The 144,179-nt window shown below is 35.8% G+C and overlaps 7 protein-coding genes across 8 annotated transcripts in view; 5 read left to right on the forward strand and 2 right to left on the reverse strand.

Annotated features, from left to right (window-relative positions):
* The window catches only part of LOC147076875 (uncharacterized), a 19,374-nt gene extending 19,162 nt beyond the window's left edge, over nt 1-212 (forward strand). Inside the window, exon 10 of the mRNA XM_085940550.1 lies at nt 1-212. This exon is cut by the window's left edge and continues 5,570 nt beyond it. The gene's annotated coding sequence lies outside the window, so the exon portion shown is untranslated.
* Nucleotides 213-10,798: 10,586 nt separating this feature from the next.
* Nucleotides 10,799-23,131, forward strand: LOC147076876 (mitochondrial DNA helicase-like). Of its 2 annotated transcripts, XR_015069725.1 has the most exons (11): nt 10,799-11,231; nt 14,165-14,391; nt 14,737-15,013; nt 15,142-15,304; nt 16,253-16,409; nt 17,531-17,680; nt 17,806-17,915; nt 19,392-19,470; nt 20,030-20,224; nt 20,699-22,122; nt 22,609-23,131. XR_015069725.1 is itself a non-coding variant. In XM_085941379.1 (10 exons), the coding sequence occupies exons 1-10, from the start codon at nt 10,946-10,948 to the stop codon at nt 20,984-20,986; spliced, it is 1,932 nt and encodes a 643-aa protein (XP_085797505.1). In that variant the 5' UTR covers nt 10,840-10,945; the 3' UTR covers nt 20,987-23,131. The 2 variants fall into 2 exon arrangements, 1 of the variants encoding a protein (XP_085797505.1); XM_085941379.1 differs by having other exon boundaries at nt 10,840-11,231; nt 20,699-23,131.
* Nucleotides 23,132-24,650: 1,519 nt separating this feature from the next.
* Dph2 (Diphthamide biosynthesis 2) lies at nt 24,651-33,732 on the forward strand. Its single transcript, XM_085940560.1, has 6 exons — nt 24,651-24,923; nt 27,008-27,120; nt 28,918-29,132; nt 30,074-30,286; nt 30,451-30,710; nt 32,352-33,732. Exons 1-6 carry the CDS (start codon nt 24,783-24,785, stop codon nt 32,724-32,726), a joined length of 1,317 nt encoding a protein of 438 aa, XP_085796686.1. The 5' UTR covers nt 24,651-24,782; the 3' UTR covers nt 32,727-33,732.
* A 5,651-nt stretch (nt 33,733-39,383) lies between these two features.
* On the forward strand, nt 39,384-46,205 carry LOC147076878 (uncharacterized). The gene is made up of 6 exons (XM_085940551.1): nt 39,384-39,615; nt 41,679-41,781; nt 42,141-42,253; nt 43,374-43,461; nt 43,901-44,087; nt 46,081-46,205. Exons 1-6 carry the CDS (start codon nt 39,565-39,567, stop codon nt 46,082-46,084), a joined length of 546 nt encoding a protein of 181 aa, XP_085796677.1. The 5' UTR covers nt 39,384-39,564; the 3' UTR covers nt 46,085-46,205.
* LOC147076879 (ribonuclease H2 subunit C) lies at nt 46,006-49,501 on the reverse strand. The gene is made up of 3 exons (XM_085940552.1): nt 49,274-49,501; nt 47,395-47,624; nt 46,006-47,288 (listed from the first exon to the last, which is right to left on the reverse strand). Exons 1-3 carry the CDS (start codon nt 49,428-49,430, stop codon nt 47,238-47,240), a joined length of 438 nt encoding a protein of 145 aa, XP_085796678.1. The 5' UTR covers nt 49,431-49,501; the 3' UTR covers nt 46,006-47,237.
* A 443-nt stretch (nt 49,502-49,944) lies between these two features.
* Nucleotides 49,945-55,434, forward strand: LOC147076880 (uncharacterized). Its single transcript, XM_085941380.1, has 3 exons — nt 49,945-50,264; nt 51,229-51,561; nt 51,871-55,434. Exons 1-3 carry the CDS (start codon nt 50,062-50,064, stop codon nt 52,037-52,039), a joined length of 705 nt encoding a protein of 234 aa, XP_085797506.1. The 5' UTR covers nt 49,945-50,061; the 3' UTR covers nt 52,040-55,434.
* A 984-nt stretch (nt 55,435-56,418) lies between these two features.
* LOC147076881 (cholesterol 7-desaturase nvd-like) lies at nt 56,419-100,865 on the reverse strand. The gene is made up of 9 exons (XM_085940938.1): nt 100,738-100,865; nt 68,639-68,810; nt 67,255-67,447; nt 64,868-65,056; nt 62,784-62,962; nt 60,931-61,036; nt 59,940-60,070; nt 57,421-57,591; nt 56,419-56,970 (listed from the first exon to the last, which is right to left on the reverse strand). Exons 1-9 carry the CDS (start codon nt 100,863-100,865, stop codon nt 56,791-56,793), a joined length of 1,449 nt encoding a protein of 482 aa, XP_085797064.1. The 3' UTR covers nt 56,419-56,790.
* Between the last annotated feature and the right edge of the window lie 43,314 nt (nt 100,866-144,179).

A 144,179-nucleotide genomic window follows, 5' to 3' on the forward strand; every position in this document is an offset into this window, starting at 1 on the left:
AGTCTCCCAATCCCGATTGATTAAACTGCGCTGGCATCGTCATACAAACTGTGTTTTTCTATTGGTTATAATGCATTTTTTCAGAAGTGTTTTCAAAATCATGTATCTTCAATAATATGTACTTATAAAATTACAATCTAAAATCTTGTGAATTATTCGTTGAATAAAAAAAATAGTTTATTAAACTATTAGCAAGTTCAAGTAAGTTACCACAACACAAAAATATTTTGGAGTAATCCGTGACGTCGGCTAGTAATTAAAGTAATACCCACCTATTTTGATTTAAAATACTAAAGTCGATAGCCAATCGTAGCTCAATCTCCTTCAGAGAGTATTATATGAGTCAATAGTTGAAATTTGTCATAATAATTAGTATGACAGTTTTAGCATGGTGGTCTATGCGCGGCGGGCGCGATTCCCGAGAGATGCAGGTTTCGATTCCTGCGGGGAGTCTTACTTTTTTAGAATGTTACATTCTTAAATCTTGTGAACTATTTGTTGAATAAAAAAATAGTTTATGAAACTATAAAACTTTGCATTGTATCTTTTTCACCAGTCGTCACCGTCTTTGTTTGGCCTATAGATTTTAACATCGAAAATTATAATTCGCCTAGTTCATGTCCAGGTTTTTGAGCTGTAAATGAGCAGCAGCTTTGCAAGTGTCTTCTGTGAAGCAAGCGAGACTTTGAATATTTTAATAATCTAAGAACACTTCACGTTACTTTGTCATACTGAAACGTTACGGATCTGTGATTAGTTCCTAGAGTATGGTACCCTGAAGAAAAAGCAGGTGCCTTGGACACCTAAGGCATCCATAAAACACGCCTAGCTACAGCAACAGATAAAAAGCTTTATTCTACTATCAATTACTGAATATATTACAACAATTGAAAACGTATCACGCTCACTTCTGCGAGTGCCTACCACTGCCTTTATCCTTAGAGACTATTGAGTGTCTTTCGACCGCTTCAGTTTACGTCTCCGCCTTCTCTTGGCAGTTGTGCGTCTTACAATCAATACTAATCGCAAAATGGCTTAAAATTGAATATTACAACCGCTTTCAGTGTGAGACTCAGCTCACTCATCTGCGTGAATTGTATTCTGGCTAGTTTTGGCAACACAGATCAGGATGGCTAGTCTCTATAATAGAAAATCCACCTATTATCGTGTTTTGTTTGCGTGGCTGTTCATGAGACTCTTGAAAAGATTTGTCTACACATTTCAGTAGATATGCTTTTACTCAGTTGCAATTTCGACATATACGATTTTGGTTTATAAGGTTTCATACATATTCTTCCTTCTCTTCCTTTTTTCAATGTTTTGGTATAGTTGCAGAAGTCTTCCGTTAGGTGCATGCGCAAAGTAAAGCTATCAAAATACTCTGGAACCCTGACAGTATTAATAATGACGACTAGCTACATTTAACAATTTTATAATTTCTGACTCTTTCAGCAAAATTCAATGTCTGATCTGTCATCTCAAGCATGCAATCATTTTATTATTAATATTTTGATTTTGACAGGAGTGTTCTCATTCATACACTTAATTACATGCAATGAGCTCGAAACGTCGATGATGAAAGGAGATTTACGAACACACTGACAATATATGTTTTTCTTCCTGACGCTAACAACCATGTGCCTTCTCCAACATCAGCATCCATCTTGCTTGGCTTCTCGAATATCAGTTTCTTTATGATGTGTTAAGGACTTCGGGTCGGGGGCGTAGATATATATACGTGAGAATGTCGAGGAATTCTAGGTCTGCAGATCGCCGTTGAGACTTCGGCAGCCTTGATTTAATAGTATGACGATGGGTCCGACGATACCACGCTCCGCTCAAATGAGCCTGGCACTCGTTCATGCATCTGATTTCCTAGCTATACATGACGACTGTGTTTTGTACAAGATCCATTTCAAATGTCGGTTCAATGCCATGGAACGTAGCCCATTATTAGATCAAAGCAATATGTCATATGTCTTCTTTTTCCCTTTTAGTGGTGACTCGCTCTTTTGTGGCTTTATAGCATTGAGATCAAATTCAAAATTCATGTCTAAATAAAATACATTATAAAAACCACCGGAATATAAGAGAAAGATGGAAGAAAATAGGTAGGTAATTTAATTAGAAAAACAATCAATCGACTATTGTATAATTTATGAAACACCTATAAAATCTGTTTGCGAATGGAAGAAGGCGTTAAGTCTTAAATCACTACTTTTCAGGACAGCCAAAAGGAGATAAATTTTTAGACTATTTTTTATGGAATTTCCAATGTTTCTGTATGAAATTTAATAATTCAGAGGTGTTGAATTGACTTATCCTTTTTCTCATTTATACATATTATGTGTATTATGGTTCATTTGCCATCTTTAACTCGTTTTTCTATTTTTAAGACTTATCACCCTCTTCCTTTCACCCACAGAAATATAATATTTTTTATTGAATCTAATAAAATTGTAGCATTGCTGTCTGCAATGCTCCACGGACATGTGAATTTCTGTTCTCAATACTATATGGTGTTCTGTTTCTGGTGAAATGTAACACATACAATCTGCACATAACGCCCAGATGTCCATTGAGTCAGAGACGCCGAATTGTCTCATTTCCCCCCCTTTTCTATCATTGGTGTAATATGTATTATATTTTTAAATTTGGTATAACGTTAATTACATTAATTTGATTTTGTATGGAATAGTGTACGTACAATCTATTATTGTATGTCAGTGTATAGAGATAAGAATAAAAAATGATTTTTAAATAAAGTTTATCAATTAATATACCTAGTTACGATTATAATAGTGTAAAAGATAATAAATCAATTGAGCAGCTGTTACAGGGCGGCCATCTTTGATTTTGTTTTTTTGAATATCATTCTTTTTACATGCAATAGACAAGAAAGTATAAAATTATTATACATAGACACTATAATATTATAATTATTAATAGATGTATGTAAAGGTTCCGTAAATGAATAAAAAGATTTTTAAATATATAGAAAAGATAAGTGATGTGTTGCGTTTTTATTTTATCTCTTTGTCTATACCCCAATACAGTACATTTTGACACAGCGTTTTGAATGTATGTCCTACAAAAATGACGAGGCGTGCAATAGTGTGTGTTGCAACCTTCAATACACCAATATTTAATGAGAGTCATTGCATATACCAGGAGCAGTTGTCAGTATTCGAAGCATGACGTATTCTTGAGACGTGTTCAAGTTTATCCCGTATTCTTCCACACTCGAAATTGGTTGCCTACTTCTCCGCACCCGTTAGGTATTTCAGTTCCCATTATTTCCGATTACGGTTCCGGTACATACAAAAATTCTTAATATTGATTTTATATATAAAAAAAATCTATTTTATTAGTTCTTATAATATACCTTCCTAATTCCTAATTGAAACATGTATGAAATAGAACATAAAGTGATGAAATGAATAATCTTTCACATAATAATAATTAATAGACATAAGCGGTTAAAATGGAATTAATATTAGGAACATCGTAAAAGTTTGAAGACAAAGCAATGAGGCTTTATTTAATATTGAAATATCGGACGGGCCCCATGAAGTTGAAAAGCCAGTTTAGATCAGTGGTTCTCACGTGAAATTTAACTGGCCGCACTAAATTTCACTTTTGTTGTGATTGAAAAAATGAAAGCTAAATTTTATTTACTAAAAAAATGGATCAATTTATTTATAGACGAATCCATTTAATAAAAGTTGTTTGAACATTTTAGTACATAATATCTATTTATTTAAAAATAATGCAAATAGAAATTCCTCAATATTCCTTTTTTCCAATGTGAACCGCATGGCTGCTTCTTAGTTAACATCATTCTGTTAACTGGCTTCGATATTTGTTTTTTATGAAGTGCATTACACTGAAAAATCTTTCACAGTATACAGTAGTAGGAAAAATTGACAATATTAATAAAGCAATTGTCAATTCTTTTAATTGACTTGATTCTTGGTCAACGTATAACTTTGACCAAATTTATTATTAAAATGGTTTTTAAGTACTTAGTCATGACTCATTTCTAATAACACATATTTAACGTTAGTCCAGTTAATTAAATTAAATACTGAAAACGATGTTAACCTCATTTGTAGTCCTATGAAATTTCATTCTTCATTTGAAAAGGCGAAGTTATCATTTGAGCGTGGAAAGAAATGTAAGGAAAGTCATGTCAAATTTTATAAATAAGTTTTTGAAATATTATTTTGCTGTAAAGCGTTGGTGGCCGCACATGAGAACCCTGGTCTAGATTCATTTGCCTCCACGCCATCAGCTTTTCAACCTCGAATTGCTGCCAATCTGGAAAAATGAGACAGGTAACAATAATAATTGGTAATGAGGTAGCTTGATTTGTCTTAAGCCGTGTTGACACGATCCAAGTACACTTGGACCGAGCGCGCTCGTACTGGACATCTTCATACAAATTACTCCTATCAGTCCTATCCAAGCTATTTGGACCGTGTCCTACTCATCCAAGCTAGCTTGGATAGGAATAATTAGTATGAAGATGTCTCATACGAGTGCACTTGGATGGCACTCAGTCCAAGTGTACTTGGACCGTGTCAATGCGGCTTTAGGTACACTAGGAATTAAGAAAAATCTTACAAAATTTTCTTTACTGTTACTCTTTTGCTTTTTAACACTACAACAACCCAGTAACTAGCTTTAGTGAAACTCGTACCTAGTAGAAGACGTAAAACAAGCACCCAGACGTTGAAAAAAAAAAATATATATTGTGACCTCACCGATAATCGAACCCGGAGCCCAAATAAAAAGATAACTTCTTAAAAATAATTCTCACAAAAGGATTGTTGAAAATAACGTAGCGTCCTTTGTCTTTGGTTGAGGGACTAGCGATGGAGACCGACTCGAATGAGTCGGAATTACTGTTGGACGATCCAGTAGGTGAACTGAGGGCATCAGTAATGTCACTGGATAACAAGGTATCTCAGATTTTTTCAATCTTGACCCAACAGGGTCTGCCTGCAGTGGTGCCTACTCCGCAGAGGCCGACGGTAAACATCGACTCTCCGGTAAGTTTTTTACGGCCACCCGCAAGGCCTGAAACAGCGGAAAAACCCAACAGGATTCCGTTGCCTGTATTTAGTGTCGTAGTTCAGGAGCCTGCTTTTCCGACGACAGACAAAGCTCGGGTAGCGGAACTTACCAGACTCCAACTTTTCGACACAGATAATTGGGCGGGGGTTCGCTGCGCTGAAACCCAAAAACAATATTTGGTGGCCCCGTCTTTCATTGAGTTGGGACTCAACGATTAGTTACGCCCCTACGATCGTTCATCGCAAACGATACATCTAATGGAGCGTACGATCGCCGGCCTCCAAAATGCGATGCTCGCTCAAAAGGAGTGTATTCGGGACGCGTTACAGCGAGTGGTCGACTCTGTCAGCGACCACACCATCGGTACGGCTCTTTTTGAGACGGTCGTAAGGGAGTTCGGGACCTCTTCAGCACTCAACAAAGTGTCTGAGGACGTCACCCGAATCCTTTGTGGTAAACGGGCAGAGTTGGTTTAGACGAGGCGGAATAGCCGAGGCCGTTATAAAAGACACCTTCAGGCGAGAGGCTCTTAACAAGATCCCACCTAGCGCCGAACATATTATCTTCAATAAAGATAAACTGGCGGTGTTCCTAGAAAGAGGTGGGGGTCGTGAGAAGGTCTTCGATCAGACCACCAAAGTGGTTGACCAGGGCAGGGAGAGTCAACCTAGCACTTCGTCAGGTGGACACAAGGACACCTTTCGGAGGCAGGGATAGACGAGGAGGATACCAGACCAGGTTAGGGGTGGCTTGCCGAGAGGCCCACGCCCATCCAACCGAGGTTTTCCCAGAGATAACCGAGGTGGTGCGAGGAGCAATTACCCTAGACGCAGGTGACCGGGTCCCCCTCACCACGTTCAAAGGGGGACGCCTCCAGCATCTCCAGGAAATCTGGCGGGCCAAGGGTGCACCACCACCATTATTAAAAATAATAACGGGAACCCGTATTCCGTTTATAAAGAAACCCCCTCTAATATTAATTGCCTTCCGTACAATTCCAGAAGAATTTCCAAAAGCGACAATCGCCGGAGATCACTTCACAAATCGCGGAACTGAAGAAATCGGGAGTATTGGAATCGGCAGAACCATCTCCGAGCTTCCTCTCAACCCTGTTCCTAGTAAGGAAGCAAGACGGCAGTCAACGACCCGTCTTCGACCTAAAACGCCTAAACGGTTTCCTACAACCAAGGCCGTTCAAACTGTTCCACCATTTCAAGGTCCCAGCATTCCTGCAAAGGGAAGACTGATTAGTAAAAATAGACCTAAGCCAAGCGTACCTACATGTACCTATAGCTATACAACATCGCCGATTTCTTCGGCTAGTTTACCAAGGAGAACTCCTTCAATTCACGTGCCTTCCGTTCGGACTGTCGGCAGCACCAAGACTGTTTGCCTCATTAACCAGCGCTCGAAATGGAAAAGTTTACGAACCGGAGCGCTCGACAAATATTCTGAAGATATTTACATAGTCATCAAATCGTACCTATGTGTATTTTATAAAAATGAGTGTGTCAGATTTTCTATTCTATGGCCTATCTAGCTCAGACGGTCAACATATTTTTTCCACGAGACGGAGCGATATTTTTACAAATTTCACGAGCCGGAACAGCGCTCCGGTGCGTTTCGTTCCATTTCGAGCCCTGTCATTAACAAACTGGGTGGCCGAACACCTCCGGGGAAAAGGTATGAGAATCGTCACTTACTTAGACGACTTTCTGATGGCAAATCAGTCCAGAGAGATTCTTCTGTCGCAACTGACTTATATGATAGATTTCATGCAGGCACTAGGCTGGATAATCAACAAGAAAAAATCTTGTCTGATTCCAAGCCAACAGCGGGAGTTCTTGGGTATCACGTGGGATACTCACAACAATCGGAAATATCTATCAACAGAGAAGTGCACATCACTTCGTCACCACCTGCGATTGCAGATCCAAAAAGGCAGTTGGTCGCTCAGGCAGGCCCAACGCCTCCTCGGGCGACTCAACTTTGCAACCTTCGTCACTCCACAGGGGAGGTTGCATTGCCGTCGTCTACAGCGTACGAGGGCTCAATTATCACCACAAGCTCGAGAGGACATCATGTGGTGGATTCGAGCGGTGGGCTCCTCAGGAAAGATTCACAGGGCAACCTACAATCACTTCCTCACCACAGACGCAGCCGATTCAGGCTGGGGAGCGCAGTTAGACGAATACCACCTATCAGGTACATGGACAAAACGCCACTCCAACCTAAAAGAGCTGTATGCAGTACTCTCAGCTATATAACTCCGGGAGCAAACGCTCAGGGGATCAGAATTACTCCTACAAACCGACAACAAAACAGTGGTGGCCTACATCAACAACGAAGTGGGCACAAAGTCCGCAACCCTACTAAGTCTTTGCCGACAGATCCTGGAAATCGGCAACCAGGCCAGTATATCATTGACTGCACAATACCTTCCAGGAAAATACATCTGCGTGGCAGACCATCGCTCACGCAGCAAAATTATCCCAGAATGGCACCTAGTTATGGCAGCTACAGCTCCCCTATTTCAAAGATGGGGACTCCCAGACGTAGACCTGTTCGCGTCCAACACAGCCCATGTTGTCGCAACGTATGTCTCACGAAATCCGAACGATGCCCTTGCACTGTTCCACGATGCCTTCAGTCGACAGTGGGACTTCAAACTAGCCTGGATATTCCCGCCGCCGAATCTAATTCCACAAGTATTGGCACACCTGAACATGGCAAGGGGAAAATATTTACTAGTGGCCCCATGGTGGAAGAAGTGTTTTTGGAGCGCAGACCTACAGCAGAGATCACTGGAACCCCCCTACCCGATCCCGCACTTGGAGTCATTTCTAGTGGATACGGTGACAAACCATCCACCTCCACAAGTCCGGGACCTATAACTCCAGTTATGGATAATTTTAGGTGGGCAGAGTTAGTTTCTAGCTGGTCGGTAGAGGACAGATCACTTCTCACTTCCGGCTGGCGACCATCCACTTTGAAGACTTATAGACCTGCATGGGACAAATGGAAGACATGGTGCATGGACAACACGATAAGCTATAATACCCCCGAGCCGATTGAAGTGACTAGATACCTGGGTCACTTATACAATAAGGAAGGTCTTTCATATAACACTATTCTTGTACATACGTCAGCCATAGCTACCTTTTGCAAACATATGATCAGTAAAGACATCAGCAGTAACATAGTAGTGCGTCATATGTTAAAAGCTATATCCTCCCGCAAGACTAGACCTACAAAACCAGCGATTTGGGATCCAAGAATAATCGTGGACTACCTCAAGAAAACAACACCACTAGTATACAACCTATATGAAGTTTCACGCAGAACAGCTATATTATTATTACTCGCATCGGGAAGACGGTTTCATGACCTTACCCTACTCAGTGTAGCGGATAATGGCAGTGACGTCCCTACACAAAATGCCGCCACATTTTTTTTATCATCCTTTCATGACTCCAATATCTGAGAAATGTGTTGTATAGATATTATATACATTACTAACAAAGATATAGGTATACCGCTAAATTTAATTTAAATGCAATCTCTGGTTCAATAAACAATTTTGCGAGTCCACGGTTTCAAATACATTTAAAAATACACCTGACAACTTTTCTATAATCTAAGCCTGACAACTTCCAAAACTCGCGAGTGACTGGCAAACATTTTGCACAAAATTAAGTAAGTATGTAGGTACTTACTACCTACCTATACCAAATTCAAATATAATTCGCAAATCTGCACGTGTTATTGCTGTTTACTGTGGACGTGACGTCCAAGGACAACATAAGTAAACTAGACATCGCGAACTCGACAAAAATTATACTTAGTCATATTAATACTTTTCGAGTAATTGTCCAATCAGTGAGTTGAATTTGTTAATGGAATTTTTCCGTTATTACTAAGCTTAGGTACAGTTGTTTCTATATATTCCCAATGATTCTCCTCGATTTGCCACCCTTCGTGTAACTGCCGCCCCCAAGCGACGCTCAATCTGCCTACCCCCACGAGACGTCACTGGATAATAGCCTAGTAGATAATGGCGACCTTAGACTATAGATACATCTAGACGCCACCCGTTGCATTGCTAAATGAAGCCGCGTGCCTTGCGTTTGGTTTGTGAGCGAGCGAACGCATTCGTCTACAAATGTTCGAGACCATAGACCATTTCGCTAGTGCTCGCCTAAAGTGCTCGCACTAGACGCTCAGAATTAAAATATAATTTTCTATTTTTTTACGTTATATAGTATTTTTAAGCGGTCAAAATGCAACCATTAGATAAAGATATCCATAATTTAAGTTATTTTAAAGAAACACTAGGTCACTGATATTAAAATATATAATAAAATACAAATAAATTATCACGAACATGTATCAACTTACTTATGAAACGTAATACCATCTTCTTGCTTATCAGTACGGCTACCACATTTTAGGACAACACACAGAACCATCTTTTCTACTTAATATTTACCACTGACTTTATGTTTAACACAAAAAATATCAATTTTAGCAACACGAGCTCGCAAGTTATCGACGCTATGTGAAGCGTTTCGCCCCGATTTGATGGCGATACTTTTGGAAACTGGCTTGTAGCTAGTAGACCTTTTATCTTACTCTAGCCACGTGTCGCAGAGATTGTAGGGGTGCCGAATACTTTCTCACTCGCACTCATGCATCGTTTTTGTTCAGGCCTTGATGGCGACCATATAATTCTATGGCCAGTGTTTGGTTCCAAGACAGACACATCAAGGCACTGCCAATCTGGATGGAAATTAAGCGCTTCCAGTTGCCAAAACATCGATCCAGTATTTTAGCTACGAAAACTTATCTGCATTTCCAATGAGAGAAGAGAAGAGGGTGGCAATATTCCGGCATTATTTATCTCGTCAAGAGGCCCCCCAAAACCTGCGACTCTAGCAGTCATCGGAAATTGGGTGAAGTCAGTACTCGCTGATGCAGGGGTACAGGAATCACCAGGCAGTACTCGATCAGCAGTCGCCTCTCTAAATTGGTTAGAGAACTACCCCCTAGATGACATCCTGCAGAGAGGTAATTGGCGCCAAGAAGCTACTTTTAAAACATTTTACCAGAGACCGATAGACACACAGACTTCTACAGCGGGGGAACAAAATATGTTGACCTCTCTGTTCAGCCCGGTGCACTGACCCTAAAAGCAAGGAGATGTTATAGGTACCTAATTTATTCTCATGTTAGGTTCATCCACCCTATCTTGCAGGATCTATCTTGCTTTACCAGGTGATAACAAACAGATATCTCAAGGGACTTCAGAGTCAATAGCGAATAATGAAAGGAGTTTTACCTACCATTAAAACTCTTATTATTCTTGTTGACTTTGAAGTCCAGAGAACACCTATCTGGTTTCCTTGAGACATATCAAATTAAATAACCAAAGACAAAGGACGCTACGATAGAAGCGTCGGTCCTGCCAGCCTGCTAAACAAGATAGGCAACCACAGAGATAAATAATCGAGAAGAAAAGGGGGTAAAAAGTGGGCCAGTACAGAAGAACACAAGGCAAAAAATACGATCAACATCTCAAGGGACTTCAGAGTCAACAAGAATAATAAGAGTTGTAGTGGTAGGTAAAATTCCTTTCATCCTTTTAATAGTTTTAATTAATTAAAAGATCAAGTATTTGTAACCATAGATAATATTGCCATAAACAATGTTTGTTTATTTTGACACACGCACACGTCGCTCGTTCTATTGTAAATTTATTTTACCATTCAAAAATTTACCCGCTGCAATCTTCGCAAAGATGTCTCGCTTAACCTAAAAATCGTTCAACAACTTTAAAGAAACATCTCTTTTGCACCGGTTTTTTACGATGTCATCGTCAAGGACCGCATTAACGTATTTAAAATACAGATTCCACTGTAATTTTGTGCACAAACGGCCCCAAATCAGTAATATTTACATGCAAAACGTCAGAAATGTGCACGACATAAAACAAGGAGACACGGCGATAGTGTCTGTCAGTGAAATCAAAAAACAGCTTAGACTGGTTGGTTATGTGGTGGAAGATGGATTCACATGCTTAATAACGAAATGTCCTGTCTGCAAAAGCGATAAAAAGGAAGAAATTGGGAATGCATACATCAATAAAACGACAGGTTAGCTTTCCACCATCTCTTTGTTTTGACTACTTCGATTTGATTTGAGTAAAAACATATTATAACAGTAATACAAATAGTCATACTAGTTTTACGCAGTGTAAAAAATAGTTCTATCGTTTTAGTCAAACAGACTATTTTATTGTGAGTATGTATAAACTCGCCTCACGTAAGTGGAATATATCTATATCCGAAGGAAATTAGGTAATAGTACTGCAGATGCCCGCATGAGATCCTATAATTTTCCTTTTAGAAGTCAAACCTAACCTAGGTAAATGTTCCGCAGAAGCCGTCATGAGAACTTTCTTTTTAGACCAAACCACACCTAACCTAAGTACTCCAACCTAATATAATCTTCATCATTAGCCTGAATCTATCCACTGCTGGATGAAGGCCTCTTCAAGCTGCTTCCACTTCTCTCGGTCCTGTGCGTTGCGTTGCCACGTATTTCTGCAGAACTTTATCATTTCATCGATCCAGCGGCCTCTGGGTCTACCTTGCGGACGTTTTGTACCTCTTGGATATCACTGGATGACTAAATTCGTTCAACGATTGTCTCTTCTTCTAGCAATGTGTCCAGCCCATCTCCATTTGAGGCTTTTAATGAACTCAATATAATCTTAGTTTGTGATAATGATGCATCAAAATGTATTAAGTTTCAAATTTTAAATTAACAATTATTGCATCGAAATGCATCTGCGCCGAGAGAAAAAGGCATTTAATATAATTGTCTACATGGAATGAACTGTTTTCGTAAAAAAAAATTATAAAAGCTCACGCGGGCATCTGCGGCATATTTACCTGAAATTATTTGCACGGTGAGTCTCTCTGCCATAAGAACCCATCTGTATGTTGACGGTAGAGAGTTGTAGTCCAGTGAGTTAATACGCTGGCCTTTCATTCGGGGTCCCGAGTTCGATCTTGGTGAGGTCACAATATATTTATGTAATTTTTTTAAAGCATGTATGTTTGTGAGTGTTCCACTTCTATTACTAGTTACACTATTGTTATTGGGCTACATGCCCTGTTGTAGTGCTAAAAAATGTATATGTAGGTATATACCTACATATTACCTATGTACCCTACTCCCAGTAATCGGCCACCCCAAAAACCAGACAAGTGTCCAATTAGTGAAAGCGGCGGATTATAGTGCATACATACAAAATATGGTAAAAATTAAAACAGATATTTCGTGAAAATAGTTTTTTTTGAGAAATTTGTACTAGCAAATTACGGTTTTATTTATAATCAAAAACAAGTATTTACTAAATTATACATATTTATTATTAACTAAATATTAAACAGTAAATCACTTGACACAACCAGTTGTTCAGTGAGGCAGATATTCTTGAATGGCTTAGGATTCCTGGCTTTCCCTATGACCAAAAGCTTCAGTTTGTGTGTCCCGGTTGCATTGGAGGACGGCATAATTGTGATGCAGTCCTTGGAGACTTTCGTCCCTGGTACATTACTTTCTTCGTGATGAACGTACGTTTTACGAAGGAGAAGTTTGTATACCTACTTGCTTACTTGAATTTGACAATAGAATACCGGCGAATTATAAAGCTTGATTTTGTACATTCAACTAGTAAAAATAACGGCGGATTATAGTAGTTATCGGATAATCGAGCGGCAGATTACTGAGAGTGTACTGTATATATAATCAGGGGACACAAAAATGAATGAAGTGCGTTATCTTCTGGGTGTGGCTGTAAGAGATACAATTAGCAAGTGTGGAGAAACATGGGATATTCTTAAGGCTAAGGATATACAGGCCGCAGATTTTGAACACACGTTGAATGTAGAGCAAAGCTCTTACTAAAATCGCTATAATACCGATAATTTGTGCCTTAGTATTTCATAATTATTCAAACAGATGTCACTGTGTGTTAAATTTTTTAGATTATGCAAATCAATCAACAGTGGCTAGTAATTTGGGTTTAAAGTCGGACGAGATAACTCATGAAATTTGTATGTGCGGCCTGTCGATCACGGTCTCATAGAGCGAGAAAACTCACTGAAGGCATAGAAACGGTTAATGAATATGTTATTTTCAATAATAATTATGTCTGTAACACAATATGCTTTAAAGTTTGTCACGTGAACGAAACGCACATTCAATATTGGTAATACTTGAGGACATTATCGTTAAGTCATAAACTAAAACTGACTTCAAAGTCTCGGTCTATGACTTTTGCATCTCTATCTAATGAATTTGTTCTGTTGTTAGGGACACATATATGTTTTTCCAAATGGCGAATTGATATATTCGCTTTGGCTACGAACCATTACACAAGTCAATTCTAGGCTGGAATGGTGGTTTTGCCGGTACGCTCTATAAGCTTGGTCTTGTTACCCGTTCAACATGTCCATGTGGTGGAGAAATACACAATGTGTATCACATTATCTGAGGATATCCTAAATTGTATACGAAAAGGAAAGGGCAGCTCAAGCCGGTTCAACCAGCTGTTGGGGTCATCGGACGGTCCGACCTGGTCACCACAATGGCCGATTATGTTGCATTTAAAAAAACTTGCAGCCTCATACTGCCAACACAAAGATATATCGGCAGTTTTATATTAGCTTTTGTTACTTACATATTATAATAATTTTTAATATTCCGTTTACATGCTCCTCTCTCTCATAGGCACTTTTAACATGGCGACAGTTTTGGGTAACTGCTCCTGAGACATTTCCAGTCATAAAAAATGATGTTTCTATCTTGTGACATGCCAGATTAAGCAGGACGGGTGTGGTTTGGTGGGGTCATTAAATTCAATGTTCTGTGGTCACGATTGAACATAAATAACCGATCATTGTGGTGATACTGCGCATGGAATTCGATGCATCTTCCTCTAGCACCGCATCTCAAAATTATCCAAACTTTCTGTCTGTTAAATCGAGGTTTTACTGCAATTCATTTTTATCACCAGGTTTCTTCCTGTGTCCGTCATGTAACAAATCCGGACAATGGAGCAGTCTGGAGAAGCTTCTCAAAAGAAAAAATGGCAAACACTCTCCAAGTCACGAAACTGATGATTTCACAAGGACCGATGAGGGATTCGAAGACTCACTGAATCGAATTATCAACAACAGCTCGGACGTATCCGATTTCGATGATAGCAGAATACACGAGGTCTTAGAATCTTTTGATTTGCCTGTAAGTATATATTATTTTTTCTTTTTAGCACTACAAAGGCTATGAGGTCCAATGATAGTAGTGTAGAGAGACAGTTATGTAGTAATAGAAGTGAAACAATCAAATATCCGGGCTTTGAGAAAATCACATATTATGGAAGTATATGTGATCTCACCGGGTCGAACCCAGAGCCCCCAGATAAAAGACAAACACCAGACATAACCGTATGGTGGACAAGAGTCCTATCTGGCGCTATATTTTTTTTTAAAGATTTTTTCTTAATATGAGGTGTTCCATAATTATTATGTGTGTTGATAAAGATAGGTCGCTATTATATTAGAAAAAATATTTTATTTTCGGTTCCAGACGTTCCAAGACGCTGCCAAATCATTGTCTGGTCTCCGCCTATCGACAGACGGCCATAATCTTCACTTCCCTCTCCGTAACGCGTCTGGAACGATATCTGGGTTTCGGACTCTCCACACTGGTTCAATTAATGAGGTTACGGAACCCAAGGTCGGTTGTTCAGGAGTGTTTTGGGTTCGCGGTGGACGGGGCACAGGCACGGTCGGTAAAGCGAACCCTGCCATCATTGTGGATACGGTTTCCGACGCCATGGCGATAGCTGCGCAGAAATTGCAAGGTTTGTTTACAAAAAATGCATTTGTTTCGATACTTTCAGCTCCGGTTAGGTGAAGTTTGTTAGTAGTAGAGTCACTTTTCTATCTACCCTCAATGGAAATGATGTATTTATACAGATCTTGTCAACAGGTGGAGCTATATGCCTGCCGTACGGCTTATCGTCATTGCCACAGGAGGCGTTACCTGCCCTCGAGAAGTGGCCGAAGCTAGTCCTGTGGCCGGGGACCGAGGATAGTGGCCACGCTATGGCAGTAGCGAGGAAACTCGCAGAGACCAGATGTCTACTTATCAGGTATGACAAACCCATTTGTTCTAGATCGTAATACTGTATTACAGATGTACAGTAACTCATTAGTTAGAATGAGACGATTTGGCATTGCTTACTGGACAACCGGTCAACGGACATCTTAATGCTGCTACAGATGAATGATATGCATGGAAAAATCTATATTCATTACGACTTGAATCATCAACACGAACATAGACCCTCCAAACCAACCCGCCCCCCTCCACACTCAGTCTTAATTTACATTTGGGTGTGAAGCATTAGCATGCATTAGCACCTGATAAATAAATATATAGAACAAAAAACAAAAACAATACAGACATACAAAACTATGTGAAGAGATCTTCACGTCTGCAATAAGATACCGCAATTTTTTTTAAAAGCAATAAAATGACCCTTGTACCAGTTAGTGGTGGTTAGACCATCGCTTCCCTTTACATACACAGTTTCGGACATTCATAGAGGATGTGGTTTGCTTCCTGTAGTTCTCCCGACATGCTGGTCGGGTGACAAGTCCAAGCTCAAAGAGCTTTGAAATTGACTGGTGTAGTGGTCAGGAGTCAAACCGGTTATCTCCAATCGTCGTTGAATATTTGAAAAGAGCAAATATGTATGTCTGCCCTTGGTGGAGGAATTCCACTTTCGCTACCTGGACTTCGACTCCATATCCAGCATCATTTGACATATCGTTCGCTTGAATCGTCAAATTCTTATCTCTAATATAAAGTATCGATCTGTATTAAAGTGAGTTTTATGGCTGTTTCAAAAACGCATTGGACTACGAGGGCTCGCCTGAATATGTAATGGTATTTTGCAAAAAGGTTGATACGCTCCTTCCGTATGAACAGTCGAAACTCTAATGCAGTCTAGAACATGTAATATAAATTAAATTTAATTTTAAAATACACATGCTGAGACGATTTTTAGATGGTAATGAATTTATTTGCTTTGTAGAGCGACAGAATCGAGACCTGGCCCTTCGGATTCGCTGAAAGCCGGCTTGGATCTTAAGGTCATAGCGGCTGGTGCGCGGCCTGCTCACCACAAAGCCATCACCACTTTCAGAACACTAAGAGAAGACGTCTTATCCGATCTGCATAATATCGACAAGGTAAAATTGGGTTGACTAATCAGTAATCTATTTGTTTCGTTTCGATTACCCATCTTTATTCTTCCGACAATCGCTGGACAAATTTTGTCATCCATGCATGACGTAGAAAACATGCGAACGGTAGGCTAAGGGACCACTGGATTGGCAGAAATAGGTGGCAACACAACGGAAAGGACAGATTCCGCTTAGACATGCCTTCATCCAGCCGTGGATTAATTCCAAACCGATGAAGATTTACATCATCTGCTCCAAAGATTGACGTAGTAGGTACAGTGGGAAATAAGAGGTGTACGTGATGAGTAGGAAGGAACTACTTTGAATGTCCAAAAATATGTAACAATTCAAGTAGTCAAGAACCAGTGACAGTTCAATGGTCAGAAGCACTGGTTTACAAAACAGTGTCATGTTTAAGAGGTAATAAAAGTATTTTTACACTGCCTATCTTCTCTTCAACACGTGTGGCCTTATACATAATCAAAATGAAAAGTTGACTGACCGGTAAGTCTGAAAAGTTTGCAGACCCCTGCTTATGGCTTGCTTTAGGCAGTGTTTATTTATTTTTTTAAAACTAACCAATACCGTCAGAATTCTGTATTCTTAGTTCAATGAAAAGAAATAAGTATGACTGACGAAAGTTTAGTGTGCACTGTTTATATCGGATCACCACAGCCTACCTCCACCCTTCATCACTGACTTAAATAAACATAACGGCTTCACGCAGAATTTTTTTATAAAGAATGGTTGGGTATTAGCCATTTTTTTAACGCATAGTGTCGTAAATCTGAACCACTGACTTTTGCACATTGTCTATGGTCACCTACTCCTACACTGTTCGTTTGGTACAATGTTAACTTGTATGCTTATGGCGGAAGGGTGGACAGGCATGCGGGGGGTCGAACGTAGTGATTGTAGAAGTGTGTTGCGCGTTGAACACAGGGAGAAAATTTGCTGTGACGCATAGTCGTAACAGCATACCTCCTTCACCAGTAGGTACATTTGTAATAAAACCGCTGTAAAAGAAATATTTTATTTTATGACATCGGGTGTGATGTCTTTTAACTGTGCTAGAATACCTAGTTCTGATCCTGAGTAGGTAAATAACTGCTTATTTTTACCACCAGGTGCAAGGAATCAAGTGGAAGCGGTATCCGGCCCTCAACCGACTACTGCGTGGACACCGGAGGGGGGAATTGACCGTCCTGACGGGCCCCACAGGCTGCGGGAAGACCACATTCTGCAGCGAGTACTCGTTGGACCTCGCCATGCAAGGAGTAAGCCATTTTTAACCAAGCGGTCATCTTCAGAATGTTAAATTACATTAATTTGTAATAAATAAATTGATAATTCTCTCGAAGTAAATGAAAAGATAGTTAAGTATTGTATCCATTATATTCAGGTTAACACGCTGTGGGGCAGCTTTGAAATACGAAACGCCAGACTGGCTAGGACCATGTTGCAGCAGATGTCAGGGTGCCCGCTCGAAGAAAATCTTCATAAATTCGACAAGTGAGTTAAACAACAACATGATATCAATTCTCAGGGAAGCTATTGGTAAGTTTGGTTTTCTGTGGTAAATCAGATTATATGTTTTTGGATGTTTTTAAATTTTAGTTAAATGTTTGTAAATTCTCAACAAACTAAAATTTAAAAACATTCAACATATTCATACCGTACACGGAGTTTTCAAAGTTTATAAATGCTGTTTGCAGAGAATTTATACAATACAATATACAACACAAATTTAAAATGATATATTCGCATGCTTCGTATGGCTGTTTTCGTGTAGATCGCTTTTGTACACCGCTGCAGGGTCAGTCAGGGAGAGTCAGTCACAGTAACGGAATCTTTGAGGCTGTGTCTCGCGCTCTAGCGGCATCCGAAACACATGTCCAAGCCACGTGAAAAAACTCTTCGTATCTATTTAAATCACTTAATGCTGATGTGTCCGCTGACAAACTTGTATTTGTAACACGGACTAATGCACCTGTAAGATTTGGTAAAGACATTGATTGTCAAAGCTCAAAAGTCAAGATTTTTGGACTCCACTAAGATGTCATGCCACAACCACAATGGCTGAATGGTTACGCATCAGTCTTCTAACTTCCTGGGGTCGAATCCTCAGATCTAGCAAAAATTTACATGCTGCTTTTCAATGTGCGTTTGGAATCAGAGTATGGACCTAATAGTCCAAACAAGTTGCCTAGCTCCCATTTCTCATAAAAATACAAATCTGTATTACACTCCACTCTGTGGCAGGTAATGGACCTAATAGGTTGACCAAGTGACCATCATCCATTTCTCTTAAAACAAAAATCTGTTAAGCAGCCTCTTCGTGGTGCGGCTGAGGTTCACATTGAATTGTAGAGCCAATTAAAAAATTAATTAATGAGAGAAGCGACGTTTCCCAGCCATTCAGGAGCACAGGTAGCCTGCATGCGTTTAACAAACATTTCGACTGCTCAATCTGCAAACCAGCCAGCTGCACTTTTAACCAAAAATGAGATTTTGATGGCATTTTGTTATAAAGCATGTTTTCTATGCTCACAAAATTTCAAATTCCTAAACCTATAAATTAATGCGTCATCATTCTTCACACAAAATAGCCAACTGCAAGTGCCAATTTTCCAATATCGTAAATGGAACAACTCCACCCTTTATATAAATTTTCCTTATATATAAAAGGGAAGCTAAAATAGTATATTAATTCATAGTGCTGCTTATTTGTAAAAAAAAAATTCTAAGTGTATTTTTGGAATTGCTAAATTCCACTTGATAGTTAAATTATCAAGTTTTTTCTCCTTCCTAAACAATTTGCTCAAATGGAGTTAGCCGGATTAAGCAACGACTGCGTTGACCTCCTTGTGACTCTAAATTGGCTGAATGCACACTCCACCATGCCCATGCTCCAGGATATAAGTCTCCTATATAGTCAATTTTTTTTGGCTTTTTTCGATTGCATTCTCATCAAATTTTTGTTTGCAGATTCGCAGACATCTTCGAAGAGCTGCCCATCTATTTCATGACATTCCACGGACAGCAAACGATCAAAGACGTTATGGAGGTGAGAATTAAATTACTTTTGGAATGGTTCGGTGAAACATTACGCCTGAAGGCAGGGTTTAATTGAATTTTAAAAACTAACCAGCACCGTCTGCAAAATGTATTCTTAGTTTAATGAAAACAAATAAGTATGACTGACAAAGTTTAGTGTGCAACATTTATGTCGAATCTTAACACCCGACCTCCACCCCTCGCCACTGCGTAAGACATGTGGATTGTGATTATTTGACCAAAGCAGAGCCTGTTTGATTTTTGTTTGAAATATACACATTTAATTTCGATTAAAAGCGGCCTATATAGTCGCTTTCGCATTCATATACCTGAGACGGGATCAGTAATTGTCTTTCAAATGAGGTAATGATCATCCGATTCAAAATGTAACTTGCCCAGGCTTTTTTTTTTCCAGGGCAAGTGGGTGGAGCGTGTTGTAATCTTGAGTCCCTTTTGATTAGTTAGACCTGGCAAATAATTAACATTTACATTACAATATATAGCTGTCAACATAAATAACTCTAATATCGTAGATTTAACAAAAGGCTTTGTTAATTTTTCTTGTCTAGGCAGTGGAGCATGCGGCGTACGTCCATTCGATATCTCACGTGATCATAGACAACGTGCAGTTCATGCTGGGGGTCGGCGACGATGTGTCTCGACACACCGACCGCTTCTGGAAGCAGGACGCTGTCATCGCAGCGTTCAGGGGCTTTGCCACCAAAGCCGACTGCCACGTCACCCTCGTAATGCATCCGAGAAAGGTATATTATAGGAAAGACTATATGGGGTGAACCTTGCATTTTTGAAGGACACATTCGATAATTTATTGGCTTCGTTGCCATAGACACCTGCGTTGTTTGTCGGTTAGACATTGCCAAATATGCATTGAATACTTAAATTTATATATTTGGATAATTTATAATTAAAATCGACTTCAATTGGAAATTTCATGCTTCTCACATACTTTATATCCAGTTCAAAGTATACTTCTGAACATAAAATTTAGCTATAAAAATCTGTAGAAAGATTCTTTCTTGTCAATTCTATATAGGCATCCAAAAGCAACACATTGAAAAGGCTAGAGCCCTGTCAGCCCCCCCCCCCCCACTTTTGGGGGCGATCATCAACACTATCATCATTTTTACACTTTGTGTCTTCAAAAAGACTAATCTAAAGATCTAGATAGATAAAATCTTCTTTTACTGAACTGTTATTATGACAATACTAATTTTCAGGAACGTGACGAAGAAGATCTCTCCACCAGCTCGATATTCGGCAGCGCGAAAGCGTCGCAGGAAGCTGACAACGTCCTCATCATCCAGGACAGGCGGTTGACCACGGTGAGAGGCAAGAAATACCTGCAAGTGGCCAAGAACCGGTACAGTGGTGACTTGGGCATCATCCCGATGGAATTCGACAAGGATTCGCTGAGCTACGCAGCCAAGAAGAAAGCCCCGGAGAAACAGCTCAGCGAGAGTGCCGGAAATGAGGGCAATCCCGTGAATACTTATAAATCATATTAGAAAAAAAATCAATGGTAAATAAAATTGTAATCTTTCTTACAAATGAAAACTTATAACTTAAATATATAATAAAAAATTGCGCATTAGATAAATGATCAAATAGCAGCGGCGAGTGTTGAGGTTAGGTACAATTTTAGGAACCAAGCATTGTCGAATAACTTGCAATAGTAATTCATTGAAAATCGGTAATGTGGTCTGAATAGTAGTGGTGTAGAGGTGAGGTGAGGTGCGGTAGTTAAAAAAATTCTAATTGTGTCTAGTCTATGTCTTCTTACTGTATAACTGTTTGTATTTCACGAGATGAAGTCTCGAGCTATCTCTAGTTGTAAAATGTAAAATCTGAATCATCATCATCAGCCGGAGTCGATCCACTGCTGGATGAAGGCCTCCCCTAGCTCCCTCCACTCTTCTCGGTCCCTAGTTCTTTGCTGCAATGTACATCCACTGAACATTATAAGTTCGTCTATCCGGCGGGTTTTAGGGCATTTCTGTGGGCGTTTAGTGCCCTTGGGTACCACTGTATGACACCATTTGCCGAGCGACATGCCAGCTCATTGCCATTACATCTGCTTAGCGACCTAAGCGTTATGCTCAACATGAACCTTTCCATGCCACGTTGCGTTACTACTTGTAATTTTTGGATTTCGCTTATATTAAGAGTCAATGTTTCTGAATACATACCTATTTTGTAATTTTTTACATAAGATCATGTTATTTGCAGTCACAGAAGTCAGTTTTTATTATTTAGACCAGCGTTTATTAAACTTTTGTATATAGGGGTCTCTTTTTACATTATTTTGTCAATTTAATCTTGGAGCATGTAATCTTTTTGATATTATATTTTGTGTTCTATCCAGTTAGGTCTCTGACGGACACAGACATGCTACTCTGATTGCGTGTCTGTGTTCGCCAGAGATCTATCGAGGCAGACAGCATTATAACGATGCAGTAAATGAGATAAATACCGAATTTTGGTGAATGCTTCAATTTAAATAAGAAGAAACTAATCGGGAAAAGGTTACTTTGTGAGAGTTATTAAGTATTAAACAGTATTGTGAAGATTGGAAACATAATATGTACATAATCCAGTTATGTAATTCTTTTGATGATATCTATTATTTTTTATTATAAGTGCTGTTACCATCGTAATAATACATCAGTAAGACCAGTGGCAAGTGGTGGAGGTAGGCTGTTAAGATTCGACTGCACCCTAAACTTTCTCGATCATACATTATTAATTGTTTTCATTGAACTAAGGACTACAATGTGTAGAGAGTGTTGTTTAGTTTTAAAAAAATCAAATAAACCCTGCCTAAACCATACCATAATAGTTTTGGTTGGTATGGGCGATCCGGCAAAGACAGTACACGATTTTTCAGTCATACTTTGTTTTCGTTGAATTAAACATACAAAATAATCGATAAAAAATATTTTTCTATTTACCTATATAATATCATAAAATATTATGTTTGACTATTTATTATCTACTAAGTCTTGGATTAGGCAGGGCTTAATTGAATTTTAAAAACTAACAAACACTATCAACACATTGTATTCTTAGTCCAATTAAAACAAATACAATTGACTGACAGAGTTTAGTGTGCACTATTTATGCATCACAGCCTACCTCCACCCTTCGCCACTGGGTAAGACATGTGGATTGTGATTAATTGACCAAAGCAGAGCTTGTTTGATTTTTGTTTGAAATATACACATTTAATTTCGATTAAAAACGGCCTATATAGTCGCTTTCGCATTCATATACCTGAGAACGGATCAGTAAGTGTCTTTCAAATGAGGTAATGATCATCCGATTCAAAATGTAACTTCCCCAGGCTTGTTTTTTTCTAGGGTAAGTGGGTGGAGTGTGTTGTAATCTTGTGTCCCTTTTGATTAGTTTAAAAATCAATTCCATAACCCTTATGCTATAAAACTTTTGTCGAATGTGTAAATTAGTTTGTATCGAAGTAAATGTTCGAAGTAAACCATTCCACCTTATCGAATCGAAATCATGTCAAGTTTTCTGTCCTTAACTATAAGGTACCACATAAGCCTTGGTGCGACAACCAATATAATATTATGTAGGTATATATTATTATAAGCCAAAAATCTATATTTTTGTGAATGTAAATAAAATGAATTTAGAATATCTTTTGTTTTATTATAAAAATCCTCTCTCCCAAACGGTAATTCCTTTCAATACCAAACGTAACAAAATTGTAACAATTATTATCAAAAAGATAACTATTAGATGGGGGCAGGGCCGGCCCATGATTCTTTGGCAACCCAGGAGGGGTATTTTAAATAGTTAACGTGTTCCTATTATTTTCATTGGTTCAAATTAACACGGATAACACTCAAGAGCAATTCCCTGAAAAATGCGGTTATCTATAATAATAAAATTGTTAGCACACCGTACTGTGTCTTAATCGGATACGTTTGGAATCGAGTAAGACGTGTTAACTATGTTATTCAACAACATTTGACAGCTCACAGTTAACACGGTCATAGGCGAATGTGTTAAAATAACACGCCTGACAGTTAATTACCTAAATACGACTCATGTTTATCACTTTTTTTTATTGATTTTGGAGTTAAGTGATATGTTAGAATAACACTGCTGGTAAACGATAATTTGCCCACCCATTATTCTATTACCAACCCATTGTGCAAATAATTCATTAATTCACAAAAGATGAACTAATTCCAACTATCAATCGACTCATTCTAATATATTGAAAATGTATAATTTTGAAAAACACTTTCTGAGAGAGTATATTATTATAACTAATAGAAAAAATCTTTTTTTGAAAAAAGTAAGTCCGATGGGGAATCGAACCCCGTATCTCCCGGGTTTACGCCCCATCCGTCGCATTTTACCAATATGCTACGGCGTGACATACTAATTGCGACAAATTTTAACTATTGGTCGATTTTAATACCTACTCATCAGCGCCCTGCCAAATCAAGTTACTTTGCGATAATAATCTTTTTTATTTGTGTTTACATAAAAAAGTTGTTGCCATAGATTCACCAAAAGTGTCTCAAGTATTACACTTTTACGGTACTCATGTTGTTTTTCAATTTGTATCTGTGAGGCTTGAACAAGTGGCAATTTTTCTCGTAAAAAACAAAATCTGTTAATACAAAATAATCTCTACTCTGTTGCGGCCCATATAGGTATTATGATCCTATTAGGATCGAATATGGTCGAAAGAATAGGTCTGTTACCGAAAGTTGAGGCGGCCAGAATACTCATACAGACGCATTGTTTATAAACAGGTTGTTTCAAATTTTCAAATTGACTAATCAATAAAGGAACAGCCTGTAAAAGAATTGTACTGTATTCTTCAAAAATACACACAATGTTTCGTAATGTGATCGCCTCAACTTTAGGTAACAGACCTATACCTACCTTGATAAAAAAAATAACAGCTATAATAAATTATTGTAATAAAGAAATCGACTGAACGATGAAAAGCGAAATATATTTAACAACATTCGATATTTAGTTACAGTGCAAGAATAAAAGAAACAGCGAGGAAGCTAGGTATGTTTTTCAACAATATTAAAATGCATAAACTATTCATGCTACAGACTTGTCATTATAATTTTAGTGGATAAATATTAAATACTGGTCACATTCAAACAAAACAATTTGAATTAACCTACAATTTTAATAATAAATGTCAGAGCGTTTTGTTTTGACACATCCGAGCATATGATGTTTTTATTTGGAATTTTAACGTAAAACAACTGATAAATTGCTGTGTTAACCGACAAATATATTGCAACAATGGCTTTCAATACGTCTGGAGAGGACTGCATATCCCGGCTGATAGACGCAAGCTGTGTTTCGACAGAAGTGGATCAAATCGATCGACAATACGATATCGACGAGACAGTCAAATGGTTGGCTGAAAGAAATGTGACAAAGGTGATTTAAAAGCATTATTAGATAGCTTTCTCTTAGTGAAGAGAATATATTTCATTATATACTTGGTTGCTTTCGGTGTGATGCCGATTCGAAAAGGCCACAGTGACTTTTACGTGTAGATAAAAATACCATATTATACCCACGACTTGGGAGAATGCTTAGATTTTTAGATGCTACGTCTTTTCAAGCACGTGGACACTTTCTACAGCAGTTTTAAATCTTGCCAGCCGATGTTATGACGTTTAAATATGATTTTATTGCGTTTCTATAAAATTTTGTTTTGATTTTAAGAACAGTGTTTATTTGTTTAATTACGTACCTACATACTATTAAAAACTGGGGTGCTTTTCACTGGTGCTCCGCCGTCTTTATCTGTCAGTCGCCATTTTGGAAATCAGTTATCTTTTTGTCATCGAATTATAGTACGCGGTCCAAGACATGATAGTATTTTGGCAAAAATTATAGGACGTGTTGAAAATGTAAGTTTTTTGTTTGTCACATAAACATAACGAAGAATTCGAGAAATTCCGATGCCCTGCTTTATTTAAATACCTCTTACGACTGAAAAATTCTAACGCCGGCCGCCGTCATTAACTGTCACGTTAGTTTTTTAGAGTATACAACGCAAAACTATGTCCATAGACTAATATCACATACTGAGATCTTATATTATATAGATTATACTTACTACGTCCCTCGCTGCACGTTATTATGATTTGCTGTGATTGAAGTACGAACATTTTACAGAACTTTAAACATTGGCAATATAGACAACTTTTAAAAGCAATGGGGAATATTCGCACAACCGGCGAATTCAATTAATTCCATTTTTCAAAATTGTGGTATTTTTGATGTACTATACTTTTTTAATAGTACGCGAACCAAAATTTACTATAATTATTGTTCGGTTGGCAACACTGTGCTCAGTGACAGATGACAGCGAGCGACGGTGGAGAACCAGTAAAAAGACCCAAAACTGGTAAACTAACTATTGTCGAACAAGAACTACTTGTCCGTGTGTTAAAACTGAGAACTAATACACCCCGGTAACAGTCGGTTATGGGGAAGTCAGGCGGAAACAGCCGATTTTGACAAAATTCATAAATTCAAGAATGAAAACCTAACCTAACAAATAATCCAGTATATCGGCTATTTTCAAAATGTGTTTGCCGCTGGCTTCCCCATAACTGACTTGTACCCACACCCGTCCTGTGTAGTTAATCGCACTTTCGTTTCCAAATTTATAATTACATTTCATGCTTCCGTGATGTACGAATCCATCAATTTACGTAATTTGATGCTTTTTATAAACGATCAGGAGTGACGTTAGAATTATTATTAGTAAACTTTTGCGTTATTGCGTAGAAGAAAAAGAGTCACATCTAAAAAGAGAGCCGATACATTATTTAAAGTTGCCGCCGTGACAGGTACGTCACTGAGAAGTCTTTTATATATGCGACTACAGCGACTTCCTGTTATCGACGAGATCTTGTTGACAGACAGTAAATTATGATTTTTTTACGTACACATTCAGAAAATCTACTTATGTTAATAAAACCCCTTTGTCTAAATGAAAAAGACAGTCGAACTTGGTTATTACGAGGGAGATGGGACCGACTGAATTTGCTCGTTATAAGCAGTACTCGTTATATCAAAGAATAGGTATTTTTAAATAATTGAATCATAACAAAAATAGTCGAAGAAGTTGTTAATTGTAATGAACGCTGGTAGGTACCTACGGACTTCATAAACCTTGGATTTTTCAACCATGTGCGTGGATACTTTTTCATTATTGTCAGCGAAAACAACAATTAGACACTTAACTAGTGTCATAAACGTAATCCATCCCCGGCGACATCCTGTCCGATCGGATTTTATTGCTTAAGGTCGAAATGTTTTTAAACGATCGACATATTTTAGCTCAGTATATCCGGTAAGTTGCTCGTTATAACAGTGTATATGGAGAAAATCATAAATCAATTGTCAACGAATGTTTCCTCATTACATCCGAGATCTCGCTATGTCTATGATCGTAATAACCGAGTTTGACTGTAATTAAAAACAATAAACAATTCGTTTTGCAGGTATGTCTTCAGTTCCCTGACAATCTTCTTAAAGACAGCGTCGCAGTATCCAAGAGAGTACGGAGTCTCTCCAATTGCAAGGTTTATATTGTCGCCGATTCTACATATGACAGGTGACTATTAAAATGCTAGTGCCATCCGGCAATAATTAGATCTTTGTAAAAAATGATAATGATATCTTCGGTCCCTATTAAAAAAGTCGGATCTGAAATTTTGTCATTTTCGGATTATTACGTAAAAGTTTTTTAAACACTTTAAACATTTATACCACAATCACAGTTTTTTTTGTTTGTTTGAAAAATTTAGAGATACTCAAGTTAAAAATGACAGATCTACCGAGAGTGTCTGAATAACAATGTCGGTTCTTACCAACACACATTGTTGGCTGGGCGTGGGTGAGCAAGATACGTCGGATCTGACGGTTGCTGCTATGTTCACCAGACAGACGGATGTTTTTATAAACGTTTAGAAAAGTTTCTATAACCCGTATTTTTATTCATTATGGCAAGCAATAGGTCACAAAGGATATTTGATGAAACATCTTTGATTGCTCGTACTGAAAAATAGCATTTTGCAGATCCGACTTTTTTAATAGGGACCGACGATATGATTCAATTAACTGGTGCTAAAGACCATCCAAGACTTTTCGCGGTTGGCATATACAGTTGCGTAATAAAAGAGTTCCATATTCTATGCATGGTAGAGTTCTCTTGTGAATAAGAGATCTTGGTATTACGTTTGACAGTAAAATGACATTTAGCGGCCATATATAAAACAAATGTGTCTTTTTGGATGTTACAGTATTAAAAATTCTTTATAATCCCTTAGTTTGAAGCAGGCTTGAGGGTGGGTATAGTGATTGGGCACCGCATCAGTTGAAGTACGGCTTTATGGTGGAAAGGGTTTAGAAGAAATTCTTGAGACTGGATATTATCTGTGACTTTATCTGACTAACTTTCTCTTTGATATCCTTACATACTGTAGTCTATAAATCAAAAGAGATCTGTAATTGGCTACATACTTTTTCTGACGTATACGGGAATACATGCAACTCTGTCACTCTTGGTAGTGTTGATCTGTGTGTACTTGATAACTCTTGTAGAAATCAAGAGCATTTGTTGTTTATCCTATTTTTGTTTGTTAAACATGCTCCTCTCTTCCATGGCTAGTCGGTTGGCTTTAGTTCTTGCATAAGCTGGTTGTTATACGGGTGTCGTAGGTGAGGTTTTTATGCAAAATTCGCTGGAATATAATATGCCATGTTGCTACGAACTTCATGGAATCGATATTTCTGCCTCTTCGGGCACACTTTCGCGTACAGTAGCAATATTTTCGCATGAATGGCCATCTAAAACACTATGTACCGATCTCCTTAAATTTTTTAATCAGCTTGCGAATACAGCCTCCAGTTGGGTGATGATTTCTACCGAATTCTGACATTAATTTTCACAGTACGACCGTCGAAGATTTGGCATTTTCGTAGTATGATTGTATTATTTTTATGCGCTGTGCATTGGAGAAACGATCCATTGTGTTAAATGGTATAATTTCAATAATTGACGATATGTCCAAAAAATTGCGTGAAATATTTGACAGGTAAAAAATGACAGGACTGTGAAATTCGTACCACGACCTGTATATCGTTGATCTTTCCTTACGACGCTACGATAACGAGCTGAGGATTACTATATTTCATCTTATCACAGTGAAAGCAATATTATTTTCAAATACTGTAATCTTCATCTTAACTTGTTGACTGCGGAACATTTAATTACTATTTAATTACCGCATTTAAATAATATGCTAATTATATTAAATGGTCAATTAATTAGTGTACAACAGGTGTACCGTCCACTTGGAAAGATTAATTAGGTTCTGTATGTAATGTCATGTTTTTTCTGTGTCAACAGTTGCTGTGTTGATGAAGTGTCTGCAAAACACGTGGACGCGGAGGCCATCGTCCATTATGGACATTCGTGTCTCTCAGCTTGTATCTTCCCCGTATTCTATGTCTTCCCCAAGAGACAACTAGACGTTGATAAAACGGTGCAGACTCTAAAAGAATCAATACTCGCCGGGCGGAAGACTGTTGTCATTTATGACATAGCGTACCATCATTTGGCAGGTAATATATAGTCTTCATTAATTATTTAACAATGTCAACCTCTTAGTTGGAGCATATGGACACCACACGGTGCCTACAAGAATCCCTGTCGCTCACCAGTCTTCGTCCTATATACTCCCGGTTGGCTTGAAGAACAGGCAAGCCAAGTTTAAATTCTCTGCAGGTGTCCAAAGGATCTTTCCGAGCAAGGTCCAATATCGCCTCTTCAATCTCAGTATGATGAGAGGCTGTTTAATTCGCTCTCTTATGTCCTCGCTTCTAATAAAATCATTCTACCGGAAACTCAGTACGTCGTAAACATCTGTTCTCGAAGCTCAGTATGCAGTTGCTATGAACCTTTGTGATGTGCCATGACCTGTTGGTTTATAATATTGCGGGTCCTGAGTGTATTAACAGATTTGGATGCTAGGCAACTTGCTCGGACTATTAGGTCCAAACTCTGATTCCAAACACACATTGAAAATCAACATGTAAATTTTGAACCCGTAACTCATGATATTTTAAGCCGCTATATTATATTACCGCTCAGCGTCGACTCTCTAAAATATACAAAATTCATATGTGTATTATTTGCCCTTTCGAGTAGGCGTTTACCAAATTAATGTCATATTGTAACCTCGATAATAAAAGATTATTGCGCATCTATTCTATACACAAGACTACTATCGGCAGCTATCGAGGGTAGTTTTCCATGTTTGTATTGAAGTATTATAATTATTGTTACAATAAGTAAGCTGTCTAAACAGTCAAAACTGTCTATCTCGCTAAAGAGAGGTGCTGTTAGAACATAGCACTTATTGTAACAATAAGTGCTAATTCTTCTATAGAAAAATATGAATTGGATTAGATTGATTTAGAGCATGTATTCAGTATTTATAGCTAAGGATGCTTATATGATCTGGGAATAAGAAGCCTTGTAAATAATAAATTCTCTGTTTCAGATGATCTCTGCACAAAAATATTTCAAGCATTACCTCACGTAATTGTTGGAAAAATATACACAAATAGAGAAAATGATTCAGATTCTATCTGCGGCAGATCGCTGACCAATTCTTCCAACGAAAGTGTCCCTCTCCAAGTACTGGAGGAATCTGTTATAATCTATATCGGAGATCAAGGACCTACTGTGTTTAACCTCACTGTCTCCGGAAAAGGTAAGATATCATTGTCACCTAAGTATTCAAATACCATAAAATCGGGGTTACATTGTATATTGTGCATTTGACAGCCATGTTTTGTTTACTGGTGTATTACGGATCATTTTGTGACTAGTGTATAATGTGGTTTATTTACTGATGATTATCTTCATTCTTCACAGCATTAGAAGTTTCCCTACTCGATCCAAACATCCAGACGTTGGTTCTGCAGTCGGAATCGATATGGCTGAAGAGACGGCGGTATCTGATTGAGAGAATCAAAGATGCGAATAGGATTGGAATCGTGGTGGCCACACCTAGCGGGGTGACTGCGCGGCACTCCATCCGCAGGGCCAGGGATGCGGTAAAGGCTGCCGGAAAGCGAGGATACGTCTTGTCCGTGGGCAGGCCGAACCCGGCAAAACTGGCCAACGTTCCAGAGGTGATTATGTTACTATATTAGAATAAGACGTGATGTATTTATGGCAAACTACACATTTATCGTCCGGCGGACAGTACATCTTATGATGCCTGATGCGGCGTCGAAGACCTGGCAGTGAAAGTTGGATGCTTCCACCAAGGGCAGGCACACATATTTTGTTTTTTCCAAATGTCCAATGGTAATTGGATTTCAACCAGTTTGATTCCTGACTACTACACCAGTCAATTCTTGACTGGTGTAGTGGTGGATTCGCTGCCATGCTCTTTGAGCCTGCTCACCCGATCAACATGTCCATGTGGCGGAGACCTACAAGATGCAAACCACATCCTGTGGAAATGTCCGAGAATGTTGTCCGAAAGGGAAGAGATGCTCAAGTCGGTCAAACCTGCCAGACCGTCCAACCTGGCCAATTTTGTTGCGTTTAAATAATTTGCGGCGTCTTATTGTGGACGTGAAGTTCTCACATAGTTTTGTATGCCCATGTTGCAGTGGCGAGGGGTGGAGGTAGGCTGTTAAGATCCGACGTAGATTGTGCCCACTAAACCTTGTCAGTCATACTTATGTTTTCATTGAACTAAGAATTCAATGTGCAGATGGTGCTGGTTAGTTTTAAAAATTCAATTAAACCCTAGCTCAACCAAATCATAATCGAAAAAAATATTTTTCTATCTATAATTATGTATGGTTTAATGGCATAATTTTAGATATTTTATGGATAAACGAGTATTTTTTGACTATTATCTACTATGACTCGGATTAGAGGGTTTAATTGAATTTTAAAAACTAACAAACACTATCTACGCACTGTAGTATTGGTTCAATGAAAACAAATACGTTTGACTGTCAATGTTTAATGTGGACTATTTATGTCAGATCTTAACAGCCTACCTCCACCCATCGCCACATCCATGGATTTACTGGGATCAATAGGGCATAATTTAAACTATCGCGGTAATAACTGTTTACTCACAAAAGTGCGATCTGTCTCACCAATCTCATTCTTTAAGCTTAAGTGAACACGGTTGTTGTCTATTGTGGTGCTATTTGACTGGTTGAGAAAATCGGTTAAACGTCAAAATGCTCTGCGCGGTGTGGTTCATTTTTTTTCCGGCAGTTGTTTTGATCCATGCGTGCAGTCTCGCAACTTGCATGATAATACGTGTTTACAATGTCGTGATAATACGTACTGCCACCAGTAAATTCATGCACGTGTAAACAGGCTATTAAGGAAGCATTAACTGTGAGCTTACATGACCTTGTCGTATCACTTAATTCATATTGTATGATCCATAGCCTGAGGAGTGAGAGGAAGAGAAGATGTGAATCCTCGTGCTTTAAACTGAGGCGTAGTTTCCCATTATTGTCACGCAGTAGCTTCTTTACTCAGTAGATTAGTTTCTACGATGATGAGTGGCCCAAAAAAAAACCAAAACTCATCATTGAGCATTTCTTTGTTAGTTTGCAACACTTCATCAACAGTTGATCATAGTCTATTTGAAGTTGGACATGCCTGCTATAAAGCAATCCATTCCAATATGTTCAAATAAACTCAAAATATTAGCCTTTATGTTTACAATAATTGATGGTTTTTTATATCACTACATATTGCTGATGTAATCTGTTATGTTTTTCTTTCTCCAGATTGATGTGTACGTGTTAATCGCGTGCCCTCACAGTTCCTTGTACTCAAGTCGTGACTTCATCGCGCCGATAGTCCACTTAACCGAGCTAGAATCAGCTCTGGAAATCACCGAAGGATCGCAGCTCACCGACGTAAGCCTCGTGACAGGCCTGTTGCGACAGCTGCCGGAAAAACACCAGAGTGAAGTCAGTGTCGAGTCAATTAGCAACGCTATAGCCGTGAAAGACAGGCAAGACGTTGCGGAATTGATGGAATTGGGAAAAAACAGGTCCTGGCATGGTCTGCAGATGGACGAGGGTCTTACAGACGTGAAGATGGCGGAAGAGGGCAGACGCGGTATAGCAGGGGGTTATGAATCGGAGCCAAAACATTAAAATTGACATACAATACAGCTTAGTCCAGATCTACTTACGTCTGTCCGCAAATAAATAAACGAGTGTAAAAACTGTTTATAAATAAATACTCATGTTTTTCAAGTGAAATTTTTTATCATGTGTTACAACAATTCAACGATAACTTATAACTTCATAACGATAATTTCATAACTTCCGATAGTAATATGTTCTGAACCAGATAATTGTAGCAATTTACGAGTGGCACGGGTCTTTCAGTGGCCATAGGCTTTGCTTGTCGTAGAATATGGTGTCAACCAGTTCAGTCAAGATCATGACGAAGAATAAGAAGTAATATTACCTGATTGTATTTTTCCGTTCCTGGTTCCTGGGGTGAGGTTCCGAATGTGAAAACCCCCCTTTGTATGCACGTTGCCCTGGATTTGAAGTATTTATAAGAAAAATACCTAGCACTAGATTCAAATTCAGTTTCATGCAGCAGCCTGAATATGGTGGGCCTTAAGTAAACTAAGGCCAATTATAATAGTCAGGCCGTGACATGAAACTGTAAACATCAATGGTATACTAGAACCATTATATTACATATCTTGGCTACGATTTTATAGCGCTGTATGCAATATTATAGACTATAGCGGCGGTCAGGGGTATAGATTTATACCGTTATGACGTCCGAAGTCAAGATATACTGTTTGTAGATAATGATGATTGTTTCATATTGCAATCAAACATTTTCATTTACTGCGAACTACTTCAATGCCGCGGCCTGAATATAGTCAGCCTTGAAGCAGACCCCATATTAATGATGATGAAACTTTTTCAAGACTTTTGCATAGAATTTTGACACTTGTACAGAAGAGGGTTTGCCATTCCTGATGCAGCTTCTCCTCAAGAAAGGACAAAACTTTGACAATGATAATTTCATTTTTAGAAAATTGTCCCTTGGTTTGGAATTGCATAACGAAATACAGAATTGATTAACACTGTTACATCTTAAATAGACAGATAATAAAACACATTTTGAATAATACTGTTTGTTTTATTGGTAGACTATAAATAGCAGGGGCCTATATAGGGGCATGCGTTATTTATGTTGACATTTGAAATTATTTAATAAACACCAAAAATATTAACTATGCTTGGTTGTCATTCCGATTTTCAAAGGCACGGAATATTCGTTGTGATTAATTTTACTCAACCGCTGTTATAAACTGTTTTACACAAATTTTACATGATTTTTCTTTGACTGATAATGTTTTTCTTTGCTGAGACATATGAATGGGTGTAAACGAAAACAAAACTTACACAATCGTGTAACTTGTAACAGACATGTCTATAAATAAAATGCAAACATGCGTCTGGAATTTATTTCAGTGATTGCCATCCATTGAATTGACTGTGTTCAAATAAATTGGATATCTAATTTTAATAAGATTTTTAAAATTTCAAACGTAAATTGCAGGAAATAAAAACATAAAACTGGGAATTAAACAGGACTACAGAATTTAGACGTAAACCAGGGTTTCCTGTATATTAATCAAGTTTTAGGTATCAATACTTTTCTTCTGAAATGGCGACCCTACCGATGCTTTGAGTACTGACAGGTGCTAAGAGGAAGCAAGGACTTTCTCCAGGGAGCATTCCTACTCTGATACAGAGCACATGGAGCTCCAGAGTGTGAATGTATCTAAACAAAATCCTTTCATGACAATTATTGATAGCTAGTGACTCTCCAAGGGCATTATCACAGTCCTCGTTTCATCTCCGTTTTAACATTCGTCACTTCAAATTCAATCTCTAGCACGTCAGACAGCACTTGACTACTTTCAACGGCTGGATCTCTCTCTTTTTCATCACCACTATGAATATACAACTTGTGTCGTTTCATATTGCCGTAAGTCCGGCACTTGTAATCGCATTTCTCGCATGAAAACGGCTTCAGATCACTATGAATCATACTATGACGCTTCAAGTGACTCAGTGCCTTACACGTGTACGGACATTCATCGCAATTGTACATCTTACCGACGTCGTGCGTAATTTTATGACGTTCCAACGTCGCGAGAAGTTTAAATTTCGCATTGCAGTCCGTACAATTGAACGTTTTTCCTTCAGCGTGACCTAAACGGTGTCGTTTCATAAAACCGGACGTAGCACACGTATAAAAGCATATTTCGCACGTGTATTTCTTTTTATTCGCGTGAATTTCTTTATGTTTCGCTAAACTGTCCTGTTTACGACATTTAAACTGGCAGATATCGCACGTTAGAGAAGTCTCAGCGTGCGTAATCGTGTGTATCTTTAAATAACCTGACGTTTTAAATTTAATACCGCATACGGGACAAGCGAACGGTTTTTCAGACGAATGCGCGATCTTGTGGCGTTTAAGTAACGTGACGGTAGCGCACTTGTATTCACAAACATCACAACTGAACGGTTTTTCACCAGAGTGAATCATTTGATGCGTTTTTAATGTGTTACTAGTCCCACATTTATATCCACACGTCGTACATGAATACGGTTTATCTCCGCCGTGTTTTCTTTTATGCTTATTCAAATAATCCATCGTTGTAGCTTTATAATTGCATTCTCCGCACTGAAACGGTCTATCTCCGGAATGCTTTCTGGAATGAACTTTTAAGTGCATTTCGGTTCTAAACTTATTATCGCAAACATTACAAACAAAATTTTTCTCACTCAGATGTATGAGGTTATGTCTCTTCAACCGACTAGACGAACGGCAGGTATATTTACATTCCACGCAAGAAAACGGTCTTTCATCCGTATGAATCATAATATGACATTTCAAATTCTTTGGTTTCCTACAGCGATAATCGCAAAAGCTGCAAGCGTACTTTTTAATACCGTCATGAATCAATTGATGTGATTTCAAACTGCTAACGTTCGAACATTTATAATTACAAACTTTACAAACGTGTGACAAATCCGTACTGTGTTTTCTCACGATATGTCGTCGTAAATATTCTAAAGTCGTCGATTTAAAATCACAATCGTCACAAATAAACGGCTTTTCTCCCCTATGATTCATTCTGTGAACTTCCAAATTTGTTATACTCCTCGTTTCATAATTACAATCGCCGCATTGATGCGCCGTCTCCGTATGAACCCTCGTATGCTTGTTCAACTGGCTTAAAGACCTGCAGGTATACTCGCAATCCGTACAGCGGAAAGGCTTCTGATTGCTATGAATCATATTGTGCGACTCTAAACTCTTCATTTTCCGACATCTGTACGGGCAGACTGCACAGCAAAAGGGTTTTTCACCACTATGTATCATCACATGCACTCGCATATTACTCGGTTTTTTACATGAATACTCACACGATGTACACTGTACGAATTTTACTCCGTCGATAAACTTAATCTCAAATGTTTTACTGCGAAACTTCGTCAATTTGCGTTCATGAATAGATTTATGCACTGACAACTGTTTAAAACACGAAAATATCCTATAACAACTACAAACATAATAATGTTCATTGTACAAAACAATCGGTAGTTTTATAACAGGAATTTCTCGACTAATTCTTATCTCTTCTTTTGTATTCCGTTTGTCGATGCCGATTGTAAAAAATTGTCTCTCTCGCTGTGGAAAATCGTAGAAATTATTCCCACAATTAATATTGCTGATCTTTGATGTCCGCTCTGAATTTTCATACCTGCTTCGACAACCTTGAACTGTTGAATCATTGAGAATATCTTCTTCTTTTATTGCCGGAATCTGTGAAACAAAGTATCATGTTATTAGTTATCAAATACACCCGATTCTCTTTTTACACGGGGGATACGTACCAAAGACTACCGTGCCAAACAAAACAGGTGTGACATTTTATTTGGAAAGTTAATTTATATAACGATGTGAAACAAGTGAAATAACTTAATACTGATCTATCTCTTTTGTTATGTACATAGGGTAACTGCATTAGTCCCCGGACAGCTTCAGTATACGGACAGTTTTGTATGAGAGTTTCATATGAAGGATGACTCACATATTGTGCCTGTGCAGTGCAGTGCAGTGTCCGGGCACTGAATTTATAAGAGACATTGAGTATTTGTGTGTGTACAGTATCACATCGAGGCTTGCTTGGTTTTATACAAGTTAGAAAAGGACAAACATAGAATTGTAAATATTTTTAGTTTTCGGACACGATTTTATAATTTTGATCCTGCTGTCCGGCGACTAAAATTCAATATTGAATGACCGGACAAAGCTATTTTCTAATTAATTATTATATATTTACACAATTATCTCCAATAGCTGGTACGAGTATGTCAAATGCAAGTTCCCAGTTCATCAAGTGTGAGCAATTTAACATTAAAATCTCATCTTTTTTACCCCAAACCTACTCAATTTGGAAGTAAAAATAGAATAATAAAAGACACTGTCAAAGCACCAAGCGCCATTTCTTCGGAAGCTCAGAGGAAGATCATAGAAGAAAAAGTGAAGGATAACAAAAGTACAGCGATTCATAAAAGACGAAAGGAAGGGGAAAAGAGAAGACAAATAAAAAAAGGAAAGCGAAGAAGGCGATTTGCCAAAATTGTTCTGATGAATTAGAAAGAGATGTTGAGGATGATTTATTAAAGAACATTGGCTGTGATGGATGTGTTCGTTGGTTTCACCTTAAATGCACGACAATGTCTATGTTATCTTATAGTGAAGCATCACTAAAAGATTTTGTATGTAATTTTTGTTTAAACTTAGACCTAAATTAATATGTTTATCACTCAGACACCCAACCCCGGTTCCGGGTTTGTAGGTGTTTAGACATTAAGTCGCATATCCAGGCTATTGGGTTGGGGGTATAGCACTGAAGCATTTTTTTCTCTGTAAAACTACTGAAGAGTGCTTGATTCAAGAATGGATTTTTTACGCTTAGTTCTCTTTTATATTTATGATTGAAAATAGCACTTGAAAACATTTTTTTTTCTTCAGAGAAGGGATTAGGATTAGTATTGAAATTTATTTTAGTGTGTTTGGAAATATAAATATGGTGACTGAAGTGTTGAACCTTTTTAAAATTATCAATGGCAATAATTTAGTTGCCAGCAGTTCTCTAGCATGTTTTTTTTTGTAAGCCTGCTTTGCATATATTATAGAACACAAACAAAAGTTGCACAATTTTAGATTTTTTGGATGTAATAAAAATGAATGTGAAAATTTTGTCAACTCACTTGAGATGTTTATTAGTATTACCATTTGATTTATGAAGTTCAGTTTTTTATTTCATTTTGCTTTGCCCAATTTGCACTCAAAATTACTTCGACAGAACTATATGAAAGAAACACATCGAATAAATAAAAATATATGTTTTTTTTCAAGTTAGCGGTTGCTTGAGTGCTCATTGTGAACTATTTCTGCTTTTATTGCATCACTGTATTAACTAAAGTTGTTTAAACGTGACAAAATATTTTTTTAACACCAAAACTTGTCTTATTTTCTATACGAAATAATCTGTCCGACCACTAAAAATAGTACGTCCGGAAACTAAGATTGTGTGTCCGGAGACTAAAAAAACCAACCATTTTTCTTAATTTGAGAAATATGATAGTAATTTACCTAAATATAGATTTTTAATATATTTATAAACCAAACGAATATATATGTAAACATGAATAAAGCATAACATATATTGTTTTCTTTTAAAAATGGAAAAGATAATCGAAAATAAGGTGAGAAAATAGTTAACTGTCCGAATACCAGTGCATTTACCCTACTGTTTTAATAATATTTCTAAATGTCATGTTGTGAACGTCTTAAACTTATACTTAATTTGTAATGTCCACAATATGTAAAATAAATAAATTCAAATTAAATTGAAGTGATCTTTACACCATGTTCTTCATGTTGAGCAACCTTGGTAACCAATTTTGTAGTTTTATGACCGATTTCTTTGATAATTTTATTAGACTACTACAACAGACACTAGTTTAATTGCGAGTCAATTATTCATTTATTACCATGGTAACAGCATCTTCATTTGTTTCTGCAGTCTCTCCAAATTCCGTTTTAATTTCTTGTCTTGTTTCAATGTCATTCTCTGCGATTTCTTGTTTTAAGTAAACACCGTGACTGGAATGACGAGACACCAAATCGCGATTTAGATGGTTGTCTTCTTTGTTGAATTTTTCAATTGGTACTTCGATATAGTACGGATTTTCCACAGGTTCTTGCTTGATATTCATTTTGGAATCTTTCTGTGAGAAATAACGTTTAAAATCGGGCGCCTCGCACTGTATTTTAGGTTTTATTTACCTACTATGAAACATCACTATCTTGTTTGACAATCGAAACGTCAATTTATTTTATTTTATCTATGATTTTATTCTGTATTGTCAGATTTAATAATATTATTAGTGCAAAAACATTCTACAATGCAATTCGGACAATTTCTTTGCCAGTTATTTTTTGCTTACGATCGGGTAGGTACACTGATCATAAAAATGCCCTTCTCACCTTCATCATTTTGGACTTTGCTTACAATATAGGTGCTAATATATTATGTTATATTAATTTTTGTAAAATAAAGTAAAGCTATTTTTTATAATGGCTCTACTGATTAAAATATAGGTACCTAGTAATAATTAAAAACAATATTTCATCAAAATAATTTAATAACAAAATAATTGTATATGACGATTTGTTTTTAAAGTAGCAACATTTTAAAAGCTGCCATTTGTAAACACAACACGATATGTTTTACCGTTGACAGCTGATCAATTTGTAATGAAATCTTAGTAAAATCGATATATTAGTTGTATATAATTGCAGTATTTACGAATTGAAGCATACTTGTTGTCTGCAAGTAACTAAAAAATAAGCAATTAGATCAAAACTCGTATGGGGAAGAGCAAAATGATCGCGAAGAGCTGCCCAAAATGCCATCAGCAGGTTAAGAAAATACATTTTTATTTATATTTCTAATACAGCAAGCTTTATAAATGTTTTTAATCATTACTATTATTTAGAGCTTAAAATAGAGCATTTAATTTGAGGTGTACATATTGTTTTATTGTAAAGTACGCAGTTTGACATTCTATTTGGTGACAGTTTTTGAATTTGGAATACACAATATTAAAAACAATACGTCATTACGATAATATTATAAAGCTTCTCTGTGACGGGTAGGTAACAAAGTATATCAATATATTTTACAAAAAAAAAATGTTTACTTAATGCTTTAATGATAGGTACCCAACTAAAAGAAAGGGTAAATGTGCCGCAGATGACGTCATGAGATTTTATTACTTTCTTTTTAAACCAAACCTAACCTACCCCAACCTAATATAATCTTAGTTTGTGATAATGATGCATCAAAATGTATGAAAATTTTAAATTAACAATTACTGGATCGAAAAAGCCTATGCGCCGACAGAAAAAGGTATTTATTATAATGAAATAAACTGTTATCGTAAAAAAAAATTATAAAAGCTCATGACGGCATCTGCGGCACAACTACCAAAGAATGAAATAAGGGTAATTGTGCCGCAGAGGTGGACACAAGCTTTTATATTATTTTTTTACGAAAACAGTTTGTTTATTCCATGTAGACAATTATAATAAATAGCTTTTTCTGTCAACGCATCGGCTTTTCGATCCAATAACCGTTAATTGAAAATTTGAAATTTTCATACATTTTGATACACCATTATCACAAACTAAGATTATATGAGGCAGTGGCGAAGGGTGGAGGTAGGCTGTTAAGATCCGCCATAAATAGTGCACATTAAACTTTTTCAGACATACATATTTGTTTTCATTGAAATAAGACTACAATTTACAGATAGTGTTGGTTAGTTTTCAAAATTCAATTAAACCCTGAGAAACCAAGCCATAATAGATAATAGTCAAAAAATACATGTCTACTTATAAAATATCTAAAATTATGCAATTAAATCATACATAACTTTGAATATTTTATAAATAGAATAATATTTTTTATTTATTATAGTTTGGTTTAGTCAGGGCTTAATGAATTAAAAAAAATAACCAACAATATGTGTAATATGTGTTTTAAATCCAACGAAAACAAATAACTATGAATGAAAAAGTATCCACAATTTTGTCGTATTCCCCAAATTAGACCAAAACTATTATGGTTTCGTTTAGGCATGGTTTAATCGATTTTTAAAAACTAACTAACACCATCTGTAAATTGTAGTCTTAGTTCATTAAAAAAAAATACATATGACTAAAAAAGTTTAGTGTGCACTATTTATAGCGAATCTTAACAGCCTACCTCCACCCTTCGCCACTGATATGAGGTAATATTAGGTTAGGTTTGGTTTGGTCTAAAAAGAAAGTTGTAAAATCTCATGTCCACCTCTGCGGCACATTTACCGAAATAAGGTTTAGGTACATAGTCAAAAGCCTTCCTCTATGCCAGTGATGCATAAACTTTCTGTCAATAGCGTCAGTTTATCATTTTATTATTGTTTGCCGCTCTGGTTATAAGTGTCATCGTTAATATTATATTCTTTCCATGTCAGATCCCACAAGTTATATTATACTTAGTTATAGGTATACTACAGATTTTTGACAGACATTTTATATTATTTTAAAACTCAAAACAGTAGACCTTTACAATTTGTTCTAGATATCTTTACTAGGTGGAGCATATGGATGTAACACTTATAGGTATTCAACCACATTAGTAAACAAACTTTATGTAAATTTATAACATAAGTATTTAATTACTATTTTTTGGAATAACCGGCTTGAGCATGAGCAATAAGAACAATGGAACCTTCTAGGAAGGACTAGTACAGGAACCCAGGATTCGGAATCAAGGGTTCCGCTCCCAGGTCAAAAACATGTAAGGTGTTTTAGGGTTCAAATCCATTTCCAGCTCTGCTTTAAACTTACAATTTGTCGCACATTTACCTTTACGTGCGCAGCGCACCAAGAGAGTATTATAATTCATCTCAACCCAACTATCAATATATATTATGCAGGTGGCAGTTGCGACGAAGGTGTGTAAATGCGGTCACTCATTCTTTTCGGCCCGCACCAGGGGCTCTGGGATCATCGAAAGGGGGGGCAACGGAGTCAGTAATAGTAAGTTTGTAACAATACTATATCCTGTTTTACACTTTCACGATTGTTTGTAGAATAGATTTTTAGATTGTCACCACGTCTTCTTCCTCATTCTTTCCTCGAAATAAAGCTTAATATAGTCAGGCCATGACATGAAACTATAAACTTCCATGGTAGTGCTAGTTGTTGCTTGTACTTCAACTGTAATATTATGGTAAATTGTTTGTAGGAAATTAAATAAATGGTAATTGAAATATACCACGGCTTTGACCCTGAAAGAAACACAAAGTCTGTTATTGTTATTGTTACTATCTGCTTTAAAGAAGCTTTACTTCTACCGTGCGTGTCCAGAGCGAATATTATTTTTTGTTCTGATGTAGGTAACGCCGGAGGAGGCAGTAGTGCAGGCGACGAGAGACGAAGAACCGGCAGGGTCCGGAGAGCCAGACCACACTTCTACGATAGTCAGGATTACCAGAGACAGAGAAGAAAGGTTGGTACATGGATCCCAAAAGGCTGGGCATCACTGCTTCTATTGTATTGTTGATAGATAATTAAAAAAATGCAATTTTGGAATCTCCAGACCTCAACATAGTATAGTGGAGTTTATATTAACACATTGATCGCCAACTAGTTTTACACAAAATAGTGAAAAAATGATTATTTGTTTCTAAGGTATTATTTGATAGGTTATGAAAGAATATAATGTTTTTTTTTCATTTTGATGACTTTTTTACGTAAATATTGGTTTTTATGATGCGCCGGCCATATGTGTCCGTCGCGGCGCCAACAAGTTAATTTATTCTATTGCACCGGGCCGGCCATTTCGCCAGTCACCTGTCCATATGTGTTGACGAGAGCATGGTGCCATTTCGCGGTCGAATAATAAACAGAAAAGGCACAAATACGGAATAAAAGTTTTCAAATTGGGTAGTATAATACCTGGATACACATAAACTGGAAATATACGTATACATACCTTATAATCATTTTTGTAATTCTATTTTTTTATTATTTACATATTTTTTATAACTTACATTTTTATAATCTATTTAATTTTTAATTTTATATCAATAAAAACACATTTAAAATTTAAAAGGAAAACTTTTTTTTCATTATGTACATTCTTTTTTTATTATTACACTAGTAAGCCTATATTTTGTGACTGGGAAGAATTTTTTCAGGCCAAGTGGCAGTAAATACAGAAGGGCCATGCCGGTCACCGCGTATCGAAAAATGCACTGCGCGCGTGCCCGCCGGCGCTGTAGAATGACTCTAAGGCAGGTCTTCTTTGCCGGTCACCAGTGACCCCCATGGCCCCCTTAACGTAATCCAATGCCGGTCACCGGTGACCCCCATGGCGATCAACGTGTTAACAGACTTTTTTTATGAGGAACCACTGTTAGCCGATCGTTCAACGACTCCAACCCATTGGGTCCTTGTTTCGAATCAAATACACACTTCCAAACACGGCTTTCTGCTTTAACAACTTGGCAACCGTTAGGTTAAAACATCTATTTTTTATATCTATCTTTTTTGTAAAATACATTTTCCTCAACCATTTTCTGAATTCTCTAGTGATCTACACTAAAATAATTGTGTATTGTTTTTAGCCACCAAAACGACGCTCTGTGTCGCAAGGATCCTTCGACGATGACGACGGAAGAAGAGACGGTTCGAAAGAGAGAGGGAAAGACACAGGTGAGTCAGGTTCATCATTAACAAGCATTTTTGCATTACGCCCAACACGTATGTGATTCGTTGCAATATTTCCATATATATCTCAGTTTAAATCATGGAGAATGAAATCTTCTCTTTCTCTCACATCTGCGGCAGGTCGTGAGTGATGCAATATGAATCAAGTGATCTGACGAGGTCATACGGGTTTCCTCATGAATAATTTGAAAACGACTTTCACATAAGCTGGTTAAGGAAATCAAAATAGGAATGCTTAATGCTTCCTTTTGTAAATGTCAATTAAAACATAAAATATTATTACTGACTCTATTCCTATGGGTCCATGGCACAATCGACCAAAATTCATCATGCAATCGATATGCTTGCTTTAGGTAACCTTGAAAAATAGTATTCAGCTATCATTATGGGCTCCAGCAGGTAATATACGTTTGTATTGTTGCAGCTACTGCCGCAAGGGCGGCACGGAGACGCGCGTTGAAGCTGCGTAACGCGACATTGAACGAAGCACGCACCGTCAGGACGCCACAAGAACCCCCCATGCACCCACAGACCGTGCAGAGGTGTGCCACGCTTCTCATGGAGATCAATAGAAAGATGGCCGCCGTCACGTGGACAGCGCCTGATCAGATGTAAGCATGTTAAATATACATTATAAATAATTAAGTAGCGAATCCAAAGGTAAATGTCCAAATGTGCTTGCTGTTGACGCCTTACCTGTGATTTATAACTTTCGGGTGCTAACCTTACAGCGGTGATCCTCATTCGTTCATGTACATATCTATGCCCGAACACCGCTTTCTTCCTTCCTATACAGTATTGTAAAATTGCAGCCATGATATTATTATGTTGGTTATAAAATTATGCAAGATGTTTTTATCTCAATGCAGAAGTGTAATGGTTGAAACAGACACAATGACGATCTGGCACATATATGCCAAAAAACCCGTTTATTATGTTCGCATCCTGTGTCACAGAGTTTAAATACCAGTGACGAAGGGTGGAGGTAGGTTGTTATGATCCGCCATAAACTAAACTTTGTCAGTCACACGTATTTGTTTTCATTGAACTTAGGCTACAATTGACAGACGGTGTTGGTTAGTTTTTAAAATTCAATTAAACCCTGCGAAAACCAAGCCATAATAGATAATAGTCAAAAAATACTCGTCATCTGTAAAATATTTAAAATTATGCCATTAAATCATATATTATTGTGGATATTTTATAGATAGAATAATATTTTTTATCTATTATTGTTTGGTTTAGGCTAGGGTTAGTGAATTCAAACAAATTAACCAACAACGTGTATAATATGTATTCCTAACTCAACTAAAACAAATAAGTATGAATGAAAAAGTGTGGATAATTTTGTCGGATCGCCCAAAGTATACCAAAACTATTATGATTTGGTTTAGTCAGGGTTTGCTTGATTTTTGAAAACTAACCAGCACCATCAGTAAATTGTAGTCTTAGTTCAATGAAAAAAAATACGTATGACTAACAAAGTTTAATGTGCACTATTTATGTCAGATCTTAACAGCCTACCTCCACCCTTCGCCCCTGGTAAATACGATGTCATAGCTGTCATATAATATGTCGGAATTGCATAGATATGATCATAGACACTTAAACGCTTTTAGCATATATGTGCCAGATCGTCATTGTGTCTGTTTCAACCTTAAAGGTTTCCAAAATCAAATCATCATTCCAAAATGGCTTATACTTAATTTATTGTCGCTACGTTTCTATCATGTCGTAAGGCAAAAAAATGCCATCAGTCACCACAATTTGGAACTTTTCAAGTAAAGATTTCTATATTTAAATATTGGCCTAAGTTTTTGCCAGCCGGAATTGTACTCTTTGGTATGTACAAACATCGCAAAAATTTAGGCTCAATCTTCAAACGATTATTTTATTTGAGACTTTAACGTTCGTTTGGTATCGTAATAGATTTTTGAGTTGTCTCCGCATGTTCTTCTTTCCTTTTCTCGACGCTTCAGACTCATTGCGGAGGCCATTCTCAAGAGATAATGACAAATTGACCCAAACTATGTTGGCGATATATTTTAGGCTATTAAATCTTCAACATCTTTTTCACTTAGGGGGTTGTTCATAGATGACGTTACACGATTTTTGGTTGCATTTTGATGTCACAAAATGTTTTATGCCTTGTCTAATTTGCGTCACATTTTTAACCCCCCCCCCCCACATTGGTCGATAAAGTAAATCTGTTGAAAATGAATGATTTCACAAACATTTTATTATTCCCTCGTTTTGTGATCCACACCCCACCCCGTAGCCCTTCATCAAGGCCCCTAATATTTTAATTTACATTATAAATAACTTTGTATTTTGTGGGAAATTATGAAAATGAGATTTTATTTTAGTGGTTTTCAAACCCGCCACACTATATTAGATCACCTCCCATCCTTGAGGCGTGATGTCATATATGGACGACCCCATTGCAATATTTTAATTTTCATTATAATAATTGTATTTTGTGGGAAATTATGAAAGGGTTACATTAAAAAACATAATCTTTGTTTCATAGTAATGGTAATGTTTTTATTCGTAAAATTGATTTTATTGTTATTATAACACATTGTAATTGGTTTTCTTTTACAGATGAGCGCTGCGATTTAGGACAAAGATTTATTGCGTCAAGAATTCATTTATGTTGTGAAAAATAAATGAATTATGTAAATTTATAAAGAACTTTAAAAGGAATAATACATTTGTGTATAAGAATGAATATTTTTTATTTTTAATTACCCGCTAATAAATTATTATGATAATTGATGTAGGTATGTGTTCTCTGATAAAAACAAAGATAATATTGAAGGTATTAGTTGCTAAGTCAGTTACCCCTAGTTTTTTTATTTTCTTTTACAATTGCTAAGTTGGAATATTGGTGAAATGCACGGTTCGGAACACACACGGGCTGAACTCGAATCCGAATCCATCAGATTCCAGTTAATGCGCTTTGTGTTCCGAATTAGGTATATATGTTCAATAAAGAATGCTACATTATTTAATTAGTAAAATACAAATAATTGGAGGCTTTTAATAGATAGATATATTATTAAACATATATAATTTGGAAACAACTCAGAAACATACCTATCCCAAACTTGCCGGCAGGATTCGAACCCACATTCATTAAATGTGCTTTACCAATTTAGCCATCTACACTCTACCCAATTACGATAAATTTAATCAACAGTCACAAAGTGCTTCTCAAATTACGACAATATCTGCGACTGCCTTTTTTTTTATACATATTATGAATGTTCAATAAAGAATGTTACATTCTCGTTTGATTGTGATTGTAGAATTACAAAAACATTACTTACAAACTCTACTCATGCACTCGAAAGAGAAAGCATTTCGATGAATATTTGTTTCAATGTGTTTTGGTCACAGAAGTCCAGAAGAGTCCAGAAACGGATGTTACGCACTTGCTCAACCAATTAGGTCCATACTCTCATCCAAACACACGTTGAAGAATAACATTCTTATTTTCCAGATCCGGGATTCAAACCCGGGACTGACGACATTATATTATTATATCTCAGAATGAAAGTTTAGGATGATAATTACTGACTTTGCAATTAATACCCTCATTTCACAATACACCATAAAGTTTGACAGAAAGAATATTAAATATATACACTGTAGTTGGTGGAACCGTCCATAATGAAGCGATCAGGTGAGTTTGGTGGATGGCTTTAGACTCTTCAACGCTGAGAATAAGTATTGCTGTGACGTTTCATTTATAATCGTCATTTCTCTGCTTTTTTCTCGTCTTTAATTGTGTTAACAGGTTCACACAACTATAAAAATTTAATATAATATTATAATATTGAAACATTAACGGTTCGGTAAATCGTTAAAACAAATTGAACTATGGAATCGTTAAGACAGCATTTGAACACTTACAGCGTCTGCGATATCGAAGCAATCCATCGCTGTGAGCAATTGCGGATTTCCGGTGTGGTCCCAATTCCAGCAGACGAATTCCTGATTCTTGGCGGCGACTTTGAAGAATCTATCGGATTTGGAAGACAGCGGCCGGGCCCTCGCCTCTGTCAGCATCACCAGACTGTGTTCCGCTGGCAGGGTGATGGACTTACCGCATAGTGGGTAGCCTCGAAACGACGCAGTCATCGCTGCACACATAAAAATATAATAAACTGAAAATACATAACTTTGAAAAACCATAGATAGAAATTACAAACATTGAAAAGTTTACCAAAATACATTTTATTATGCAGTAGCGAGGGGTAAGATTTGACATAAATAGTGCACACTAAACTTTGTCAGCCATACTTATTTGTTTTCATTGAACTAATAATACAATTTGCAGATGGTTCTGGTTAGTTTTTAAAATGCAATTAAATCCTGCGTAAACCATGCCACAATAGATAATAATAAAAAAATATTCATCTATCTATAAAATATCCAAAATTATGCCATTCAATCATACATAATCTTGGATATTTTATAGATAGATTATTTTTTATCTATCACAGTTTGGTTTAGGCAGGACACACAAAGAATAACCTACACCATCTGTAATATTACGTATTCCTAATTCAACGAAAACAAATAAGTATGACTGAAATAGTGTGCACTATTTTTGTCGGATCGCCCATAGCATAGGTGCCTACCTAAAGTATTATAGTGTGGTTTAGGCAGGGTTTAGTTGATTTTTAGAAACTAACCAGCACCATCTGTGGGTCTATTCTATACTTATCGAATACTAAATTGATAAATAGTATCAAACTTAGGGTAGGTTTGTATCAAAATATTAGCACTTATTGTAACAATTACACGAAGCCGGTTTTTATTGTTGCAATAAGTGCGATATTTTAACAGCAGCAAGATAGGTGCTGTTAAAATTTAGCACTTATTGCAACAATAAAAACCGGCTTCGTGTAATTGTTACAATAAGTGCTAATATTTTGATACAAACCTACCCTAAGTTTGATAATATTTTTCACTTTATCACTTTAGCGGTCGATAAGCATAGAATAGACCCACTGCAATTTGTATTCTTAGTTCACTGAAAACAAATACCTGGATATAAGTATGACTGGCAAAGTGTAGTGTCCACTATTTATGTTGGATTTTAACAGCCTACCTCCACCACTGACTAAAATAAACATAACGGCTTCGTAGTGTCCTAACTCGGAACCGTTGACTTTTGCACATTGTCTATGGTCACCTATCCTACAATGTTAACTTGTATGGTTATGGCGGAAGGGTGGATAGGCATGCGGGGGGGTCGAACGTAGCGATTGTAGGAGTTGTGGGGTGAACAGAGGGGCAAAAGTTGCTGCGACGCATGATCGTCATGGGAGGACAGCCTAAGCTCTTATCAAGACATATACTGCTTCAAATAGCATGGGAATATGTGTGTAAATCGGTCCCCTATAAAACAGCACCGTCATAATGTAATGACGGAAACTTAACCTAATACAAACACAAGATATTATTATGAAAACTGTCACATGTAAGTTACGTCACCATTTTTAATAAAAGATTCAATATTTTTCAAGAAGATTGATTGTTAGTCCTTCATTCCATGCATTAGGGTTCATAATCTGGACGTAATTGATAAAGAAAACAATATATGAGTAAGATCGTGATAATAGGATTGGAAGTTTTTTAAAAATATAATTTTGACTACACGTGATACACGAATAAACTTTGTTCTATGCCAGTAAATGACTAGCTATATTAATACTTAATTATTACACATGTTTTGTGTTAAATTTAAGTAAAAATAATCAATTTTAAGGTTAAAACTATATACCTCCCGTCTCATCTTCTTTAATATAATTCTCGAAATATTTCGATACGTTGGCATCCCCGTCGCCCTCGATTTTGCAGGGCATGTAGTGAATTCTGCTCTTGTGTGTTTTTAGGTTTGAATCGCTATTAGAAATATTGTTTTCTACGTGAATAGGCATATTTAAATTTTATTATTTAATGTTTTGTTAGGTTAAGTTAACGTCAAATGTCAAAACACTAAATTGGCGGGAAGTTTCTTGCTGTCACCTTGACAGAATATAATATTACATGGCTATTTAATAGAGGTTTTCATGGTCGGGTTCAATTAAACGTAATCAACAAAAAACAAAGGTTTTTAATAATATTTATTGATTTATCAAAGCTGCTGATACCATACGTATTATATACCTAGGATTATTGACTATATAATACTATTATGTAACTTGAACCAAAATAATCGTAGGTAGGTACCTAGGTATAAATATTATTTTCACAAAAAAACAAAATAACATTAAGTAGGTATGTAGGTACATAAAATTTCATAAAATTATAAAAACAATGTTGAAGATTTTTATTCAGCAATAATTTGATTTTTAATTTAAAATTTTCCATTAATTTGGTACTAAGTACTGTAGACTGGTTCTAATACTAAAATTTTAAAAATACCGCACGCTGGCAACTTTCCGACAAAACGTCAAGTTGACAAGTCGTACTAATTAACAATAAATCGCAGATAAACCTTGAAAAATTACTAAATTAATTTAAATAATATACCGTCATTTACCAGAATTGAAAGATAACTAATCCAGCATGGACGAGAGGGTCGTGGCGTCCAGCGAAAGACAGCAATTGGTCGGCGGGATCGGCGAGGAGGACGAACCGACCGAATTAAGATTGGGGACTCTGTCATTGTCGCCAGCTATATCGTCCAGCTGTGAGGCGAGCGTTGGATCCAAGAGCAACCACAACGCTAAGCATTTTCAGCCGATCGCGACGCATCATAACAGTACAAGGTTAATTCATTAATACATTAGTGTGTCATTGGCCAGTTCTTTTTTTGGGTCTTGTGACTAGTTATCCTCTATAAACAGTGTGAAGTTTGCTACAAATGAATCTGCATTGAAAATTGCTTTGCAGCTATCTCTATGAGCTTCATTTTAATATGTTTATAAGTAGGTAGAAGATGTTCGGTGGTTGTGACTGGCCCTCCACCGTCTTTAGCTGTCAGTCGCCATTTTGGAATTCAGCTGTCTTTTTGTCATCGAATTATAGTACGCGGTCCAAGACACTATAGTATTTCGGCAAAAATTATAGGACGTGTTGAAAATGTAAGTTTTTTGTTTGTCACATAAACATAACGGAGAATTCGAGAAATTCCGATGCCCTGCTTTATTAAAACACCTCTTACGACCGAAAAATGCTAACACCGGCCGCCGTCATTAACTGTCACGTTAGTTTTTAGAGTATACAACGTTCATAGACTAATATCGCACACTGAGATCTTATATTATTTATATTATATAGATTATACTTACTACGTCCTTCGCTTCACGTTATTACGATTTGCTGTATTTGAAGTACGAACATTTTACAGAACTTTAAACATTGACAATATAGACAACTTTTAAACGCAATGAAATAAGCAATGGGGAATATTCGCACAACCGGCGAACTCAATTAATTCCATTTTTCAAAATTGTGGTATTTTTGACGTACTATACTTTTTTTATAGTACGCAGACGAAAATATCTCTTTTTTAATAGTATGTGAACCAAAATGTACTATAATTATAGTTCGGTTGGGAACACTGCGCTCACTGACAGATGACAGCGTTTGCAAATTACTTTGCAGCTATCTCTATGAGCTTCACTTTAATATGTTATAATATATAAGTAATATATAATTATAATATATATAAGTAGGTAGAAGGTGTTCTTCTCATTGATTTTGACAATCCTGGTTCCTCTCTGTTTGCAGAGTGGCTTTCGTCAGCGAACGCCGGCCGAGGCCTTCGAGACCGCCAGCGATCACCAAAGACCAGACCATCATGTCGCCGGGCAACGCAAATAATCCCACCATAAATTCGACGACGAGCAACAACGCGGCCAACAGCCAGGGACACATCGACAGCAGCAAGTCGAATTCGTCGAGTTTCCACTACCACCAGGCGCCGAGGGACGCCAAGAAAACGCAGGCGGCACTACTGAGGCTTCTGGCCGAGTTCGGGTCAGCTCCGCCACCTCCCAAAGAGATAGAACTCCTGGCTAACATACGGCAACAGCAGGATGATTTGGCAAGATTGCATTTCAAGTGAGAACTAATGGTTTATTAATTTTTAACACCTTAAAAACATACATAATAGAACAAAATCAGTTTATTAAATAACATGTGCAAATAAATTAAGAATGTTAATTTATCAATGAATGAGTTATAAATTTAGTACAACATTGTATGCGTGTTGTCTGTGCCAAGCCCACAGTGGACTACTCAGCCGGTAGTGCCACAGTATTATTATGACATACTATACGAGTATTTATTGGTTTCCCTACCATAGTTTACCAATGAAACAAAAGTGCGAACAGACCACATTGTTTAATTCTGTCTCTTTTCCTTTTACAGACTCGGTTCAGACCCTGATGCCCCTGCAAAACCGGCCAGTGCGAGAGAGACCATGGTACGGCTGGTGAAGAGCTTGGAGCAGCTCTCAACCTCCATCGAGCAGCTGCATCTTATGACGGATTTCAGGGCCGAAACAGGAGACGATAGTGATACGGAGACATTGAAATAAACCAAGAGATGTTATTTTAATTTTATATATTTTGTGATTTGGGAATGTCGTGTTATCAACACATTATTGCGTCATTCCATTCAACATTTTGGGAATGTTTGATTGAGGTGACAAGGATTAAAGTATTACAAGTGACATAGTTATAAGTGAAATAAATGTTGTGTGTGTAGAACATGCACTATGTAAGTGAATATTACGAATTCGATGATACCATTTTTTGGTTTGTCGTATACTTGAATTAGAAATTCGTAATTAATTCAGTTCTTGATATGTTTAAAGGAGACTTAAGCGGCAATTACATTATGATCACATCACGTGCTGTCACGGTGATAAATTTACTCTATGGTTTTGTCATTCCTCAGAATATTTTGTGTGAGCACTATCTCTATAAATTCAATGATGGAGAGTGCCAACTCTAATATATTAGTATTTTAAAGTATATTCATGCTAATTTCAATTAATTTTAACAGTTTCTACGTGTGCGTACATAAAATTAAGTTGCGATATTGCATCCATAGATAATATTTTGGGCAGAACGCAACCGGCAGACCATAAATAATAGACATAATCACCACACATAGATAATAATTTGATCGAAAACCCACAGAGAAAACCACTAAAAACGAAGAACACACGATTTTGACATCAGTCGAAAATATTGTCTAGGTCTGTAGTAAATAGAAAAAAATGTTCACTGACTAGTGTGGTTCATGATGTAGATTGTAGCGCAATACACGTGAGGGACCTCATTCTTGTTCTGGTGATATCGGCAGATTTTGCCAACTGACAATGTTCGTTTAAAGGTTCAAAATGTGCTACAGAATGAAGCATCGGTCTGATAACATTTTAAATACCACTTTACACATTTTTTTCCTGTAATGACAGCTTACTAATGACCTCATGCGACAGCACGTAATGTGATGAAATGTATTTGAAGCATTATGAGCATTCCGTATTGGCAACTTTTAAGTCAGTTCGATTATTAAATTAAATGATTGCTTGCGGTTGTATTGGTAACAATTTCATTATTTCTCTTCTTCTATTCACAGCCCCAAAAACAAAATGGCGACTTATGTTATGTAAACAAAGCAACGGACTTTAAATTAAAACGCATGCAACCATTTTGTTTTCGGGGCTGCCAATAGAAGAAGAAAATATTGAACTTATTAACCGGTTCTATGCCTTTAGCGAATTATCTCGTTCTATGATCGACAGGCAAATTTCGTGAGTTACCTATCTCGTCCGACTTTAAACTCAAATTACTAGCCACTGTCGATTAATTTGCATAATCTAAAAAATTAAACACACAGTGACATCTGTTTGAATAATTATGAAATACTAAGCCACAAATTATCAGTACTTACTACAGCGATTTCAATAAGTACATTCAATGTGCGTCGTTATAAATCTGCGGCCTGTCAGATACTGCCGTAGTAATATCCTGAGGCCATAGAAAAGGTTAACAATCCATACGTATAAATAATGCGTATTACGCTCCGTATCCAGAGTCCAAATTCTATAGTTCAACCAAACTCCATTAAGTGCCCGTCGTAATACTGAAAGTTAAATAAAAACTCCAAATATTTCTTTGTGAAGGACAATTTATTAGATACCTATGTAAATATTAATTAATAGGTCAATTTATAATATTGTATGAAGCATTATTTATTATAAATAAAAATTCTATATAAAAATAAATCTTCTCTTATTATTATTCTACTTATGAGGCGTCTAATTACAAAAAGAGATAAGTCCACAATTCAATATTTTCGGGAAACAACGTTTTTATGTTTCAAGCTCCAATTATTTGTTTTAACGTGAAATTATTTTCTCCGTTGTATTCTATGTCGAAATTAGAACCAAATGGCAATTTGTTTCAGCCGATAAACTCTTAAATGTAATAAATATAGGCAAAATAAAATTGGACACAGCGCTATTTGTACTTCACTTTTTAATTTACGCCGCATAAGGCACATATTTCCGTGGCACTGTCATAAGTTTACCAAATGCTACGGCAAGGGAGACGCCCTTTTCAATATTGAACGTTCCCTTATTGGTTGAATTAAACACGCGCGAAATCAACCAACCTTTAAATAATAAGAAACACGGACTTGGCGCTTTTTGTAATAAATCGAGACTTAAAATATTTTTTTTCATAGGGTTATGTAGTGTTTTGGAATTTATAGGTCAATACTTATTGTGTAAAATTATACAAAGAATACGTGCGTATTTTTTTCTCGATTTTGACCAAATGTGGACTCTTGTCGGTGGCGAAGGGTGGAAATAGGCTGTGGAGATCCGACATAAATAGTGCACACTAAACTTTGTCAGTCATACGTATTTGTTTTCATTGAACTAGGAATACAATTTGCAGATAGTTGATGAAAAAACAAGCCTGGGGAAGTTACATTTTGAGTCGAATGCTCATTACTTCGGTTGAAAGACAATTACTGATCCCTTCCCAGGTATATGAATGCGAAAGCGACTTATTTACTGGAAATTAAAAGCACGAATTTCAAACAAAAATCAGGTCAACTAATCATAATTTACATGTCTTACCCAGTGTCGAAGGGTGGATGTAGGCTGTGATCCGACGTAAATAGTGCACATTAAACTTTGTTAGTCAAACGAATTTGTTTTCGGAATAAAAGTTGCAGATGGTATTGGTTAGTTTTAAAAATTCAATTAAGCCCTGCCTAAAGCAAACCATAATAGCTGACATTAAATAAATGTTCTTCTATCTGTAAAATATCTATAAATATGGCATTAAATCATACATATTTTATTATTATTTTATGGTTTGGTTCAGGCAGGATTTCATCAAATAATAATAAAAATCATCTGTAATTTGTATTCTTCAATGAAAATAAATAAGTATGACTGACAAAGTGTGCATTATTTTTGTCAGATCTCCACAGCCTATATCTACTATTATGGTTTGGTCTAGACAGGGTTTAATTGAATTTTAAAAACTTACCAATTCCATCTGCAATAATTTGTATTCTTATTTTAATGAAAACAAAATTATTATGACTGACAAAGTTTAATGTGTACTATTTATGTCGGATCTCCACAGCCTACCTCCACCCTTCGCCATTGACTTACAATCTATTCATATTTTTACATTTTTTTATATTAACTACACTAAAGTGCTTATATATTATTATGCAGTTGCGAAGACGAAGATAAAAAGAGCCAGATGCAGAGATGTCTCCGCTAAATTAGCTTAACTAACATGTAATTAAGTGGTGACATCGCCAAACAATGGCAGACTTGAAAAATCCACATGTTATCTGTCTTATTTATTGCAAGGACTAGTACGAATTGATTTTCTCTTACATAAGTAACTAAATTACAACATGAGAAACCAGCGACATCTTTAAATACTATGAAATTATTGCGTCTGAAATTGTAACTAGTACTTATTTGTATGAACGTAGGTTATTAGCGGCGCACTTTGGGGAAATAAGAAAGCTTTTGTTCAAAAACAATTTGAAAACATCTTAGTTTAAGGCGAAGTCTTCACTGAGCCTTTTTTAAAGAGGCACCTAGCGGAAAAATACGAAGCTTGCAATTTGAGACATTTTTTTGATAATTTACAATTTCAACTGTATTAATGAATAAATATATATTTGAAAACATTAAAAATAAAAATATTTTTTATTTTAAGTCAAAGACAAACTTACAATTGTAAAAAATGTAATAAAATGTGAATTTGTTCTATCGATCCGCACCCTATTATTACATATATTTTATGGTCATATTTATTATTAAAATTTAGTTTATTAAGTTTTCTAAGCATCACCTAAGCGATTTTTGACAAATTCATAGTTTTAATATTTTTTATATCTATTTTAAAAAACATCGATTTTTATAAAAAATATAAATGTATATAACTTGAAATCCTTTTTATTTATATTAATATAAATATTTTATTTATATTTATAAAAATAATTGATTTGATATAAATAAAAAGGATTTCAAGTTATACACATTTATATTTTTTATAAAAATCGATGATTTTTAAAATAGATATAAAAAATATTAAAACTATGAATTTGTCAAAAATCGCTTAGGTGATGCTTAGAAAACTTAATAAACTAAATTTTAATAATAAATATGACCATAAAATATATGTAATAATAAGGTGCGGACCGATAGAACAAATTCACATTTTATTACATTTTTTACAATTGTAAGTTTGTCTTTGACTTAAAATAAAAAAAAAAAATATTTTTAATGTTTTCATATACATATTTATTCATTAATATAGTTGACATTGTAAATTATCAAAAAAATGTCTCAAATTGCAAGCTTCGTATTTTTCCGATAGGTGCCTCTTTAAAAAAGGCTCAGTGAAGACTTCGCCTTAATCGCATACATATTAAAAAAAAATCTTGAAAAAAATTAGATGTCGGACAGGACTTGAACGAGTATCCATATGATCCTAGTTAATGTGCTTTACTAATTTATCTGCCCGCATCTGAGTACCTAATTATGATACTTTACAAATTTCGGTAATATTAATGATTAGGAATCTTTCTCTCTTGCTTTGCAAAAAGCTGATGATTATTGAAGAACTAGGAATGTCTTCATTCGGCAGAGAATAGACGACGGCTGACGAACATGCTAATATCTTAATTCTGTAGATCAATAAATTGCGAAGTTTTCACAGAGAAGTTTAAGCCTTCATCTAACAGTAAACTGGTCACATCTACCGAAACTACTGTCTTCTCCAAGGCTTTGTCTCTTCACCAGTCCGTTGCCCCGTTTCCGCTGACTTTTTTGATGGCTTCTTCGAATGTCTCGCTGGATTCCGAATAGAACTGCTTGTACCACGTCCTGTACGCCTTTAGGCACCTGTCAGTCTTCACTAGGATTGGGTTGCTCAGGTACTTCTTGCTGTTCCATACCATCACGTCGCGGTGAAACTGAGGAAGAAGACGATTGATTAGCTTGGTGAGACTTTGATTAGAATTTGAGTAAAAATAGGTCGGTCCTGATACAATGTCACGATGTGGTTTTATTTCATAACAAAGATGAGAAACATAGTAAAGAACTATTGATTCCACTCGTCTCCAGCACTCATTGAAGAGGGCGAAGTGACGGCACATCTTTGGCAAGGCGTACGCAATAAATATTATTAGAGATACGGGCTATTATAAAATGAAACACGGTATTTGGCAGCGCCACCTTAATTTATTCAAACACTACTACGGTACGTAGGTACTAACCTATTAAAGTTACATTACATAATCAAGCTTAACAATCTACGACAAACTAATTATTCAATTATCTTCCCCGCCCGGTACGACAGCTCACGATGAACTGTGGTTTGTGATACTGCATATGTACAAATTGCCCGACACGATATAACTCACCATAACTGTTTCACTCCACATCAGCAGATTGGCGAGTGGTTTGAAGCATCTTGGAGCGTACAGCCTGTGTATGACCCTCTGGACCAGCGGGGAGATTGGTGTCACCGTCTGCAGGATTACCATGGAGACGTTCTGATGATTTATCAGCATGTGGACATAGCTTGGGCCAATCTATAACAAACAGCAATATCATAGTATTACAAAATAAATGTTGAAGAAACACTTTCTATAGAGATGAAGTCTTTAAAAATAATATTAAACATTTATAATGATTCTTGTACACCTATTTCATGCCAGGTGAGTGGTTTACCAATTATTAAGCTCCTGACTCGAGTACCTACTGTTAATGTAGATTAGTTTCTAAATAACTACGCATGTGTGGTGTTTAAAATGTCGTCAGTTTATAGGTGTATGTATATGTAAGTATAATGGATAATAAGATGAATTTTAACGCACATATCAATGAAACTATCAATAAAGCATAAAAATTACTTGGTTTTATTCTTCGGATCTCTAAACCATTCAGATCACCTGATGTTCTGAAGGTACTTTACTTCTCATATGTTAGATCCATAGTTGAGTTTGGTTCTGTCGTGTGGAATCCACAGTATGTTACATACATAAATCCTCTCGAAGCGATACAAAAGCGATTTCGTAAGCACGTCAATTTTAAAGCTTACTGTTATGATTTATCTAATTCTATTATGACCACTGCAACTTTTATGGTACCATCCTTGGAAAGTCGACGTTCTATATCTGTGGGTCTATTCTATGCTTATCGACCGCTAAAGTGATAAAGTGATAAATATTATCAAACTTAGGGTAGGTTTGTATCAAAATATTAACACTTATTGTAACAATTACACGAAGCTGGTTTTTATTGTTGCAATAAGTGCTATATTTTAACAGCACCTATCTTGCTGCTGTTAAAATATCGCACTTATTGCAACAATAAAAACCAGCTTCGTGTAATTGTTACAATAAGTGCTAATATTTTTATACAAACCTACCCTAAGTTTGATACTATTTATCAATTTAGTGTTCGATAAGTATAGAATAGACCCACTGATCAATATTTTCTTTTTAAAATTATCAATGGTTTTTTTGACTCGCCAAACCTACTCGAAAGGGTCAGTTTCCATTGTCCATCAAGATTTACGCGAAACCAAACTTTGTACCATATCAGTCGTAGCGGTTCTAATTATGCACAAAACTCTTTTATTCGGCGCTCTTGTTTAAATTATAATATGTATTTCTCCACCGTTGATCCTTTTAATAATTCACCTGTTTTATTTAAACGCGCTATCTCCAAAATTTTGTATAAATAGATACAGGTATATACTTTTATATATATATTATATATTTATGTTACTTTATTTTGTATATAATTTAATTATTCATTATTCTTCCTCATTTTTCTCATGTAATTTTCTTATATAATTTCTTTATATTTATGTTATTCTTACTCTCTATCTTGTTAGGATTAACTATATTATAATGTATACATGGAAACTTTGCTGGTTGCAATAACTTTTCATTATTATATTTTTAATTTTTGTAATCAATATGTAACTGTTTCCTTAATAAATGAAAAAAAATAAAAAATATCTATTATAGTGAAAACTCAACTTGAAATTGCGCATATTGCGATTTATTTTACTGCACACGAAGTACATAGGGTACCTAAATTTACTTATTGTTACCGTTATTATTTCCGATACATGAAGCCTATTGCATCGTTTTCTCTCGCTCGGCGTCGCTCTAACTATGTCACATTTTCTGTTAAAACTATCGAAATTCACGCTAATGTGGTACATTAATTACAATTGCACATAACAGAATGATTAATGTAATAGCCAGTCGCCATATATCGCCGATAACGGTCAGGCCATAAAACGCAACAACTGTCCACAAATATGACCATTTTTTTAAAAATTATTATCGTGGTGCAGTGGGTAAGGCGCTGGCCTTCCACCCGAGAGTTCTGGGTTCGATTCCCGGTCATGACAAAAGCATTTATGTGTTTTTCTCAAAGCCTGGGTGTTTGTGATTGTTCAAAATTACTAACAACCACCTTGTACGAAAAAGCAAGGACATGGTTATTAATAATTCTAAAAAAAAAAAAAAACCATGTCTTTGCTTTTTCGTACAAGGTGGTTGTTGGTAGTTTTGAACAATCACAAACACCTAGGCTTTAAGAAAAACACATAAATATTGTGTCCTCACCGGGATCGAGCCCAGAACTCTCAGTGCTTTACGTACTGCACCACGAGAGCCGCCTATCTATTACCAATATTGAATTCATGTTTCGTTAACGTGATAAACTTTAATACACATTATTATGATATAGACGTAGCATTTGAAAATAACATAAGTAGGTACATCTTCAACATGTGTTTAAGTTTATTCCATACTTATTTCTTTCTCCACACTTGAGAATTAAACCTTGTTACAGTCTCACCCAGAAGGCAATCAATTGTTTTTGAGTTAATAGCATTGTATTCTGAAGAATTACTAACCTGCTTTGCAGTGACATCTATCTGTATCAGTGAAACTTTATCCAACAATTTGATTTCGTGCTTCAAGTTGACGGCAGCTTCGTGCTGGCTGGTCTCAGACACAGACCACTGTCCACTCCACACGTGTCGACCTATAAAAATAAACTAAACTGAATCCGTACCTATCTACTGGATTCACGCCAATGTGCTTTGGTTTTACTACATTGGTAAAGCAAATTGGCGCGAATCTCGCTAAATCGTGTAACTTGCATGCTAATGGAGCAGGGGCATAAGACTTAACGTATGTATGAAGCGCCGTGTCCGGAAACGTGTACGTATGCAGTTCGCCGTATCACACTTCACCGTGAAATGTTGATCGGAAATATATGGCCGTATATTAAAGATAGTCCAACCTCTATGGGTCGTATAGTACTGACATAAAATCATGTCTAAATAAAACACGGTTCTTATTGGTTTACACTTTACAGGATGCCAGCAGAAAACAAATTTTTAAAATAGCCGATATATTGGATTATTTGTTAGGTTAGTTATGGTTTTCATTCTTGAATTTCATGAATTTTGTCAAAATCAGCAATGAAAATTGAATTAATGTTCATATCGAATCTAATAAAATTGGATGGAATTACACGGTCATCTCTTTCCGATAGAAAGCTCACGGCGAACTGTGCCACAGTGAAATGTTTTACGTACAATTTAAATGTAATCATGAAACGCTGTGCCTAAATGACAATTGTCCCGTGGGCCAATAATTGTTCTGGCGTCCAGTCGGTAGTGCCAAATTGTCAATAATACTCTTTAGTGGAGCCTATTCATGTCTTCTCTCGAGATAATGACTATGTCAATTGCCGATCGGTCCAATTGAAAATTGGGGAAAGTTGAGTAGCTTTTTCCTCTCAATCTTCATAAGAGAAAAAATCTCTCAAGTGCCAGAGGATATGATTGTTAAAGTGACCAGTGGTAATATGTGGAATTTGAAAAATCTTTGTCTTACCCAGTCCATTCCAGGCGTCTGTGGTGGGAAGCATCTTTCCAGCAAGAAGATGATCACCGTGGACCGCGTTCAAGTGAGCCACGTCTGCTCCGTTCTCTGGGATATCCTGGAAAACGGTATTTTTATAATATGTTAGTTAGAGAGTTTACTTGCGATATTCTATTAGTGATTTTTAAATCTATAATAAACACATTTCTTCTTAGTCCATAAACCTTTGCCATTTGACAGAAGTTATTCAGATTGAAAATGTTGATTCTTGAAGGGTAATTTACCAACGGTATTTTCCTCACAATGTCATTCTGATGCAGATCTTCCTTAAATTCAAATACATAACATGTAAGAATCATCAGCTTGGATTGATCCACTGCTGCATAAAGTTCACTTCAACTTGATTCCATTCATCTCGGCAATGTGCGTTGTGTTATACAACGTTCTTCTGTAGAACTGAATATTTTCATGGATCCAGGTGTACATTTCGTACTTTTGGAGGACTAGACTTCTCCAGCAATTGCACCTTCTTCAATCTAGATGTGTAGCATAATATGAAGAAATACAATAGAGAATCATAACAGCAAACTGGTGCTAGTGTTATGTTTTCGGCAACGGAAATACTTACCAACGGGCCCCGATCCTTCACGTGGTCTAGTGGAAAGTGTATGTCAGCAATAAGACTCGATGAATGTTAATCTTGAGAGATGTTTATTCGTCATGTCTCAATTTACAGTTACATGGTGTAAAAATAAAAGGGAAATAACTCAGGAGAGTTCGATCCGCAGTGAAACAACTCGGTGAGCGGTTGAACAGTTGAATGGTCCGAGCTGAATGATATTAGAATCATTTTCAATGGTATAAATATGAAATTGTAAGTAAGTAATATTCTCTTCTTGGTCGTGCATTCATGACTGAGGATCGTGACCACATTTGAATTTCGCCATCCTTTGAGCGACCAAGACTTTATATCCTTCTCGATCTTCCGCTTCTCTCAGGGCAGAATGGATGGTGCCCCCAGTCAGCTCTTTCACTTAGTCGCTCCATCGCGCAGACGCTCTTCCTCTGCTTCGCCTTCCCTGGAGGCTACCCAAAACTACCAGTCTCTCCTAGTTGTCCGGTCCGCGCCTGACAATATGTCCAAAAATCTGCATAATTCTTCTGAGACATATCGTCGAGAACCGTTCCTTTATCTTCAGTCTCTGGATGATTGACTGGTTTGTCTTGTGCTCCGTCCAAGAAATACAAAGCATTCGGCGCCAACACCACATCTCAAATGCATCAATTGCCTTCCGATCACATATCATTGCAATAGTCGAAATCACACCGATCGAATATTCTTAACAATGGTACATAATTAGTAACTTAGGGTGTCGATGAATTAAACAAAAGACAATTTATTGTCATTAGGGAGATATCATAGAGAGGGAAGTTACGGATACATAACACTACTTTGGACTGATACAAGATACTAGAACGGCCAGTGCAGACACCAGCTGTAAGACACTGGCCCAAGATAAAGAAGTTAAGGAACTTCTTGGAGGAGGCTAGGACTCACCCTGGGTTGTTTAGCCACTAATCATGATGTATCTAGCTTAATACCATGGGTTACTGACAAAAATTGGTAAATCTCGAAATCATGTTATGGAGTAATTATTGCAATTTGATAGTTTGACATGCCTTCTAAAATCAGGCATAATGCTAGTTTCTTTGTGCTTTATGAACATATATATTTACCTATATAAACCTACACACATAATTTGTTGTTAACTCTTAATACCTAAATCATAGACTAAAAATATTAAACAACTCCCGGGACAAAGAAATCGGGTGGAATCCAGAGATAAGCTTTAGTAGGTGTGTACCTGTATATGGCAGGCGATCAGAAAGTCATTTCTCCCCATGTATTGCCATCGGTTGTCAACGACTTGCTCGACTCTTGGCAGAAACCATCTCGGAGGACCACCCTCGCTGTGGAACCACACGAAGACCATGCCATCGACTTCGCAGACGTGCCAGGAGCGTACGGCTGCACCCTTTGGAACTGGAAGAGTGAAGAATCAGACTATTAAACACAGGTGTTAGATTTAAGGCCATGCATTAGTTGAGGCACGGTCTAAAAAGATCGTTGCTAGGCGATGTGCGGATTGCGGGTCGCGGGTGCAAAAGACGCCTGTCAAACGAAATATTATTTCTCATATAAATCCAACATACGTCCATTTTATGTTCTGTTTATTATTCTATTAGTAACAATAATAATATATTCATTGACATGTTTTCTTTTTAAAGTAAATGGGTAACGTTTTTAGTCATCTTTACACGATTTTAGAATTAATTGACCCGTCGCCATCACGCAGCAAAGTGACGTATGTCTGACTCGACGTTCTCTCAATGAATGCGAAGCGAGTACAAAATTTCGTCGCGCGTACAGTTGAAAATTATTTGGCGTTTCACTGATGCGTCACTTTAATTTTATGAATGGATATCATTATTATGGTACCCGGTAGGATTGGATAGTGTACTTATAATTAAATTTAACATTATTTCACAGATCTCACTAAATCAGACATTTAAATATAACATATAGCTGAGGAAAGATACGTTCTCTTCAACTGTATGTAGGCAGTCAAAGACAATACATTGACCATTATTTTTAAGATTAATAATCACGTAAACTACGAGGAAATGCGTACTTAGGTTTTTTTTTTTTTTTGAATTATTAATAACCATGTCTTTGCTTTCTCGTACAAGGTGGTTTGTTAGTAATTTTGAACAATCACAAACACCCAGGCTTTGAGAAAAACACATAAATGTTTTTGTCATGACCGGGAATCGAACCCAGAACTCTCGGGTGGAAGGCCAGCGCCTTATCCACTGCACCACGAGAGTTGTAAACAAAGGAACAGATTCAAAACTAATTATGGTCAAGTTAGTGGACCGTCATTTTGTTTTCGGGACTGTCAATGGAAGAATAATGAAAATTTAACTAGAATTTAATCCATACATATGTGTACGCATTTAAACATAAACCATTATTTGGGGGGGGGGGGTCCATTTCGAAAGAATATCTATAATAATTTATTATTAATTTTAAAGCTAACACAATCTAACAGGCGCCACTGACTTCCGCATTTACCCCGCCTACTATTTCCGGTGCTTCAACCGTGGACCCTGTAGTTTTCCGGATACATTTCCAATACCGAAACATTCCTCACTTTGAGTCTAGCAATGAACACCTGGTCAGCGTTTATAACTTCGGGTGCTCACTTACCAGATATTGTGATGTGTCGCATCCACATGTGGTTATCGAATACGCGTGGCCTTATTACGGTCGTTAGTGTCCGTTTGTGTCATCCGTGCTTTTTTGTCTTTTCAGCATACCGCATAAGAATATTATTACAAATAAATATTGGATGCCCCAGATGGGTGCACTCATTATTAATGAGGCTACGATCTTCTTAATGAGGTTACGCTACGGGTCTTCGAGTGGGAACAGGCCTTGCGTATCTTATAACGGCGAGAGTATTGTAGTCAAATCATTTGGGTCACGATCCTCAGTCATGAAGTCCTGACGAAGTAGGAAAAGAAGTAATCGTCCATTCACCTAAATAGTTTATCATATTTATATATTACCTATAATATTGATACAATAAATTGGCCGTCTAAGCTATCAAAACTATCTATCTCGCTCTAAACGCTAACACAGAGAGGTGCTGTTAAAACATAGCATTTTTGACAGTTCAGACGGTTAACTTATTACATAAATATGATAGACTACCCTTGATAGCCACCGATAGCAGTCTTGTGTATAGAAAATAGACGCGCTGGGGGAAGCTCGGTCGTAATTATAAATGATCAATACCTACTTTTTTTGAAACCCATAAGATGTACTACAGATTTGTAAAGTAAAAACTGCGAAACCCTTAGTTATTATGTGGTATATTAGTACCTGTCTCAACGTCTGGTATAGAGACGCACTGTCCGGAGTCCCCACTGAAGCGCCATTTGTGGAAGGGGCATTCGAGGCAATCCCCCTTGACTGTGCCCCCGGCAGCCATGTTAGCCCCCAGATGCGGACAGTGGGCGTCCAGGGCGCGGGCCACTCCTGTCTCCGATCTGAATACAGCTATGCATTCTCCTGGAATAATTTAAATTTGTTTATTATTACATATTATCTCTAATATTAGATTGATAATAAATTAATATGCTTGCTTAGAGCCAAGCCACACGGTGCTGCATCTTAAATATATAATCTGACCCAACTGAGGTGGATCTCGATGGATTTATTAGGACTACGCGTTGACAATTGCCCCATTTTAATTATATAGACCCACGATGGCCTAGCAGCTTACGTGTCGGCTTATAATGTCTTGCAAATACACACATTATTGTTTTTCAATTACATATTTGTGTTAGGAGTCAAACAAAGTATGCACCGAATAGGTTGAGTAAGTGGCTAACATCCATTTCTCGTTGAAACAAAGACATATGTTAATACAAAACCTCCACTCTGTGGACGCCCATTTTATGATCTTATTAGGATCGGACATGGTCAAAGCTCTGCATGCACTGACACTATTACGTCACGTGCTCTTTGCGTGTTGTTTTGTCACATCAGATACTCTATCTCTAGCACTATTGAGAGGAATTAAAAGATTTATTATCCATTTCTCCTCCTCACAATACTTCGACATTCGAAATAATTCTCTTTGACTGGCTCCGCAAAGGTTTGGCCATTTTAATGTTAATAAAACTCCACGCGATATCACACACACACAACTGAATTACGGGTGTGGGAAATGTAATAGTGTGAAAGTAAATGGTTTCAGTTCCAGAAATTACCGTAGTGGCGTAGAAGACTTTATATAGAAATCACACTTTAGCAGTGGTGTGAGGTGGATGTAGGCTGTTAAGATTCAACATATTTTTTTTCGACCATGTCCGATCCTAATAGGATCATATGGGCCTCCACAGAGTAGAGGTTTGTATTAACAGATTTAGTTTTTTACGAGAAATGGATGTCAGCCACTTGCTCAACCTATTTGGTCCATACCCTGACTCACACACAAATTGAAAAACAATATGCGTACTTGCCAGACCCAGAATTCGAACCTTGGACCCACGGCGTGATAGTCCAACGCTCAAGCCGCGTGGCCACCGTGGGCGTTAGTGCACACAATAGTGTGAATAGTGTACATTAAACTATGTCATTCATAGGTAGGTACTTATTTGTTTTTATTGAATTAAGAAAACAATTGAACGTAGTTATGCAGAATGTAGCCAGTCCACAATAATGTCGAGCTGAGATAATGGCACTCTAGCAACAACATGATATTAAAAATGTATATAAAATGTAAAACTGTAAATAGTATTTTATTACAAGAATAATTTTTTTGCGGCTTGGCTATTTTCAGCAGAACGTAGAGAAAACCTTCTCGCATCTGATCTGTATCATATTTCATATTTTTATTTTTTGTGGGCTGGCTATTTTCTGCATAACTATGTCCAATTATTCTTAGGTGGTGCTGGTTAGTTTCTAAATTCAATTAAACCCTGCCTAAACCAAGCCAACATAGTTTAGGGATGCTATGGGCGATCTGTCAAAAATAGTGCACACTTTTTCATTCATACTTTTATTTGTTTTCGTTTAATAAAGAATACAAATATTATTATTACAGATGATGGTTAGTTTGTTTAAATAATGTCGCACCCTCGCAACTAATTTGCCACAATCCAAAAAACGTCAAACAGCTTTGAAGTTTTTACCTTTCGCATTTTTTTACTGTGTTTTTGAAATATGTTTAGATATTGAATGAAGTTTTGGCTTGAATTTGATGACTTAGAGATATGAAATTTTCGGTACATAGACAATGAAACGTAATAATTAACTCAAAACACGTAAATTTGGACTTGTGGCGGTTTAGTTGCGAAGGTGCGATGTATGGTTCGATGGCATAGTTTCAGATATTTTGTAGATAAACGCATCTTTTTGATTATTATCTATTATGGCTTGGATTAGGCAGGGTTTAATTGAATTTCAAAAACTAAAAACACTATTTACACACATAAAAAGAAATACGTTTGACTGACAAAGTTTAGTGTGCACGATTTATGTCGAATCAACAGCTTACCTTCACCTTTACCGACTGCTGACTGTAGTGTAGTTGGCAATTTTGAGAGAAAATATTGTATGGTAACCACATAAAAACATTTTTTGTTGTTATTGGAAGATAAATTTAATTTTGTTTTAAAAAAAATATGGGTCACCAACAGGTACTAGAAGCTGCTTTACAATGTAAAAGTGTACAGAATATTATGTAGATTTGGCCACCGTACCTAAGCAGTCCACTTTGTGTACGCGACCAGCCAGCAGTTTGCTTGACTCTATGATGCCGAACCACCCGTTAGGGTATGGGGGTGGTAACTTGGTGCCAGACTTCCTCAGGCTGGCGCTCAGGCGTGCCAGATCGCGTCTCGCACTACTCTTGAAGGTGCCGAGGATGGAGTTATTGCTATGTTCCGATATGCCCTGCAAAAAGTGAGTACTTGGTTATCTGTAAACATCGCATTGTGTAAGTTATGATTTTTAAACTAAAATAAGCACATGGTAGTTCACAGCGCAATGACAATAAATTATTAACTTAGACAATATAATATTTACTACGAAACTAAATACTGGGCACTCTAAACAGGATGTGATAAAAAATATATCTTTCTTACTAAGGTAGGCTTTAAATAATTGTCTAGTAAGGCACTGGCGAAGGGTACCTGTTGAAGTAGGTAGGGTGTGAAAGATAGCCATATTTACAGGATTTGAATTTTGTTCATCTTTAGTATTTTACTGAACAAAAAATATTACATATTTTTACCTTTTTATAATAGATATTACACAAAAAAGACAACATGCACTAAATGAGATATTAAAAAACGTAATGCCCGACCGCGATTCGAGCTCGGGCTAGAAAAATCTACTATCACGATTTGACCGCGATACTATATAGAATATTATAAGAAAGCGCGCCTAAATAAATGTATATATTTACAAAAATTACATCGCTGTAAGACACCTACTGCATCATCATGTCAAGTGTTAGTATGATACTAGTTTTGGCATACTGTGTATGTTTTTTTACAATACGTGTGTAATTGTATGTATGTGTTGTATGCGTGAAATGTTGAAAACTATTTGAAGCCTTTTAAACTACAGACAGATCGTGAGCCTAATACTACAAGGTTCTAAATGTTGATTTGGATTGAAAATGTTACGAACCGGAACTTGATAATTTTCCGTAAATATTAACATTGGTATATAATTTGATTTGTATATTATACAAATGAGTGTGTTAGATTGTTTGTTATAAAATATGACCTATCTAGCTCAGGCGGTCAAATTATTTTTTCCACGAGACGGAGCGATAATTTTGCCGATTTCACGAACCGGAACGACGCTCCGGTGAGCTCCGGTCCATTTAGAGTCCTGTTTTTTTTCTTTAGAAGGTAGACTTTAAATAAATAATATCCTACAATGGAATCATGGCTTTATTAATTCTTGACTTTGAGGAGGTTTTATTATTTAGTTGAATACAGTTAGTTCACTTTTGTTAACTTGTAAGTCTACGAGGGTTGGCGATTAAAAGATTTTGTGTAACACTCAAAAAAGTTCCCTGATCCCTGGTCTAAGCTTTATGCTTTGCTTATTAAAAATATATATTTTACTCACTTGTTCATAGTCGAAAGGAACCAAAATCTTCCGGTACATGTACAGTAGAAGTAACAGTAAAATAACAGCTAAAATTAGGAACTGGAAGTTGCAAAAGTAATTATTTTTTTCTTCTGTCGCATGTTTCTCCGCACTCGCACAACCCTGACCTATGCAGGCCATTGCATGCAATCTGAAAATAAAGAAAACATAACATGATAAATTATTACATAATATTTAATCATAATTATTTTTAAAAAAATATATAGAAAACACGTCCTTTTATGAGATTCTGAAAAAGCTAGATCCCAATATATTGCGGACCAAATTTAATCACCCAAGACCGAAGATAGCACCTTTCACCAGGCATATGACGATTCGGCGCCGTGACAACTGGGCGCCACGCAATCGAAGATAATTCGAAAATAAATAGTTGTTCGTGAATTATCATCTGTGTGGGTCTTGGCGTCGTCCAACAGCTCCCTCCACCTGTCCCTATCCAGTGTGGCCGCTTTCCAATTTGGGACCCCTAGAACATGGCAGTCATTGGCAGCTCCATCCAACCAGCGAATCTTTGGCCTGCCTCTTCTTCTACACCCGATTGGATTGCCGGAAATCACTCTCTTTTCCGGTTCATTGTCATTCATACGGTGCACATGACCTAGCCATCGCAGTCTCCCAATCTTAATTGATTGAACTGCGCTGCAATCTTCGTATAGCCCGTAGAGCTCAGAATTATATCTTCTCCTCCAATTATTGGTGTCGTCCCTAATCGGTCTATATATACGGCGGAGAATTTTTCTTTCAAAAATGTTCAGGGCTCGTTTATTTCGCAGAGTTAATGTCCAGGTTTCCAATGCGTAGGTGAGCACTGGCTTTACAATTAGTGTCTTGTAAAGAGTGCTTTTAGTTCGGCGAGATAGTATGCGGGACTTAAAATGTCTTAACAGGCCAAAGTAGCATTTATTCGCAGACATGATTCTCTTGTTGATTTCTTCTCTAATATCATCATGTCGAGTCACAAGAGAACCAAGATGAAACTGTCGACCGTATCAAACTTGTATGCACCAATATCTAGCTTTGGTGCGCCTTTTCGTGGTGTGACATAGGTTCGTGAATTATAGATACTTTTAAAAAATATATATATAATTATTATGTTATTAGTTACTGGCACTCAGCTCGAACAGGTGAAAAGTTACATCTATCTGGGACAACAAGTGTCTATAGATGGATGTATATTTGATGAAATTGTTCGCAGAGTAAAGTTAGGCTGGAGTGCTTTTGGCCTGGCCGCCTGAATAATGTTTTCAAAAGTGACCTTCAACTGTGCCTAAAGCGCAAAGTATTTAACGAGTGTGTGCTTCCCGTGATCACATATGCGTGTGAAACATGGACCCTAAGTAAAAGAGAGATCCAGAAACTTTGAGTAGCACAACGTGGTATGGAGAGGTGCATGCTGGGCATAACGCGAAAGGACAAAAAGAGGAATGATAAGGAAGTAGACAAGGGTTTGTGATGTAATAGAGTTCATTAAAAGCCTTAAATGGAGACAATCATTGGACAAATTTAGTCATCCAGTGGTATCCAAGAAGTACAAAACGTCCGCAAGGTAGACCTAGAGGCCGCTGGATCGATGAAATGATAAAGTTCTGCGAAAGTACATGGCAACGCAATGCACAGGACTGAGAGAAGTGGAAGCAGCTTGAAGAGGCCTTCATCTAGCAGTGGATAGATTCAGGCTGATGATGATGATGATGACTAGTAAAAATTTAAATTTGCAGATGTGAACAATGATTTAACTGTGCATAATATGTTTAAGTTCCAACGAGAAGAGAGTTTTTTTATTTTTATATAAAGCCTCAGGCATCATAATTCTCTATTCGCAATAAAAAATATTATTTTAAGAGCAAAATGAATTAAAACTACTAAGTAATAGATAGAAACTGATTAAAATCCCTCGTCTACTTTTTGTATATCATCGTAACGAACGTCTATTTTACGATCTACTACGATTTTGACCGAATGGAAGAACATCGAACGGTGCCATTCTTTTAGTGGCGTGAAGAAGAGCATGGCTATTTTCACATTACACGGCGACGGTTAAAAACCGAAACGGCACCGTATAGCAGCCGTCCATTCCACTGTATTCACGGCGCCCGGACGGGCTGCACGCTTTCATATTAGACGGTTTTAAATCGACAACACTCAACCACAAACTGAGCTTGTGACGGAAAAAACCGTGCATAAACCGTATAGTGTGAAAAGAGAGTGAACTCAGTGACGTTCCTAGATAAAATGCCGCCCCATTGTTTTATACAGTATTTTTTATCATCCTTGCATGACTCCAATATTTAATAAATGTGTTATATAGATATGTACATCACTAACAAAATATATACCACTGAATCTAATTTAAATGCCATCTCTACTTCAATAGACAATATTGCTTGAGTCTACGGTTACAGATACATTTAAAAAATACACCTGACAACTTTCAAAACTCGCAAGTGATTGTCAAAAATATTTGGACAAAATAATTAGGTAAGTATTCAAATATAATTCGCAAATCTGTCGTCCGAGGACAACGGAAGAAAACTTGACATCGCAACCCCAACAAAAAATAAAGTCCTGTTAAACCTTTTATGTTAATTAATACATTTTGTTTCCCACCAGTGAGCTGAATTTTTAATGGAAAAAAAGTTTAGGTACCTATTTAGTATTTATATATACTTATACCTAATGATTCTTCTCGATTTGCCGCCCCCAAGCGACGCTCAATCTGCCTAATCCCACGGGACGTCACTGAGTAAAATTCTTGCCGATTCGATTTTTTTCCGTACGGTTAAAACCGTATAGTGTGAAATAAGGGTAACTTTATAGAGAATTCTACGTATCTTTAACTAGGCGTAATGTCTTTATATAAATGATACCGTTCGGACAAAAGCACTGTGTTTTTATAGAGACTGTGGTTGCAATTTATTAGCTTGTTGACGTATATACCAAAGTATAATGTGACGAGGTACATCCTGTGGACATTTTAGATTTGAATTTGACTCTCAAATTACATTTAAATCTAAATTCAGTAGCCACTTACAGATTCCACCTCGAACGGCAGTCTCCCCTCAGTGAAATCCTTCATATATTTTTATTGGTGCTCGATTTACAGAGATATTATACTTTCAAATCGTGGACCGAAAAAAACATTTTTTTCTCGCATATTATTTAAACGCGAATACGGCTTCGTCGCCACGTGGAGATGTGTCGAATTAATGTGTCGAAAACTATGCGAAACTATAACACGCACCCAGCGTTGCCAGATAATAAAATTATTTTACCAAATCGGGATTTTTACCATGTGAAATAAAAAACAACAATCGGGACTTAGGAGCAATAATTACAAGATAAAAAGAACTTTTTATGTACAACGTTTTTAAATTTTCTGTTGAATCATATAAACTTGACTTGAATAGCTTAAAAAACCATCAAAAAAAATTTGCACTTGATAGAAATAATACTGAAATGTCATTTTGACATTTCATATTGATTTCCATAGTAACGCACGCATATTTGTTAATAATTTAGTTGCTAGGACCCCAGTCCCCTAGCAACCAATAATAGTGGATTGTATTACGGATTTATTCAGAAATAACCTTTGAATGAATTCAATTCTATTTAAAAATGGCTAAAAGTATTAAAAGAATGCACTGGCATCGTGTTTTGATAATATATTCTAAAAGTTTCAAATGTCTAGCTAGTTGGGAAGTTAGTTAAAAATCGATTGCAAGATTTGTACTGGATAAACAACCACCGGACAAATAAGAATACGACCTAATAAAAACGTTGTAAAATACGGGACAACATAAAATACACCGTGTCCGCAAATTTGTACGTATGCAGTTTGCCGTATCACCGTGAAATGTTGTATCGAAAATATATGGCCGAATATGAAAGACCATTCAACCTCTTTGGGTCGTATAGTACTGACATAAAATTCATGTCTAAATAAAACACAGTTCTTGTCGGTTTACACTTTACAGGAAGCCAGCAGCAAACAAATTTTGAAAATAGCCGATATACTGGATTATTTGTTAGGTTCGGTTAGGTTTTCATTCTTGAATTCATGAATTTTGCCAAAATCGGTTATAAAAATTGGCGCGGTTTCCGCCTGACTTCCTGTAAGTAAACCGACTTGTACCTAAAACACTTACAAAATACGTAATAAAAACTACCGAAACACAAGGGAAAGACAATAGAAAATAGGTACCTATATAAAACAGGAACCCAGCAGCAAACCAATTATTTTGAAAAAAGCCTATATACTGGATTATTTGTTAGGTTAGGTTAGGTTACGTTTTCATTCTTGAATTCATGAAGTTTGCCAAAATCAGCTATGAAAATTGAATTACATAATTTTCATGTTGAATCTAATAAAATTGGATAGATAGAAAGCTCACGGCGAACTGTACCACGGTGAAATGTTTTACGTACAATTTCCATGTAACCAATGTAATGTTTATTTCTATAATATCAATCATAAAAGACACAACACAAACTAGAAATTCTTTAACTATCAAAACACTCGCTTATTTTGTACTTGACTGAAGATTTTACGAAGACACCTTACGAAGACTCAGAGCAACCGCTGTGCGACCTGGAATACGCCGATGACGCTGTCATATTTACAGAGACGTGGGGGTAGGCATATTGAGCGTCGCTTGGGGGCGGCAGTTACTCGAAGGGCGGCAAATCGAAGAAAACCATTTGGAATAAGGATATAGAAATAGCTACCTAAACTTAGTAATAATGAAAATATCTTTTCATTAAAAAAATCATCTCACTGGTTTTATCGGGTTTGCGATATCTAGTTTAATTCCGCTGCCCTTCAACGTCCTTGGTGATCAGAAACGATACGTGCAGAGTTGCGAATAATTAGTCTGATATTTTGTTAGTAATGTATCCATACAACACATTTCTTAGATATTAGACTCATGAAAGGATGATAAAAGTACCGACTGTATAATAAAATAAGGTGGCTTTTTGGCGCTGCCTAGGGGCGGCATTTTATCTAGGGACGTCACTGTATTCAACAACTCAATCGGGGGCATTTAAGAGACAATCGACAGGTTGCATAACAACTCATTGTTGGTTTGAAAATCAAAGGGAAGAAAACCAACGTTTTGTGTAATAGCACCTGTCCTGATCCAGATTTCCCTCTGATTGGCGACGGAAAAAACATCGAGTGCGTTGACAGCTTCAAGTACTTGGTGGTACACATTAGGGGAGATGGCATATTGCAGACAGAGCTCGCTATCCGAATCGGAGTGGCTCGAGCAACATTCAACTCGAAGCGAAATGTCTGGAAGTCACGATTGTATTCGGTCAAAACCAAATGCCGCCTATTCTACGCTTGTATTTTAACGGTGCTGCTTTATGGTAGCGAATCATGGCACCTTACGTAGACTCAGAACAATCGTTTACTGAGCTTCGAAAACAGATGTTTGCAACGAATTCTAGGTGTACTGTGGGGTGTGACTTTAGGAGCAACGAGAAAATAATAGAACGCACCAAGCAGCCTCTCATCACGCTGAGAGTGAAGAGGTTACGTTGGACCTGGCTCGGCCACGTGCTGCGGATGCCAGAAAAGAATTTCAACCAGGCTCGCCTTTTCCTCAGGCCAACCGGATTCCGGCGTCCTGGAAGGCCGCTAAATACAATCTATAGAGTGTATACGGTGGAGCTACGGATGCTAGTTTGACCTGGAACGGTGCAAGAAGACTGGCGAGCTACAGGGATTATTGGAGGCGTTTCTTGGTGTCCATATGCTCCAACTAAGGGGCGGATATGGCCGAAGAAGGAGAAGATTTTACTTCCTGAAGAATTTCTTTCTGCTGTTTAATTTATTGGTAAAATAATTCATCTTAAATTGAACAACTAATTGCGATTTTAGAACATTAATTATTGTTTCTTGCATATGCGCATCTATTCTATATAATTACAAAGCTGCTTTCGGGGGCTATCGAGGGTAGTTTATCATTTGAATACGTGTATTAATTAAGGCGCTAAGTACCAAAATAATAAAAACTGACATTTTTATAGAAAAATGTTCTACATACCAACGCCAATCACTTCAACTATAGTCTAAGTGCCTCAAGCAAGTCAAAAAAATACAGCAAAATAATTAAACCTGTCGACGTTATTAGTCCGTTGGCGTGTTTTATTTATAATGGTGTAAGTAGCACTGCAGTGGTTAACGGCATTCAATATAAAATAGCTGACGATGGTGTGTTGACACTTGCGAGTTCTTAATACCTAAAATTATAGAAGCTGCCGTAATTGCTTCACACTGTAAAACTACATTTTTCAAAAGGTCTGCTTCATGAAATTTTACTGCAATGACTCGGTATTTTGTAACTACAGGCAATACTACTTTTTGGTACTTAGAGCCTTATTTAATACACGTATTCTTGTAGATATGTATTGAGGCGGTCAATTGATACATTAAATTAAGCGTCTAAACAAACACATATATTTGAACAAAACTCTATCAATAAAAAAATATATAATAATTTTGACTATACAAGTACGTGTAGGTACCTACTGTTATTTTCGGTTATGAATCGTTTATCTCCCTTCAGCAGACAGTCTTCGCCACCAAGATAATATACAGCATCGTATCCGGACAACTTTATTATAACACGCGTGCACATATTATTATTATTTTAAATTTTGTACGTTGTTCAAAACACTCATTATAACCACACTTTACTATAACGTTTGATAATACAAACGATTAGAGTAATTCTTTTATAATACAATTTTGAATTGTTTTTAATCTTACAGACAGTTCATTAATTATTTATACTTTTTGATTATTTTATGCATCCTTAAACAATACATTATAGAATATAGATAGAGGTCACTAAGCAGATGGAATAGCAGTGTTCTGGACAAATTCCGGGTTACATATGAATTGTACGTAAAACAATTTACCGTGGCATAGTTAGCCATGAGACTTCTTATCGGAAAGAGATGACCGTATACCAGTAGCGAAGGGTGGAGGTAGGCTGTTCAGATTCGCCTTAAATAGTGCACATTAAACTTAAGACCACAATAATTTACAGATCGTATTGGTTAGTTTTTAAAAATCAATTATACCCTGCCTAAACCAAACCATAATAGATTTGGTATATTTTGGACAATACGACAAAATTTTGCACAGTTTTTCATTCATACTTATTTGTTTTCTTTGGATTAAAAATACATATTACACATGTTGTTGGTTATTTTTTTTTAATTCATGAGGTCCTGCCTAACCAAATTGTAATATATTATTATATCTATAAAATATCCAATATTATGTATGATTTAATGGCATAAATTTAGATATTTTATAGATAGACAAGTAGGTGTTTTTTGACTATCTATTATGGCTTAGTTTTCGCAGGGTTTAATTGAATTTAAAAAAACTAACCAACAACATCTGTAAATTGTAGTCTTAGTTCAATGAAAACAAATACGTATAACTGACAAAGTTTAGTGTGCACTATTTATGTCGGATCTTAACAGCCTACCTTCACCTTTCGCCAATGTTATTTTTACACTAGTGGATTTTCTGTCTATACAACCTTAAACAATGCATTATATATAGAGGTCATTAAGCGGATGAAATAGCAATTGGCTGGACAAATTCCTTCATACGCCCACAGGGACCCTCTAAAACCCACTGTATAGCAGTGGCAAAGGGTGGAGGTAGGCTGTTAATATCCGACATAGATAGTCCTCACTAAACTTTCTCATACATACGTCGTATTTGTTTTTATTGAACCAAAACTATAATGTGTTGGTTAGTTTTTAAAATTTAATTAAACTCTGCATAAACCAAGCCATAATAGATAATAGTCAAAAAATATTCATCTATCTATAAAATATTTTAAATTAAGCCATTAAATCATACATAATCTATTAAGGTTTGGTTTATCCAGGGCTTTATAAATTGTATAAAACTTACCAACATCATCTGTAATAATATAATGTATTCTTAATTCAATGAAAACAAATAAGTATGATTGAAAAAGTGTGCACTATTTTTCTCGAATCGCCCGTAGCATACCAAAATTATTATTGTTCTGTTTAGGTAGGGCTTAATTGATTTAAAAAAATTAACTAACACTGTCTGCATTCAATGAAAACAAAATACGTGTGACTGAAAAAGTTTAGTGTGCACTATTTATGTCGGATCTTAACAGCCTGCCTCCACCCTTCACCACTTCTGGATAGATGAACTCATAAAATTTACTGGATGTACGTGATAGTAAAGAACTATGGATCGAAAGATTGGAGAGGCCTTCGCCCAGCGGTGGATTGACCTCGATAATAATAATCATGAAATAATGCAATAATCATTAATCAAACAAAAGAAATGGTTTAAAAGGTCCTGTGCATCTATTCGATACACAAGACTGCTATCGGTGGCTATCGAGGGTAGTTTATCATATTTATGTATTGAGGTATTATAATAATTTTTACAATAAGTTAGCCGTCTAAACTGTCAAAACTATAAAAACTGTCTATGACGCTCTAAAAGTTAAGAGCGTACTTCAGTGAAGCGGCAAATAATTTTTAACAGTAGGTGCGACGAAATTTCTCACTCATCGCCAATCGAAGACCGATAGTCGAGGTGTGCGTACGTCGATTTGTTTTGTCATGGCGTCGGATGAAAATATTCTTAAATCGTGTAAAGAAGACTAAAAAACTTTAAGTATGAACTTAAAAAAGAAAACATGTCAATGAATATACTATTATTATTAGTAATATAACGATAAACATAACATTAAATGGACGCATGTTGGATTTTTATGACAAATTATATTTCGTTCGGCACGCGTCATTTGCAAAATTCGCGCATCGCCTAGCCACGATCTTTTAAGATAGCCTTATCACAGCCAAGAGAAGTATTGTTAAAACATAGCACTCTTCGACAGTTCAGATGGTCAAAGTATTGTAACAGTTAAACCCTTCAATACATAAATATGATAAACTACCCTCGATAGCCGCCGATTGTAGCCTTGTGTATATAATAGATGCGCTGGAATAATTAAAATACATCAACTACTGTGTTGTTTCAATGCATCTATTTTCACTGGTACGTTCCAAAAGTAAATAATAAATTTAATATCGACACACTTTGATTACAACTAAAAACACACTGATTTTTGACACATTTGACACATTTCATTAGTTATTTTTTTTTTAAATATTTTTTTTAAATAACAGCAGTAAACCGTATTAGACGTCTTTATGACTAAAACTGTGTATTATTTTTATTATTGAGATAGGTACCTAAGTCAATCGATAATATGCCACTCGGTAAAAAAAAATACTTTGGAGCCGTTTGCGAATTCAGCAAAAATACATCACGTGTTGGAAGCAGATATTTTTATAAAATGTGTGTTAAATCGAATCTCGTGAACCGATTTAGTGTATTAATTGCAGGAGCGTACACAGGGGGGTGCGTGTTTCCCCCCAGTGCATCGAATTTATATCTTTATATTTATATTATATCTTAGGGATGCTTACATACTGTAGCTTAAAATTTATAAGGGATCTTTATTTAGCTACATATTTTTTCAGACTTATACGCGGCGTAAATGTGAACTCTGCCATTCTTGGTGGTGTTCGGAATCGAGGGCATCCGTTGTTTGTTCTCCCACGGTGCAGAACTAACCTGCCATTAGTAATGCCAATTGGGAGGGCAGTAACCATGTTTAATGAAATCGCTTCGGATATTGATATATTCCACTTGCGTGAGGGTGAATTTAGGTGCACGTCGTTTTATAAGTTTTTAAGATAGGGTCTATCAAAGTTCACTCTGTGTGCTTCCATCTACTTTTATTTTGTTACTTATTTTATTTATTTTCTTATTTTATTACTTATTCTCTGTATTTTTATTTTTAAAAATTATTAACACTTATTTTATGTCATGTCGTGAACGCTTTGAATTTATAATTTGTTATGTTCATTATATGTAAAATAAATAAATTTGATTTGATTTGATATAGAAGGCTGCTGTCGGCGGCTGTCGATGGTAGTTTATTATATTTATGTATTAAGGTATTATAATATTGTTACAATAAGTTACCCACGTTGGCCACGCGGCTTAAGCATCGGCCTATAGTGCCATGGGTCCCAGGTTCGAATCCTGGTTCTGACAAGTACATTATATTGTTTTTCAATTTGAATATGAGTCGGAGTATGGACCTAATAGGTTGAGCAAGTGGCTGACATCCATTTCTCGTAAAAACAAAATCTGTTAATACAAACTTCCAATCCGCACATGTGATCCTATTAGGATCGGACATGGTTCAAGAAGAAAACAATAAGCTAGCCATCTAAGCTGTCAAAACTGTCTATTTCGCTCTAAAAATTAATACAGCCAAGAGAAGGGCTGTTAAAATATAGCAATTTTTAGATAGTTTAGACGGTTACTTATTGTAACAATAATTAACCACCTCAATACATACATATGATAAACTACCGTCGATAGCCGCCTTGTGTATAGAATAGATACGCTAGAACGGAAAAAACACAATTTATTTAGGTACGTCTAGATTCGTCACGACCTCATGACTGAGGATCGTAATCCGGATGATTCGACAGTCGAACCCCTCTTGGACACACAAAAACTGTGGCCACTGAAAACCGCGTGGCAATCGTAAATTGGAACAATTTTATTATCGTGGCCATCAAATGTTCGCTTTAATATTCCGATACAGCATATATAACGGAAAAGGACACAAACGGACACTAACGATCATTCCACGTACTACGTATATTCGATAACCACTTTTTGATGCGACCTCTAGTAGGTGAGCACCCTTAGTTATACATATTATTCAAGTTCATAAGTGGTGGAGTGTCTGGGTATGGATAATGTAAATGGAAAAGTGAGTGGTACCTGCAAAATTTTCCTAATCACACCTCTCCGGCAGTCTTAAAAATCAAGATTGGTGGTATAATATTTACTTGTTAATTTTTATATGGCTACCACGTTATCCAAACTAAAAAAAATCTTAAATTGCTATCGAAATGTTCTAATGCGAACAGTTATTACGATTTTCTCTGGTATAATCCTAATATTTAGCATGGTTTCTCATTTGAACAAAACTCTTCGGCGTGTTGCTTTTAAAAATACTACAGCGTTGCTTAGTGAATAATATAATTATACCTATATTAAAAATAATATACGTAAGTATTTATTTCATTTACGACTAAAGCGGCGATTACATTATGATTACGTCACTTCCTGTCACGTGTTAGCACGAAGACAAATTTAGTAAGTATATGGTTTTGTCATTCCGCAGAATATTTTGAATGATCACTGTCGATATCAAATTCAATGACGGAGAGTGCCAACTCTAATATTTTGAATTATTATTCATTATTCATGCTAATTTCAATTGATGTTAACAGTTTTTACGTGTGCGTACGTTAAAATTACTTGCGATAGTGCATCCATAGATAATAATATTTTGAACAGAACCAAACCAGCAGACAATAGATATAATTTAATAGAATGTCAACAGAGAAAACACTAAAAACAAAGAACACACGATTTTTATGTGAGTCGAAAAAGTGTAGGCCTGCAAAACATAGAAAAAAGCGTTCACTGACTAGTGCGGCTCATGATGTAGCGCGATACGCGTGAGGTGACCTCATTGTTGTTCTGGCGATTTCAACAGATTTTGATAACTGATAATGTTCGTTTAAAGTTTAAAGGTTTAAAATGTGTTACCAGATGAGAGCATCAGTCTGATAACATTTTAAATACCATTAAAAACGTCTTTACACATTTACAGTGACGGCACGTAACGTGATGATAATGTATTTGAAGCATTACCCATCTGTTTTAACTACTATATTGAAAATGCATATTTGCACAAAATTTTGAGGCACAAAATAATAAATCGCATTAAGCATTTTTTTTTTGGATCACAAAATTCTCCTTACAAGCAGTTTATTTTGTTGAATTTTCAAATTATTTAACAACTAATCGTCAATTATTTTTTTTAGCACTAAATTGTGTTTTAGGAGAAGCTAGGTTATTAAAAAAAATACAAAGAAGAAGTTTTAGAAAAACCGACTAGGATTATTTTCCTTTTTTTGACCATGTTCGTTTCTAATAAATTCATTATGGGAATCCACAGAGTGGAGGTTTGTATTCACAGATTTTTGTTTTTACGAGAAATGGATGTTAGTCACTTGCTCAACCTATTAGGCCCATAATCTGACTCAAACACTATAATGTGTGCATTTACCAGACCCAGGATTCGAACCTGGGACCCACGACACTATAGGCCGACGCTTAAGCCGCGCGGCCGTCGTTTGTATATCGAATTTTTCTAATAATTACATGTTTCTTATGCCGTTTCGAGCTATGTATTGTCAATATAGAATGCTACATACGTAAATCTTGATCGGTCTTGAATAAAAATAAATAAATATAGGTATATTACATAACACATGTAGAATTTAATTTAAAAAATATTTATATGTATAGTAACTTAAAAGTATATCGTCCGGAGCAGTGGTGAAGGGTGGATGTAAGCTGTTGAGATCCAACATAAATAGTGCACACTAAACTTTGTCAGTCAAACGTATTTGTTTTCATTAAACTAACACTACAATGATGTGTAGATGGTGCTTGTTAGTTTTTTAAATTCTATTAAACCTTGTTTAATTCGAGCTGTAGTAGATTATAGTCGTATATTTAGATATTTTATAGATATAAGAATATTTTTATCGAGTATGGTTTGGTTTATGCAGGGCCTAACCAACACTATCTGTAACATTATGTAATCGTACTTGAACGAATACAAATTAATAAGTATGACTAAAAAAGTGTACACTATTTTCGTTAGATCGCCCATAGCACATCTAAATTATTATGGTTTGGTTTAGACAGGGTTTAATTGAATTTAAAAAAATTAAACGTGCACCATCTGCAGTTTGCATTCTTAGTTAAATGAAAATAAATAATTATCACGGACAAAGTTTAGTTTGCACTATTTATGTCGTAACTTAACGGCCCACCTCCACCCTTCGCCAACGCGTGGTTTCCCGAATAGACCAAATGTTCAGGAGACGAAAAACAAATTTCATAATCCTATATTTAAATACGTGGAGATATTTAAATTGTTATTTTTACAGCATATGAATGATGTATTCATTACCATTATAAAGTAATTTAAAGAAAGGGATGATTCTCGTCCAATTAGATACAAAAAAACATTCTGCATTAAGAGGTCAATTTCGATAACACCGGATATTCGTGAAACCAATCTATAGCGTCGAACGGTCAGGAGAGATATTATATAAAATACTTTTAATAAACTATTTCTTTTATCCAACGAATAATTTACAAGATTTGGGTATGTGACATTCTTTATATTTAACGTACATACACAATTTGAAAACAGCCAGTGAATACAGGTTCGAGTTTTAAAAAAAGAATTCTTCTTGTCGGTATATTATATAAATAATGAAGTGTTTCGAAATTATGTTATCATGTAAATTTTTTACAAATAAATTGAATGATTTTCTAGTTCCAACGTTTCCCTATAAAAAATCACTGAAGTGAGTTAAAATTTATCTTGAGTGGCATTTTATATTGAAGATAAAAACACTAAAATGGACAAAAAAAATAGAGGTCTTTTACTAGAGAGACCCCATTACTATACAATAATATCTTATAAAACAATGAAATAAAATGTATTATTAGTAGTTGGCATTGTCAATTTAAGTGGACGTAACCTGACCTAAGCATTATTAAATTATGAAATACAAGTTTTGTTTTGACTTTTATTTTGTTAAGTGACAAATTTCGGTAGAAAGGCATTGTAATAATTAAAATAAAATACAATATAAGTATTATTATTATAAGACTATGATCGGTTTCGTCTGCTTATTATTATCATGCTAAACAGACGAAACCTGTCCTGATCTCTATTAAATTATGTTAAATATGTATTAGATATGTACGTGTTGGTAACGAAGTGTGGAGGTAGGTTAGTATTAGTAACGAAGTGTGGAGGTAGGTAGATCAAACATAAATAGTGCACATTAAACTTTGTTAGTCTTTGTTTTTATTGAACCAAGACTACAATAATTTACAGATGGTGTTAGTTAGTTTTTAAAAATCAATTAAATTAAAGCCATAATAGATAATAGTAGAAAAATACTCGTCTATCTATAAAAATACTTATCTAAAATTATGCCATTAAATCATACATATTAAGGCTTGGTTTTTGTAGGGTTTAATAATTGAATTTTAGACACTGATCATCACCATCAGCTGTAAATAATTATAGTATTAGTTCAATGAAAGTTTAGTGTGCACTATTTATGGCGGATCCGGCCTACCTCCACCCTTCGCCACTGGTACCTATTTGTAATAATATATTGTATTTTATTTGGATTAATAAAAAGTGATTTTGAAGACATCTTATGTTATATACTTATACTTAAATATTGTGAATATATTATAATAAAATCCTTACAGTTATGCTGTGATGTTTTTAGATTCAGGGTCCTGTGGAGTATATATAATATATGTACATATATGTATATATATTTAATAGCTTTTCTCTCGTGCGAAGTTATGAATAATATTATCAAACAAAAAAAAAACACCCCGGCAGCCTGGCAGCACTCACTGTTCAAACAGATTAAAATATATTGTTTTATTTTTTATTAAAATTTATTCCGTGAGCACTGTAGCGCCACGGCCGGCAGCTAAAACTGGACTGGCGGCCGATTCTGAAACTAATCGAATTTATAGGAAAATTTTATCGGGAATAATAATTATTTAAATTTGTGTGTATTTTTCAGTGAATTTAATTTATTTTTACCATTAAAAATAGTTTTTTTATTCCTACAATGAATTTTTATACTGAGGATTGAATGTATACAAGTGCTTTAGTGACCAGTGACGTCCCCAGATAAAGTCCCGCTCAGGGAATACAGAATTAATGGGAACTGAATGTGAATTAACAGTCAACCAGGGAACTCAGAAATAATGAGAACTGAAATACCTAACGGGTAAGGAGTAACAGGCAACCGATCTCGAGTAAGGAAGAATCCGGGACAAACTTAAACACGTGTCAAATACGTCGAATACTGACAACTGCTCTCGGTTTATGCATTGACGCTCATTTAATATTTGTGTATTATACATAGTATTGCACGTGCATAATGCGTGTTTCATTTTCGTAGGACACTCACATATTCAAAACCCTGCATCAAAATGTAGTGTATTGAATATAGCCTATCGAAAATATATTTCTTAATCTGTTATGTGCAGACAACCGATCTCGAGTATGGAAGAATTTGGGATACACATAAACACGTGTCAAGAATACGTCATTCTAAGCTTGACAACTACTCTTGGTTTATGCACTGACGATCATTCAATGTCGGTTTATTTGAAGGTTGCAATACACATTATTGCACGTCTATAATGCGTGTTTCATTTTCGTAGGACACTCACACATTCAAAACCCTGCATCAAAATGTAGTGCATTGAATATAGCCTATCGGAATTCTATTTCTTAATCGGTTATGTGCAGCCAACTGATCTCGAGTGTGGAAGAATATGGGATAAACATAAACATGTGTTAAGAATATATCATTCTAAACTTGTCCTTCTTTCTGACAACTGCTCTCGGTTTATGCACAGACGCTCATTCGATGTTGGTGTATTTGAAAGTTGCAAAAGACACTATTGCACGTCTATAATATATGTTTCATTTTCGTAGGACACTCACGCGTTTAAAACACTGCTTCAAAATGTAGTGTTTTTCGGGTATAGCCTATAGTATCTGAATTCTATTTATTAATCTGTTCTGTAGTCCCGCCTTTAGGCAGACTTAGAATGTCGCCCACTTTCATTTTTAATCTCGAATTTCAACAAAAATCTTTTAAAAATAATGACATACATATCACCTACTAAGGATTAAAGCATTCATATGAAAAATACTCTTAAACGGCGTTCTTTTTGTGTTACCTACTTGTAAATCTGAGGCACTGGTAGGGTTGGAGGCCTCCTTGTGATAATTTTACCTTTGCAATTAATCCCCATTGGGTGCGTTTGACAATACAAAAATATAATTATACTGTTTATAATTTTTATGCGTTCATGATTACCGCAACAGACCTCAAAAGTTGTAATTTTCGTATTCGTTCCTTCATTTGCCGCCCTTAGCAACGCATGACCCGCGCTGTTGATAACTAAGTTGACTAAATCGAGCTAATTGTTTAATAAGCGATGTTAAAATCTACATAACTTGATAATCTGGTCCTGAAACATTCCCAGGCGTAAAAAACTGCTGGTGCTTCACATTTCGACGTATGGCCTCATGATACGCTTAAGACCGAGTGTGGTGCGGGGCTGCTTGGTTTTGAGGGATCTATGTTTGTGTTGTTTCCAAATATTATGCAAAAGAAGTCTTATTTTCAAATAATCCTTTTTCACTATTTTATGAAAAAAATATTGACATATGGGGTAGTACAAGGTAGGTACAATGGTTTGAAAGAGAATAAGTCAAGCCAGTGGCAGACACAGAAAATAGTTTGAGGGTTCCATTTTGAATTTTTTTTATTGATTTTTACGGGTGGGTTTACAAAATATAGCAGTTGCCACTGATTTCCACATTAAACCTTAGATTCTAGTCGCTACAGTCGCGGAATATCGCAATTTTACATGTACATTCCTCATAGCCAGACACTTCGTACTTGTGATTCAATTCAAGGTGTTTTTCTTGTTGTCAGTTATCGCAGCCACAAGTGGTTATCGAGTGCCACTGATGTTCACCCCGTTTACTACTTCTTCTCGATGTTTCAATCGCCGAACCTCTCACTTTTCCAGGTGTATTCCCCATACCCAGACACTCCGAACTTTGGGCCTGGTTATAAAGACATGGCCTGCAAGTAGTTATAACTGAGGTTTATTAGTTATACCTACGAGTTATTGCTAGTGTCATAATTATTAGGATCGTCAGTGTCCGTTTGTTTCGTCCGCGTTGTCTTGTCTTGTCTTTTCGACATGCCGCATTGGAGTGTTAAAACGAACATTGGATATTTGCACTGATCAGATAGTTGTACCGATTCATGAGTGACGCGGGTCTTGCCTGTTGTAGAATGCCTAGATAAGTGGTGCCAAACCGTAGAGAAGCCAATTCATCCGGTTCACGATCCTCAGTCATGAGGTCCTGATGAACAAGATGAAGAAGTAATATTAAATTTACTTAAAAGTCTCTAAATCATGGAGTAATTTTAATTTGAAGTTTGACTTGCCCCCTAAAATCAGGCATTATGCTAATTTCTTTGTGCTGTATGTGCATGTTCTATATATCGGATGACCTTGATTTTATTACAACGTTTTATTAGCTCGTATTCTTGTTTGTCCGGTGGTTGTTTGTCCAGTACAAATCTTACAATCGATTTTTAACTAACTTCCCGAGTAGCTAGACATTTGAAACTTTTATAATATATCAGAACACGATGCCAATGCATTCTTTTAATACTTTTAGCCATCTTTAGGCATAATTGAATTCATTTTCAGTTAATTCTGTTTTGTATGGAACGTTATTTCAGAAAAATCCGTAAAAAGTAAAAGAATATTATTGGTTGCTAAGGGGGTGGTCCTAGCAACTAAATTATTTATATATACGTGCGTTACTGTGGAAATCAAAATGAAATGTCAAAATGACCAGTATTCTATATTTGTTTGTTTGTTTGTTTTTTATTTACTTCATATCAAGTACAAGTTTGAGCATAATAATTCAACAGAAAATTTAAAAACGTTGTATATAAAAAGTTCTTTTTATCTTTAATTATTTTTGTCTAGCATACATATTTCTATATAAATACACATTCCATTGTTAACTCTAAATACCAAAATTATACGAATTACCAACTTTTGGCAGCAACCGCACGTATGTTTTTGTTAGTTTCTAGAAGAGGGGTCCGTACACGAAAACCTCCCTTGTGTACGCACCTGAGTCAAGCTAAAACATTCAAATTACACTCAGAATGAAGATTTTTCTTAACAGTTTGAATTCAATTAAAAACAAATAATACTACATCATTATTTTATACTAGTTTAATCCTCAACGCCTTCTTTGTTCCCTGAAGGAATTAACGCATTGTTGACATGCTGTAAGTACCCTGCGTGGCATATATTATTGATTATGTAATCATTTTTTTTCAGCGAATAATCCACGAAGAATGTAAGATTAAAAAAATTATATCTACGAGTTAATTTCGTCGCAATTAGATAGGGTGCACATGGCTTAGTTGGTAGAGCACATTAGCGCTGACGCGGATTCGAGTCCCGCTGGGCGTCGTATTTTTTTCATAATATTTTTTCTAGCAGTTATATATTGTTTCTCTGAAGTGGAGGCCCGAGGCGCTGACGGACTCTCAAGGTACCCACAATAAAAATCATAAATTTCAACCACCAACGTACCAGCGCTCGTAATGGAAAATTTTACGAACCGGAGCGCTCAATAATTTCCCCATAATATAAACATAGTACTTAATCAATTTTATAAAAATAAGTAGGTATATTAGATTTTTTATATTATGGACTATCGATGGTCAAATTATTTTTTACACGAGACGAAGCGATAATTTTGGGGATTTCATGAACCGGAACGGCACTCAGGTGCACTGGTCCATTTGGACCCCTGCAACGTACCTAATAAAAATATAAATGTGGGTATCTCTTTCATAGACTAATTAAACTAGTAACTAAAATAATTAGTACCTACCTGCCTTTTGAAGACACGAAACAAATTGTGAGAAATGCGCACCTTTTAAAGATTAATAATAATTGCCTGACTATTTTGAACTGTTTCGATACCCCCTTTTAAATTTTATGACAAATAGATTGCGTCACATGTAAAAACCTTTTTAAATAGCTTCTTCTTCTTCTTTCTTCTTTGGCCATATCCGCCACTTAGTTGGAACATATGGACACGACGCAACGCCTACAAGAATCCATGTTGCTCGTCAGTCTTCTTGCTTTATTCCAGGTCAAACCAGCATCCCGTTGCTCCGCCGTTTACACTCTATAGATAGTATTCATATAGCTACGTAGGGGAGCGTGGGGTAATGGGAGCTTGCGGGTAATGGGAGCGACTGCAAAACAGGTACCATCTAACACTAAAATGACTCGGAAATAACCAAAACATCTTCATCAATCGTCGACTAAGCCCGTCGATCGCTGTCGGCTGCTTAGTGGCACGTGCACGCGCGTGGCGAGTGGAAGTTTGTTTTGGGCTAGGTGCTTATATCAATTTACAATACATAAACATCAACGTAAGTACTTAACATTTTACTTCTTTTATCATATTTTGTGTCCATTGTATAGCCAGATACATGTATTTTTGTTTAGTAGTTTCAGAATCAAGGTTTAAAATGGTTTGGTTGCGTTATTTATCAACCTTCAAAGTGGTTGACATTCGGGTAATTGGAGCTTGGGTGGCTCCCATTACCCCTATATAAATTTCACACCTCTTTTACTAGTAGAAAAGATTTTAATTGTTCCAGATGCCCAGAAATAGAAAGCTGACGACTCTCAAGGCAGGTTGGACGGTGACTTCATTGGAAAATGCCCTCCGAAACCAGAAAGATTATATTTGTGTTTTTTGCTTAGTTTCATAACATGACGTGTTGATTCTTTTGATATTTTTAGTACTAGAGCATATTTTTGTTGAATTACATTAGTAAATATTTAACATTTTATTGTACCTATGTCTGTTATAATGTGTATAAGTGTTTGTAAGCAAATTAAAATATGAAGCTCCCATTACATGTTTGGTAAATTTTTGGCTCTCATTACCCTACATGTGGGGTAATTGGAGCCAAATGTGTTTTTTGGGAAATCGTTTTTTTTGTACCTTAGTTATAGAATTTTTGAGTGGAAATTGCAGTAATATTATTACTATGTAACCAAAGGACTCATTTCAAGTCTTAATAATAAACTATTAGAACATTTTGTTACTTTTTTTCAACAATTTTCTTAGTAGGCTCCAATTCCCCCTTGCTCCCCTACCTGAAAATACTCGATAATGAGAACATACCTCTTAGAAAATATCCTTGAAAGAAAAATAGTCCGATCGGAACTTACATCTTTGACTGTCCGGGTGAGTACGTACTCTTTCTTATCCATCAAGGCACTGATCCATCTGTTATTCTTTTGCGAATAATTTGTTAATAACTACGCTATCTGGTTTTCGTCAATTAGTGTAAACACATTTTAGATACTTATAACGTTCGTGTACGTAAATGTTTCGATTGATTAATAATTCAGTTATTCTTCAATAAAGGTATAAGAATTAAAAATACCTAAAGGTATAAGAATTAAAAATATACAATTTATTCAATTTAAAGAATCGTATCGAATTCACTATCATTCTTCAACTTGTCATCCAAGGAAAGATCAATGGCAGACGTGGCAGAGTATGACACCACATTTCGTGGCTTAAGGACCTGCGTTATTGGTACGAGTCTAGCTCCATTCTGAACTGTTCCGGGTAGCAGGTGATAGAGTTAATATCACCCTGACCTTCGGACCTCCGCTAGGGGATGACACAATAAGAGGAATACATATTGAATACAAAGTATTGTTTATTTATACCTACCGATTAAAAAATTAAATCTAGGGGTATATGAATATTTGCAGAGGGGTGAGGACCGCCCTGAAGATAATAAAAAAAATATGTTGTCATGCATTTACCTATAGGTCAAGCGTCTTTATGCAAAACTGGGCATAACAATTTATTAATTCAAGACGTCCGTATACTTACAATCGTGTACGAAAACTTGTACGTATGCAGTTTACCATATCACACTTCACCGCGAAATGTTGTATCGGAAATATATGGCCGTATATTAAAGACAGTCCAACCTCTTTGGGTCCTATAGAACTACTATTCTAACTCACATTTGAAATATTGAAAAAAATTGAAACAGCCTTTTAAAGTTATTTATCTCTTATATAAACAAATCTATAGATCATTTTATTCATCAACAGGTCTACTAAATTATGATGTATACATTTATTTATATAAATAATAAATAATTGAAGTAGGTTATTTCAAAGAACTCCTTTCTAAAAGAAAATCAAATGTGAGTTAGAATAGTTTTGCATTCAGCTGACGATTTAATAGGAATACAATAATTCTGATATAATAAACAGATAGCCAATACCTACATAATATTATTATAATCTACATAATAAATTTGTATTATTGACTAGGTCTTATAATATAGATTTAAAAATGTTGATTAAGGCTTATTGATTATTTTTCAATGTTAACACGTGGATACAATGACAAATAATATATTATATTACATTATTACTGCTAATTTAAAAAAATAATGCAATAAACAGTTTTTGTTTTAACGGAAAAATAAATGAAATTTTTCCTTTCATAACAAATTAATTAACACAAATAAGTAAGTACAAACTTTTTTTTAATTATGACGTCGTTGAGAATCGAATGCGTCCCTATAAAAAGGTTCTACATCAGTGTTTTCCAACTTGGGGCGTACGCCCCACCGGAGGGAATTTTTAATGTTATGGGAGCAATGTGCAAATCGTTAATATTTTTTGTTTGTTTGTTGAAAAACGCATTTTAGAATCAATATTTGTTTTGATATTGCAACACTGACATTCCGAGAAAAAGACGGCTGCACTGTTTGTATTTTTACAACGTTTTTATTAGCTCGTATTCTTGTTTGTCCGGTGGTTGTTTGTCCAGTACAAATCTTGCAATCGATTTTTAAGTAACTTCCCGACTAGCTAGACATTTGAAACTTTTAGAATACATTATCAGAACACGGTGCCAATGCATTCTTTTAATACTTTTAGCCATCTTTAAGCAGAATTGAATTCGTTTTCAGTTAATTCTGTTTTGTATGGAAAGTTATTTCAGAAAAATCCGTAAAAAGTAAAAGACTATTATTGATTGCTAAGGGGGTGGTCCTAACAACTAAATTATTAATATATACGTGCGTTACTATGGAAATCAAAATGAAATGTCAAAATGACATTTCAGTATTCTATATTTGCATGTTTGTTTGTTTTTTTTATTTACTTCATATCAAGTACAAGTTTAAGCATATTGAGCATTATAATTCAACAAAAAATTCAAAAGCGTTGTATATTAAAAGTTCTGTTTGTCTTTTAATTATCATTATTATTTTTACTGAAAAATGGCAGGAATATGAAGGAGAAAGATCAAAAATACATTCATTATTCTCTACTATAAAATTTTGATAGGGATCTGAAGCGTAGAAGTGGGGTAAGGCACACATAAAGTTGGGACAAAAATGGGATAATACATTGGTATCAAATTTGACTTTACTGTATTTAAAGGGCCTATATAACAGTATTCACAACGTGAAGAATTTAATTTTCATATATCGTCACACTTCTAATATCAAAATTCGTCCGAAAAGTATTTAAGTTTATCTAGGGATTGCAATTCCGGTATTCCAGTATTTATAACGTTTTTAAAAATCCAAAATACCCGAATTCTCGGTATTAAAAACCACACTCGTTTACGTTTTTGATAATGAATTGAATGTTATTTCTACATTACTTTGTACTGTATTGGCTTATAATTTAGTGTATAAGTTATATGCTACTAAAATGCATATATATATTGACTGAACCCAATAAAGTTGAAATAGTAATAATACAAAATCCATCAAATATACCTATTTATAAAATTGTCGCGATTAATTAACATAATATTATTTCGAAATAGAAAACATCCATGTCAAATGTCCAATTTTATTATTCTATATTAAAATTATTGATGACTGTACAAGAGTTAAAATGAAGAAGCATTACGGCAAACAAGCCTTTTTGAGTGTTTTAGTTAAAATTATCAATTTATTCAAATTATTTGTAAAAATCACCAATCTTATTCTACAATATTATCATCAATACATATTTTAAATGTCAACATAAAAAATGTAGGTAGCTAGGTCTTTGCTATAAAGCAATGTTTTAAAAGAGATTTTAATAATGATATTTACTGATAAGTACTTTTTTTATGTTGCAGCGAATACCGGTATTGATATTTTCATTCGTTATTGCAATCCCTAAGTTTATCCCATATTTTTCCACACTCGATCGGTTGCCTGTTACTCCACAACCGTTAGGTATTTCATTTCCCATTAATTCTGTGTTCCATGCTTATAGTCTACATGACAGCTGTTCATAAGTACATTTTTAGTCTAATGAGACTTAAGTCTGAATAATCTGTCGACTTTGTAATAAATATTATGTATGTATGATATTCTATTACATCGCAAACCTTTGTCTGCTTCCCTTATCCACTCATTCCTCTTTTTGTCCTTTCGCGTTATGCCCAGCATGCACCTCCCTATACCACGTTGTGCTACTCTAAGTTTCTGAATCTCTCTTTTACTTAGGGTTCATGTTTCACACGCATATGTGATCACGGGAAGCGCACACTGGTTGAACACTTTGCGCTTTAGGCACAGTGTAAGGTCACTTTTGAAGACATTATTCAGGCGGCTAAAAGCACTCCATCCTAGCTTTACCCTGCGAACAATTTCATCAAATATACATCCACGTATAGACACGGTGTCCCAGATAGATGTAGCTTTTCACCTGTTCGAGCTGAGTGCCATTGACGAGGATCTCTTTTTGGCCCGCAAAGCAGTTGAACATGACTCTCGTCTTTGTTAAATTTATTTTCAAACCTACTTTGTTGCTTACTTTAGCGAGTTCCTGCATTCTGCTTTGGAGGTCTTCTGAGGCTTGTGAGTAATATAATGAGAGAGATGTAATAGAGTTTATTAAAAGCCTTAAATGGAGATGGGCAGGACACATAGCTTGAAGAAGAGACAATCGCTGAACAAATCTAGTCATCTAGGGGTATCCAAGAAGTACAAAACTTCCGCAAGGTAGACCTAGAGGCCACTGGATCGATGAAATGATAAAGTTCTGCGGAAGTACGTGGCAACGCAATGTACATGACCGAGAAGTGGAAGCAGCTTGAAGAGGCCTTCATCCAGCAGTGGATAGATTCAGGCTGATGATGATGATGGTATTATTTTATGCTATGTTTTTCATCCTAGTAATTAATATTTCATGAAAAAATTATATAAAATAAATAAATTTCATGATAAGGTATCATTGTAAACGATGTGTACATCAATTAATGTCCACAAGTTCTCATAAAATATTTTTAAATTATTCATTTCTAAATACGTGTATTAATTATTATAATCATTAAAATAAGAAGACCAGTTGTCATGTATGCCTCTACAGAGTGCATAACTAAAGGCATGGAATGAGTGTAGGGCTCATTTGCGTAATGTGCTGCGTGGCTGGTATCTTCAGACCTATGAACGAAACACAGTTGGGGTGGAGACAAAGAGATTCAGTCTTTCAATCTCTTTGGATGGAGATGAAGATGCAATAATTACGAGCTGGACACATATGGCATTCGGAAAGTCGGAAGGCAAACGAAAACCTCATCAAACTTGTACACGATGTAGAGTTAATGTCGATTTTGATTTAAAGACCATGGAAGGACGAGACTTTGAATAGACTTGGATGAAAGCAGATGCTGGAAGACCCGACCTGCACAGGGATGTAGCGCCAAGAAGAAGAAGATTTTTTTTAGTTTGGTAGGAGTTTACTCTGAAATACATAACGTTCGCTATGTATATATTATGTGCACAGTCAAATACTCTAGTTACATAAAATGCAATATGCAATAGTTTTCTGAAAATGTCTAGAGGTTCGTAATGAATTTATACAGATTTTTAGGCCTATTTGCTTCCTATGAATGCAGGTAGCCAGTGGTGTGTTTGAAAATACGTAAAAGATTTTTTTTAAATAAATCTTTATGTGAGAGCCACAATATAATACAGTGGTTTTATGTCACTACGCCTCCCTTTAAAAAAAATCCCTTTATTTCATGAAATAATACATACACCTTTTTAAATAGTCAAAAAAGTACCTACCTGTCGCTGAGGTTAAGGGAAGTGTGGTATCACACCAAATTCAATCATCATACAGGTATTATATAGGTATCACATCAAATTGCAACGCACAATTTAACCCACATATTTAAAAGCACAGGCGACTTTTTTTACTATTAGAGTAAATTTGTGATGTTATCTAACTTAGCTGGTTGACCCGCCACGCCAGGCCCCTCTTATGCCCCGGTCCCCAGGACTCTTTTATTTCATTTTTTTTCAGAGATAGCCAGCGCGCTTGACACTAGTATAGAAGTGAGGTATTATATAATTAGTCTCCATATCTTCAGACAGGTTTCCAAACAACCTTTTATATGAATATTTGTTATGTAGTTTATAACTAGCGGCTGATTTATAAAGTATGCATTTGCAAACTGCAAACCAAAAGCTATATTAATTGTGTTAAACTTTTCGAGCCTCCCCAGGGAGGCGCGCTTCACAGTTTGAAAACCGCTGCTATAATATGAAACAAAAATTACTGAGTTTTTACGCATTACACGTCCGGTATTTTTGTTAGTACAGTAGAACCTCGATCACAGAACAGATCATAAATAGAATTCCGATAGACTATAATTCAATATGCTACATTTTGATGCAGGGTTTGAATGTGTGAGTGTCGAGATGCGATCTTATTACTGATATTTTTTTTTCTTCCTCGCTATCTTCACTTTCATCCTCATTTTACTAAATCATAACTTCATCTGCTATTTCACCTTCTGTCATCATGACGTGATACCTAGGGTCATATTAATCTACTTTTAACCATTGTGTACTTATTGACTGGAGTAATAAATGCGTCTATTCAATTTGAATAAACAAACTAAACTGCAGTGCAGCTGTGTGAATTAGCGGTCAGCGTTGCAAACGTACATTCTGTTTACGAACTGGACGGCATTATGACTCGAATTCGAGTTGTGACACTTTGTCGGTTATATCGAGGTTATACTGTAATTTGATTTAAAGTACATACTTACATGCTTATATCGTCTCTGTTCTGGCAGAACACACTAACTGGAGAATACTAGTTTTGAGTAATTTGACTTTGAAGTTCTTAAAATGTTTGAAATGGTCTATCATGTGAGTTTATTAAGTAATCGTAAAAAGGATAACCTTAAAATAAAGACTGTTTATTTATTAAGAAGGATTCCAGACGGTAAAGTTCGAAATAAGGAAAATTTTGGTACTAACTCAATATGTAATTTTTTCGAATTAGTGTTTTCTGCCAGAACAGTGACGATATTATAGTGTTTGAGGCTTTATGACGTTTTTAACCATACAATAACATCATTCCTATTAATATTGCCTGCCTATAGACTTAGATGGACGTTAAAGAAAGTATGTAGAAGAACACGCAGTGAAAACCCAAAAATCTATTACGACATTTACATGCTTTTTTAATTTTTTTTTTAACATCACCTACTAGAAAAAAAATCTTTAAAGAAATATGACGTTCAATGGGATTTGCACCCGTAACCACTACATTTGCGCAAATATGCATTACTAATTAAACCACAAGAATTTCTATGAAAGGCTATTGCGTTGTGGGTACTAATATCCGATAGGTATGGGGGTTTGTTGCTGTGGTCTTTATGGGCGATGTTAATGTGGTTGCCAAAAGCTACATTGATATGGGCGCGAAAATAAATTGTCAAGTTTCTGTCCATTTCAAAAGCAGAATTGAGACGTGTATTTTCAAAGTGAACTTATTCCACTTTCACAAATTTTTGGCAAAAACCCAAAAAGCTGTTTACGGTGTTGATGAATACTTTTTGTATTGGATTAAATTACTTTTGTTACTAACATCGATTTTGAAGTTGATTTTACTACTGGATTGAATGCTATTAGATTATTCTATACAAAAAATACTTGTTCAATATTTTATCCTTTAAATTCTAGCATTCATAACTCATTTTCGTCAATTAGTGGAATAAGTTCACTTTCAAAATACACTCCTCAATTATTATATTTACCAAGCGAATATAATGTAAGTTTGGTCGAATGCAATATATTATTTTTTCTACGCATTCAAAACCCCCTTTTAGGGATGTCACTGGTGATAATATTATGGGTGTGCATACAAAATCATTGACGACATTATTTATGGATCAGGTTGTACTATTTCAATACTGAATTTTTGATTAACCTCAGAATCGACAGGATGGTTAGGAACCGCAGAAACATACTTTCAAAAAAATATTTTATTTATTTTTCCGAGTTGTTCAAAATTATGGATAATATTCAATAACGAATACTACATTCTAACATAAATTGTGACACCCACGTTGGCCGCACGGCTTAAGCGTTGGCCTATAGCGTCGTGGGTCCCAGGTTCGAATCCTGGGTCTGGCAATTAGTGGCTGACATCCATTTTTCGTAAAAACTGTTAATAAACAATCTGTTAATACAAACATCCATTCTGTGGAGGCCAATATTGTGATCCTATTAGGATCGGATATGGTCGAAGAAGAATTTTTAATTTCCCCAATTAAATTACGTTTACTTACTTGAATGGACATTGCAAATAAGGGGTTCAAGACCCACTCGCATGACACAAAATCTACAAAATAGATAATGTCCTACGGATTGTAAATCTAGCTCCTCACAGAAGATTATATTAATTTATTAGCTTCAGTTCGCATACTTCAATGACGGAAAGCGCTTGTTGGAAGGAGTCTAGGCTATGTGTAACTAAACACTTCTTCAATTCTTAGAATCTCAATTAATCGTCTTGATAGCTCTCAATTATTGACTATAATATGTATGACTTTCAGAAGCACATCTGTTGGTATATTGTCCCAAAGTCAAAAACACAACAGATGAAACAGGACCGCCCCTAAAATAGATTTCAAGCATTTTTTATAATAGAGTGGGCAAAAAACTACATAAATATAAAATAGTCTGCGCGACTTGGATTGATTGGGACTCTATTGCTCAATAAGAAGATTGAGGGCTACATTCTTGTATCATTAGTGACCAGGTATTTAATTAGCTATTAGATACGGGTTTTTACAACCACTGCAACTATTTATTTTTTTATACTTGATCTTTTACTTAGTAAGTAGATAATCAGATGTTTAGCTAAATTGTTATTTAAACAAGAGTTAACCGTGTTCATTGTCAGTGAGTGTAATTGGTTAGTGTGCGTAGTGACTGGAGATGTCGAAAGGCGAGAAAGTACAAAACTTAAATTTAAAAAAATTAAAAAGTACCCATTTCGATAGTATTAATATTTCAAAATATTTAGGGGAATTGAATATTAGTTCTTCCTCGACGGGTCATTCATGTTTTACCAGTATAGTAAATAGGTTTACAACCCTAAAAGTTATTGAATTGTGGTTTAAACCAGGGCCAATATACTACTACAAATATATTTTATTATTTCCTCTCACATTCTGGTAGAGCGTCGAATTTTCATTCACTGTCCTCATAAAGTGAACTGCCTGTACTAAAAATGTCGCCAATTGCGTTCAAAGTTGATTAACATTAAATAAAATAACGCAGGGCCGTAGCAGCTCGTCAGTGAAGCCCTAATTATAACTACAGACCAGCTGTACATTGCTAGAGTCAAAGTGTGGAATGCTTGGGTATAATGTGTGTATCAGAAAGTAAGTGAGGTCATGGCCCTGGATCATGGCTGACATGGCTCTAGCCTAGGGGCCCGGGCTCAGGCGAGGGTTGTAAGTTTACCGCATCGGGTGACGGCCCGTCATTAACGAGTGACACCAACTCTAGTTACGTCACAGATCAGATGCGTTGATGATCCGCACACACAATAGAAAAATTCAGAGCGTTGGAGTGGAGCTCGGAGCAGGAGCACGGAGCACTGGTGCAATCGGAGCAGGAGCGGAGCCGAGGCACCGAAAATGTATAGTGCTCTACAGCTCTGGATGTTTTTTTATTATTAAATTTTCATCCTATAATCCAATGAAAATATTATCTATATTTTGACACTTTGCAGCACTGGAATAATTTGAAATATGGCAACACTGCCGAGTGATAAATAACCTCATTTTTTTGACAGAAGAGGCTAATAATGAGAGACGATTTGCTGTCGGTTTTGTTTAATAGAATTAATAATGAAAATGACGATTATTTTAAAACTACTTATTTTTTATTTTTTTAACATTTGTATAAATAAGTAGATATAAAACTTTATACCCGGAGCTGAGCAGACCCTGGAGTGCAGTCGGAAGTATTAGGTCCCAAAGCGGAGCAACTCAAAAAAGGGTCCGCTCCAACGCTCTGGAAAAATGCTAAGGAACGTTCGGCGTAGGACACCGCGGATTACCCTGTACTTCCCATTTAAACTCGGAAAATTGTGCAATAACAAATTACCAAGCGATGCAAGTAGAAACGAAAAACTGCGTACATAATGGGCCTCTCCGATTCCGGAATAATCCATAGACAAACCAATTTTCTATTACGTAACTCGCACAAAATAATCTCTCACGGAAATTTCCGAAAGGATTCTGCATAATCTCAGTTATTCAATAGGGATTGATCGATTTCTTGAATGGAGCCTTATTAACATAACGTACAGCATTTTCTGCACGTAGACATTTTTTTGATAATAGGTACATAGTTGAGTATACAATACTTATTATTGATATCCAAATTTTGTAAAACATGAGTCAGTTGCAGTTTTATCTGTTTTCATTTATGTGGTATTTATATAAAAATAAAAAAAAACTCTTTTTTCGTTGGAACTTAAACATTAACACGATTAAATCATTATTTACGTGTGCATATTTAAATTCTCACGAACTATTAAATCATAATAGGTATAATAATTTAAATATAAATAATAATATTAAATATTTTTTTAAGTACATATAAGTACATAACGTCTATTTATTTTCGAATTGCGTGGCGTCCAGTTGTCCCGGCACCAAATCGTCCTAGACCCCGGGCTTATGATGTCGTGGATTCGAATTTCGTGCCTGGCAACAAAGTCACATGTTGTTTTAGACCCAGAGTATGGACCTAATATGTTGAGAAATTGGCTAGCATCCATTTCTTCTAAAAACAACATATTGTGTTCTTCTTAGGATCATTTTTTGATTATTTAGTCATTAGTTAAATTTATTGTAATTATGTATGGTACCTTTAGCATAGTGGTCTATGTGTCTTGCTTTTTTCAAAAATATTTTTTCTATTGGTTTTGATATATTATTTTCTCTAAAGTGTTTTCAAGAATAATGTATGTTCAATAATTATTAGAAAGTGACATTTTTAAATCTTGTGAATTATTCGTTGAATAAAAAAATGGTTAATTAAAAATTATTAGCAAGTTCAAGGAAGCTACAACACTAAATTATCTTGGAGTGATCCATGACATCGGTTAGTAATTAAAGTAATACCTACTTTGATTTAATAATATTATTAGTTTATTTAATTGTTTGTTGGATGACATTTTGCTTGAAATTTTTTGTTTACATATGAGTCTCCTAGAGTCATAACATACTTTTCAATTTTGTCATTTTATTAATCTATATAAAGAAAAATAGTTCGCTATCAAAAGTTACTTTAAACCGTGTGAAAATCGTCGATAAAGGTGACTGTTGGTGTTATAACTCACATTTTTTAACGAATAATGTGAGTTCTGTCTTCAAGGCCTTTCTAACCAACCAGGGACCTCTATTTATCATATTGTGCTATGTCTGCAACCTTTAGGAGTATTATAGACATTAATATTCAAGGGAGTTCAATACTTTTTACCACGTTTTTATTAGTACGTATTCTTGTTTGTCCAGTACAAATTTTTCTTGTTTGACCAAGATTTGTATTGGACGATTAAAGATTTTAAACTAACTTCCCGACTAGCTAGAGATTTAAACTTTTAGAATATATTAGAACACGACGACAATGCATTCTTTTAATACTTTTAGCCATCTTTAAGCAGAATTGAATTCATTTTCAGTTAATTCTGTCTTGTATGGAAAGTTATTATTGTCGGTTACTAAGGGGGTCCTAGCAACTAAATTTTTAATATATACGTGCGTTATTATGGAAATCAATATGAAATTTCAAAATCACATTTCAATATTCTATAATATTTGTTCAGTATTTACAAGTACCATAAAAAGTTTTTATTAATACATAGAATTGTCAAGTTTATATGATTCAACAGAAAATTTAAAAACGTGGTATATAAAAAATTCTTTTTATTTTGTAATTATTCTTCAAATTACAAAAACAGTGTTCTGGTGGTTGCGATTATCTCAAAACTAGATTTTTTGAATATCTGAGTTATGTCATGACTCTAAGCAACTCATATTATGCATTTTAAAATGGGCGACAATATTATTTGCAGACCGACATTTGGTAAACACTGATCTAGGCATAGCCCAAACTCTCTGGACTAAAATAACTTACCAACGCGTACGAAACAAATCGATGTAAATTGTATTCATTTATAATTGTTTTATATTTGAATGCAATTTCATCGCACCTTAGTTTTGTAAACGGAATTCTCGTATAATAATTCTAGAATGAGGACAAAAAAAATACACCATACATAATGAATTAGTTGTACCATATATCAATAAATTATGTTTGGATTACGCTGTACGCAATATTTTTTGACATTACAACCCTCAACGGGTCATGGCCTTATACAATACAAACAAAGGGTTACATGTAAGTTGTACGTATGCAGTTCATCGTGTGACATTTATTAGAGCGCCGCAGTACGTGAAACATGAGTTCGTTGAACATTTTATCAAATGACGAGTTCTTCGTTGAACATTTCACCGTGGAATACATTTGTACGTATCTTACAAAATGCGGCGATAGTTTGCAAATAGTACTGTTCCAATTAGATTAACCCTAACCTAACCTAACCTAGTAAAGACATCTCATAAAATTTGGCACATGTTGTAGCATACCTACAAATATCTCCACGGTGAAATGTTCAACGAAGAACTCGTCATTTGATTAAATGTTACACGAACTCATGTTTCACGTACTGCGGCGCACGAATAAGTGTCCTGCGGTAAACTGTTTACGTACAAATTTTCGGATACGCAAACATAGAGCCCTCCAAATCACCCGCCAAGCACCAGTTCTCCATTGGCCATAACCGCCCTTTAGTTGGAGTATATGGACACCACGCGGGACCTCCAAGAATCTCTGTCACTCCCAAGTCTTCTTGCGTCATCCCGTAGCTCCGCCGTATACACACTGTATATCAGTAGGGAAGGGTAAAGCCAGTCTATTAAAATCCACAATAAATAGTGCACATTAAACTTACTTTGCTAGTCATACGTATTTGTTTTTATTGAGCTAAGACTACAATTTATAGATGGAATTGGTTAGTTTTTAAATATCAATTAAACCCTGCCTAAACCAAACCATAATAGTTTTCGTATACTTTGGGTGATTTAAAATTGTGAAATGTGACTAATTTGTTTTTGTTGGATTAAAAATACATATAAAACATATTGTTCGCTCATTTTTTTTTAAATTCACTATGTAAAGCAAACTGTAATAGAATATAAAAAAATATTATTCTATCTATAAAATATTTAAAGCCATGTAGGATTTATTTGGATAATTTCAGATATTTTATAAATAGGCGAGTATTTTTTAACTATTATCTTATTATTTATCATGGCTTGGTTTTCACAGGGTTTAATTGAATTTTAAAAATTCATCATCTGTAAATTGTAATCTTATTTCAAATAAAACAAATACTTATGACTGACAAAGTTTAGTGTGCACTATTTATGGCGGATCGTAACAGTCTACCTCCACCCCTCGCCATTGCTATATATATATAGTATGTAGCGGCTTTCCAGGACACCGTAATCCAGTTGAACACCAAGCCAGGTTGAAGTTCTCTTCTGGCATCCGCAGCACGTGGCTGGGCCATGTCCAGGTCCAAAGTCGCCTCTTCACTCTCAGTGTGATGAGAGGCTGCTCAGTTCATTGTCTTATTTCCTCGTTACTCCTAAAATCATACCACCCGAATATCCAGTATTCATCACACATATCTGTTCTCGAAGCTTGGTATACGGTTGCTCTATTTACTAGTAGGTTGAGCCTCTGTAAGGGGCCATGATTTGCTAGTGTACTTTGACTGAGTTCACAGACTTATTCTAATAAAAATTGCACATGGGAGAGAAGAGCTAAGTATACTCACAAAAAACAACTGGTTTTTATTAATAAATATTTAGTATTAAAAAAAAAAACAAAGCTAAAACAATACAGGTATACAAAACTATGTGAAGAGATCTTCATCAGAGTACGTTCTTGGATATTCCCAGAGGATGTGGTTTTCATCATGTAATTCTCCGCCACATGAACATTTTGGTCGGGTGACAAGTCCAGGCTCAAAAAGCTTTGTAACGGAGCCACCGTGCAGTAACGTCCCGTGGGGGTAGGCAGATTGAGCGTCGCTTGGGAGCGGCAGCTACTCGAAGGGCGGCAAAACGAGGAAAATCATTTGGAATATATAGAAATAGCCAGTGGCGCACCCAGGATTTAATATTGGGGGGGGGGGGGGGCCCAAGGAGGAGAATGTAAAATAGTCCTATAGGCTCTTTTTCTTCTTCACAGCCTAATTTCTCGTTTATCGGTATTTTGTCTATTGCACTCGGTGTACCTACACCATGGTCCCCACATCCTGAAGCCCCTCAGGCTAGAATATTTGGGGGCCCCCTACCTACCGCTAAGATTAAAGGCAGTGTGAAACACTACATTAACGTTTTTCAAATTGTGTTTTAGTTCAAATTAAGGGTACTTATACAGTGAATTATTGGCGATTTTTAATATATCTACTTTAATAATGGAGCTGTCGAGTATTGACACATAATAATCAAAAAATATATTGCACAATTATATAATTAATTGAAAATGTTCATGGGCACGAAGTATAATAGCGCCGCTGGCGACTTTTTTTACTATTAAAGCTAATTTATGATGTGTGTTTATCTCACTTATCTGGTCAACCCGAAACGCCGGGCCCCCCACGGCCCGGGCCCCCAGACTAGAGCCCTGTCAGCTTTCCCCAGCCATGACCTACACCACTCCGGAATTCGGGTGGACATCGAGAATTTTTTGACAGTTCCATTAGGGATTGGGTTTCTAAAAAACCTGACATTAGTGTTTCGAAATTTTTGTGTTAGAAATTAAAATCTAAGAAATTTTTCTAAAAAGGGTGCTGGAGAATTATTACAAATCATTTTTTTGCCGTGTTTTTATTTGCCTAAGCCCAAAGGTATAGTTTATTGGCTTTCAATTTCAATGTTTAAAATAATTCTGATAATTTTCATTTTTGGGGGGTGCCAGGGCCCCTTGCCCCCCCCCCCCCTGGGTGCGCCACTGGAAATAGCTAACCCAAACTTAGTAATAACGAAAATATCTTTCCATTAAAAAAATCAGCTCACTGGTTTTGTCGGGTTCTCGATAGCTAGATTAATTCTGTTGCCCTTCGACGTCCTTAGTAACCAGAAACGACACGTGCAGATTTGCGAATTTTGTTAGTAATGTATCCATACAACACATTTCATAGATATTGGAATCATGATAGGATGATAAAAATAATGTATAAAAAAAGAGGTGGCATTTTGGCGCTGCCTAGTAAGTGGCGGCATTTTATCTAGGGACGTCACTGCCATCGTGTCCAGTGAAAATTTGACTGATGTAGTTGTCAGGCGTTGAATCGGTTGTCTCCAATCGCCATTGAACATTTGGAAAGAACAAATACCCGCGCTTCGTGGAGGCATCCAGCATCATTTGACATATTGTCCACTTCCTCCATCCACTACCTTTGAGAATCATCGTGTATGTGGGAGAATGTAAAAGTGAGGTTGCCGGCCGGATCAGAGAACATGTTTGTGGAGGTTAAACAGTAAGCCTTGGTGAATGACAACTGAGCACTGCGCTGCCTATTTAATAGAACAGATCTATTATTACTTTGGCCAAGGATCCTCAAATCTCTTATCGTGCAGTTCAGCCGTCTCATTTCTAGCCGTCTAGGTCATTTCTTGCTCTGGCAGTGGCGAATATTATAACAAATATTCTACCCACATAAATAAAAGAAGGAGTTCTTACGAACAGTGGCGTCCTTCGGGATAGACAGGTCATGTGTTGCACAGGAGCGGCACATTATAAAGTGCGGCGAATACAATTTATTCTTACAACCCTTGAGAGCAGTGACGGTTTTCCACGAAGCAGACGATGCGGTCGGTTCGTTAGAATATATCGATATTTTAGTTTTAAAAATAATTGAAGTTAATTACAAATTAAAATACAAAAACCGATCGCCAATATAGCTCAATTTAGAAAGCGCTTCAGTGAGTATTAAAATCCATTAATTAAAATTTGTCGTAATTAAGTATGACTCCTGATAGTGGTCTAAAAGATTTTTTCTATTGGTTATAATTTACACTCAGAAGTATTTTCAAAATTATGTATGTTCAATAATTAAAGAAATAGGTATTAAAAATCCTTACAATATTACTTTTAACTATTGTTGTATCTCAATAACAGCTGTAATATATTATAATTTTGTGATGGTTTATCGCAAGGGCAAAATTTTGACATGGGTACCTCCAAACCTGTAAGTGTCACAGATCTTCACGTAGGTACCTAAAACCACCACTGTTTGACAGTAGGTTTCATGGAAACGCTCTATTGAATGTTTTTTTGGTGTATTTGGCTGTTTAATAAGTATATACCTGACGTGTTTACGGACAATGCAAAGGTGATGGCATTGTAAGTCTACTTAAGAGTGGCAATTTGCATAGGGGAATCACTGAGGTGATCGACCGCGGCTGATTATGACGGAGAAACGGTACTGACAGAGTAAACAATGAGAAATTTACATCAGCACGAGATATTATGACGTCTAGGATAGATAATGTCAAAAAGAAAATACTTAGTATTTAAAAATTATATCTGTTTACAGAATGGAAGAAAACGGACATGTAAGACAATAATAAATATCAGGCGGTTACACTTTTCGTTCGGGTCCGGACCGCCCCAAGGAACGACAAAAATACAAAGTATTTCGTTGAATGGAGTAATATGTCTTCTTCTTCCATCATGACTGAGGATCGTGACCCGAACGATTTGACTGTCGAGCAGCCTTCTCCAATGGTTGGCCTTACTCCTCTTGGCATTCTATGGTACGCCAGTGGAAGATCCGTGGCACCAGCGAATTGGTACAATCATCAGGGATATCCGACTTTTTTATTACATATGGCAGATGCGGACATTCGAGACCTTCCGGGGAATGTGGCAAACGAGGCCGGAAGAGATGCACTTTTTAATTTCTGTATTGATGTAATACAAAGAGTCAAAATAATAAATGGTGACATTTAATGATGATTCATGCCTTCCAGATCCAGTGACTGCAGTCATATAAGATAGGATACGTATGTGCTTAGAATATCAGTCCTATGCGACATTTCTTTTACCACGGGAAAAACTCACCTAAAAATCGCAGTCCTCAGTTCCCAATGAATACGACATAATATTGATCAGAATCATCACCGCCTTGCACTACAAAGAATTTTACAGGGTTTTTGCAAGGCGGTTACACAGGCCCAAGGCAAATTCAAATAATCAATACCCGATGCGGGTACAAGAATAGTTTTCAATAAGGCATATTTTCTCAACCGGCACTCTTTCCATTTGACTAGCATCAAGTAGAGAAGTTTATGTGCCAAAGTCCTTAAAGAAACCTCGATAGTAAATGCGAGGTATCCATAAAAGCATCTAGAAAAAAATGTAAGTCAGTGGCACCTGCTAGATTTTCTTAGTCACACCCCTTATCGCCGCCATAGAAATCATTTAAAAAATATTATGAATGTTTTGTTTCAAAATAAAACCCCCAAACTATTTTTTTGTGCGCGTGCGCCTGAATTCTATATTTACGTGTGTATCACTGGCAAAGGGTGGAGGTCTGCTGTAAGCAATTTGCAGTTAATGCTGGTAAGTTTTTAAAATTCAATTGAACCCTGCGAAAACCAAGCAATAATAGATAATAATCAAAAAATATTCGTCTATCTATGAAATATCTAAAATTATGCTATTTAATAATCATACATAACATTGGATATTTTATAGATAGAAGATTCTTTTATCTATTATAGTTTGTTTAAGCAGACTTTAATAAATTAAAAAAAATCTAACTGTATGAATGGCCCTCACAAGGTAGAGGCTGATAGGGGTCTAGCCTGGAGGCCCGGGCTCAATGGGTGCCCGACTTGGTGGATCGACCAGATAAGTGAGATAAAACACTAACTTCACAAATTTTCTCTAATAATAAAGAAAGTCGCCTGCGGCGCTATTTAATTTGAAAGGTTTTAACATATTATAAAAAAAACGTGGTTTTGCAATGATTTTTTTTTGATTATGGTGTGTCGATATTCAACAATTTCAAGAGGATTTATAAAAAATACAAAAAATCTTAAAAACACTGAATACCCTTGATTTTACCAGAAACACCATTTGGAAAACGGTACTATAAACCGTGAAACTATTTTTAATTCTAGCAATGGGTAGGGAGGCCCGCCAAAGCTCCTGGCCTGAGGGCCCGCTTCAGGATGTGGGGAATATGACCGTGGGTAATATGTATTCTTAATACAGTGAAAACAAATAAGTAATACTAAAAAGTGTGCACTATTTGCAAATTGTAATCTTAGTTCAATTAAAACAAATACGTAGGTATAACTCACAAAGTTTAGTGTGCACTATTGATTTCGGATCAGCCTGCTTCCACTCTTCGCCATTAATATTATTCAGGTAACACAAACGTAAAGAATATATTATTATTTTCAATAGTTATGCCTATTTCATAATATAATATGCATTAAAACAGTCCTGGGCAAACTTTTTGAATGAAGGAACACATTTCCTAGGAATACACTATTTTAGACACATTATTTATTATCATGAAAAGGAAATATCAACATAAAAAAATGATTCTCTAATTTTTAGCCAACAGTTTAATGAGAAGAATGAAACTGTTTTACAGTTTTCAACATTTTTTTAGAAACTCGCGGGCCCCACTGAAATATTTGGCGGGCCGCAGTTTGCCCAGGCCTGTATTAAAGTGTGATGTAAAATGCATACAATATTGATAATATTTTAAGACCCTTATCATAAACCAAAAGCTTCGGCTATAGCAAGGGTAGCCAACCTTTTGCATACAAAGCACCAATTTTTTTCACAGACGAGTTCAGATGCGCCATACAACTCAAGCACCTTTTCTACCTTCTTACGTTCACGGTTGGGGTTGGAACATAGGGTAGCGGTAAGATCTGCTTCGCTTAGGGGAGGAAAAGAAATAATTCAATCACGAAATTAAATTAATTAATTTATGCCACTTCAAAAAACACACGTATATTGGAGCACCAATCTACAATAGTCAGGAATGATCTCTTGGACGAGATGGTGATCGCTGTCGTGAACCCCGCTTATGGTGCCACAGCTGCCGGAGAGTCTCGTTTGGTGAAGATAACTCTGGACCACAGTTGTTAGATGTGATGAGAGAGAGATAGAGAGAGTTATGAACGGGATGGAGCACTGAGAGCTTTTGAGCGTTTGGATTTCATTAGTTTTTCAATTTTGGTATTAAATTTGTTACTGAGAGCAGCAGAGAATTCTTCAAATTCGAATCACTTATTCATCACCTTGTTTTGCTTTTAATCAATTTCATCGATAAAAATGCTTGTTCACATCTGTATGTCGATCCAAAGTGACATAATATATAACTTTTTACAAATTTTCATTAATCAAATTTATATGAAGATTGATTCAGTTATGGCGCCTACTTCAAAAGAATAAGTAGGCGCAGAGATGCAATGCGCCACGGTTTGGCCACCACTGGTCTATAGCAACTGGGCTTCGTATGCCTATTTTATTAATCATTGGTATTCACTGGCATGGATATATTGTGATGGGCGGGGTGATAATGAGCCATATACCGCGTCTACGTGACTCAACGTACAAATCTCCTCAGTATAAACGTTCTCACAATAGACAAAATATTATATAAAAACCTCCTATAAATAAAATAAGCGCTCAGATTTTAGCATTTTGTTGTGCGGCTGCTCTAGAAACCGTGCTAACGGATGTGGGGCGAAAAATTCACTTGTATTTTCAGAAGATCCTGTTGCGACACTATTTTAATTATTCATCGCGGACTTGTTTACTGAAGTGGAATGAACTTTAGGAGAATTACCAGCCGGCGCCATTATGACTTAACCGAATCGAATAGCAAATGTGCCAATCTGAGGTAGAGGTGTTATGTCAAACATCAATATAAAAAAATACTTTTATTCTTTATCGAGACTTCATGACTTAGAGGCCATCCATAAACTGATACCGTATGCGGTTTAGAACCGTGTGATATACAAAACTTATGATTTCTGTATATTTAGTGCAGTGGTGAAGGGTGTAGGTAGGCTGTTAAAATCCGCCATAAATAGTGAACACTAAACGTTATCAGTTATACGCATTTGTTTTCATTAAACTAAGACTATAATAATTTACAGATGGTGTTGGTTAGTTTTAAAAATTCAAGTAAGCCTTGCAAAACCGAAATCATAATAGATAATAGTCAAAAATACTTGGCTATCATTTTATAAAATATCTAAAACTATGCCATTAAATTATACATAATTTTGGATATTTTATAGATAGAACAATATTTTTATCTATTATAGTTTGGTTTAGGCAGGGCGTAATGAATTGTAAAAAATAACCAACAATATGTGTAATATGTATTTCTTATTCAACGAAAACAAATTCGTATGTATGAAAAATGTGTACAAGTTTGTCGGATCGTCCAAAATATACCAAAACTAGTATGGTTTGGCTTAGGCAGGGTTTTATTGATTTTTAAAAACTAATCAACAAAATCTGTAAACTGTAGTCTTAGTTCAATGGAAACAAATACATAATGTGTCTAACAAAGTTTAATATCCACTATTTATGTCGGATCTTAACAGCCTACCTCCACCCTTTGCCACTGGTGTAGTGTATGATATCCAGGAGTAGTCAACATGGTCCCTACCGCCCACTAGTGGGTGTTCTAACTTTCGTGTGGGCGGTAGGGGTTTAAAAAAACATTATTAAAAACCTCGTTATAATCTGTTGAAGAGAGAATTTCATCACTTTCTTGAATTGTCATCTATAAAAGATGATGTTACTCCAGAGAATATTGACAGATTCAATAGCCACATCAACGAACTTAAATTGGAGTTGAAAAAACGATTTGAAGTTATTTTGGAATTGAAGATGTATGACTGAATGAAAAATCCTTTTAACGCACATATTGAAGAGGCCGATACTACTTGCCAAGAAGAACTGTTAGAAAGTAGATATGATGAAGAAATTGAATATAGATTCGATAGTGGTGGATATGAAAACCTATTGCAAAATAAAAAAATGCCTGTCTTATATCCAAATATGTGGAAAATGATATTCAGTTTATTGATACCTTTCCATCCTTCATAGGTATCTTGTGGAATCAGGAGGGCGGTTAGAAAATTTTACTACTAACAGAGATACAAAAGTGGGCGGTAGGTATAAAAAGGTTGACTACCCCTGGACTATAAACGGATACGATCAGATGCTTATAATATTATTATACTTTGTAAACATATCTTTCCATGAATAAAAATCATAAGTTTTGTATGTCACACGGTTCAACATGCGGTTTCAGTCTATGGATGGTCTGTTAGTTATGATCATGATCCGAATGATTTGACTTTCGTTAGTGATATTTGGAGTGGGGGGGGGGGGGGGGGTGGACAAGTCATGCGTTGTTTGCGGATGAAAAAAATAAAGAAAAAAATACGAATAGGTACCTATTATAACTGTCAAAAGTAGATTCCCAACCATTTGGCTCGACCGTCTGACACGAATCGCTCCTGATCGTGAAAAGTCACTTTTGTGTCGTTTCCTAGAGTCGTGAGTGAATTAGAACAATTCCTATTTTTTGGACATGATCATGTCTCTGTCGCCTGCGACCAACTTACTTACATGTCATTAAAAAAAATAATTGTAATTCCGTGCTCCGTCGGTACATATTAATATTTCAGTTATTTTAACTTTCCTTTGATTTCTTTTCTTCCCACTTTTCTTCACTATTTATTTTTAGGGGGGGTCGGCATCAATTTTAGACTAGAAACAGGGTGTTAAATACCCTTGGTGCGTCCCTGTACATAATTCCTGACTGTATCACAAGACATTCAAAGTGGTGACACTGGTAAAGTGAGGGTGGATATAGTTTCTGTGAGAGGTAATGACCTGCTGTAGGCTCAAGCATGGTCCCCCTACCTACCTATCGCTTATGTTAAGGGCAGTGTGATGCTCTATACCAGCGTTTCCCAAGTAGTATTCTGCGGAACCTAATAGTTTTGCGAGGTTAAATTAAAGATATTCCATCTATTTTTAGTGTTTTTTTTTTTGTATTTTGAAATAAATTCACTTGAATTATTATTGATTTGTAGGTACTTGGTATAATTTGAAGCACTGCAGCCCTATGTTCTAGTGATATTAAGTCACCCGATGACATGACGTAATTGTGACGTCAGCCAATACACGCTCGAGGCAAGCCGTCCAACGCACACGGCTCACCATAGATATTATTATGCTGAAATACCTATTTGTGTATGGGGGCAATGGATAACGCCACTATTTTAGTAGCGTTATTTTCTCGAATGCTATTATCACTCCGGTAGTACGTCACAATGATGTCATATGACGTCATGTCGACCGGGCGACTACAACTCGCAAGTTCTAACATAAGGTCCCTGCGGGTCTATTCTATACAAAAGGCTGCTTTCGTCCGCTAAAACCGCTAACTAGGGTATGTTTGTATCAAATTATTAACACATATTGTAACAATTATAATTAGCCGGTATTAATTGTTGCAATAAATGATATATTTTAACGGCATGCCCCCTGCCTGTGCTAAAATTTAGAGCATGAGCGATAGAGAGAGAGCCAGAGAGAGACAGTTTCGACTGATTAACTGATTACAATACAATTACAATTATAATATTTCAATATAAAATGTATGTAACAAATACTAACACATTATCACGTTAGCACTTTAGCGGTCGATAGTCGCCTTTTGTATAGAATAGACCGTCTGACCACCTTTTGTGGTAGCCAAGTGACATGCAACGTCTCTCCATATTGGATAAAAAACCATTTTTGTCAGTCAGGAAATACAATAAAAATAATTAATAAAATTATATCAAACATCATAAATATCACATCAAATTGCATCGCATAGCTATATATTTTAAAATGTTAATACTCATAATAGAAGTGAGGCGACTTTTTTTTTTTACTATTAGAGTAAATAATTTGTGATGTTGGTTTATCTGACTTAGCTGGCCGAGCTGTCTCTTGTGGCAGCCACGGGTTCAAGTAATGAAGATTCGGACATGATTGTACTAGAAATCATGGCTGTGAAGGGGTTAACTTAAACACGTTTTCTGTTATAGCCGAAAATAGAAACATAATTTAAATACACGTCATTGGTTAGAATATAAAATTGTACTTATACGAAATAATTTTGCATTATGACTATTTATTATGGTAACAATTTGTGACGAAGACACTGGTTGCCTTCCTGCTACTTTGAAATCATTATATAGCATTATTGTTACAGATCGAAAGTATACTTGAAGCATTATCTTCTAAAGGTGGATAATATTATTATCATAATTTGTTATAGCAGGCAAAGGGAACCAGTAATAATGGGAACTAAAATACCTAACGGGTAAAGATTAGCCGGTAACCGATCTCGAGTAAGGAAGAGTCCGGGATAAACTTAAACACTGCTCTCGGTTTATGCATTGACGCTCATTTAATATTGGTGTATTACACACACTATTGCATGTGCATAATGCGTGTTTCATTTTCGTAGGACACTCACACAATCAAAACCATGCATTAAAATGTAGCGTATTGAATATAGCCTATCGGAATTCTATTTATTATCTGTTCTGTGAGCAGGCATGTCGGACGTATCGATCGGAGGGTGGATTTTGGTCGATCACACCTCAGGCCTATATGAAAAAAGCGTGTACCTACGTACAGTTGCACAAACAATGACCCTACCAATTCAACCCAGCCCGCACCACACTCGGAATTAATCGAGCATATCACGAGCCCCTACGTTTGTGTGAAGCATCAGCAGCTTTTTACGCCTGGGGCAGATACCCACGTCTATTTATAATGATCAGTGTTATTTTAGGCTTCATCATGCGACAAGCCAAACCATTCAAGAATAATTCTTCAAATGTCATACGTACACTCTACGTCTCGTTAGTGCGTAGTATTCTTGAATATGGGTCGATTATCTGGTGTCCTTATCAGTGACGTCCCATGGAGATAGGCAGATTGAGCGTCGCTTGGGGGCGGCAGTTACTCGAAGAGCGGCAAATCGAGGAGAATCATTGCGTATAAATAGAAATAGCTACCTAAACTTAGTAATAACAAAAATATCTTTCCGTTAAAAAATTCAGCTCACTGATTGGAAACAAAATGTATTAAGTAAAAGGTTTAACAGGACTGTAATTTTTTTGTCGAGTTCGCGATGTCTAGTTTACTTCCGTTGCCCTTCGACGTATATAGTGACCAGTAACGACACGTGCACAGGTGATAAAAAATGGGGCGGCATTTTGGCGCTGCTCAGAGGCGGCATTTTGTCTAGGGGCGTCACGGGTCCTTATGAAGTTTCCTACAAGCTCTTTGCACGATGTCTTTATTTTAAGACATTTAACTATTTTCCTTTCGATAATTCGTCAAATGACTATTTTCCGACTGCCTTTCTACAAGGCATGCTTACTGTTCATCCTCTTGAATCTCGTAGGTCTCTTCTGCCCTTGAAACACTTTTGCCTCTTATCGCGAGGGATGGTTTGTGTTCGAATTAGAAATACTCAAATATTATGTTTGAACCTAGCTTACTCAAAAATAACCAGAATGGACTTGGTTCACTACGGTGCTAGTTAGTTTTAAAAATCAATTACACCTTGCCAAACCCAACCAAAATAGTTTTGATATGCTTTGGGCAAAACTGTCCACTCTTTTTCAATCATGATTATATTTTGTTTTCGTTGAATTAATAATATATTATAATATTGTCACATGTATACACATGTCATTGGTTAGTTTTATTAAATTCATTAAGCCCTGCCTAAGCCAAACCATAATAGATAAAAAATATTATTTTATCTATAAAATATCCAAAATTATGAATGATTTGATGGCATATTTTTTTGATATATCATGGATAGACGAGTAATATTTTATGACTATTATAATTATATAATGGCTTGGTTTCGCAGGGTTTGATGAATTTTAAAAACTAACCAATACCATCTGTAAATTGTAGTCTTAGTTCTTACTTTTATTTAATTCTTATGACCTTATTGTTAAATATTATATAAATAATATCTTATGACTCCTTTACATAATATTATCTTATGACTCCTTTACATGAGGTTGTATGGATATTCTCCGTTTCTTTATTCAACTGACTTTCTCTTAGGTATGCTTACATACTGCAGTTTGCAAATTAGAAGAGATCTTATACGAGGTATAAATGAGAACTCTGCCATTCTGGGCAGTCTTGACCTGTGTGTCCCTGATAACTATCTTAGAAATAGAGAGCATCAGTTGTTTAATATTCTCCCAAGGTGCAGAAGCAACCTGCCATTAGTAATGCCAATTGGGAGGGCGATAACTATGTTCAACCAAATTGCTTCGGGTGTTGATATATTCCAATTGCGTGAGGGTGAGTTTAGGTGGACGCTATTTTATAAATTCTTAAAATAGAGCCTCCTTAGCAAACTCTGTATAGCTTTTTGAACATCTATATGTATAATTGTATTTTCACTGCTTTTGTGTGTTTATATTAAGTTATCTTTTTATATTTTCATTTTTATCGCTTTTATTACTTTTTTTTCTTTCATCTTTATAATAATGTTTCATGTCATGTTGTGAACGTCTTAAACTTATAATTTGCAATGTCCAAAATACGTAAAAAAAATAAATAAATTGAATTCAATGAAAACAAAATACATATGAGTGACAAAGTTTAGTATGCACAATTTATGTCGGATCTTAACAGCCTACCTCCACCCTTCGCCACTGCAATATGCTCCACCTAAAGGGTGGAAATGGTCAAATAACTGACACCATGGGCCCCACATCGTGAAGCGGGCCCTCCAGGCTAGGATCTTTGGTGGACCCCCCTACCTATCGCTAAGGATAAAGGCAGTGTGACGCTCTACAGTAGCGTTTTCCAAATGGTGTACGCGGTAAAAAAATCTGTATGTTGAGTGTTTTATTGTATATTTTAATACATCCATTTGAATTATGGAGATGTCGAGTATTGATATACAATTAAAAATTGTATCGTACAACCACATAACTTTAAATAATAATATTACTGAAGGAAAATAGCTACGCAGGCGACTTTTTTTACTATTAAAGCAATTTGTGATGTGTGTTTATCTCACATATCTGGTCGTCTCGCCTCGCCAGGCCCCTCCTGAGCCCGGGCCCCCAGGCTAGAGCCCTGTCAGCCCCCCCCCCCCTTGTGGGGGCCATAACTGATACATGCCATGTGGTTTGAACAGTTTCAGCGATCTTTTTTTGTAGGCTGACATATTGATAGTCGATTTTCAATAGAGTGCTTAAAAAACATATTATTTTTTGGTTGTCAACGCGCAAAATTATTCAAGTTCCCGCCAAAATCTGACAGCCGACGCTTCTGCCTTTTTTTATTTTATTTACGGCCATTCGACTGATGAATAAAACATTTTTTGCCGGTCGTCCAGAATCAGTGAATGTAAACATTTTTATAATATCGTTTCGTATCCTTTCTCTGCTTCGTATTTCCACCGAACTTAATCATTTCATCATTTGCGTGTGGTTGTCCTATAGAATCCCTTGGGTATACCATAGTTCCAATGACGAAGGACTTCCTCTTCCAAGGGGAGATAATAAATTATTAAATTTCTTTTTTATCCAAATGATGTATATTTATTTATCCGCAGATTGATTGCTAACCGTTGGACTTCACAATCCAGTGACATCCCTAGACAAAATGCCGCCCCTAGACAATGTTAAAATGCTACCACATTCTTTTATACAGTACTTTTTATCATCCTTTCATGACTCCAATATCGAAGAATAATGTGTTGTATGGATACATTACCAATACCAGCAAGATATATACCACTACATCTAATTTAAATGCCATATCTGCTTCAATAACAATATTACGAGTCTAATGTTTTAGATAGGTACATTTAAAAATACACCTGACAACTTCCAATATTAGCGAGTGACTGGCAAACATATTTTGATAAATTTTAAATTAGGTAAGTACCTACCTACCTATAATTTTTCAAATATAATTCGCAAATCTCCACGTATCATTGCTGTTCACAAAGAAAGTGACGTCCAAGAACAACGGAAGTTTACTAGACATTGCAAACCCGACAAAAAAAGTCCTGTTAAAACTTTTATAGTAGGTACTATCACTTCCCTCCATTGTGTGTGTGAATTTCTCAACTGTCACTTTTATTTTTGTTATGGTTTTTTTATCGTCTGCATTCGGGATGGAAGGTGGATAATTAACACACCGGAATTGTGATCAGAAACGGCGAGTTTATTTGGTGTTAATATTATAATCGTTAAATTTTTATAATTTAATTTTGCGGAGGACGCAATCGGCGTGTTCGCGATTTGCCCAGCAGGAAGCTTCTCTCGCTCAAACGAAAACGGTTACCTTTTCTCAGCCGTGCCAAATGCGACGTTGCCATACGTATTATTTTTTTTGACAATGTTGCCGGTCAGATATTTATTAGTGGTATTAAACATTGTTTAATTATTTTCACAATCAGCCGTTATTATTTGTTGGCTTCGATACCGATTCGGGCCTCTCAAGATACACAAAGACATCCCCAAATGGGGACCATACGGGGTTGTCACAGTACCTAATTAATACATCTTGTTTCCTACCAGTGAGATGATTTTTTTAATGGTAAGATATTTCCGTTATAACTAAGTTTGGGTACTTATTTCTATATACCTAATGATTCTCCTCAATCTGCCTACCCCCACGGGACGTCACTGTCCATTACTAGAAACGATGACTTATCCTCTAATGTCTGTCAGCTGGGTTTAATAGAATCATCAACAAGTGCGAGGCCCGTATGGGTCACGATTGTATGCTCCAAAAACGGTTGGCAACTGCCATTTTTAATTAATTATTGGTAACGTCTGTATCATAATAATATGCATTGATATCCTGTTGCATAAATTCAATACGTATTCAATATTTGAGGACAATCAGGCACTTAACTCTATATTCCCGAATTCAATGACTTGGCCCGCAAACGAAAACTATTGATGCATACCACACGTAGAATCATAAATCCCTAAGATAGGCATTATTATCTTTAAGATGCCGTTATAGGCAATTTATATTGCGTCGCCTACTGTATCCACATATAATAATACGTCATATAGCAATTAGTAAATCCACAGAAAAAAAGGCAGTGGCCTATAACAAAACCATTTATAATACGGTCAAGACAAGCCTAACTAAGTAGAGATTAATTATTAACTTTTCTCTGGACTGAGTTGATTACCAAGTGCAACTTAGTAAATTTAGATGGATTGTGTCTTAGTACAGCTGTTATTATAGTTGGTATAGTCGCTATATAGCGGTGGCGAAGGGTGGAGGTCAGCTGTGGAGATCTGACATAAATAGTGCAGACTAAAATTTGTCGGACATTTGTATTTGTTTTCATTAAACTAAGAACACAAATTGTACACTGAATTGGGTAGTTTTTAAAATTCAATTATATCCTGCCTAACCCGACCATAATAAATAGTAGATATAGGCTGTGGATATCCGATAACAATAATACACATTATGTCAGTCATACTTATTTGTTTTCGTTGAACTAAAATACAAATAATTGCAGATGTTTTTTAAAATTCCGTAAAACCAAACCATAAGAAATTAAAAATATTTTTCTAGCTATAAAATATCTAAAATTATACATGATTTAATAGAATAATTATAGATATGTCACAGGCAGAAGAATATTTAATATCTATTATGGTTTGATTAGGCAGGGTTTAATTGAATCTAAAAAATAACCAATACCATCAGCTGCAATTTGCATTCTTAGTTTAATTAAAATAAAATAAATAATATAAATAATAAACCAAACCATTATATGGGTACTGTGACTTGGATAAAGCAGAGTTTTTTTGTAAAATAACAAACACTATTTACACATTGTAGTCTTAGTTCAATGAAAACAAATATTTTTGATTGACAAACTTTAGTATGCACTATTTATGTCAGATCTTAACAGCCTACCTTCATCATTCGTCATGGCTCTATACAGCGACTGTCTCTATAATATTCTGTTGTTTGTGTTAAAAGATTCTCATGCCAAATGTTGTCTACCACTAAAATTGTTACTATTCAACGATGCAGCGTCGACTTCAGATAGCATTTTTTTTAATAGGTAATGTGATTTGATCTATTTTTTTATACACTGCGTCCTTTTCTGTGGCATGATCCAGTTTCATCTGGATGTAAAACAGAACTGGCCGGATGACTTAGATTGTTCGAACACGTTGGAAGTAAATTTATGCTAATTGCAGTAGCATCCACCAAGGGCAAGCAAACATTTTTGCTCTTTCTCAGCATATAAGTGGCTGGAACGATACCAAAGAAGATAAAACAAAATTCAGTCAGGGACTTGTAAAGCTGATATGTTAGGAACACACAGCACCCGGGCGTTGAAATTCGGGGGCGGCAAAACACTGGCCTAGTCCACATGGCGCGATTTGACTCGCGCGGATGTATCTATAGTCTAAGCTCGCGCGCATTCCAGCGCATGTTCTATACACAAGACTGCTATCGGCCGCTATCGACGGTAATTTATTATATTTATGTATTATGTATTGAGGTAGGTACTATAATTATTACAATAAGTTAGCTGTCTAAACTGTCTATCTCGCTCTAAAATTTAGCACAGCCAAGAGAAGTGCTGTTAAAACATTGCATTTATTGCAACAACTACAAACTAACCTCAATAGCCGCTGATGGTACTCTTTGTGTAGAATAGATGCGCAGATATGTGTGACCTCATTGAGCCGTCCACATATAATCGACGCGTATGACTTTTCGTGCAAGGTCGAAATATAGGTGACCTTAGTATAGTATAGTATATTAGGCTATGGGTGACCTCATTGAGCTGTACACATGCACTCGCGGCATATCGCAACTTATCTATGCGAGACACGCGTCATCTGGACAAGCTCTTAATATTTTTTATTAATAAACAAAAATATCCGTTTGCAGTACTACCTATAAAAATAATATCATAAGCTAAGCAATGTAGATACTAATGGTAACAATATTCATAGCTACATAGCGTGTCGCTTTGACTACCAATATAGATTGGTAGATATATATTTCGATAAAACCAGTGTGTTTTATTTCTGTAAATGTACATGGGTAAAGTAGCCTGTTAGCGAAATGCATACTTATACCTAAGTGACAGTTTATGCGTTACATACTTAATGAGAGACAGGGAGACAGATAAATTAAGACAAAAATGTGCAATATAATTATGTAATAGTTTCAATGGAAAGTACAATAATCGCCTGAAATATGACACCGCCATTAAAAATGACACCGCAAGTTTTCCATAATATTGTGTTGTTTTAACGAGAATAAAGAAAATGATTTTGACTGGGTATTTTCATTTTTACATTGTTTGTCCGGTACAGATTTTTTCTTGTGTGTTCAGTACAATTTTTTTCTTGTTTGTCCAAGATTTTTAACTAACTTCCCGACTAGCTAGACATTTGAAACTTTTAGAATATAGAACACGACAACAATGCAATCTTTTAATACTTTAGGCCATCTTTAAGCAGAATTGAATTCATTTTCAGTTAATTCTGTTTTGTATGTTACGGAAAAAAATCGTGAAAAGTAATATTTACTACTCACTATTATTGGTTGCTAAGGGGTCCTAGCAACTAAATTATTAATATATACGTGCGTTACTATGGAAATCACTATGAAATGTCAAAATGACATTTCAGTATTCTATAATATTTATTCAATATTTCTATCAAGTACAAAAAAAAATAATACATAGAATTGTCAAGTTTATATGATTCAACAGAAAATTTAAAAACGTGGTATATAAAAATTTCTTTTTATCTTGTAATTATTCTTGTATTTTTCCATTAAAAATATTTTTATATTGGGAGGCGGCACAATTTGGGTTGGCACCCGGGCGGCAACAATCCTTGGTGCGTCTCTGATAGTAGTCAATTGACGTTATTAAATAATGATCAAGACCAAAGAGTGAAGACAAGGGATCCGTAGCAGAATTACACAATCCCCAATTGTTTTGGGATCATAATAAATCATTACGAAGTGATGGTGGCTTTACAAATTGGATGGGCTAGAAGGGCGAATAGTGTGCCAAGACAAAAACCCTGGGAAAAACCGACAGTTTTTTTCTATTAAAATACGAGTCTGACCCTGACACTAATTTTCATAATATAGGTAACATTTCCAATGTCAAAATAACACCCTTTGTTTGTTGCATGGCAACTGGTAAGTATGACATTTTTTTAGTTACTTGTTAAGGGAATCAAGGAAGGCTCTATATTAATATTGTAGCAGCCATTGTATCCTTCTGATTAGCACCAAAATTGACATTTGTGTTAAGTATTGCTTAGCAAATTACCACGGAAAGATATACAGTTGTACAGCGTATACAAATTGTTAAAATTTATGACAACAATAATGAATCTTTTCGAGTGTTACTTGAAATTTATGGTCAAAATAATCGATCTACAGAACTTACTACTTTTAATTAATTTAAAAAATCAAAAGTCAGACGGTAATTTTTGTAATGTTAAGAATCTATCACGTCAAAAACGTAAACGTACTGCTGAAAATATCGATGTTGTGAATCAAAGTGTGAATAAAACTTCATAACAATCGATTATTACACGTCGTTTTCGAGAACTTGGACTCTCTTATGCCACTACATGGAATATTCTTTATAAAGATTTTCATTTGAAGGAGTATAAAATACAGTTAATACAAGAATTTAAATCGAATGACCGTTTGGTGCGTCAACATTTTGTTGATTGGGTTTTAGGGTAACTTGCAGACCCATTATTTCATGAAAAAATCATCTACAGCTATGAAGCTCATTTTTGGGTAAATGGGTTCGTAAATAAGTACAATTTTCGCATTTGGCCTTAAAAAAATCCACATGCTATTCTTAAAATACCTTAACATCCACAAAAATTAACAGTTTTGTGTGTTTTACGGTCTGGAGATGTAATTGGACGCTATCTTTTTGAAAATTTGCAATGCAGTTACTGTCAGTGACTTCCCTAGACAAAATGTAGACATTGCGAACTCGAAAAAAAAATACAGTCCTTTTAAACCTTTTATGTCAATTGTTTCCAACCAGTGAGCTGATTTTTTTAATGGAAAGCTATTTTCATTATTACGTTAAGTTTAGGTAGCTATTTCTCCTTGATTTACCGCCTTCGAATAACTGCCGACCCCAAACGACGCTCGATCTGCATACCCCCACGGGATGTTACTGGTTACTGTCAATGAAGAATCAATTATTTTTTTCTGGCATGAATTAGATTATTTTGATGTGGACGATATTATGTGATTCGAACAAGAAGGTGCAACATGCCATACAGCTCGGACACAATCAACTTATTGAGAGTTAAATTATAAATATATATCTTTTATTTGATAACCATATATATGCAACATCTTTGGTGCGTCTTTAAATACCTATAAAAAAAAACAAAGAAAATGATTGTGGATTCGCTTCGATACCTCTATGTGGACAAACCTGTACGACGCTATAAATAATATTCTCCCGTATATGTCACATGTCCAATTTAAAAATATGAAAATTCTAAGAAACCGTTTTCACTCTTAATATAATATTATTAATACATAATATAAACACTCTCGATTTTTGAACTCGATGGCTTTAAAAAAAATACACTTTGCCCGCGTAATATTTAATTTATGCAATGATGAAGTAAAGATAAAATCGAAATTCGCGCGAAAAGTCATTTTCGAAAATTCAAAGACACATTTTTTCCGAGAAAGAGTAAACGCAAAATTGCCTCGGTGAAATTTTCGATTCCCGATTTTGCATTTTTCTCACTAACGCATTATTTTTGTGGAGAGATTCGTGTTGTTGTGTAATAATTCTGTGGACAGTATTTTCTTTAATAATATCTTCGACGTAAAATGGTAATCACACTGCTCGAACGATTATAATATAACTGAGTTATGAATGACTGCACAAAAGGCTATATTTTATCAAAGACGTTGAATTATCATCAAGATTAGAGATGGAAAAAACTGGTCGATTATGAAGACTAAGTATACTAAACTTACTACCAGTATAAAAAAATACTTGGTATAGAAACTTGTTCCAAAATACTTACTAGTATTTGGAATACTATATAGTGCGTTTGGCGTGCGTATGCGACAAAAGTTTCATACTCAACTGAAACTAAAACCAACTCCATATTAGTATTTGAAATACGTGTCGGCTCAGGGAACTCAGACTGTGTATCGGCTTCAATAGAATCGCTAAAAATACGCTGAGCTCCGCTTATCGAAAAGTCCCATTTATTATAAAAAATAAACACATTTTAAATTGATAAGTTGTTTTTCTGTTAGGTTACAATACTCTTGTTAACAAAAATGAATAACAGTGATTTTTTAAAAAAAAATTAAACATGTTTTGCGCAGTCATAATATAACAAGCCTAAGCCTGTGCGTCATCTCACCACTGTGCTGCGATACAACATTTATGACCTATTATTCATACATTCGAACGCAATAGACTAATAAAATTAAAATATACCTATATTCAAGTGCTATCTCGTTCGTGCATTTAATGTCAATGGTGTTGAAAGTCTACCAACTGGCTCGTGCACAGAACAGCGACACGCGATGATATCATCACAAGTTTTTTGGAAGAAGTTTATTGGGCCACACATACTGAGTATGGGTAGTTTCATCCGAAACTTGAGTACACAAACTGGTGACAGTATTTCCAACTCACCTCTAATCCAGATGCAGCCTTCAGTGGAGTCATATAAAAATCACTGAGTCAAGTTTTAGTATAACGTAAGTGTCATTCATGGCCCCCATATCCTGAAGCGGGCCCCCAGACTACGATGTTTGGACCCCCCCCCCCAATCTATCGCTAAGGGCAGTGTAATGATCTACTGTAGTTTTCTTCAAATGGTAATACGCGAAACTCCAGGGTTCCGGGTGAAATAAAGGGTGATTTTTGGTATTTTTAAATAAATTCACTTGAAAATGCATAATTTTGAAAACGCTTCTGAGAAAATGTATTATAACCAATAGAAAAAATCTTTTTGAAAGAAGTAAGACACCCCGAATCGAAGCTGCATCCAGTGATGTCCCAATGCAAAATACCGCCTCTAGGCAGCGCCAAAATGCCAACGCAACTTCCGTGCGCACAGGTTAATAAGTCAGATTGTAATTATTCGCAAATCTGCACATGTTGTTTCTGGTCACTAATGACGTCGAAAGGCAACGGAAGTAAACTAAACATCGCAAACCGGACAAAAAATTACAGAACTGTTGAATCTTTTATGTTAATTAATTCGTTTTGTTTCCAACCAGTGAGCTGAATTTGTAATTAAAGATATTTTGGTTATTACTTACCTATATTACTATTAAGTTTAGGTAGCTATTTCTATATACAAAATGATTCTCCCAATTTGCCGCCCTTCGAGTGACTGCCGCCCCCAAGCGACGCTCAATCTGCCTACCCCCACGGGACATCACTGCCCGCATCTCTTGGGTTTGACGACAATGCGAAAGGCGCCGTACTTAATTGCGACAAATTTTAACTAATGGCTCTTATAATACTCTCTGAAGCGATTTTCAAAATTGAGCTACATTGGCTAACGGCCTTTGTACTTTAAATCAAAGTTGGTATTACTATGATTACTAACCGACGTCACAGATTACTCCAGGTTATTTTGTGTTGTAACTTACTTGAACTAGCTAATAATTTTAGGATCTCTGGCACTATTGAGAGGAATTAAAAGCTTTCTTTTCCATTTCTCCTCCTCACAATACTTCGACATTCGAAATAATACTCTCCGTCTGGTTCCGCAAATTTTTAGGCATTTTAATGGCTCTAGAGTCATAATGCAAACAATATTTTTCTCGAAATATTATATTATAATAATATTATGGTTTTCATTGGAGAGATCCTGAATGTATTATCAGCCCACAAAACCACCAGATTAGCAATGGTAACCGGCCAGAGGAATATAGAACAAATTTAATCCACACAGCTGCTTCCAGAGTACATTATCGTCGGCTTAATTCTAACATATCGTAAGTCAATTTTCATCAGATTTCATGTTTTGGTGATTTCGATTTACAAAAGTATGATAACGCATCTATTTCATTCGTTTAATATCCAAATATGCAAGTGGAAAGGAGATAGAATCATGTAAACATTGTAAACTAACATAACGTATCTCAGTAGTGTCGTATATTATCTATGGTAGTGTCTCGACAGCCAGTCGAACATCACGTATGTCATAAGTATTTAGTTTTAACTGCCTTATGAACACTTAGGTTAAACAGACTTACGATATGTAAGAATTAAGCCGACGTTATATAATTATGTAAAAAGACATCTAATCCAAGCGTTTTTTTTTTAGTGGAAAACGTCAACCCATTTTTTTTATCGTGTGTTTTTTTTTCATCTCGACACATCCAAAGACTAGGAAATGTATTCAAATTTATACCATAAGGAAGGATTTTTTTTACTGTCGAAATTGGACCCGAAAATTCTGTGCTGTGACCATAACGTTGATAAGAGAAAATGGTATGGGAGAGGATTACATGTAAATTGTACGTATAGTATTTCACTGTAGCACAGTTCGCCATGAGCTTTCTTATCGAAAAGAGATGACCGTATACTATATTATGGTCATCTCTATAGCATTTTCATAGCCGATTTTGGCAAAATTCATGAATTCAAGAATGAAAACCTCACCTAACCTAACCTAACCAAACTTAGCCTAACCTAACCTAACAAATAATCCAGTATATCGTCTAATTTCAAAAGTTGTATGCCGCCGGCTTCGTGTAAACCAACAAGAACCGTGTTTTATTTAGACATGAGTTTTATTTCAGTACTACACGACCCAAAAAGGTTGGACGGTCTTTAATATACGACCATATATTTCCGATACAATATTTCACGGTGAAGTATGATACGGCGAACTGCATACTTACAAATTTCCCGACACTATGGGAGGACAGAACAGAGAACATTCAAGCCAGGTTGAGGTTATCTTCCGGCATCCGAAGCACGTGGCAGAGCCAGGATCAGCGGCACCACTTCACTCCCAGCGTGATGAGAGGCTACTTGGTGCATTGTTTTATTTCCTCGTCATCTTTAAAGTCATACCACTGCATTTCCAGTATCCGTCGCAAACATATTGTATTCTCGAAGTTCAGTATACGGTAGGCAGGGTTTAATTGAATTTTAAAAACTAACAAATACTATCTACATATTGTAGTTTAAGTTCAATGAAAATAATAATTACAAGATAAAAAGAACTTTTTATATAAGTTACAACGTTTTTAAATTTTCTGTTGAATTATTATGCTCAATATGCTCAAACTTGTACTTGATATGAAGTAAATAAAAAACAAAAAACAAAAAATATAGAATACTTACTGAAATATCATTTTGATTTCCATAGTAACGCACGTAAGTATATCTTAATAATTTAGTTGCTAGGACCATCCCCTTAGCAACCAATAATAGTCTTTTACTTTTTACGGATTTTTTTGAAATAACTTTCCATACAAAACAGAATTAACTGAAACTGAATTCAATTCTACTTAAAGATGGCTAAAAGTATTAAAAGAATTCATTGGCATCGTGTTTCAAACGTCTAGCTAGTCGGTAAGTGAGTTAAAAATCGATTGCAAGATTTTTACTGGACAAAAAACTACCGGACAAACAAGAATAGGAGCTAATAAAAACGTTGTAAAATATGTTTGACTGACAAAGTTTAGTGTGCACTATTTATGTTGGATCTTAACAGCCTACCTTCACTTATCGCCACTGCAATCGCCGATCAATGAATGGCTACGAATGCTTTACGAACCATCAGAAAATATGTACGCGTGCATCAAATTTAAAGGTAATTATATTACATGGTACATCGACAGGGTCACCCTACCAATGAATCGACCGCGTTATGTCGATTTTAAAGTTTCGTATATATTATTTGGTGTCAAGCCGTTGTTAGCTTCCATCGGATATTACATATTTAGAGGTCAAAAACAAAATCAACCCTAATATAGCAGAAGATAAAAGAGTTCAAATTATTTAACAATTAATAGTATTATACTATTAATTATTTATATTTTAAGATGGCGGAGGTGACGACACGAAGTTCAATGACTTTCGAACTTACCCGCCTACTACGGATTGCGAATCAATAACCTACAAGCTGTTTGATACGGTTCAAATGAGGTGGAATACAATTGACGCAGTATTTGGTAGATATTTTTATAATAATCACAATCGATGTTTTAAGTATAATATTTTTTCGACCATGTCCGATCCTAATAAGATCATATGGGCGTCCACAAAGTGGAGGTTTGTATTAACAGACTTTGTTTTTACGAGAAATGGATGTCAGCCACTTGCTCAACCTATTAGGTCCATACTCTGACTCATACACAAATTGAAAAACAATATGTCTACTTATCGGTATTATAAATCGATAAAATTATTTTTACATAATTGGTAAATTACCACTTCCCAATACAGTTTAATTTTTAATTATTCTTTAAGATATACTTTTCGGCGCTTCAACCACGGATCTCAGTACTTTTCCAGACACGTTCTCAATAGCCAGGAACTCCTCATTTTAAGTATAGGAATGAAGACTTGGTCTGCAGTTATAACTATGATTGCTCACCTACGAGTTATTGCGATTTGTCGCATCCATAAATTAATGATTGTCGAATTCGCGTGTCCTGACCGTGATAATTATTGAAATCGTTGGTGTCCGTTTGTGTCGTCCGAGCAGTCTTGTATTCAAGACATGCCACGCCAAGATATCATAGAAACATCGGATGCCTCAGATGATTGCACCAATTCATGAGTATCATTGGTCCATCGACTGGCAAAGGCCTTGTATGTCGTAGAATGCCGAGAGAAGAGGGGCCAACGTGTTGGATGGCTATTCAATAGTCATATCATCCGGCTCAAGATTCATCACGAGGTCCTGACGAAGAACAGTTAGCAATATTCCGTTCACCGAAATAATTTGTATTTTTTCACCCCCCTATGTGCGCAGCTAATTGCTTGCCAATTGCCATCAACAAAATGTTGAAATGTCAATTATTGTACGTATTAAATTTTGCCGTATTCTGTCGTACCGGAAAGAGATCATGATGTAGCATTGAGATAAAAAATATCACGTTATTCGTCGAGCATTGCAGACAGTAATCTTCCAATTTTATTCGATTCAATGAGTACATTAATTTGATATTTTTGACAGGCATGACTTGATAATTACGAGCAACTAACAGAATTTTATATAAATACAGTATATTCGACAATTATTTATTTATTAAAAAGCACGAAACATAAACCAAAATCTAAATTCAAGACGTTCACAACATGAGATTTACATTATAACAAATATTACCCTCACAATACAGAAGAAGAGAATATAATATATTTATAATAATAATACCTAATAAAACAGAAGTACAATTTTATACGGAAAAATAAAATTTGAATACAAAATACGTAGCACGTCACCGAAAATGTCCACGTCTTTAGGGAGCGCATTGACTATTCTTGCACCCTTCGCTAATGGTGCCTGATAGGCTTGACACGACGAAACGGTTCCGATCTAGAATAAATCATGGCTTCGACCACGTAGGTAGGTAATTGATAGGTGCATACGATGGCCGAGTGGCTAATGCGTCGGTTTATAGTGTTGTGGGTGGTTCGAATCCGTGGTTTGGCAAATACGTATAGTGTGTTTGGAGTCCGAGTATGGACCTAATAAGTTGAGCAAGTGGCTAACATATATTTCTTGTAAAAACAAAAATCTGTTAATACAAATCTCCCCTCTGAGAACGCTCATTTATGATCTTCTTATAATCGGATATTGTCAAAAAAAAATTAAAAAAAAATGATTGTATTTCTAATTTTCTTACCTACCTATTTTCTTCAAGTGTTTTATTTGGATATGAGTTTGATTTAAATGCCCACTGTCAACTGAATATCTTAGAAAATGAAGAAAGACGAAGGTAATGATCTTATTATTGTTAATCGGGCATTTAAGGGTTGCCACATTAAAAAAAATCGACATTTCACCCTCGTTTTAATTCAAAGATTTAAATAACCTTTGACTGTAGGTATGGTACGTTCGGATCCCATTCATATTTAAACAATATAAAAAAAATGCCAAAACACAATAAAAAATATTCAGATAATTCAGATAGGATAGTGGTAAAAGATTACAATCTATATTAACAAGTCCCTCTTTTTTTCTTCTTCGAAGCTCGCTTCCTATTTTTTCCTTTTCAATTTATTCATTCACGTGGCGATAGTTTGCTAATGAATTAATGACCTACGTGCAATTTGAAGGTCGAAAATTTCGTATATTTTTTCGAAACTGTCTGAACAATAAATCCATGTGCAGATTATGTATCGACAACGTCACTTCTCTGCGGGTTTCCGGTCTGCCTGTCGACCCGGTGATCAAATTTAAATACTTACTGAACACACACCATTTTTGAAAACACTTGGAAAACCAATAGAAAAAATGGTACAAGTCGGTTATTGGGAAGCCAGGCGGGATCCGCGCTAATTTTTTTAGCGCACAGATTTTGGCAAAATTCATGAATTCAAGAATGAAAATCTAACCTAACCTAACTTAACCTAACGTAAACTAGCCCAACCTAGCAAATAATCCAGTATATCGGCTATTTTCACTTGTATTTGCTGCTGGCTTCCTCATAACCGACTTGTACCGAACAAAATCTTTTTGAAAAAAGTAAGACACCCCGCAGGAATCGAACCAGCATCTCTCGGGTTTCGCGCCCACGTATATAGACTAATATGCTAAAGGTACCATACCTAATTACGACAAATTTTAACTAATGGCTCTTATAATAATCTCTGAAGCGCTTTCTAAATTGAGCTAATATTGGCATCGGCTTTTGTATTTTAAATCAAAGTAGGTATTACTTTAATTACTAACCGACGCCACGGATTACTCCAAGATATTTCAGTGTTGTAGCTTCCTTGAACTTTATTTACAAGATTTAAGAATGTAACATTCTAATTATTGAACATACATATTTTTTGAAGACAAAGATTTTTTTCTATTGGTTATAATATATTTTCTCCGAAGTGTTTTCAAAAATTATGTATGTTCAATAATTAGAATGTTACATTCTTAAATCTTGTGAATTATTCGTTGAATAAAAAAGTACCTAATTAATTAAATACTTACGGTTGCCGATGATGGTAGTCTTTCCAGTGAACTTAATCTCCACTTGGCGTGGACGTCAAAGATTCTGTGAGGACCAAATGTCGTTTGTTCAGGGCTCTGGCTCAGGATATAAAGGCATGGCCCCCACAACGGTGGGGGAGCTGACAGGGCTCTAGCCTGGGGGGCCTGCGTGGCGCGTCTACCTTATAAGTGAGATAAACACACATCACAAATTTAATCTAATGGTAAAAAAGTCGCACTATTTTCTTCAAGAACATTAAGATTTTAAAATATGTAATAGTACCTACCTATTGTGATACATTTTTAAATTATTGTGTGTCGATATTCAACAACTCCATATTTTAAATGGGTGTATTCGAGAATACAAAAAATCACTAAGAAAACACTACCCGTTACACCATTTCGAGTGCTTAAAGTCAGACAACGTTATCTACAAAAAAGTGTTTTTTTTTTTTTTTGAGATAACGTTATTTTACATTTGGAGAACGCTTCTTAAGAGTGTCACACTGCCTTTAACCCTGCGATAAAGGTATCGACTTTGGAGATTTGACCTAATTTTAGTGGTACATTGTAACGACTGCGTTACAAACACTCGAATTTGTCTGCGAAAATGTCGGTATTTGATGATAAACGTTATCATTGGATGCCACCAGAGACTGCGATAGGATTTAGTGACCATGGCCGAACACCCTCACACCGTAGAAGTACGCGCTGCAGGTTTCTGATGATGGTAGGTGTGAAAGGCGTGGCTATAAACTGAGGGAAGTGGCATTATCTTGTATCCGCCTCATGCTACAATGTTGGAGCGAAACGGATGAAGTCAGTAAACAAGTAAATCTGAACAATATGTAAACTTTGTAAGAAAGCTGTACGTGACATTATGATATTCAGACTTTTCTCCGTATATATTATACATTTACATTTTATGATCATATAAAATATATAAATACCATAAAAACGTGCAATTGTAAACGTGTTATATGAGAAAATAGTCATGTTCTGGTATATAAGATGATTACGTGTAAAATGCACGTAAAACATTTCACCGTGGCACAGTTCACCGTGAGTTTTCTTATCGGAAAGAGATGACCGTATAGGTACTATACTATAGGGATAATAATAGGGTATATGCATGAGATATTTTCAAATTATGTATGTTCAATGTATAGAGTATTCGTTGAATAAAAGAAATAGTTAATAACTAAATGTTTGGAGTAATCCGTGACGTCGGTTAGTAATTGATGACCTTGATTTAAATACAAAAACCGATAACCAAAATTATCAACGCAATTTGATGAAAATTTCATGTAAGAACTATTAGTTAAATTCATCGAAATTAAGTAGAATGCCCGTAGTTTAATTGGAAAAGCTCGCTGGTGTAATCCAGCGGCAAGAGGGTTTTTTTTCTAATGTGTATGCATGAGATATTTTCGAATTCGAGAAATAAAAAAAAATCGATAAATCACAAACTCCAATTATTGCAATATGATGATAATTGCAGTGGCCATATGCTACAGCTGGGAACGGAAACGATTAAGTGAATCAAATAATAATATATCTGTAGTTTTTCTGAAAATAGCATCTAAATTCTGTTTCCTGTTGCCTTATTAATAATGGCGAAAAGCTCATTTCAAGGCTAAACGTTTTTTCTTCTGTTATTTTTGATTTTGAAAAATCGACTCGGATTGTTTTTAATACATGGCACACTTTTGTGTCACTTCCTGATTATATTTGGTTTTGGGAAGGTCAAAAAATATTTACGGTACTAAATTTCGACTTCAAGGTAATTTTGGGAAACACATTATGTTTAATGCAAAATTTAATAATATATTGTGTGAAGTTATTTACTTCTACTCCGTTTCTAGAGGGTATCAAGACACTGATAATCGGAAAAGAAATGACCCTCATATTATATTATGACGATGTCACTAGGGATTGCAATACCGGTATTTCAAAACCGGTATTTCAAAACCGGTATTCCAGTATTTATCAATACCGAAATACCGGTTTTAAAAATCCAAAATACCGAAATTATCGGTATTAAGAAACCACACTCGTTTACGTTTTTGACGATGAATTTAATGTTGTGTTTCCATTAATTTGTCCTGTGTTTCCAATTCAATTGAGTGTATATTAAGGCTATACCTCAGCCGGGGCAAGGTCTAAAAAGATCGTGACTAGGTGATGCGCGGATTGTGTAAATGACGCGTGCCGAACGAAATATAATTTGTCATAAAACATGCGTCATTGATTATGAAAAGACATTTATTTTGATTTCATTAAAAATCCTCAATCATTATTCTTCTTCTACGGCCATATCCGCCCTTTAGTTGGAGCATATGGACACCGCGAGGCACCTCCAAAAATCCCTGTCGCTTGCCAGTCTTCTTCCTCTCCAGTTCCATGTCAAACCAGTCCCGTAGCTCCGCCGTATACACTCTATAGATAGTATTCAGCGGCCTTCCAGGACGCCGGAATCCGGTTGCCTTGAAGAACAGGCAAGCCAGGTTGATGTTCTCTTCTGGCATCCGCAGTACGTGGCCGAGCCAGGTCTAACGTCGCCTCTTCACTCTCAGCATGACGAGAGGCTGCTTGGTGCGCTCTCTTATCTCCTCGTTGCTCCTAAAGTCATACCACTGTAGACCCAGTATCCGTTGCAAACTCAGTAGATATACCTACGGTTGCTCTGAGCATTCGTAAGGTGCCATGATTCGCTACCGTAAAGCAGCACCGTCAGAATGCAAGCGTCGAATAGGCGGCATTTGGTTTTGACCGAGTACAATTTATTGTGAGCCACAGACATCCGTATCGAGTTGAATGTTGCTCCAACCATTCTCATTCGGATAGCGACCTCTCTCTGCAGAAAAATCAATCAATATAGACACATTATAATATATACAGTGATACAAGAGGTACAGTAAAACTACATATTATATACTTAAGCTGTCTTGCGTGATTGCTATTAGCAGGGGTGTTCGTCAAGGCGACACGGTCTCACCAAAAATTTTCACAGCTTCTTTTAAAAGATTGTGATTTGACTGGGAGAAAAGAAAAAAAGCAATTAACGGCAAATACCTTAGTCACATGCGCTTTGCTAGAGATTGCACTTCCGCTACCCTTCAACGCCCTTGGAGACCAACAATGGCAGGTGCTATAAAATATTAATAGTTTAAAGATATATCATCATCAGCCGGGGTCAATCCACTGCTGGATGAAGGCTTCCTCAAGCTTCTTCCAACTCTCTCGGTCCTGTGTCATTCGCTGCCACGTATTTCCGCCGAAATTTACCAGTTCGACAATCCAGCGGCTTTTAGGGCGACCCTGTGGCCGTTTCGTGCCCATTGGGTACCACTGGATGACGGCATTTGTCCAGCGGCCCTCCTTTCGGCAAGCAATGTGCTCCGCCTGCTCAGCTTCAGCTGTTTGGCAACGTCTATTACATCGCGTACTCCTGTCTGCTTCCTAGGCCATTCGTTTCTCTTACGGTCCTTTCGCGTGATGCCCAACATACACCTCTCGATGCCTCGCTGTGCGACTCTTAGCCTTTGGACATCTCTCGTGTTGAGGGTCCACGTCTCGCAGCCATACGTGAGCACGGGTAGGACACATTGGTTGAATACCCTACGCTTAAGACATAATAGTAGGTCACTCTTATATATATATATATATATATTTTTTCTTATCTATTTTATAATATATATATTGTCGATGCTTCTGTTTTTTTTTCATATATCTCACGAAAACCGGTATAAATACTGTCAATAGTAAATACCGAAATATCGGTAAGTATTAGTATTTCCATTTGGTATTGAAATCTTTACGCTTTGCCCATGATATTCATGTCAAAACACCTACAGGGTAGGACATGTACCCAAAGGGGCAGTAAATGACTACGAGGGTGCCTTAAAATCCGCTGGATTGGCGATCTCATTAACTTCGGTAGACGTACTATTTCAAAGTACAACATTTCCAAGATATCGAAGACTTCCACTGCGTAGGTACTTAAAGCTGTAATACTTTAAGTGAAATCAAATCGAAATGGCAATGGGCAGTACGATTACATTTGTAAATAGGACAAATACATTCTAAATGCATTCTTTTTTAGTTGTCTGTATGCATGACACATTATTCTAAATAGGTGAACTGTTTTTTCCTCGTGAGAATATTGATTAACGTACAGTTGAGTATACTCCACCATCAACAGTTGTTTTTGAGGTTACTTGTAATTGTACGCATTACATTTTACCGTGAGCTGTCTTACCAGAAAGAAATGCCAATTTTATTTCAATTCAATTTATTTATTTTTAACATATTGTGGACATTACAAATTGTAAGTTTAAGACGTTCACAACATGACACTTAGAAACAAAGAAATATAAAACAGTAGGTATTACATAAAAAAGAGATAGATCAGTATAGAGATAGATAGTATGTTATTAAACAGTAGAAATGTGTAAATACAAAAAATATAAATTAGATAGGTACAAGGAAGTACTCCGGATGGGTTAAGCAGACCCTATTTTAAGAATGATATTTGATAGGTACGAGGTACGTGAATGTATACCGACTGTAGTAAAAGGGAGTAGCCCTCGATTTATCGAAAAGTGCTTTTATTAGATACTAGCCGAAGTACCCGGCTTTGCACAGGGTCGCTTCGTGGATACATTTATCTTAGATACTTAAAAAATAACAATAAGTTATATTTTTAATATTAAAATATCTGTGTAATACAATATGGCAATATGAAAGTAATTCTAATAGGAGTAAAGGTCAAACAAAATAAAACTAAATTAAAATCGAATCTAAAATATGCAAACGTTATTAATAGTATTAATTTGTAGAAAAAAAATCAAAATTGGATGGAACAAACAAACAGCATACTTTGTATTTTGTGTAATACTGCGTCAGATCCCATTCAGATTCCAGGGTGTGCGCACAACAACTAACGAAAGTTTCGTCGCAATTGGATGAATGGTATAGGAACCATACGAATAAAAAAAGATAAAATGAAGAAGAAGAAGATGATTTTTCTCATTGAAAAACCTCCGAAGGTGTGCGCACAACAACTGACAAAAGTTTCATCGCAATCGGATGAATGGTATAGGAACGCATACGAATAGAAGAAGATGGTTGTACTAATTCAGAAACCTTCACGGGCGTGCTCACAATTGGTCAAAATTTCATCGCAATCGGATGAATGGTATAAGAACGCGTACGAATAGAAGAAAATAAAATTGAAGAAAAAGAATAAGAAAATGGTTGTTCTAATTCAGAAACCTTTGCGGGTGTTGCCACAATTACTGACGAAAATTTTATTGCAATCGGATGAATGGAATAGGAACGTCTTACGATTACGTCCTTTTTCCTAAACACGGTGGATTACGATATTATATTTAATTTTGTCTTTCTCTTGTATTTATTTGAGTGGTTTTTATTTACGCAATTCTTAAATGTTTTATATACACATGAATTTGATCTCAATACTATAAGGCCATATATTTCCAATACAATAGCTAACGGTGAATTGCGATATTTCCAACTGCATACGTGCAAATTCCCGGACATGGCATGTGATGTGACCGAAGAAGAAGAATAAATTAACATTCAGTCTACAAACCCTTTCCCCTATTAATTAGATAACCTTTATTTACAAATTTAATATTAGTTGCAATATATATAGACCCAATAATTTTATATTATATACAATTATAGCTTGTTTCTCATGTTATAATAACGTAATATAATATAACCTAAGTCAATGTATTAATATCTCTTCTTCTTCTTCCACGGCACTAAATCCCGGGGTGGGATTTGGCCTCCTCCACTACCGCTTTCCACTCACTCCAGTCTCTCGCCACACTTCTTCAGTTACCGGGTCTTCCTATATGAAGCCAGTCCACTTCTACGGCGTCAGCCCATCTCCTTCTTGGACGGCCTCTGAGTCTCTTCCGTTGGGGTAGCCACTTCGTCATGATCCTTGACGCTCTAACTTCAGGCATTCTCTCCACATGTCCCGTCCATCGTAGTCTTTGGGACTTACAGTATCTTATGATTGTTTGCTGTTCAATCAGCTCTTCCAACTCGTGGTTCATTTTTATTCTGTAGTTCAAGGTATTAATATAGTCTTTTGATTTCAATTCCTCACCAAGGATTTTATATTCTATGCAACAGATGCATTGATATACCTATATAATAGTAACTATATACACATGAGACTGTCCTAATTTTAGCTGAATTATTAACAGTAAAGTGTGCTATTATAAAAATTTTGTACCTGCATGAGAAAAGTGAGAACAGATTTGAATTAATTTCGTTGAAAACTGGGGCAGATATTGGGTCAAAAATTGCATACAATTTATTATTTAAACGCCAAACGATTAGATAATGAAGCATGCTTAGACTATTTAAATATATTATACTGCATAAAAATAAACAGTTAATAATTTTTTTTCGATATTATTTGATTTTCAAAACAATGCAAAATATTTTTATTGTATTTGTTTGTTCACTGCATAATAATAATAATATGCATTCGACTATTTTTAGATAAAAAATATTTTGTAGTTACTAGAAAGATTAAAAATATTTGGAATATAAGTGCGGAAACCGGACAAAACAGAACATGATAAAACAGAACAGTGACAAAACAGAACAGCCAGGGAAAAAAATAAAACATTATTTTTTTTGGAATCTATTTAGGTGAGGTTAGGTTAGGTCATTATTTCGTTGTACCTAGTCACCCGATCATTTTGAACATATTATATTGATTAAGATGAGATATCCTAAGCTTGCCGGCAACACCGAGTTAAGTCCCGTTTACTTGAGGCTTTCTAGCGATTAGGAATGCAGAAATTCTGTATATAATTTGATTTATTATGGCGTATTGAAAATCGGTTCTATTAAAAATCTATCAACATAATAAGAGATAGGACAATTTCGATATTAAATTTATATTTTTCCTGAAAGGTCATAGTTATATTTATCTTTGTTTTTTCGTTTTTCGTTCGTTTTGTCACTGTTCTGTTTTTAGGTTAATAAATAATAATAGGTTTTTATTTAGGTTAAATAATCACCTAGTATGGAGACTTCGCCACTGGTATACTGAGTTCTAAAACTTTAAAAACTAAAACAGAGAATACGTTAAAATAACAAGGATTAACAAAAGGAAAAAATGTACTATATTACAGTTGTAAAATCAAACCATGATACAAAAATAAAATGCTTGATGGAGAAATAATTTATTGCTACAATTAATCGCTGCAGAGCTGATCATTATAATCTTGCAGCATCCCTAGCTTGCTTGGGTGTAATAAATGACCCTAAGTATCAGTGCGGAAGTGATAATGAAGACATTAATCACGTTGTTTGGCGATTAATTTCCCCTATTAGGCAGTGGCGAAGGGTGGAGGTAGGCTGTTAAGAACTGACATAAATAGTGCACACCAAACTTTATCAGTCAAACGTATTTGTTTTTATTGAACTAAGACTACAGTGTGTTGATAGTAAAATTCAATTAAACTCTGCCTAATCCAAGCCAGAGTAAAAAAAAATATTCGTTTATCTATAAAATATCTAAAATTATGTTATTAAGACATACATAATTTAAAATATTTTATGGATAGAATATGTTTAACTATTATGATTTTGTTCAGGCAGTGTTTAATGAGTTTTAAAAACACAACACCATCTGTAATATTATTATGTATTCTTAATAATTCAACAAAAACAAATAAGTATGACTGAAAAAGTGTGCACTATTTGTATCAGGTCGCGTATAGTATATTTATTTTAAACTGGATATGGTTTTGTTTAGGCACGTTTTAATTGCATTTTGAAAACTAACCAGCACCATCTTCAAATTGTATTCTTAGTTCAATGAAAACAAATAAGTATGACGGACAAAGTTCACTGTGCTCTATTTAATATGTCGAATGTTAACAGCCTACCTATCTATATATATATATATATATATATTATTATACGGATGGTGATAAGTAAACCCATTTTATTATTCGGGTCAAAGCGTATATCTACCATAGTATACGACAATATCCAAAATGTATTTCATATTAAAATACTTTGCGGGTCTGCTTACAACCTCTTATAGTAACTAATGCATTATACCTAATATTATTGCCAATTTCCCGTTATAGGACAATCATATTCCGCTGAATACGTGCGGCAGTGGTGGAAAGATATGGCATATGTGCCAAAAGAGACATAAATCATTTAATTCACACACTTATTAACACATAAACTATTTTTTTTATTTAATAATATAATATAATAAAATTAATATCATCATCATCATCAGCCTGAATCTATCCACTGCTGGATGAAGGCCTCTTCAAGCTGCTTCCACTTCTCTCGGTCCTGTGCATTGCGTTGCCACGCACTTCTGCAGAACTTTATCATTTCATCGATCCAGCGACCTCTAGGTCTACCTTGTTGACGTTTTGTACCTCTTGGATACCATTGAATGACTAAATTTGTCCAATGATTGTCTCTTCTTCGAGCTATGTGTCCAGCCCATCTCCATTTAAGGCTTTTAGTACATCTATTACATCGCAAACCCTTGTCTGCTTCCTTATCCACTCATTCCTTTTTTTGTCCTTTCGCGTTATGCCCAGTATGTACCTCTCCATACCACGTTGTGCTACTCTAAGTTTCTGGATCAATGTTTTACTTAGGATCCATGTTTCACACACATATGTGAATACGCACACCATGGTTGAACACTTTGAGCTTTAGGCATAATGGAAGGTCACTTTTGAAGACATTATTTGGGCGGCCAAAGCACTCCAGCCTAGCTTTACTCTGCGAAAAATTTCATCAAATATACATCCATCTACAGACACTTGTCCCAGATAGATGTAGTTTTTCACCTGTTCGAGCTGAGTGCATCCTCAGCAATGGCACTCATCTAATAATATATCATTCGTTATTATTACTTTGGACGCTGAAGACGCACATGCGCGTAATGACCAGGCGGCCGATCGATGTAATTAACGTGCATTTTAAAGGTGCTAATTAAAACTCATTATATAGTCAGCAGCGAATGAGTTATACAAGATACAATACAGTCCTAGAAGGTTCTTGGCTGGACGAGGCAAAGCCTATAGAGGTTTTACCTAACTCTACAACTGACATGTCTATGCTCTAAAAATGAGCATAGACAAAGAAACGTCAAAAACGTCAGTTGTCTAGAGAGCTTCAATATAATATAAAAGTATCATTATCAACCTGTGCGTGTACATCATAGACTAATACACTTTTGAAAACCCCCCAATAAATGGTGACCCCTTCAAAATAAACAATAGATTGTAAAAAAATGCTTTCCAGTTCATAAGACCATGCATCCTTAAATCCCCCACCCAGGCGCCAACTAAGCATTGGTCATTCAAGGTATTCTCTTACCCTCGGAGCACGTATACATAGTCATGGCCATAAATTGGTACGTATACAGAAATCGGAAAAATATGGTCGTATAATATTGAGATCAAAGTAAAAACAGAAGAAAATATGAAGATAGGTGGATTAGAAATAAAATCATAATAATCGTATATCTTCTTCTTATTTTGCCATCCCCCAGCGGAGGTCGGCCACCATCAACGCGATCTTATATTTGTCGTCTGCTACCCGGAACAGTTCGGTGGAGCTGCACTCGTACCAATCACGAAGGTTCTTCAGCCACGAAATGCGGCGCCGTCCTCTGCTACGCTTCCCATTGATCTTTCCTTGAATGACAAGTTGGGGAATGCTGTATTTTTGTCCTCTCATAATGTGGCCGAGGTATTGTAGTTTCCTGGTTTTGATACTACGTAGAACTTCTCGGTCCTTCCCCATTCGATTGAGAACTTCAAAATTTGTCACCCGGTCAGTCCAAGGAATTTTGAGGATGCGTCTATACAGCCATCCGTGACATCTCTTGGTTTAGCGTCCATACTTCCATACCATAGAAAAGAATTGAGAGCACATAACAACGTACCATACGTAGTCTCAGACCTAGGTTAAGATCTCGATTGCTAAGGAGGCGTCTCATTTTTAAAAAGGCGCTCCTTGCGATCTCAATTCTAGTTTTTATTTCCTGAGACTGGTCCCATTTCTCATTGACCCATGTCGTATATGTTTATTTACAAATATGGTTAGCGCTTGTGAGTTCCAAGTCGTACCTACTAAAGATTTGATAATGATGATAGCGTTATTATCATCAGATATTTGATACCAATCGATATCAAATTAATGTTCTTATTGTATTTAATAAAATTCGAATATTACTGTCTGCAATACTCTACGAACAACGCGTCATTTTAAAAAAAATCTAAATGCCATACGGCCATCTCTTTCCGGTAGGATAACTCACGGCGAAATGTAATACGTGCAATTTACATGACTGTGTGTGTATACAGCCACCCGCCTTCGTCCGGAATTTTGCACGTGGTATCTCTGCATTTTTAATTAAGCAATATTGTGATCTTTTAGTCCCCAAAAAAAGTCTCCCAAATAGAACTGCACGTCTGAGAGGGGAGGTATAACATAATATAAAGTAAATCTTTAAAATTTTCTTGTTAATAATTATTATATACTTATAATGAAATCAATATTACCATGAACTTCATAAGAATAATTAATAGTGTTTTTGACATTGAATTGGAAAAATTTAATTGTTTTCATACCTTTTGTATTCTGTGAATAACCGTGACAATGGCTATTTTAAACTTGACAATAAGATTATAATATAAATATTTAAAAAAGCTTTATTTACATATGAATTAACATTGATTTTAATGATGTGTTTTACCGTAAGTGCTCCTACTGCCATCTTGGAAAATTTAAATAGTGCACGAGATGAAAAGTGAAATAAAAAAATCGGTGTGTGTACTTATGTACGTGCGTTAGAAGTTATACTTCTTTGGCGTAACAAAAGAAAAACAAAACTTGTGATAAACTAGATTCTTTGACTAGCTTTTAATTATCTTGTTAAATTACACACTCAAGAAAAAGGACCGCTTATTGCAACGCAGTTGGTTTATTTCTATACACTTATTTAACTTATATTACTAAATTATATAATGGTTTCTCGTTGAACAATTCTCAACTATAATATTATACTGTATAATCGTCACGATTGCAGTATCATACTGTGGCGTAGGGGTAGTGCGTTCGGCTGATAACCGAACAATCGGTGGTTCGAATCCAATCGAGTGCGTTTTTTTTTGTGTGAAAAAATAAATTATTTGTTACATGTCACACGCCAAAAATACACTCTGATCTGATTTCCCAAACGCGCCAAAAGAAGTATAACTTCAAAAAATGATTTCATTATGTTGTGATATTTTTCAATATTTTCTGTTGTTGATGATATCCATACGTGACCACTGGTAGTACACATTAATTAAACACTTAAACGCTTAAAGAAACAATAGTGAGTTACTTTTTATGATACTACCTATTTAGGCGCCCAAAATGCACTCCATGCCAGTTTGTTTCTGCGAGCAATCTCGTCATACATCCAAGATAGACGTAGCTGTTGACCCGCTCGATTTGAGTGCCATTGTTTAGGTTCGCTTTTGGATCAGCAAAGCAGTTTATCATTACTTTTGCATTTTAGGCTTTCATTTTGCAAGCTCCTGCATCCTATTTTGAAGGTATTCTGGGTCGATCTGGTTACGATTCAAATTTATTCATTTTAGATAATATAATAAATATGTCAAATTGTAAATTCAAAACGTTCACGACATGACATAAATAATAAAATAATATATAGAAAAGTACATTGAAGCACACATAGTGAACTAGGTTGATAGACCAATACATAACAATTATAAAACAACGTCTACCTAAATTCCCTCTCACGTAAGTGGAATATATCAATACCCGAAGCGATTTGAATGAATATAGTAATTACCCTCCCACTTGGCATTACTAATGGCAGGTTAGTCCTTGGGAGAACAAACAACGGATGTCCCCGATTTCTAAGAATCAGGGACACATGAGTCAATACTATCAAAAATGGCAGAGCTTGCATTTACACCACGTATACATCGGTAAAAATAGGTAGCTAAATAAAGATCCCTTCTAAACTTTCAGTTACAGTATGTAAGCATACCTAAGAAAAAGTCAGTCGGATAGAGCCACGGATAATATGCGTACTGCTGAAAGTAAAAGACTCTCAAAGATTTCTTTTGTAAACTTGCTCAACCTATTAGGTTCTTACTCTGACTCCAAACACAAATTGAAAAACAATATGTGTATTTGTCAGACCCAGGATTCTAACCTGCAACCCACGACATTATAAACCGACGCGTAAGTCACTCGACCATCGTAAACGTCAAAATATTCTGCGCGATGTAATTCGTATTTTTCACGGCAAGTTCGCCACTATTGTTCACAAGCTCCAACTGCCGCGTAAAACTTCAGAAACTGCTGATTTTTTTTGATCCATGCATGCAATCTTGCACGATAATATGTGTTTACACGTGTATTTTATTGTTATGAATAATATATATTGTCAACAATAAATCCATGCACGTGTAAACGGGGTATTATTCCATATTCAAATATTTTGCATTTCTACTTAAACCTTCTTATAGTAGTCACTGGAGGTGAGTTGGAAATACTGTCACCAGTTTGTGTACTCATGTCTTGGTATGAAACTACCCATACTCAGTACGTGTGGCCCAATAAACTTGTTCGAACGCATACGATGAGATAATTGCGACTCCCTAGTTGGTGTTGGTAGACTTTTAATATTATTAATAGCATAATACACGTATGTCGAGCCGTGATACACTCAACTGTCATTGGTGTCATTGCTCTCTCTTTCTCCCCAGTTGTAAAGTTGGTATAGTGAAAGACAGAAATAGTGACACGTTCGTGTGACGCCAAACGCTCTATATAATATCTCAAACTACTAGTAAGTATTTTGGAACAAGTTTCGATACTAAGTTTTTTTTATGCTGGTAGTAAGTATACTTAGTCTTCAAAATCGACCAGTTTTCCCACCTCTAGTAGGTACTGTCATTTCCTTAATTTTACAGTGAAAACACTCTGTCACTTTGCTTCGTTGTATGGATTTTCGTCTGGATTTAGGACTTAGAGGTGGACAAATAACACACCGGAATTGTGGTGGAAACGGCAAGGTATATTTACGTTAATATATTCTAAATGGTTACATTTTTATACAAATTCTTTTCAATTTAATTTTGACGGATAGCGAGGTTAACACTGCTTACTGCGTTGCTGTCAAAAATACTTTTCTCGCGCTAAAACAAACGACCGCTTACGATCGGTACAAATGCGGCGTTGCCGTTAGTATTTTTTTTGTAACAGCATTCAGACAATGTTGCCGGTCAGATATTTAACATTATTTAATTATTTTCGCAATCAACCCTTATTCGTTGATTTGATACCGATTAGGGCCTCTCCAGATTCACAGAGACTTCCCTAAATGGGGACCATTCGGGGGTGTAACAGTACCTTTGCACCTAATACATTGGGTTAATGTTTCCCCTTCAAAATCTCAATAGCATCATATTATTATGAATTAAATCAAGAGAATATTATATTCCATACTGACAGTTGTCTTTCTCTGGACCGCTTACTATATTATGCCTATTCTAGAATAAATGTAAACACATAAGTATAATAACAACGATTTGTTTGTCGAAATGGGAAAATTTTACATTTGACCAGGTCGAGCCTGAACTAGCTTGAAACACAGTGCGTTGGGACATTAAAAATATACCTGCTGTTTTGATAATTTGTTTGCTATATTATTTATATGTGTGTCAGTCAGTGGCGAAGGGTGGAGGTAGGCTGTTAAGATTGGACATAAACAGTGCATTTTAAAATTTGTTTGTTATACGTATTTGTTTTTATTGAACTAAAACTACAATTTACACGTGGTGTTGGTTTGTTTTTAAAAATCAATTAAACCCTGCCGAAACCAGAATCGTAATATTTTTGGTATATTTTGGGCGATTCGACAAAATTATACACACTTTTTCATTTATACTTATTTGTTTTCGTCGAATTATAAATACATAGATACCTAATATACATAATGTTGTTGGTTCATTTTTTAAATTCATTAAACCCTGCCTAAACCGAACTATAATAGATAAAAATATTAATCTATCTATAAAATATCTAAAATTATGTATAATTTAATTGCATCATTTTAGATATTTCATAGATAGTGTAAGTATGCTATGGGCGATTCGACAAAAATAATGCACACCTTTTCAGTCATTTATGTTTTCGTTGAATTGAAAATACATATTACTACAGACGGTATCGGTTAGTTTTTTTAAATTCATTAAGCCCTACCTAAACCAAACCATAATCGATAAAAAATATTTGATAGATAAACGCATAATTTTTGACCACTATCTATTATGGTTTGGTTACGCAGGGTCCAATTGAATTTTGAAAACTAACACCATCTCGAAATTATAGTCTTAGTTCAATGAAAAAATACGTATGACTAAGACAAAGTTTAGTATGCACTATTTATAGTGGATCTTAACAGCCTACCTCCACCTTTTGCCACTGGTGTCAGTATGTGAAACCCTGTAATCTAAAAGGTTATCAAATTAGTAGTATAGATATCGTCATATCAACCAATATTTTCACTGATTCCCATTAGTCATTTTTGCATTCAGTATTGTTTGGAAAATTATCATGAAAAGGTATACAGTTGTCAAGCGTATACAAATTGTTAATCTATTCGAGCTACGTTTCAAGAATTACTTGAAATGTATGGTGAAAATAATCGACCCACAGAGCTTACTATTTGTAATTATTTAATTCGAAAATTTGAGTGAAATGGTAATGTTTGTAATGGTAAATGTACTGCTGAAAATATCGATGTTGTGAATCAAAGTATGAATGAAAACACAGAACAAACAATTACACGCCGTTCTCGAGAACTTGGACTTTCTTATGCCACTACATGGAATATTCTTCATAAAGATTTTCATTTGAAAGCGTATGAAATTCAGTTAATACGAGAATTTAAACCAAGACCGATTGGTGCGTCGAAATTTTACTGATTGGGCTTTAGAGTAACTTGAAACTAATGACATTATTAATGGACAACGCATTCAATACAGTAGTAATTCACGCACAGCGACATTCGCACATGTATAGGTAGACGTCACGTAATTTCCATTATGCGATATCACGCATCGGGAATTTATAACAATATCACCTTTATTGTAATGGCGTTAGAACACATTATCCCATTTGGCAGACCCAACAAAAAAGTGAGTGTCATTTTTAATCCCAGGTGCTTCGTCCATATTAATGTCATTGCTTGAAACGGACAAATTATTTCATGAAAAAATCGTCTTCAGCGGTGAAGCACGATTGTTGCATTTCAAATAATGAAAACCCAAAATTTGATATTCTTGAAACACCTTTACATCCACAAAAATTATCAGTTTTTTGTGGTTTACGGTCTGGAAGTGGAATTAAATCGTATTTTTTTGAAAACGAAAATGTCATTGCAGTTACTGTCAATGGAGAACGCTTCAGAAACATTATGACTGTTTTTTTCTAGCATGAATTAGATGATTTTGATCTGGACGATATGTGGTTTCAACAAGGTTGTGCAACATGCCATACAGCGCGTGACACAATCAACTTATTAAAAGTATATAGGTAGCTCTTATTTGATAACCCTATAGGGCATTATTTGTCAACCTATATTAGCTTAAATTAAACTATCATTTGTTTTCTTTCACGACATTATTAAAATAAACAATTCCATTATTTGTTGTCAAATTTAAAATTTGTCTTTACGTGTATGTTTT

The sequence above is a fragment of the Rhyacophila brunnea genome, unplaced genomic scaffold (assembly GCF_057557595.1).
Source record: "Rhyacophila brunnea isolate RB1 unplaced genomic scaffold, BYU_Rbru_1.0 scaffold_13, whole genome shotgun sequence".
Classification (NCBI taxonomy): domain Eukaryota; kingdom Metazoa; phylum Arthropoda; class Insecta; order Trichoptera; family Rhyacophilidae; genus Rhyacophila; species Rhyacophila brunnea.

Excerpts from the sequence above, each read along its gene's own strand:
- Dph2 (XM_085940560.1), top strand. The coding sequence starts at position 24,783 with ATGGCTTTCAATACGTCTGGAGAGGACTGCATATCCCGGCTGATAGAC. Across the intron at positions 27,121-28,917 it reads GCCGATTCTACATATGACAG|TTGCTGTGTTGATGAAGTGT; the intron begins GTGACTATTAAA and ends CTGTGTCAACAG. Across the intron at positions 30,287-30,450 it reads CCTCACTGTCTCCGGAAAAG|CATTAGAAGTTTCCCTACTC; the intron begins GTAAGATATCAT and ends CATTCTTCACAG.
- LOC147076878 (XM_085940551.1), top strand. The coding sequence starts at position 39,565 with ATGGGGAAGAGCAAAATGATCGCGAAGAGCTGCCCAAAATGCCATCAG. Across the intron at positions 39,616-41,678 it reads GCCCAAAATGCCATCAGCAG|GTGGCAGTTGCGACGAAGGT; the intron begins GTTAAGAAAATA and ends TATATTATGCAG. Across the intron at positions 43,462-43,900 it reads AGAGAGAGGGAAAGACACAG|CTACTGCCGCAAGGGCGGCA; the intron begins GTGAGTCAGGTT and ends GTATTGTTGCAG.
- LOC147076876 (XM_085941379.1), top strand. The coding sequence starts at position 10,946 with ATGTCATCGTCAAGGACCGCATTAACGTATTTAAAATACAGATTCCAC. Across the intron at positions 11,232-14,164 it reads ATACATCAATAAAACGACAG|GTTTCTTCCTGTGTCCGTCA; the intron begins GTTAGCTTTCCA and ends TTTTATCACCAG. Across the intron at positions 17,681-17,805 it reads TGGACCTCGCCATGCAAGGA|GTTAACACGCTGTGGGGCAG; the intron begins GTAAGCCATTTT and ends CATTATATTCAG.
- LOC147076879 (XM_085940552.1), bottom strand. The coding sequence starts at position 49,430 with ATGCCTATTCACGTAGAAAACAATATTTCTAATAGCGATTCAAACCTA. Across the intron at positions 47,625-49,273 it reads TAAAGAAGATGAGACGGGAG|CGATGACTGCGTCGTTTCGA; the intron begins GTATATAGTTTT and ends TTATGTGTGCAG. Across the intron at positions 47,289-47,394 it reads GCTTCGATATCGCAGACGCT|TTGTGTGAACCTGTTAACAC; the intron begins GTAAGTGTTCAA and ends AAATTTTTATAG.
- LOC147076881 (XM_085940938.1), bottom strand. The coding sequence starts at position 100,865 with ATGACGCAAGAAGACTTGGGAGTGACAGAGATTCTTGGAGGTCCCGCG. Across the intron at positions 68,811-100,737 it reads GGTGATTTGGAGGGCTCTAT|ATTGCATGCAATGGCCTGCA; the intron begins GTTTGCGTATCC and ends CTTTATTTTCAG. Across the intron at positions 56,971-57,420 it reads TGTGGAGTGAAACAGTTATG|TTTCACCGCGACGTGATGGT; the intron begins GTGAGTTATATC and ends CTTCTTCCTCAG.
- LOC147076880 (XM_085941380.1), top strand. The coding sequence starts at position 50,062 with ATGGACGAGAGGGTCGTGGCGTCCAGCGAAAGACAGCAATTGGTCGGC. Across the intron at positions 50,265-51,228 it reads ACGCATCATAACAGTACAAG|AGTGGCTTTCGTCAGCGAAC; the intron begins GTTAATTCATTA and ends CTCTGTTTGCAG. Across the intron at positions 51,562-51,870 it reads TTGGCAAGATTGCATTTCAA|ACTCGGTTCAGACCCTGATG; the intron begins GTGAGAACTAAT and ends TTCCTTTTACAG.